Source organism: Equus quagga, chromosome 16, assembly GCF_021613505.1.
Source record: "Equus quagga isolate Etosha38 chromosome 16, UCLA_HA_Equagga_1.0, whole genome shotgun sequence".
Classification (NCBI taxonomy): Eukaryota; Metazoa; Chordata; class Mammalia; order Perissodactyla; family Equidae; genus Equus; species Equus quagga.
The window spans coordinates 28,663,157-28,807,335 of record NC_060282.1 but is presented as its reverse complement, the minus strand read 5'-3'; positions in this window follow the sequence as shown (position 1 = coordinate 28,807,335).

The window sequence follows — 144,179 nt, the reverse complement described above, 5'->3', positions numbered from 1 at the left end:
AGAATAATTTTAATAAAGAAAATGTAAGAACACTGGGTATGACAAACAAATAAGAAATTTAGTAATGATGCACAAACATGGAAGGATAAGTAAAACTTCTTGTACTTCAAAATAAATCCAATAGGTGAGGTAATAGTCTAGCTCTATGTCAAGAGAAGCATTTGCCTATATAGAAATGGAAACAGTTGAACATACTCAAAGACTTTTATGGGCCTTTAGATATCTGAAATTGTAAGCGAATTCTTCTACACTTCTTTTGTTAAAATTTGAAAATTTGTTTAACATTAAAAATAGAGAACTAATGAAAAGAAAACTCAGTGAATCATTAGAACACCCTTCAAACATTTGAAGGACTTTTCACTTTGAAGTTGAATATGATTATGCCAAATTATGAATATGCCAAAAATAGACTTTGAGCCAATCAGTAAAAACAACAAAAATTCCATTTTGTCTTTGAGCCATTCTAAAGTTTAAGTTTCTTTTCAACTTAAAACTCTCACTGTGGAGATGTGAGGTTTTCAAGCTGAAGTTTGGGAAACATTTACTGAAGGTGTTGTACAGAATATTCAAGCACCAAAGAAGTATGCAAACAAAATAGACTTTTCTTTCCCTTCCGAGTCTAAGGTGATATATGTCCTTGGTTTTAAGAATTAAGTAGGGACTGGAGAACTGTTTTCAGAAGACCCACCAAAGCAACATTATGGGGGTGGAAATAATACCATAAAAAATGAATTGGAAGGAAAAGAAAAAGAAAAGACAGCAAGATAAATCTCCCATCGTGTGTGCGCGCGTGCATGTGTGTGTGTGTTTCACTACATGAGGACAGATTTGACCTTTATTAATGTAGACAGTAAAATTGAAACAGAAGCAATATATAGAAGGGAAAGAGGACTTAAATTTCCTTTGGAGCTTACATTCCGCTAAAAATTGAGCACCTGATAAAATTTTGACTTGACACTTTGACAGTTTCAGCTCTCACTTGGATGAAGGATGAAGAAGGGAAACTAGCTCTGGACATCTCCCCATCAACAAGGAAGAGCCAGCCGATAACTTGGAAGTAAGGGGAAAGTTGTATGAAAAGTTACGTGTTTATTTTAAGTTCACAGTAGGCAAGCTGAACAACTTTCCTAGTCTAAAGGAAATTCCAAAGAAGAATTTTCAGCAACATGGATATGATGACATATCCAGAAATTCTAATAGGAAGTCAAGTGTAAAAGTTAGAATCTCATTAGAAAGTCTAAAGAAAATAAAATTGACAGCGTTTCAAAACAAGTGATCAAATGAGAAATATAACAATTTTTATTTTATGCTCAAAATTACTTTCTATAATTTGAGTGAATCTACAAATGCTCTGAAATTCTTTTCTTTGTCTATTGAATTAAACTTTTAAAGAAAAAGGCTCTGATAGGAACTAGAGTTATAAAAATGGTATGACAGAGTTCCTGCCAAGAAAGATATCATAGTACTGAGATGGATACTTATAATGTATCAAAAGTTAACATACAGTATGAAAACAACTTTAATAAAATAATGCATGAGTTACAACAAAAAGTGAATGCTTTAGGTTGGCGATGGAGGATTAGCAGGTGTTCATTACGAGATGAGGTGAAAGGAATTTCTTGCAGAGGGAAAAATATGAATAGTGTAATATTTCAGAAAACTATAAATAATTTGCTTAAACTGGACCAAAGGCTGTGGTAAGGGACATGTTGCAGAGTATAGTTAGATATTTAGACTGCTCATGGAAAATCTTGCATAGGAATCAGCACTTAGCTTAGAAGCTTTCGAAAGCGTACTCTCAGCCTTTGTAAGAAGCGTAGAGGCTGGAGTAATAAAGACTGAACACAGAGAGCAATTAACAATAGTCAGCCTTAAAATAAGGTAACGACAGTGCCTACAGAGAAGAGAGATAGGAGAGTACTTTGGAGTAGATGTGCATTGCAGCCTGTCTGTAGTTACTGCCAGAATCAATAGCCTATTTAGGAACATAAATTCCTTGAGGTTTTTCTCCCCTCCAACAGTGAAATATGGAAGCACTTGCTTATAAAAATAGATCAATAAATTTCCTTTATTTAGTTTATCAAAGAAACAAGACCAATTCCTGCCTTGAGAAAATGATATACAATGGAAAAACACGGGTTTCTCCTTTGTAAATGGAAAACACGACAATTACTGACAAAAGTAATGTCCACAATCATGTGAAATAAAACCTTTTATACCCAGGTTTTTGTACACGATGTATTCTTCCTTTGTTATTGAGTGAAACTGCATAATGCTATAAATTTAACTCTGTATATCTTACTGAGATATTCTAGTATTTAGAAGGAAAAGTGGAAGCCAAATTTAAAAATATTATTCCGGACATTTTTAGCTATTTCTTTCTTCAAGTGACACTTTTTAAAATTTATCTGTTATGTAAATGGAATTGCTCTCAATGCTGGAAACATAGATGTGAAAAAAATGACCAAACTCTAGTCCTCATAGAACTTTTTTTCTACTGAGAGGAGGCAGAAAAACATAGCTAAAAAATATATTATGTCGGATGGCTATGAAGAGAACTACAACATGGAAGAAGGATATGATGTGCTGGTTTGAGATTAGAAATTATAAAGATAGCAGACATGGAAAACCTTACTGAGAAGGTGGCATTTGAGTACAAGCTTAACAGAGGTAAGAAATTAAGTCATACTAATATTTGAGGATGGAATGTTCTGGTTAGAAGAATCAACAAGTGCAACACTCTTGAGACAAAATCCTGCTTGGTGAGTTTGAGTAATCAGAAGGAGCTGGTGTGGTTGAAGCAAAGGGAGCAAGAGGGAGGTTGGTAGGAGATTAAATAAAAGAGATATTGGGGATGGGATCATGTAAGACCTATAGGCAAGTAAGGACTATGCCTTTTCTTTTGAGAAAATGTGAAGTTCTTGTAAGGTTTTGATGATGGACATGGGCAGATTTATGTAAACTGAGAATTAACTCTTAGAGAGAGGTGACTGGTTGGAAGAGCGTAGCAATTATTCAGGTGAGAGAAGATGCTGTATTGTACTCGGTTGGAGCTGTGGAGGTGCTAGAAAAATTATATTTCCCAAACCAATTTCTTTAGAAAGAAGATCTATTCTTCAGGTGACAACAAATACGGAATTATTTCAACATCGTTTTCCTTAATTGCCTTATAATGGTACCAAAATAAGATACTTTCATGGTTCGATTATTCAACCATGGAATGGATATGATTTTGAGATGGACAAGTTGACCATGGAAAATGATCTAGTTGCACTGGGCACCTCATAAACATTACGGGATTAACTGCATGCCAGAGAACATCTTTGCTCAAAAAATGTGCTCTGTGATAGTCCCTCCTCATGTGCATGACCGAGTCCTTTTACATAATTAAACCTTGACTACAACTGTTAAAAATTAGGTTTGTTCCTTATGTTCCGTCTCCACAAGGTTGTTACTCAGAATTGGGGAGTTATTTCTCATAGGCTTCTTTTCTCCCAAGTACTTGCTCATTAGTTGTTTGGCCTAGTTATTATTGGCTCACTTATTTTATCATGAGGATAATTTAGTTTACTAGGAAATGAAACAGTTGTGTCACTACCTGAGCAATAATAAGGACACTTGCAGTTCATAAACAAATTTGAAATTTCCTCTCTGTTCTTTACCTCACAAACTGTGATAATCAACATGAAGGCTTTTTAGAAAATTCCAATAAATGGCTCCACTTGACTATACTTAATTAGAGTTTAATGTTAATTTATTGCTTTTCTTATCATCATAGACTGAAGACTATTTTTATAGATTCATTCTGTTCCAAATGGCAGTATCTATTCTTATTCTCATTCATGCTATTATTGGTTTGCCAAATATTGGAGTGTATATCCTGTTAGCTTTCTGGCCACCATTCATCTCAACACTAGCCTACAGAAACCTTTGAAAGTACCCTGACGTCCCAACTCCTTTATGTCCCAAGCCCATTTTACTTTATTTACCCTGGCTGCCTGCCAAGAAGTCCTGGACACTAGGACTACATTTCTCTCAGGTACTTTGTTACTGTCAGTAGGTGTGGTAAAACTTGCTAGCTTATTTTATTTCGGGATTCATGCATATACGTTAAATTTGGACCTAGTATTCCTAAACTATTTTTCTTTCTTACTCTAATACCAGACATCCTCAATCATTTTACACTCACTTTCTTAAGAGAACTCTGTGTTTCCTTTTGTTTAATAAGCAGTTTATCTGTGTATATTCTGTATGCCAGTTAATTGTCAAAACAAACTCTGCTTTGAATTTCAGTGGTGCTCAAAATTTTAGAACTATCAACATTTAAATGACATATTATGGCTGCTCATCCCACATATCTATTCAGTTCATTCCACATCTGCTTATTTATTTGTGTGACTAACACATACCTTCATAGCTTCTAAAATGTTTTCTTCTTCGTTTAAGTGTATAATAATGGAAAATTTAAAACATTCCTAAGTACAGAGAATGAACTATCATGTATTCATTACTTAGCTTTAATCAGCATCAACATTTAGCCAATTTGGTTTAATCTATAAACTCACTTCCTCTTCACATTCCTCTCTATTATTCTGATATGTACTCTGTCACATTATTTTATATTACATACTTCAGTATATAGCTCTTAAAAATAAAGATTTTTTAAAACCCAAGAATAACAATCACAAGTAAAAAAAAATAATTTCTTAATATAATCAAATATCTATCAGTGTTCAAATTTCCCTAATTGTCTTCTTCATTATCACAAGAATTGCCTTGTCAAAATGGATTTACAGAAATCATAATATTACTCAATGCCAAATTTTACTAATAATTCAAGTGATACAAGTAAAAAGAGGCATAGGCATAGCTTTCTTCTTTCTTGGGATGAGTGACATTCAAATGTAACTTCCTATTTTTACCCTTCCCCCCAACACATGCATTTTGGTTCAGGAGTTCAAGGCTATGGGTTGTACTAACCCTGAATGCAGTCGGTGTAAACAAAGAGATGTTTGTGACATCGTAGATAACTATATTTGGTTAATTATGCAAGGTCAAGAGATTATATGACTAGCTTGCCTCTCTAGTCATCTTTTTCCATAAATCCCACATATACAAAAAATTCCATATATATCTAAGCAGACTAGGTATATCCTGCTAAAAGTAAGGAGTTCTGGTGAAGGCCAACGTTTCCTAAGGAGAGAAAATAGGAGTTATTACACTCCTGCTGTTATTTTTGTTCTGTTCATACGTGACTTTTTAGATCAGTTTCCAAATAAAATTCCAATATTGCATTTTAATCAATGGATTATTTTATATCTTTTCAAATTTGTTGATATTGCTTCCCTTTTTTTAAATTTTCTTTCCTTGTGATATGTTTGTTGAACAAGCAGATTATATGCTTTGTAAGGCTTGGTTGTCTGGATGGATTTTTTTTCAGTTATTTTATTAAGGTCATAATCATTTATAAAATTGTGTAATTTTAGGTATACATTATTATATATCAGTTTCTGTATATACAGCATCGTGCTCAGCACCAATAGGCTAATTTTTATCCATCACCATATATATGTGTCCCTTTACCCTTTTTGCCCACCCCCCAACCTCCTTCCCTTCTAGAACCACTGTTCTCTTTGTCCATGTGTTTGTTTATCTTCCACATATGAGTGAAATCATACAGTGTCTGTATTTCTCTGTCTGGCCTATTTTGCTTGACATAATACCCTCAAGGTCCACCCATGTTGTTGCAAATAGGACGATTTTGTCACTTTTTATGGCTGAGTAGTATTCCGTTATGTATCTACTGCATCTTTATTCATTCATCGGTTGATAGGCATTTGGGTTGCCTCCATGTCTTGGCATTGTGAACAATGCTGCAGTGAACATCGGGATGCATAAATCTCTTTGGACTGTTGATTTCAAGTTCTTTGGATAAATACCCAGTAGTAGGACAGCTGGATCATATGTTATTTCTATTTTGAATTTTTTGAGAAATCTCCGTATCGTTTTCCACAGTGGCTGTACCAGTTTGCATTCCGACCAGCAATGTATAAGGGTCAGCAATGTATGAGGGTTCCCTTTTCTCCACATCTTCTCCAACACTTCTTATTTTTCATCTTGGTAATTATAACCATTCTGACAGGTGTAAGGTCATATTTCACTGTAGTTTTGATTTACATTTCCCTAATTAGTGATGTCAGTCATCTTTTCAGGTGCCCGTTGGCCATCTATATATCTTCTTTGGAAAAATCTCTGTTCATATCCTCTGCCTATTTTTTGATTGGGTTCTTTATTTTTTTAATTTATTTTCTTTTTATGCTGAGGAAGATACACCCTGAGTCAACAACTGTTGCCTGTCTTCCTCTTTTTGCTTTAGGAAGCTTCATCCTCAGCCATCTGTGCCAATCTTCCTCTATTTTGTATGTGGATTGTTGCCACAGCATAGCTGCCAATGAGTGGTGTAGGTCCATGCCTGGGGACTGAACCCAGGCCACTGGAGTGGGGCTTGCTGAACTTAACCACTAGGCCATGGGGCCAACCCCGGTTGTTCGTTTTTTTGTTGTTGAGTTATATGAGATCTTTATATATTTGGGAAATTAACCCCTTGTCGGATATATGATTTACAAATATTTTCTCCCAGTTGGTGGGTTGTCTTTTCGTTTTGTTCATGGTTTTCTTTGCCATGCAGAAGCCTTTCAGCTTGATGTAGTCCCATTTATTTTTGCTTTTGTTTCCCTCACCTGAGTAGACATGGTATTAGGAAAGATGCTGCTAAGACTGATGTCAAAGAGTGTACTGCCTATATTTTCTTCTAGGAGTTTTACAGTTTCATGTCTTACACTCACGTTTTTAACCCACTTTGAGTTAATTTTTGTGTACGGTATAAGATAATGGTCTACTTTCATTCCTTTGGCTGTCCAGTTTCCCCTACACCATTTATTGAAGAGAATTTCCTTTCTCCATTGTATATTCTTGACTCTTTTGTTGATGATCAGCTGTCTATAGATGTGTAGGTTTACCCCTGGGCTTTTAGTTCTGTTCCATTGATCTGTGTGTCTGTTTTTGTGCCAGTACCACACTGTTTTGATTACTACAGCTTTGTAGCATATTCTGAAGTCAGAGATTGTGACACCTCCAGTTTTGCTCTTTTTTACTAGTGTTGCTTTGGCTGTTCAGGGTCTTTTGTTGTTCCACATAAATATTAGGATTATTTTTGCTATTTCCATGAGGAGTGTCATTGGGATTCTGATTGAGATTGCGTTGAATCTGGAGATAGCTTTAAGTAATAGGGCCATTTTAACTATGTTTATTCTTCCAATCCATGAGCATGGAATATCTTTCTATTTCTTTATGTCATCTTCAATTTCTTTCAATAATGTCTTCTAGTTTTCAGTGTATAGGTCTTTCACCTCCTTGGTTAAATATTCTAAATATTTTATTCTTTTTTGTTGCATTGTAAATGGGATTGTATTCTTGAGCTCTCTTTCTGCTAGTTTGTTATTAGTGTATAGAAATGGAACTGATTTTGGTAAGTTGATTTTGTACCCTGTGACTTTGCTGTAGTTGTCAGCTTGGATGTTTTTATCACATTTCTGTGGTGTCATTTAACGTTACTTTGTTTTTGTTTTCCCAGTTGTTCTTTCTATTGTTTCTTTTTGTATTTCCTGTAAATTGATAGTTTTATCAAGGGGCTTGAATGATTTTAGGTTTATTTGTTCATTTACTTTGGCAAGACAACTTTATATAGGATTTTGTCTTTCCATCAGAAGCACATAATGTCTTCGATATTAGTAGTCATTAGTGATCATTGCCTAGATACATTTTCTTATAAGAGGATGCAAAATAGTAACTTCATAATATTATTACTCTTTCCTCATTTGTTAACTATAATATTTATATAAGAAGAAATCCACCCTCACCTAATATATGGTAACTCTGACCAAGATATAGCCCATATAGGAAAGGCAGGATAAAACACTGGATCATTTTGCTTTAATTGCCTGTTTTCAAAAGACTGAGTTGGTATATTAAGCATGTTCCAAATGTAATCCTTGAAGATTTTGTTTTATTTATTTCTTGTTATTTCATTTTTTTGTTTAGTTTAACTATTATTATGAATTCATGCATTTAAACATATTTGATGTAATTTTTCCTGGTGCTGCTCAAATTCCCTCAATCTGACCAGTAGGGAGCCTCTTTAAGTTGACTTAAAGAGTTCTTCAGACTTGACATAGCATTGTGTGATAGTCTTTACTCTCTGGTACAATAATATATTCTAAAATCAACTTACATAATTCCTGCCTGAGATGTGGAAGCTGAAATTACCCCCAGGAGCCCAAGTTCCTTTAGGTGGGAAACACTTTTTGGAAACTATACTGTAGGCAACAGGGTGTACATTTCTACTGCTTTGGCCATCTATTCTAAGCTTTCTTATTGTCAGAACAGGGGAATGTGTGTGAGTGTGTGTGTGTGTGTATATACACAATATTCTCAGTGACTTAAACATTAAAACTCATTTTCTTTATTCCTTAATGCAAACACAATGGTTTCATAATAATGAAACAAACATTCTCAGCAGTCGTGTAATAGTTTTCATTTAAAAGTTCTTTTTGTCTTCAGGGCATATCTCACTAGAAATGCAGAAATTACTGCATCTTAAATTTGCTTGAGATAATTCCTTCCTTGTGATCATTCCACATCTCAAAAGATAGTTCTATTTGTTTTATTTTGTTTTCAGTTTTTTAAAAATACCTTTTTAAAATTTTCTTTGGTTTATATTTTTGTAAAATATTTATACGGCTATAAATTAAAATCTTCCAATAGGCATATTTTTAAAAAGCCCTAGCCAGCTGCAGAATTCTCTACTATTTAGATGTACTACAGTTTATAAAACTTCCAACTTGGGATTTTCTAATTTAATCAATTTATTCATAAAAATTCAATATTCAGTGAATTCAGGATACTATTAGTGTTTTTATTTTTTCACAGTTTAGTAGTCTTCCTTTCATTGAAATATGTCTTATTTATAAAAACTGAATAAAAGTACTCACAATATGTGCCCATAAAGACTTGTTGAATTATAAACCACTGGCAATTTTTTTCCCTTACTAAATCACATTAACCTCTTGTCAACTGTTGCATAAGTCCAAACGTTTTTACAGTTTATAAAACCAAGCTATTTCAGTGTAAATAAGCATTAGTCTATTTGTCCTAATTTTTCTTAGTTTACACATTCATTCTTCATTTTCCTGTGTTCTGTGTTTAAATTAATAGATGTTTTGTAAACATCATATTCATTTCATTGATAAATTTTGTGGTTTTTTTAAATGATTGTCCTACCAAGACAATTCTATACTCAATTGTTTAGTTCAAACCAAGAATTCACTTCCTCTTTGGGCACTCATTGTCTCACTTCACTATTAGAAAATTCTGTAATGCTAAAATAGACATTTTTGTTTGTTCATTTGCCTCTTTAAGCATGACTCATTCTCAAGTAGCTTTCATCTATCTTCCTCGAGATTTAGTAATACTACTTAGCATTGTATAGACTTGTATTATTTACAGAGCACATTTTAGTGCATGTTCTATTGTAAGAATATGTCCTCATTATGCAGCTCTGGAGCTTTTTACAAGTGAATTCAATGAAATCAACCATTTTTCCCTTACAAATATTTTTGGGTAACCTATTATGCATTGACACAGCACAAGATAAAGATTTTGTATATGTATTTTGTGTGAGTGTGAGGAAGATTGGCCCTGAGCTAATATCCATTACCAATCCTCCTCTTTTTGCTTGAGGAAGACTGTCCTTGAGCTAACTTTTATGCCAATCTTCCTCTATTTTTTATGTGCGATGCTGCCACAGCATGGCTTGATGAGCAGTGTGTATGTTCGTGCCCAGGATTTGAACCCATGAACCCCGGGCTGCCGAAGCAGAGAGCACAAACTTAACAACCAGGCCAGCCCCAAAGATTTTGTATTTTTGAAGTAAAATACATATATGGAATGTGTACACAGCACATAATTGTAGTTTGATTAATTCCCACAAAGTGAATATACTCGTGTGAATACCACCCAGGTCAAGAAATAATAATATTCTCATGCCCTCTTATTTTTCCTCCTCAAATTCTGCCACAAATTTAACACCATATATTAGGTTTATCTGTTTCTGAACTTTTTATAAATTGAATCATAAACATGAATTCTTTGTGTATGGGTACTGTTGTTCAAAATGAGTTTTGTGAAAGTCTTTCATGTAGTTGTTTGTACTTGCAGTTTGTTCATTTTTTTTGCTGCATTTTATTATTCTATTTCTTGGACTGCCTTTTTAAAACCTGTTTACTGTTGCTGAACAGTTAGGTTGTTTCCAGTTATACCTATTATGAACAGTGTTCTTGAAAATATACTGACCTCTTGGTACATATGTAGTGAGAGACGGATACATTCTGACAGACACATTCCAAGGAGTAAAATTGTTGGATATATCAACTTTAGTAGATAATGCCAACAGTCTTCAAAATAAGTTGTAACAATTACACTCTCATTAACAATGTATGAATTCCATTTTTTTCCCATATTATGCCAACCCTTTATATCTTTTTTCTTTTTCTTTTTTTTCATTTTTTAACTTAGCCTCTCTGGAAAGCATGTAATGGTATCTACTTGTGTATTTAATTTTAATTGCCTGGACTGTTTTTAAAGTGTTTTTTCATATATATAGTACCAATGTTGATACTTCTATTGTGAAGTTCCTGCTTATCTCTCTTGTCTATTTCGCTCTTGCATTTTCTTCATCTTAGGAATTTTAAGAAGTGCTTTACGTGTTCTAAAATGAGTTACTTTTAGATTTCTTAGGAACTAGCTTTCCTACTTTGTGTATTTTGCATTTTTATACTCTAGGTGGAAATGCTGTCTTTTTTGAAAGAAATTTGTAATTTTAATATAGCACACATTTTCCTTTATTTCAATATTATTTGTGTCCTCTTAAAACATATGTTTGTGTTTATACTATTTAAAGTATTATCCTACTGTATCATTTTCTGGAAACTTTAATCTTTTACCTTTTGTATTTATATCTGCAATCCATCTGAAATTGATTTTGTATATAGTGTGAGGTATGAGCCAAGTTCCTCGTTTTTCCATATCAATACTCAATTAACTCAGTACCATTTATTGAAAAGACTGTTCATTTCTCCATTGGATTATAGTGCCACCCTTGTCCTAAATCAAGTATTTGTTCTGGACTTTTTGTTCTTTTCCATTGCTCCATTTGTCTATTCTTGTGCTGATGCCACACTATTTTAATCATTGCAGATTTATACTAAATTTTGATATCTAATATAGAATGTCTTCCCCTTACTTCTCGGGGGCAAGGATGATTTTTCTTTTGCTTCTACTAGGTAGCTTGGGAACATTATCAATCCAGTTTCGTCTTAATTGAACACAGGAATGAGATGATTCAGAGCTGAGATTTATCCTCAATGCCTAACTGTTTTACAACCATTCTCCTATGTTAAGAGGTCCTTAAATTAAATTTTGGGTCTTCTTGGCCCCTTGAGTTTATCTAAGATGTATCTCAACTTCTCAACCTTTCTGCCACTTCTCAAATAATCATAAACTCTAGGGGTAAAAACAATGCAAATGCCTGAAACACATGTCTGCTTATGAGATAAATGGGTGCAGATTGTATAGGGTCTCATTTTAACAGTATAATTGATGTTTTGAAAACAGACGTGCTTCAAGAGTGGAAGTAGTGATACCAGTTGGAAGGTTGTTGAGGTTGTGATGGGCGTATGATGGTGTGGGCTATGGTAGCAATAGATGTCCTGAAAAGTGTTCAAAATCTTTACATATAGAAGATAGAGTGCCAGAGTTTACCGAGAGAGTGAGTGAAGAAGAGGAGAGAATTAAAAGATTCTAAGTACATGGGCAGAGCAAACAACCAAAATTGGGCAGACAGTGGACAAGTAGATTGAGTGGGACTGAAGCTGGGTACCAGGAGCTCAGTTTTAGACATGCGAAGGTTGAGGATTTCATGAAATTTCCATTTAGAAATGTTGAATGGGCAGTTGTCTCTAGTAGTCTTCTTTCTGAAAATTAAGTCTAGAGATTTAAGTTTGATTGGTCATATTTACGGCCATATAGCTTGATGCTATTGCCATTGCCAAGTAAGTGAGGATTGACTGAAAAGAGAAAAGATGTCTAAGGGATGAGCCCTGAGCATTCCACTAAGGAGAATGAGGAGATGAGAAAGAATTTAAGAAAGAAGAGTTAAGAGACGTAGCCAGTGAAGTAGAAGGAAAATCATTCGCAGGACATTTGGTCCTGTCCAAAACATCCGTAAGCATATTTGGTCCAACAGTTTTGGACAGGACTAAATTTCAGGGACATTTTGGCATGACCCAAATATCTTATGGACGTTTGGACAGGACAAAATGTCTGCTAATTCAAAAATCACTTGTGCGTGAAGTCTTGAAATAAAACGCAAGTATTTTAAGGCAGAATTGTTGAGTTTTCTCAAATGAAATGGACAACCATTAGCTAATCAACCATTAGCTAATAAATGTGGAGGCAGCTGAAGACCTTGATAAGAAAAGTCATACTGGGGTAATGGGGAAGAAAGACTGATTTAGTGGGCCCAAAAGAGAATGGAAGAAGAATTGGAAACATGAATCTCGGCAACCATTCCTGAGCTATTTTGTCTTCTTTTTTATATGCCTGCTTCTGAGGTTGGCCAGTAACATGATTCCACATCTTTTTGAGTCCCATTCCCACTCTCCTTGGGAAAGTAAATAATCATAAATTAAACTTTTTTAGAAAGAACAAAAACTACAAAACACTGAAGATAATTTAATGTTCCAGTAAGTGATTTCCCTTATTTCTTTGTCTCCAGTTTAAAAGTCTGTCATTGGAGAGGAACTTGAAAGGTCAAAATTTGCACATGTTGTGGCTCCCAGGTGATACAGACTGAAAAGGTTTTAAATCATTCACTGTGAATGTACTCAAGAATTCCTGGAAAAAGACCAAGATATGGCATTAGAAACTGATATATACCTATGGCTAAAATCCAAGTCAATAGAGTCTTACATCATAGGAAAAGTTGTAAGCCAGTAGTGCAGTAATGCAAAACATGCTGTCACGGATTGAGATAAATAGTTTTTATATACATTTAATGTGATAATGATTCATGTAATAGTTGATGGGTTTTAAACTCTAGCAGTTAGGCATTTTGTCAAAAAAGAAATATAATTATAAGTGGCTTGTAAAACATGGAGATTGTGGACATATCTTTTGTTAATCTTATGGTTGGGTTTTCAACTTACTGAAATTATTTATTAACCTTTCCCAATAGAAAATTAGTGATGAAACATAGGTATGTGATTATATTTGAGATTTTATGTATTTCAGGAATATGATTTCATGTAAACTTGTTTAGCACTCTTGAAAATTATAATGAATTATCTTAAAAAAATGTTTGAAGCATACGAAAGCATAATGAGAAAATGTCACTTGACCAGTAATATTACATTAACCTGTTACCCATCATTGTGTATAGTGTAATCACTCTATCATCCCAATGTGAAAGTGGTTTTCTGTTGTTCTCATGACATTATACTGTGAGTTACCAAGGTCATCGCATTTTTAATCTTAAATATTGGGAACAGAAGAGTTAACAAAGTAAGCTTGATTGTAAGCATATTCTCTTGCAAATATCCACTGATAGAATTTACTAAGAGACAAATGGGGGTTTTGTAAGACTGATCTGAGCACTGACCTAGAAATGCTTTTGCAGGGTATACTTTTATGTCTTGTTGTTTGTTGTAAATAAATCTGCAATTTAAGGGCTGATATTGGTATCTGACAAGTTTAGGGCTTCTGAAATGCTGCAGCTGCGTGTGCTAAAGATCCTGCTTAGTATATTTGCTAATCATTAAGAAAGCTTGGGGCAAGGTAAGAATTGTATTGTCTGACTATTTGGTCTTTCTGATGATGCAAATACAATGAAAGAAAATATGATAATAGTTCTGATTCTTGCTTTGTGTGTACTGTCTGCTCTCTTGGTCAGATTTCAGCCTTTTTGTGGTAGTTAGCACTGTACCATCCTTTTTGCCTTCAAATCCATTTTCTCTGACTTTTCAGAATGTCCATTATTCTGCATATTATTTGAACCCTGTTTATTAACCTGTTAACTAATAATGTACTATTACAATTCTAACGTGGTTCACAAATTGACAAATATAGCTTAGTCAGTTGTCATTTTGTGCCGAATGAAACACAGCAAACATTTTGGGTTTCATCAAGAAACAACACTGATAGAATCTTTTTTTAAACCTGGACAATATGTTTTAGAACCATTCAGAATGGTACCCTGATTAGACCTGCTTTCTTCTAAATCATATTCAAAGGTAAGATTGCTATTTTCCCTACCCCCATCATAGGAACTGCATGTCTTCTGGTCTAATACAATGACATCATTTTCTAACCATTTCCAGGTTTCAGGGATACTAATTTTGAGGTATCTGACACACAGATATTGTAGAAGTACAAATACATTAGAACCAAGGGGTTTTTTTCTTTTAGTTCACAGATTCTAGGTGGTCCTCGGCACTCCCTTCAATAATACACAGCAGCAGAGATCAATATTATTGAAATTTAACATTCCTGTTCATATTTCAGCAGAAACACTTCAGTTTCTCATTTTAATCTTCCTAGGGGTATAAACTGTTATTCACCACTCTATAGTCTAATGTCTAAGAGAATCTGGTAGGGAGAAGATTCAATAAACAACAGTTGAATGAATATATGAATATTGAATGAGATATTCAAACCTCTTGACAAGGGGTGAGACATATCCATTACTAAAATGCCAAAACTACCATGTTAAATTTCTCAGCCGGGTGAGTGATTATGAGCTAGGACATAATGAACAGTAGGAAAACTTAGAAAGACATTATCTAGGTCATTTGTCTCAGACAAATAGCATCTGATATCTCTCCCATATTTTATAACAGAACAAAGCAGTGATCCAAGATTTTGCTGGATATCCTGGAAACTCATAATTAGCTGTCCAGTCTTCCTTAACTATTAAGATATATCTGTTTGGTTTCCAGAAATCGAAAACGTAAACTGCTTTCAACAACTAGATCCTCCAGAGGTTTTTGCAAATTCCCTTCTGTGCCCACTTATTTTTATTCTCCCACTTTCTCTAACTGCGCTAAGTATTTATACAGCTGTTTCTTCCCATAGCTACCTCTCTTACCCACATCTACTTGCAAAATAATAGGCCACATTTGAATTGAAATAAATTTCATCAGTAGAATCATAGAAAGTTTTTCTATTAAGTTTTCTTACTGGCATTTCAACTATGATTATTTCCAATGTGGTCTGAAAAAGTCTTTTTTCTCTTCACTTTTACGATACAGCAATCTAATCTTGTGGTGATATAAATGACACGCTTCTAAAGAGCATTATGATTTGAGTATGAAAAGACTATATAGCAATAAGTTTTAGTTCCATATTTTCCCGTTCTATTCATTGTTCTCTTCATGAATCTGAACCATATGCATATGAATTAAAAGCTTGCACACAAGTTACAGTCCTTGCATACCGGAGGACTACTTGCTGGAGTTCTATGGTTTTGTTAAGAGCACAGAAGCAGAACAGTTTTTATGACAGCAAATTTCCTATAACTATGATATATAAATGACTTGAGTCATTTCCAATTTTGTAAGCTCTATTTCCACCAGTTAGAACAACTCCCAGAAGCACAAAGTTACTTTAACGTCCGTTTTATCCCAATGGAGAAAGGACATACAAAAGATTACAAAGATCTGTTTTTGTTGTTGTTTATAGGCAAAATGAAGTTTAAAACCTGTTCTGTTAAGCCATCAGCAATACTTTAGATGTAAATAATTCTACTAGAGTAATACAAGTACTTTAGTTCGCTTCTCTTCTCTCTTCTTCTCTTCTTGGTTTTTATGTGCAAAGGAAAATGGAGTCTTCAAAACAGAAATCTCAGTTAGGAGTTATCTAAATTACCATATAGAGATATTAATGGCTTTCTACTCATGCAAGATGTTTGTTCCAGAACTATGGAAGTAATTTACCCAATCAATCTATTGTTAATCCATATGTAAATTTTATCACCATGTAAACTTTACATGTGCCTAAATATTTCCAAATACTGATCATCTGTATCTTGAAGCCATTTAAACTCACACAATAGAGTTAGTCTTGGATTGAGGAACATGATTAAAAACTACACTCGGGAGGCTGTATACTTTCTGACTGCAAGAGAAAGAAACTTGGAAGAATATTTACGGGGAAAAAGGGGAAAGATTTGAGAAAAAGGGTATGAAATTTTTGTCCTAGTAAAACAAAATGAGCCAAATACTATTTTTCATTTCAATTTCATAATTTTACAAGACCTAGAAAGCAGAAAATGTAGTTGTTTAGTGGGAGATTGGACAATTGAGTACGTTTGTGATGTCAGAGAACCCAAGGGCTTAAGGCCAATGCTAAGATAATACAATGAGTTGAGAAAACAACAAATGATGCCAACTTCCTGTGCTGGCTAATAGAACTTGAACTGCATAATCATTCATCAAGTCAATAAAAACTGCACAGCTGTGGGTCCTGTTGTTGCTGTGGTTGAGTACTTTTAAAAAAAATTAATTAGAAATTGAAAGGAACAACAAGGCAACACAATTTCTTGAGTTACACAACAAGTTCACTTCCTCAAATCACTTCAAGTTTTCACCACAATTGTTCTCAAATCACAGCTTTAGTTTTTGTTCCCTCCACATTGACTTCTCTTAAGACTCAGATAATCACAAAAATAAAACCAAGAAATATATTTTTATAGCATCATTTTTATTTTAAATTAAATTTTGATATTCAAAAAAAGGAATTACAAAGGATAGCTGAAGCAAAAATTTGGGATTATTATTCGAAGCATAGTGGGATCCTTAAGAGTTTCGTAGGGATTCTAAAGCACATCTGCCTAAGTTTGCATTCTACTTCTTGTAATTAAGACTTGTGTATCCTTAATCTCTTTGTGCCTCAGTTTCCGTATCTGCAAGATGCAGATGACTATGCTGTTTTTAGTTGCATTGATCTGCAATTCCCTACAAAGAATGAAGTAGATGAGAGCAGTAGCATACATAAATCTAGTGAATTGTTTAGGAACTAGCAGCAATTTGACAAGTTATCAGATATAATTTAACATTTATTTAAAATTTGTGTTTCATTGTGAGGATACAATCAAAACCAAGAAGAAAATTATGACCTTTTCAAATGTCACCACAAAATGAAACATTTTAACACCTTCAAAAGACAATTCAAACAATTGAGAGATATTACTGATTTAATCCTTTATTATTCTTTTATTATATTTATAATATGATGTCTAAGCTTTTAATTTGCAGTAATAAAAATCAGTATCCTTTTGCATAGTAAAAACATTTTTTGTCAAAATGTGTGAGGATTTTAGCAACATGATAGTAACCAGAAAACTTAAAAAAAAAAATAGCGTGTGCAAAGGTAGAACCAAACAAGGGGAGACAAAATAAGATATCAAGACCACCTTAGCACATCCCAAAGCACCAAGATGCAGTTCCTGATTCACCAAGAACACCTAACTTTTAAACAGCTGCCATTGATGTCTGTTATACTCTCTTGATATGGAAAATGGTAATTTATAGAATTTGTAAAACACGTGAACCCTTGTTCTAATACTAAGATAAAGCTACAGATAGTTTTGGACAGAATTCTCAAAACTGGATAGCATTGTTATTTTTAATTATGAGAGAAATTGATACAAAACCTCTTAATCTCAAGTTTGTGTGCCTGATGCACATCAAGCCAAACACGGAGCCATCAATGCTTGGAGATGGAGAAATGTTTATTTGAGTTGGCCAAAATGAGAAGGTGGGAGCCTGGGTTCACTCAAATCCACCCTCCCAAGAACAGAAAGCAGGGGGTTTTTATAGAGCTAAAGGGCTTGGCAGGAGGAGCTTCAGAGAAACAAATGGATCACTTCTGACAAGCCCCTGGGCAATCTGACTTCTGGGCTTCAATGGCTGCCAGGGGCCAGCCAACCTGTGATCACAACCTCCCTGAAGGCATTCTCTTTCTTCTGCAAAACAAACTCACAAATCCTCTGGAAAACAAGCTCACAAATCCTCAAGACACAAGTCACCCCTCAAGTTAAACAAGAAAACAACAAATTGACAAGATTCATCAATGTCTGTGTTGGGAACAAGGTCAAAAAGCAATCATGTTCTTGCTGTGTATCTACAGTAACCCTCAGGTACCTGGCTGCATATCACAATGAGCTAGGAAGAGTTGGATGAAATAAGAAACTCACAGATAATAAAAAGTAGGTTAACTTTTTTAAAGAGGTTAAACACTTAAAAAGTGCCAGGACATATCACAGATTGATAGAAAGGAAGGAAGGTTTGAGTGATCTTTTTAGTTCCCAGTGAGAATATAAACACCATCTAGCTACCTTGGCCTTTTGGATCTCTCACCTTCTTTCCTCAACTCCAGGAGAATGCCAGGCTCCCCTTGTGTTCCTCCTCCCTGCCTTGCAGCCTTAAAACTCTACAGCTGGACGATAGTAGACCTTACATTGTTTGTTTCCAATCCTCAGATGTGTAACACTGTAGTCAGAAAGTTCAGTTCTCGCTGATGCCTCACAAAAATGGAAGTTCTCTCTTGTGAGGAATATACTCGATAATGCAGTATATTCAGTTATAAGTATACCATACATCATTTTTCTTTTTGGTAGGAATTGCATAAAATAGAATTTTTCATTACTCCTGTGTGTGGAGGAGAAAACTTTATGAGTATTAAAAAAAAAAGAATATGTTTTTAAGTGCTCATATATGAAGGAAATTTGATAGAGGTTTTCTAGAATTTCACAATAATTCTAAACTTACCAATAACAACTTGTGCAGCTGAAAGACACTTTTCTAAACAATTAAAAAAGCCAAAGCAAACAAACCCAAATCTCTCAAAAATAAACCTTTCGATCAACTGTGACTGATAGATGGAAGACTGTTTTCTTTTTGTTCTCTTTAAGGAAAAAAAATCATAATATTATTATTATATTAAGATATAACCAGGGGCTGGCCTGGTGGCATAGTGGTTAAGTTCACGCACTCTGCTTCAGTGGCCCAGGGTTTGTGGGTTTGGATCCTGGGCACAGATCAATGCACCGCTCATCAAGCCATGCTGTGGCAGTGTCCCACATGAAAAATAGAGGAAGACTAGCACAGATGTTAGCTCAGGGCCAATCTTCCTCACCACACTAAAAAAAAGATATGACCAAAGATTATACTACCAAAAACATAATTAAATATATGTAAGAAAGTGTCAAGAAATTAATGTTAAATTAATTTAAAATATTATGTATTTTTTCTGAATTTTATTGTTTGTGGTATTTATAAGGGTTTTAACACATAACTTGTGATTTCATATTCCAAATAATATTCATTTTTATACTTGATTTTGTGTTTGTAACTTTGCATTCTTTTCCTTAAATATCCCCACATGAACTTTATAAGCTTCAGGTTCCACTCACATTTAAAGAGCATACAAATCTCCCCTAAAGGAATTATGATTCTAGTGAGGGTAGTTTCCTCTGACCTATGCAAATGGTGGTGGCAACAGTCAACAACTACATGTAAATAGACACAAGGGTGAGAGACAAGGAATTGCTTATAGAAGAAAAAAGACTGAATTTTCTTGGAATTCAATACTCCCACGACCCAAAATGACTAGTCTGTCTTTCACAGATGACAAGTGCCATGCAGAATGAAAGGATGTTAGGTAGCAACTGGAAGCTGTATGAATATGAGAAATACCAGTCATCATAAAACAAAGCTATTTAATGGTGTTTCCTTTCCTTCTGCTCTAGAAAAAAAATAGCTGGGCAATGCAATTGTTAATACTATGTGTCAACTTGACTGAGCCATGGGGTGCCAGGCATTTGCCCAAACATTACTCTGGGTGCCCTTGTGACGGTGTTTCTTGACAAACTTGACATTTCAATGAGAAGACTGAGTAAAGCAGATAGCCCTCCCTAATGTGAATGGGGCTCATTCACTGAATGCCTTGAACAGAACAAAAAGACTGAGTGAGAGGAAACCCCTCCTGCCTGAGTGCTTGCACCACCAGCTCTCCTGGTTTTCAGGCCTTCAGACTAACGGTACTACACATCGGCTCTCTTCCGTCTCCAGCTTTTCAACTGCAGATTTAGGACTTCTCATCTTCCATAACCACATGAGTCTATACATTTTTGTATAATTGGTTATGTTTCTCTGGAAAACTCTGACTAATACAAATAGTTTATTTTTAGGGGGCCGGGTTTATTTGGTTTTGTTTTTAGTAGTTTAGAAAAGTTTCCTTCAGCTTTACAAGTTGTCATTGGTAAGTTTAGAATTATTGTGAACTTCTAGAAAACTTCTATGAAATTTCCTTCATATATGAGCACTTCAAAAAACATTCTTTTTTGAAGAAGTTTAGCCCAGAGCTAACATCCACCACCAATCCTCCTAGTTTTGCTGAGGAAGACTGGCCCTGAGCTAACATCTGTGCTCATCTTCCTTTACTTTATATATGGGACGGCTGCCACAGCATGGCTTGATGATCACAGTGTGTAAGTCCATGCCTGGGATTTGAACCAGCAAGTCCCAGGCCACTGAAGCGGAACACAGGAACTTAACCACTATGCCATGGGGCCAACCCCTAGAAATATATTCTTTATTTTTAATACTGGTAAAGTTTTCTCCTCCACACAGAGGAGAAATAAAAATTCTATTTTATGCAATTCCTACCAAAAAAGAAATGACGTATGGTGTACTTATTATTAAATATACTACACTATCGAGTATATTCCTCACAGGAGAGAACTTTCGTTTTTACTAGAAACAGCAAATTCAGGAAGAGATTTTCTCTGTAAATTCTCTGAACTTCCTTTATCTGCCTAAAAACAGATTTAAAAAAAGGGTTCAATTGTCATAAATCCCCTCCCTGGGACTTTTGTCAACCAGGGAAGATTGACTCCTCACAAGAGAGGTAAAAAGTCAGCCACACCCAGACAGATATTGTCACAAACTATCATATCTCCCATCTTGTCTCCTAAAAGCCCATTTCTCTTTTATAAAAATTATTTACTCTCCCTGGAGTAGCCTTTCTCCCAGTCCCTCTCTCCTATTAAGATGTTATATAAATTCTCAGATCTGGGAATTCATTTCTTTTTGTGATGCCCCTGTGCGTGTAAAATTAAAAATTAATAAATTTGTATACCTTTTCTCCTATAAATCTGTCTGTTGTCAGTTTAATTCACAGGTCCCTCAGCTACTGAACCTAAGAGGATAGAGGAAAAGATCTTCCTCTCCTACTGTCAAGACCTCTAAAAATTGGTAAAAAAACAAAAAAGAATAAATTTATTACACCAGTAAGTGATAAATCATTTATATGAAAGTTTTGCATATGTTTTATTTCTATTTGTATTTTCTTTTCTGAATAACTCTGCAAAAATAACTAGAGACAGCATATTTTGCATTGCTTTTGCCTTACGGAATAATGGTTTCCAAATGTAATCTAGTTATTTCATCTTAATGACTTCAAATTTGTGTGCACCTTTCACAAAATAAGACTTGTAATTATACTAGAAATTTAATTTTATCAGATTTATGCAAAATCATTTAATTATTATTGGGTTAACCATATGCTCAACTCCATAAACGACACATTAATTTAATGACAAGTGATACTGCTTGTTCTAGAGGCCTACGAGAATTAAACACAAGAAGTAGCTTTGAAAAAAGAAAAACGCCACTTGGCTAAATGTCTCTTATCACTTAACATGGCAGAGGGCACTGAGTCCTGGCAGTAATTTGGTCCTATTTTCACTGGTGGGTATTAATACCCTGAATACAACTTTAAATTATTCTAGTTGAGTTTTTCAAATCTGAACTGTCTGTGTCTGTCGTAAATTCCACAATGTCCCTTGCCTACAGTGCTTTTTACTCCATTCTATATTCGATCATTCTTTTAAAATTATAATTAAGGATATGAGAACTCCCCTTTTAAGATTTGTGAATAAGATAAAATACTTCTGATATGAGTGTCCAGAAGGTAATGAGAAGTATAATACACTGTCAAAAAAATAAAAGAAGAGAAGAAAAGCACTGGCTTTGAGGACAGTTAGATTCAGGAAGCTTACCATCTGCCCCTTATGTCATCTTGGGCAAAAATCCTAATCACTCTAAGGTTACATTGTTCTCACCTATAAATGAGCTAATCATCAATTAGCAGAACTCTTTATGTAAGGTTGGCCATCATGATTATTAGCAAGAGTAAACCCATTAGAAATAATAAATTTGGTTCTTACCTGCTTATTCACTCACATTTCATCATTTATTTACATAATTTTTACTTCAGGTCCATAATCCCTTATCTGAAAAACACCTTAAATCTCATTATGCTCCAGATTTCAGGATTCCAGTTTAGGCGACACCTCCAGCAGAGTCTGGAAGATCACCCAGTGTCAATCACATTAGTATTTCTGCTTTGAAACATATGACCATTCATAATAAGTGTGTTAAATAAAGATAGCAAATTGCCTTACCTCATTTTAGGTCACATTTTGTACAAAATGCATTTGCTGCAAAGTTAAATAAGAAACTTTAACATTTTGGGGCTTTAAGAATTTCAGAATTATGAATAAGTATGGCAGCTGTATAACTTATTTTAAAATGGGACTCTTTTGAGAGTAAAATGGACACCATTAATGCTCATGCCAGGACCACAATTGTTGACTCAGAACGTCCCAGGCAAGTCAGGATGGTCATATATAAAGACTGCAGATCGACACTGACAAAGCATTGTTCTTGGCATTTTGGAAGTAATAATAATGATTTATAATTATTTGTTTATTTATATTATTTACTTCCTTGTCTACTTATTTATACCACAGCCTGTTTCCACCAACAAAATAAATGAAAGGCAAGGTGATCCTCTTTTAAATGGTTGGACTCTGAAGACAAATCTGAGTTTGAATTACTGCTTTGCCTTTTGCTACTTACACGACATTGGCAAGTTACTATGACTATGCACTGGTTTCCTCAACTGTGAAATACAGGTTGGTTATAACACTACCAAATTCATGGTGTTGTTTTGAAGACCAAATGAGATAATATATCTTAAGACCTAACTGAAGTACCCCCAAAAAGCACTCAAAAAAATAAAGTAGTAGTAGTAGCAGTAGTATCTTATTTTTTTAATAATATAAAGCAACTTAAAGTAAAATATAATTTAAAGTACAAGTGTATACAAAAAAACTGAAATGAATCCATCATGATTTTCCTTAATTAAATTTCTCTCTTCAGGCTATGACTAGATTATACTTCAGTGCAAATTTTGTATGTGTCTTTGTAAGTTGTATGTGGCCATTAGATTTTTTGGCCAATGGAAGATGAGCAGAAGGGCACATGTCACTTCTGAGTGAAAGGCTTTAAGAGACAGTCTATGGTTTGCCACTTTCCCATCCCTTGACATGATGCCTACGATGCTCCAGATCTAGAGGTCCTCTCAGACCAAGTCCCATGATAGAACATAGCAAGAGTAACAAATAGACATTTGTTGTTTTAAGCCAATGAGATTTGGGGGTTATTTGCTTATGGAACATGTCCTAGCATGATATGATTGAAAAAAAATACATATATATATATATATATACGTTGTGGTTGAATTTTGTCTCCCTCAAAAGGATATTTTGAAATGCTAACCTCTGGTACTCGTGAATGTGACCTTATTTGGTCTTTGCAGATGTAATCAAGAGAAGGTGAGGTCATCCTGGATTAGGATGGGCCTTAATTCAATGACTGATATCCTTAAAAGAAGAGAAAAGTTTAGATACAGAGACACACAAGAAGAACCGATGTGATGATGGAGGCAGAGATTGCAGTGATCAGCTGCAAGCCAAGGAACCCTAAGAATTCCTGCCAACAGAAGCTAGGAGAGAGGCATAGAACAACTTCTCTAGAGGGAAACGACCTTGCTCACATCTTGATTTCGGACTTCTAGTCTCCAGAATTGTGAAAAAAATAGATTTCTGTTGTTTTAAGCCAGCCAGTTTGTGATACATTGTTAAAGCAGCCTTAGTGAACAAACTCTCTCCTTCTCTCTCTATCATCTATCATCTGTCATTAGTGACTCTCAAGTTTCACTTTCACTGTGCACAGAATCCCTTAGAATTCTTTGACTGAATAACACACTGTCAGTCCAGAGATTCTGACTTAGTTGTTCTTGAGTGGGGCTCAAGGATTTGTAGTTGAACTAAATTCCAAAGGTGGTTTTGATACTAGTCATTCTCAGACCAAATATTGAGAATAACAGATATAATTAATACCCTGATTCAATACAGATTAACTTGACTGTGTTGGGGTCATATGGGCAAATAAAGATGCTGTAACAAAGAGATGTCAGGAGTAAAGGCATTGTAGAAAAAATGTTCAAGGTATATTCCTGGGAAGAAAAGGGCATGAATTTGGTTGATGCTCAAGGTTTGTGTTGTTGGTTCTGCAAAGGCAGGTTAGGAAAAGACTGTGGAATTCATTAAATGTCTAGCTCCAATCCAATCATAATTCAGAAAGCTCTGGAAAAACATTCATTTTATTTTGTTTTTGTGGGGGTTAGAGTTGGTAACTCATTAATTACCTTAAGAACGTATGGAAAGGCATTGCCGAGCTGGAGGTGTCTCCCGCACATATACTGCTCTTAAAAACTCTGTATAGGGCGGGCCTGGTGGTGTAGTGGTTGTGTTCTCACATTCTGCTTTGGTGGCCCAGGGTTTGCCAGTTTGGATCCCCGGTAGAGACCTACTCACTGCTTGGCCAGCCATGCTGTGGCAGGCACCCCACATATAAAGTAGAGGTAGAAAGGCATGGATGTTAGCTCAGGGCCAGTCTTCCTTAGCAAAAAGAGGAGGATTGGCAGCAGATGTTAGCTCAGGGCTAATCTTCCTCAAAAACAAAACAAATCAAAACAAAAACTCCGTATGGCATTTCATATTGGAATTAAGCCTAGTGATCTAAATTGTGACACATTCTCCTGGGAACACAACCAAGTCACTAGATTTCAGAATTAGATGCCTGCCTATAAAACCAAATGTTTTGGTTACTAGGTGATTTTGTAGAGTTTAAGGATAAATGGTTTGACAGAGTTAAAAGACAATTAAGGCCAAAATAATAGTGTGCAGGAAGGGAAGGTAATATCCACCATATTTTAAGTATTGGCCATTTGCCAGCTACTGAATTAAGAATTTTAGTTAAAAAATCTTTAATGCTCACAACACTATTTCGAGGTAAAATTACATCCAATTCAGAAATAAATTCATTAATGTTTAGAGATTAAATATCTTGTCTAAGATCACAAAGCAGGGATTTAAATCCACATCTCAATTCTTCCTAGGCTTGTGTTCTTGTAAGGAGAGAATCAACAAAGAACAGAAGAGGGAAGTTGAAGGAAGGGAGGGCGGAAGGAAGGAAGGAAGAAAAGTAGAAAGGAGGGAAGAAAGGAAGAGAGAGAGGGCGGGAGAGAGAGAGGAAGGAAGGAAGCAAGCAAGGAAGGAGAAAAATGGATGTAAATTATTTTTAAAACTGAGATTAATTAGGAAACCGAGAAGGGAGGGTTAGAATATTTATCCTTAAGAAAACCAGCTAAAACAAAATAACGTCTTTTTTTCTCACTTTGACTATTTCTATGAAAAATAGCTTATCAAGGAACCTCATAGTAGGATCCCCAAGAGTTCGACTCTGAGATTTTCTAGTCACATATTCTAATCATCTGAGCTAAGGAATAACAGATCCAAATAACTTTACTTTTCAAATTAACTTTGGACTCCATTAAAAGTGTTCTCTCTCATATAAAGATTTCTACTCTCTAAGAGATACTTCCAAATTTCAATATGTGTGTCTTCCTCCCCTACATTTAATTTTTTTCTCCCATTTGAAGCCTACCCAATTTGGACCTCATGACTCACATGTCTCACTGTACATGTGAGAATATCACGTTCAATTGATTGCTAGGTTTGATTATATAAACGTTAAATGTAATATTTTCATAGAAATATTTTAAATTCATTCCACAGCCATTAACTTTTGGCTTTTTATAAATCCTTTTTAAAATAGTTCAATTCACTGGGGATATTTCAATATTTTAAAATATCAGATCATTGATTAATATCATTTTAGTAGAGGTTAAAATTTCCATTTTTATGCTCTAGGGCACAAACACTTGCAACACCAATCTATCAAAAAAGGCTTGCCACTGGCAAGGATTTTTTTTACAGTCCCTGTGCTGTGATTTTAACCTGGCCGCACTGTCCCTTTGCTCTCTGAATTTTCTATCCCAACAGTGCTTTGAGGCAGAGGTTTTACAACTGTGCACGATTCTTCCACTGCAGTGGAGTGGTATAGTCTGTGTGTAGCTAGGATCCTGTAAAAATTGCCTCCGAAGATAACGGTTTGTAGGGTTCATTTTCAGTAAGATGGGTCTAACTTGCTGCTTGAAACTGACAATTCTGTGCCTAATTGAGCAAGCAGTTACACTTGAACACACTCTAGCATTTTCATCGAGTATTTTGGACAGCATAAAGCCCCAGGGCATTGAGTAGGATAGGAGCAGTGTAAGGAAATTTGGCAAAATCTTGTTAGTCTGCACTGAATGTCTACTCCAGTTATTACTTCCATTCTGCATTTTCTTCCTTTCTCATATGTGCATGTTAATAACCCAAAAGCAATAAAGTGAAGACCAATATAGTAAAATATCTTCTACTTATAGAATAATTAGTATTTAACATGTACATCTCTCCATATATTTTTTCATCATTTAAACCTGTAAAATGGACTCAGAAGTGTGCATATAAAATTTGGTGAATTTTTCCTGCTCTTGAATTTTGGGTAGCAGTTAATTATTTCAAGTGAGACTTTGTAAAGGAAAGAGGAGTTGTTTTCAGTTTGACTTAAGGACTAATAATATGAATCTATATGTCATTTGATATTTAGGCTCATCCGCTTAGTATTAGTTGCAAAACTACAACACATTTGATTATTCTCTGAAATCACTTTGATGAAATGTTTTAATTCGCTGGAACAAAGTTATAACTATTATAGTCTTTCCTACATATTTAGTTGTTTTAAATTTAAAGAAGGGACTTCTCGTTAAACTTGGAAAATTCATCACAAACATTATACACAATCTCATGAAATTTCACAAAAATATGGAAATAAAAAATGATATAAATTCTCAAGGACAAAGACAAAAGGTGATGCAAGAAGAGTAGATAGGAGATGTCAATACATTTTTGGAAGATGGAAAGCAGGTAGATACTTGGTAACTGGCTTATCAGGATGAAAAATGCTATAACCTCAGTGTCAACAGAAGGCAATATCAAGGAGAAGGCTAATTCTTTCTTAGATCCCAGAAAAGCTCAGCAATGAGTGATACTAAGAACCTTAAAAGGTGAGGATAAAGTGTGGTTATGAAATGGATCATTCATGAGAGCCTGTGAAAGAAGCAACCAAATCGCTACGACCTCTGCTACAAATTCACGGAGCTACTCCTTCAGTCCCACCCATCCAGCCCTCTCGAAAGGTCAGAAAACTGTTCCTTAATGATAACTGATCAAAATAAACTTAGGACTCAGGAAAATAAGGGGCAAACCTAGAAGTATTTACCTCAGAGCCTTCATAGCATGTGATGAGTTCCTTTAGTCTAATTTGTTCTTTTGCTATTAGCTTTTTAAGCTCAGGTTTATAATCTAAAGTAGAAAAACTGGAGAGTCTTCATAAGTAAATCAATTGGAAGAAAATAATCCCACCCCCAAAAAAAAACACAGCCTGGACAGTAGTAGCTTACATTACAGGATCTTTGAATGGAAGGGCTGGTTGGGCAGTTGGTAAACTTTTATTGTAAAGGGCCAGATAGTATTCTAGGCTTTGCAGTCCAAAAGGCAAAATAGAGGCTATTATACAGTTACTTATATAACATGAGAGAAACAAATTTCCACAAAATTTTAATGTATGAAAATCAGAATACAATAATAATAATGTGTATATATATTATTTTTGCTGAGTGAGATTTATTCTAAGCTAACATCTGCTGTCAATCTTCCTCTTTTTTTTGCTGCAGAAGATTCGTGCTAAGATAACATCTCTTGCCAGTCTCCCTCTATTTTGTATGTGAGCTGCTGCCACAGCATGGTGACTGATGAGTGGTGTAGGTCTGTATCTTGGAACTGCAGCCTGGGTTTCAGCGGGAAACCCAGCCACTGAAGCAGAGCACACCGAACTTAACTACTAGGCCACAAGGGCTGGCCCTATTTTTTGTAACACGTTTACTAATGAGAAGAATAGAATTCGTTTTTGGGGGAAAATATTTCACTTAACTGGGGCTCAAAGTCTGTGTCACCTATTATTAAAATCCATTGCAAAATTCATCTAATGCTAATCTCTAAAAAGATTTTAGGTATTCCATTTTTGAAAATGTGATTTTATACAGATAGGTACGGTAAACTAATGACACCAATCTACGAGCATATGATCTTTTAAACTTTTATTTTGAAATAATTATAGATTCACAAGAAGTTGCAAAAATAGTATAGATAATTCCCGTGTACCTTTCACCCATATGCCTCCAATAGTAACACTTTACATAACTAGTATGTCAAACCCAGGAAATTGACATCCATACATTGAACAGACTTTCACATGTCCCAGTTTTGCACACACTCATTTGTGTATATGTTCTACTTATGTGTTATTCTATGCAATTTTATCATACGTGTAGACTTATGCACCCATCACCATAATCAAGATCCTGAAATGTTTCCTCACTTTGTAGCCAGCCCCATCTCCTTTCACCTCCCCCTTTCCAAGTTCTGCTAATCTCTAATTCATCCTCTATAATTTTGACAGTCAAGAAAGTTATATAAATGGAATTATATACTATGTAATATTTCAATATTGGCTCTTTTCACTCAGAATAATTTCCTTGAGATCCATGCAAGTCATTGTGTGTGTCAATAGTGTGCTCCCTTTTATTGCTGAGTAGTATTACCGTTTGTTTATCCAGTCACCCATTGAAGGGCATTTGGTTCATTTCCAGAGTTCAACTATTACAAATAAATCCCTTTATCGATGTACAAATTTTTGTGTGGACATACATGTGGTGTTGCAGAGAAAATTTTCTTTTGTTTCTGTATGATTAGGGCTTTGCAAACAAATTGTACTAAGACATGGCTCAAAGAAGAAGCCTTGGAAGTTGCTGATAAGAGATTTAACTCTCCAGAGGTAAATGTTTGTGTTTCAAAACAAGTTGAGCCTTAGATACATAGTATGGGTTGTAAACTAGGTGACTTTTTTTTTTTTTGAGGAAGATTAGCCCTGAGCTAACATCTGCCGTTAATCCTCCTCTTTTTGCTGAGGAAGACTGGCCCGAACTAACATCTGTGTCTATCTTCCTCTACTTTATATGTGGGACGCCTGCCACAGCATAGCTCCACACCCAGGATATGAACCAGTAAACCTTGGGCTGCCAAAGCAGAATGTGCGAACTTAACCGCTGTGCCACCAGGCCAGCCCCCAGAAAACTAAGGGGCTTTTGTTTTAATTTCACCCTGGAGAAGTTTATCTACAGTCCGAAGTGAAAGAACCCATGATCCTTGCTCTTTTGATCTTCAGGAGAATTTGTTTACTTTAAGAGCAAAAACTCTTTCTCTCAAGTTGGGGAGCTGGAGACCATCCTTTTCCTACATAGACTCTCAGATTCATATTTTCTGGTTTTCAGACCTATAGTACAGTGATCATTATCTGTAGGGTACTATCTGCCTTGCTTTCTTTGCATCTACCCAGAAGGTGGAAGAACTGGGGAGAAGGGGAAACAAAGTAGTTATTATGTTATTTAATAATTAAAATGCCGTTCACCTTAAATACTCATGTCTACGTTCAGGATATTGCAAATTAATGTAGATATTAAAACTTAACATGTTTTCAGATCTCTGGGATAAAGGTCCAAGAGTGTGACTGCTAGGTTGTATAGTAACTACACAAATGGCATTTTAAGAAACTTCCCACTATTTTCCAGGGTGGATGTACTCTCTTACAGTCTCATCAACAATTTATGAGTTCGGTTTTTCTGAATTCTTTCAATAGTTAGTGGTGTGATTTTTTTTTTAAATTTTGGCTGTTTTAATAAGTATATAATGATATCTCATTATGGTTTCAATTTACATTTCCCTAATGTCTAACGATATTGAATCTTTTTTCATGTGCTTACTTTATATCAGTATATTCTCTTTGGTGAAATGTCTGTTCATTTTTTTTGCTCATATTCTGACTGTATTGTTTGCCTTTTTACTGTTAAGTTTCAAGAGTTCTTTATATATTCTAGATCTGAGTCTTTTGACAGATAAGTGGTTTGCAAATAGTTTCTCCCAGTCTGTAGCTTGTTTTTTCATTCTCTTAACAAAGCCTTTCTCAGAGTAAAGGTTTTTAATTTTGATGAAGTCCGATATAGCAACTTATTTATGCATCATATTTTTGGTGTTATATCTAAGAACCCTTCACTTAGCTCTGGGTCATAACAAGTTTATCTTATCTTTATATCTAAAAGTTTCATAGTATTTTGTTTTATACTTAAATTAATGATCCATTTTGAGTTATTTTTTAGAGAGCCCACACAGAATAGAGAGCCGACAGAAATAAGCTCTCACACATATAGTCAACTAATATTTGACAAGGGAGCCAGGAATACACGATGGGGAAAGGATGGCCTCTCCAATAAGTGATGCTACAGAAACTGAATATTCACATGCAAAAGAATAAAACTAGACCCCAATCTTACACCACTCACAAACGTTAACTCAAAATGTATTAAAGACTTAAATGTAAAAAAATGAGTCTATAAAACTAGTAGAAGAAAAAATAGGAGAAAATCTCCTTGACATTAGTCTTGGCAATGATTTTTTTGGATATAACAGCAAAAGCACAAGCAACAAAAGCAAAAATCAACAAGTGGAACTACATCAAGATAAAAAGCTTCTGCACAGCAAAAAAAAGCGCAACAAAGTGAAAAGGCTACTTAGGGAATGGGAGAAAATATTTGCAAGTCATGTATCTGATAAGGAGCTAATAGCCAAAATAAAATAAGGAACTCACTGAATTCAATAGCAAATAAATAAATAAATAAATCTGATTTAAAAATGGGCAAAGGACCTAAGTACACATTTTTACAAAGAAGACACACAAATGGCTAACAGGTACACAAAAAGACACTCAATATCAGTCATATCAGGGAAATGCCAATCAAAACCGCAATGTGGTATCACTTCACACCTGTCAGAGTGGCTATTATCCAAAAGAGAAGAGATAACAAATGCTGGGTGAGGATGTGGATAAAAAGGAAACTTTGCACACTATTGGTGGGAGTGTAAATTAGTGTAGCCACTATGGAAAACAGAATGGATGTTCTTCAAGAAATAAAAAACAGAACTACCATATCATCCAGAAATGTTCCTTCTGGGTATATATTCAAAGGAAATGAAAATGGGATATCAAAGACATATCTGCAGTCCCATGTTCATCGCAGTATAATTTACAATAGCCAGGCTGTGGAAACAATCTAAGTATCCATTGATGGGTGAATGTATAAAGAAGATGTGGTACATATATATGCAGTGGAATATCATTCAGCCACGAGGAGGAAGGAAATCCTTCCACTTACATCAACATGGATGGACCTCGAGGGCATGATGCTGAGTGAATAAGTCAGACAGAGAGAGACAAACATGGTGTGATCTCACTTCTATGTGGAATCTAACAGCCAAACTCATATAGAAGCAGAGTAGAACAGTGGTTGTCGGGGGCTGGAAGATGAGGGAAATGGGGAGATGATGCTCAAAATGTACAAACTTCCAGTTATAAGAGGAATAAGTTCCAAGGATCTAAGGTACAGCATGGTGACTATAGTCAGCAGTACTGTACTGTACACTTGAAAGTTGCAATGAGAGTAAATTTTAAATATTCTTGCCGTCGCGATAACAACAAAATGGTAATTATTTGATATGAAGGATGTGTTAGGGAATCTTATTGTGAGAAATATTTCACAATATATATGTGTATCAAATCATCACATTGTAAACCTTAAATTTACACAGTGTTATATGTCAGTTATGTCTAAATAAATCTGGAAAAAAGTATTAAAAGATATAAATATTTAATTATTATACAAATAAAGGTGTGGTTAAGAAAAGCAACCTCCTTTTGATAAAAGAAGCCCATTGGGATTAGGGTAATTTAGAGAAACAGAGATTGACTGATTTATAGAAATTTAGGAAATTTTTACTGATACCATATTGCCTTCCAACATTAGGAGAATAATGCTAAGGATACTTCCAGTCAAAATATAACAAGTTATACTGACCAATCCGTTTCCAGTTCTGTCTCCATATGCCCTCCACTACATATCATTAAAATAAACCAACCCTCATAAGAAAAAGTGACGCATCACCAGGACTGATAAGAAGTCCTAGCTTTCCAATGTAAATTTCATTCACAATTTAACACTTGAACTATTACTTCATTCTTTTGCTTCCGTAAGTGTAGCAATACTTGGTAAAATGTAAAGCTCAGATCTGTTGGAAAGCGAGCATTTAGGACACAAAGGATGCAACTACTTGAAAAGGAAGGATTGAAAATAAAAATGTGAAGAAATTATTTGTAGATTACATTCCTGCATAAAGCAGGAAGGGATGAGATTAAAGTCATTGCTAAAAGGGTTGATTTTACAAAAGAGGTTGATTTTAGGTGAAGAAACGAGATGTGAAAAATTAGAGTTATTTTAAGAGAGAGATTGAGGAATCTGAGAAATTATATTCAGTGTCTGTCACATACGTGGCCCTCAATGCATATTTACTAAATGATTCAAATAATAAGTGCTATGCATTTCAAGGGAATAGCCAAGTTTAAGAACTATAAAGAATTACTATTTTTAGTAATCTTTTTAGAAAAACATATCTGAAAACAGAGGCATATCCTTCATGGTGTGTTTTAATCATTTAATTAATAAAGTGTTAATGGTCAGTTAGGTTTGGGTTGGCGATGCAAGGCCCCACTGTTTGCCTCCTAGCAGCTACATAATTTTGCATTGTAACTAAGAGAAGAGGAATAGCATCCGTGTGGTTGTCTAACCATGCAAAACTGTGAATTACTGGGTAAAGGAGATGAAACAATTTTTATGACGCCAATCTATTGAGTTGATTAATAAAATGTATGATTTTTATCCGGATGTTTCAGCTCTGCAGTGTTGTTTGTCATTTTAGGCTTCACATTGTTGTTGTTTGTTTGGTTTTTAGGTAAGGCAAAAGCATGAGAAGGGGAGAGGAACAGAAAGAGAGAAAGACAGTGATAGAGAATGGAAGAGGGAGAGAGAAGCTAAGGCTATAGGAGAAGCATTGAGAGACTTCCATAATACAATCTTAAACATAATATAATAGGGGGTCAAGAGCAAATACTGTAATGTGTGCTTATTGATCCTGATGAATATGAGAGTAAGAAATTGAGGAGATTTGAAAAGAAAATGAGAAGGAAAAATAGTAATTGTCAAAGTGCTTAACAAACAGAACTTTTCTGAAATCTCAAGGGTTATATTTCTACTAAATATACATTCACATCATACTAGAAAATTTTAAACCCAAAAATAAATGTCTCAAGCTTGATAAATTATTCTTAAAAACAATTCTGGAGGATCTATGATTTCGCCATGTCACTTTAATTTTGTAAATGTTTTATGTGTGAAATAAAAAAATTATCCTTTTGAATTTGTTTCTATGGTAATAAGATCCATTATTTTCTCTTATCAGAGTATATAAATTGCATTGCAGTTGTTTCCCTGTTACTATAAACTTCTCTAACCTCACCTTCCTTCTCTGCTTATAAAGTGTAAAATTGGATTTCCTAATATTAAAAATAAATTTTATTGACCTTATATAGTGAATATTAATGACTTGTGTGCAGCTCTTGGCATCCAAAATTTAAGCTCCAGTGAAGTGACTTACACTGTCATGGCGTTATTAATTAGTTCATTCGCTCACTCATTATTTATCATGGCCCAAAGCAGTTTTGATCCTCAACTGTTCTCCCACAGCTGAATAATTTGGCTGATTGGGGCATAAACTAAACTCAAAGTGTTTTGCATTTCTTACTGAAGTAGGACACGGGGTTGGCTTTACTATATTTTTTTCCAAATATTCTCAAATCAAAAAATAGGCTACATCTGCTTGATTTATGCCTTTGTTTCTGTTCTCAAACACTATTTAGAGCTCTGTTTTAAAGTTAGAAGCAATGCCCTTTTATTTAAGCATGCCTTTATGTGTTTAAATTTTTTCCCATTTATCAAATGAGGAGGTGGAATGGATGCTATTTAAGGTGTTTTGAACCTGCAATGTTTTATGATTCCAGCAATCTTAACATACCTACCATTTCTTTTTACACTATAGTATTAACCAAACTATGGACAAAAGAAAAGCGAGAGAAAATGACGCTCAGTATTGTTATAGAAACCTCCAATTCTTTCTACTTTACTCACAATAAAATCTTATACTAAATTTCTTAACAAACAGCAGAGTTGTTATATTTAATTTTCTCCTAGGTTTCTCCTAGGTTGCTTAGCCATACTCTGAAAGAGGTTCTACTAAATAGTCAATGGCCAAAATACAATTAGGAGGATGGATAAAAATATCAAAAGAAATGAAGCCATCTATCAGTCAATGGGTTATGTAATACCATGAACAGGTTTTTATCTACTGAATAGATTATTATCATTCTGTAGAAAAACATGATGGAGTTTGCAACTGGACCCTAAAAAAAAAGGGAGTAGTTTAATGAACTGAGAAAATAAAAGGAGGCTCTGAAAATGGACAGTCTACGTTGTTAATTATCACAGCTTCTCTGGGATAAAAAAAAAATATATATTTTGTTACAAAGCAGTTTGCAATTTTAGCTTTCCTGTGTCCAAAAGCTGAGAAAAATCCAAACTCTAAAGCATTATGGTAACAACAATGGCAAAAACATGAAAATATTGTTTGGGGGGAGGTTTATGGAGTCCAAAGATATGTTAAAGGATAATGTAACTCCTGCCAGAGCCTGCGCGTTCTAGGGTCAACCATTTTCCCAATTTCAGCCTTTTCAAAGAAGAACCATTAACCTGTGTTTTATATCAAAGGGCAGACGAAGGGACATTATGACATGAAATGGGCTCTAAAATATCTTCATTGCAACATTTGGCTTAAAACACTTCTTCTCATTTTCTTCCAAGCTCTTAGCATATTTTTGCATATGATTTATGAGGACTGATTAACGATCTAGGCTTCACCAGAATTACTATTACTTGGTGTGTCCTCCATATCAGTCATCAGCAGACTAGTCGACAAATTCTAACAAATTACTAATGTTGCATACAATTTGTTACATACAATCTAGGGCAGGGATTCTTAACTTTGGCTGCAACATAGAATTACCCAAATAGATTAAAAAATAAGATACTGATTTCAGCTAACTAGACAAATTAAATCAGGAGTTCCAGGAGTATCAGTGTTTAAATATAGAGCCTGGCTTCAGAACCATTAAACTGGGATAAAAGAGCAAAGCATTCTAATGCAGATTAGATTATTTCACTAGTCTTTTCTAATGATTAAAGAAATGCAGTTAGATAACCTGTAATATGGCTTAATCTGGAACTACTATGATTTAAAACTGAAAATGTATATGTGTAAAATACATGTTTCCCCAATTCCAATGAAAGTAATACCTGTAGCTTATTTATTGAAATGTGTTTTTAAAAATCGGTATTTTCTGATTAGTGAATTGGAGATATGACACACAAAAGGGCAAGATCCAGAAGTAGATAAACTTATAAAATGTGATTTTTTTATCAATTGGTTCTAAAAACTATTAACTTGGTCTCTGTGGTCCCATTAGTTCCGTCTCCCTCTTTAACAATCTTAGAAAAATTGTACTGAAAAATCAAAAGTAAGTCATTTTTAAAAATAAAGCCCTCAGCCTTATAGGCTGAGTGATGTAAAAAAAAATATATATATATATATAATGGTTAGAAAATGTTATTGGGGACTGATAAAGAAAAAAACAGTCCCTGACTTCCGGAAACTGATCTGATGCTCACGTCCAGACCTCAATGCTATTCCAAATGTATCCTATGCAGTTAAGCCATATTATTCTCCTGTTGGAGATAAAAATCTCACAAAGAATTTATTTCCAGACAAGGACGCTTTGTAATGCACAAAATACCAAACATCTCCCTTTCTCACTAAGTGAAAAATTGCTGTTTTTTCTCAGTTGCAACTCCTTCTAGTTTGTCCTGCTTATAGATAAGAAGTATTGAGGTACACAATGATAGACTTTCTCCAGCTTTCTGACAACACTCAGCCTAGAGAAAAACCCTGCTTCCTTAGGCCCTCTCGAAAATTACGCCATCAAAGCCCAAATCCTTATTAGATTCCTTGTAATACTTGCTTACCAAGACTCCCTATGGTTCCCCATGGTGTGGGTTTTCCTTCATTGAAGTAAGTAATAAACCCACCTTGTTTAACTACAGGCATGCACCTGGTGGTCTTTGGCTGCAGGATATTGCCAAGTTTCTCTAGGAGTGGATGGGTGACTGTTTACATGCTGGCCTCAGCATCACTTGACAAATTCATTTTTAATCTTGCAAACTCAGCAACCACAAAGTTGCTCACTGAAATAATTCATCTTTCATTGTTTGCGTTCCCAACCAATTGACAGCAATTCACAACAACCGATCCTAAGCTGAGACATGGTACTTCCAAAAATACCTAAAACTCATCCTCTGGCTAGCTGCTTTTTTTCAGCAATCGAGGTTCTATGGGAAACCAAATTACCTAATTTTATATGGAAGGGGTTTTGATAAAGCATGGAATCATATCCATTGGAGATGGGGATGGGCAAATAATGAATTGTTTAATAGCGTCAAGAAAGAATAGTCGAACAGGGACATTAAATCCTGTGGATGAAGGACACTCTTCTTTGGACCTTGCTTGATGAAGAAGAGCCGTTATTTTATAAGGAGACTTTTTTCTACTCAACCTTGCTTTCCTTTCTGACTGGCGTATTCTTTCTTTAGGAAGTTAATATATTGTCAGGTTAATTCGAACATCACTAGCTTAGAGCTATTCTACTTCTTTTAGAAGATTTGCTTCTCTCTTCTGAAAATCATTATGTATTGATTTGTAGATTAAGTCTCAGCAGGAACACTGTTTCTTTGAAGATACCTAACTTTTGCCCCCTCTCCCTGTTACTCCCTACAGTTAAAAAGGACTTCATGCATATCATAATGTAGTGTAGCTTGGGTCTTTGATGTTCCTTTATTAGCCTGATCTTTCACTAAACAGTTAGGTAATTTTTCTCTTCTAGTGTATGTGTCTCAGCATGTCATTCTAAGGTCCACAATTAGTTCTTTCAGATTGTTCAATCAAGAAACATATTATATGTGCACATAAAAATACAATGTTTCTTATTTATCTTTCAACGCGTGCAGTCCTAATGTCTATCACTTTTCTATCTTTCTCTGGTCCCCTTTTGTTTTCATGTCCATATACAGTAAGCCTCCATCCTATATGATTGCAAGAATTTCCAATTATTTCTGCTGTCTCTGAGAATGTTGACACACCTTAATTATCACATTTCCCTTTTACTATAAATGGTTCTTTGAGGCTTCTTTCTGATCATCCATAGCTATTTTCTTACAGCTCCTCCATACTTATTTCTTCTTATAATAAAATTTTCCTCAAATGAAAACATAACCACCTTTCTTCATTTCCTAAAGGTGGACTAAAAGAAGGCTTGTGTGTATAATACATTTATTTACATTAAACTTCTCTTAGTGTCCTTAGGCATATATATCATGAGAATGAACACTTCCCGGTCACATTTCTCCTTAATCTCAGCCTATTTTGAGGTTGCTAGAAACCTCTACTCTTGATATCAGAATGCTGCCTCATGCTTTATCTTATAATCTTTCTTCTCTCCTGTCTCAGACTTCCCAAACATCTGTCAAATCATCTTTGAAGGTGAATTATAAACTATCTAGACTGAAAGAAAAAAAAATTTCCAGTGGTGGGCCTTTTACCACTCAAACAGCCTTTTAATCTATATAGCAATCTATCCAGAAGAATTTGTGTTTGTCTTCCTTCACAAGTACCATGGATATAGTAGACTAGAGTAAACAAGCATTAACTTGAGATACATCTACAATTCCCTTCAATTGAATTATTCATAGGAAAAAAATATTTTGTTGGTCTAACTCAATAATTGCACATTCATCATTAAAATAATTTCCAGCAGTAAATTTCTGGAAATTCTAGAAATACAGCTAGATCTTACTTCTGAGTATCAAGCATTTGTCAATATTCAAGTCTATTCTAATAAATACAAAGTAAAATGTATATATACTATGAGGTTAATTTTCTTGACAATAACTGAGATCTGCCAGATTGCTACAGTTTGGGAATACTTTATGCAATAAATTTAATTTTAGCCCTGGAAATGTTACACCAAATGTCAGTCATGCCACCACAAAAAGTGCTTGTTCACTTTACTAAGGGACATACTATTAACACTATGCCTTCCAGAGCCTGTTGGATATAAAGATTAAAGAATCAAATCTTGAAAAATCAGTATGTGATCAACTTCTCACAGATATGATGTGGACAGCCATGAATGTTATGGTCCAGTTTTCTGGGTGTCATATTTCTGATTCATCCACGTGGTGACAGTAGGATCTGTCTTTACAGGGGTGGAGATTTGAATCAAACAGAAACGATTAGAATTTTCAGTCGGAATTTTTAATTTGACTCTGAAAAGAAAAGAAAGAAATATTTCTCATATTGAATGCTTGTAATGTGTCGGCAGTCATGTTTCCTGCTTTGTGGACCAAAGAAACAAAAGAGCATCTAGATAAGAGAGAAAGACACAAGAGCACACATCCATATGAACTGAAACCTCAGATGAATTGAATGGATCAATGTCATTTGATTTCTTAGTTTCCTTCTTCGTTGAGGCCTAAATATATTATTTGCCTTGGACTCTTGGAGACAACTAAATATCTCATAATAATAATTTAAAAACACTATTTTACACATTAGTTTGAATTAGATACCTATCACTTTCAATCAAATACCTTAATTATTTAAAAGGGCATTATAGTTTGACTTTTTAGAATTAAGATTTCAATGACTATCATGGTCTTTGAATCAAATATACTATTACATAAAAATATCATTAAAAATCCTTAAGGAGCCAGTCCTTTTCTTAGAAAATAAAGACAAACATAAAAATTAGTAATAATTTTATAAAGAAAATAATTACATGTAATCAAATTCAAAATCTTTATATAATTACTTTGGTAGAGCAAACAAGAAGTGATCACAATGGGATATATAGTAATGACACTGAGGGAAGAAGAAATATGTAGAAACTTCACATAACATTGATGTTTTATGTAAAGATATTTTCACACATTACACCACATTTAATTCTTCCAAAAATTCAGAAACATATTTTTCCATGTTATGATTAAAATAACTAACTCCCTAAAAGATTAGTTTATTAACCCAACACTGAAAAGCAACCATGAGACAAAAATTGAATTTTAAGTCAAATGAATTAAATTATTGATTTTGTCATAATCACAGTAACTTTAATTAATTATGGAAAAAAATGATAGGTCTCAATGGGCAGTAGAAGAATAAAAGGCCAGCATAAATAAGGAAAGTGTATAACAGAATACCCAGGTAATAATAATTATTATCATCTATCATTTTTTCAGTATACATGATATACAGAGCACAATGCTAAGTTCTTCATATTAATTATCTCATTTAATCCTAAAATCACCCATACCATAATCCCAATTTTACAGATGGAAAAACTAGTATTAGAGATGTCAAGTACTTAAACAAATGTCTACTATGAAATAGTGGATTTGAAATTTAACTCACATTTCTGATTCTAATCTGAGTACTAAACCACAACGATATGTAAAGAAAAACAAAACATACGCATTAAACCTTGGGATGCAGTGTGAGGAGTAATGACCTGGAAGCCACAGGGAGATGTAAACACATAAACTATTTAAGCATAGCTGGTTAGAATTAATAAGCATTGTACTAAATACCTTAAGTGCGTTATTTCAGTTAATTCTTATAACTCTCCTATGCTGTACTATATATAAGCAATGTTAGCAGCACCATTTACAGATGAACAAACTGTATATTAGGGAGAGTTGTATAACTTGCTCAGCATTACACATGACATATGTTGGAATTTATAACTGAATCTAGTATGTCAGACTTTGGAAACTACCTAATCTGTATAACAAAGATGATGAATGCCATCCTACTACTTGCAGAGTTTAGGTTTATTCTAACGATTTTCTTTGAAATTTGTATAGATTGTTCTATACAAACAATTGTTTAATGTTTTTGTATATTTTTATACTTTTTAAATAAAAAATGTATTCATTTTACAATTTAATTACATTTTTTTAGAATTATTAGTATAAACTGGTAAGCTTGGTATTCAAAAAGCCCATGGACCATATCATTAACACTGGTTTAATATTGACCAATTGTCAAATAGTAGATATTTTCACAAAATGAAACATAAAAATATAAATTTTAGGTGGCAGTCTGGTGGTGCAGTGGTTGTTTGCACGTTCCTCTTCAGTGGCCCGGGTTTCACTGATTCGGATCCCAGGTGTGGACATGGCACCACCTGTCAGGCCATGCTGTGGTAGGCGTCCCACATAAAATAGAGGAAGATGGGGATGAATGTTAGCTCAGGGCCAGTCTTCCTCAGCAAAAAGAGGAGGATTAGCGGCATATGTTAGCTCAGGGCTAATCTTCCTCAGAAAAAAAATATATATAAATTTTAATGAAAGGGGAAAATTTTAAAACAAATGAACTCTTTCTGAACATTCTAGAAGCAATTTGCTAGTATGCTTTATGTTTCATCACAATTGGAAACCAGTAGATTGCTGCAGGAAATAAATTGAACATAGAAAGAACTATTAAACACTATGAGAAGTTGTTCACTACAATTTTACTTAGCACAGGTGTCTCTCTAATTATGAGATATTATGAGCATTCACAGCATTCAATATCTTTCAGTATTGTCTTTGAATAGGTTAGGGCACTCACTAAAGATTATTAAGATAACAAGATGAAAATATCCTCAGTGAATTAAGACTTTTAAATTATGCTTATTTATGGGTTCATTATTTGATTAGTTGGAGTATTTTTATTTCCAAGCAGCATAATAGTAGAACGCTCTTAAATCCATGAAGAAATGAACTTCAATCATCATATAAAAAGGAAAAAGGGCATGAACTCCTTATGTCATTGATTCTAAGATAATTGAATGACTCCGAAGTGGGGATGCATGTTACAGTTGCTGTTGGCCAGGCAGTAGATCAAGACCTACCGTAGTTTTCATTGTATATGTGCTCACGTTCAAGCTTGCAAATAGTTGTCAGCTGCTGCTTAGAAGATAATTCTAAAGACAATTGTATAGAACACTATTTTAAGAAATGTTGCCGCCTTAATACTATTGATGACAGTGAAGGGTACTGAGAAGAAAGTTGGACGTTCATTATTTGAGTTAAAAGGTGAGTTGGAAGAGTTTAACTCTCAATTTGAAGATCTAGGAATACTTTATCTTTCTCTTGATACATATATCCCCAAAGAGCACACAACAAATTTTTTTAAAATGAGTCTAAAATGTTTTTGGGGGGTATGAAACCAAAAGCACAGGCAACAAAAGCAAAAATAAACACGTGGGACTACGTCAAACTAAAAGCTTCTGCATGCAAAGGAAGCTATCAAAAAAACAGAAAGGTAACCTATGGAACGGAAGAAATATTTGCAAACCCTATATTTAACAATGGGTTAATACCCAAAATAAACAAGAAACTTATACACCTCAATAGTAAGAAAGCAAAGAATTCAATTAAGAAATGGACAGAGGACCTGAAAAGACCTTTTTTTCCAAAGAAGCATACAAAGGGCCTACAAGTACATGAAGAGTTGCTCAACTTTAGTAATAATCAGGGGAATGCAAATCAAAAGCATAATGAGGTAGCACCACCACACATCTGTTAGAATGGCTATTATCCAAAAGACAAGAAATAACAGGTTTTGGTGAAGAAGTTAAAAAAAGGGAAGATGTGCACTGTTGGTGGGAATGTAAATTGGTGCAGTCACTATGGAAATAAGTATGGAAGTTTCTCAAAAAACTAAAATAAAGCTACCATATGATCCAGCTACCCCAGCTCTGTGTACACATCTGAAGGAAACGAAATCACTATCTGGAAGAGATATGTGCATTCCCACGTTCATTGCAGCATTATTCACAATAGCCAAGACATGGAAACAACATAAATGCCCAATTGGCAGTGGTTATTTTTTATTTATTAGTGGTATATATGATAATCAGTTTATGATTGAGTCATGGATACACTGAAATATAATATTTGGTGAGATAGTGTTCTTCCTCTTCTTTTTCTTCCCTTTCCTCCATTTGGCAGAACACGTAGCCATGTAAATATGGACCCTACAATTTAGGTCAAAGCATCCAAGAAAACTTGGTCAATGTTTATTGTTTTATTTATTTCTCCATATCTATTCCCTGTATCGCATAGCTGCTGGAAGAATAGTATTTTAGTTTTACTCTAAGGACTATGACTAAATACAGAATTTGGTCTTTGTTCTGTTCTTAAAACATAAAAAATAAATCAGATAACGACAAACATTTGTTTTTGAAACATATTTCAGTTCTTTCAGTGCCGACTTTTCTTTTTCAAATCATTTTCTATAATTTAAGATAAATTATAATTTCAGCGGTAAAGATTAATTAAATCTGACTGAAAATTTTGCAGAGTAGTTACACTTTCTGTCTGTGAGTAATTTGCTTTTTTCTTCCACTATTTGTTTATATTTAATTAGATATTTAAAATATTTTTGAAACCATTGGACTATATGTCTGTTCTTTTGCAGGTCCATAATGTTTTAATTATTATAGCTTTGAAATCAGGAAATGTAATGCCTCCATCTCTGTTCTTCTTTCTCAAGACTACTTTGGTTATTCGGGGTGTTTTGTGGTTCCATGTGAATTTAAGGATCATTTGTTCTACTTAAGTGAAAAATGCCATTGCGATTTTGATTGAGATTTCAGTGAATCTGTAGATTGCTTTTGATAGTACGGACATTTTAACATTATTAATTCTTCCGAACCGCAAGCATGAAATATCTATTTATTTGTATCTTCTTGAATTTCTTTAATCAGTGTGTTATAGTTTTCAGTGTACAGATCTTTCACTTTCTTGGTTAAATTTATTCTTAAGCATTTTATTCTTTCTATGCTACTGATTGTTTTCATGATTTCCTTTTCAGATAGATTATTGTTGGTATATAGAAATGGAACTAATTTTTATATGTTTATTCTGTATCCTGACGCTATTGAATTTGTTCATTAGTTCTAAATCTTTTGTTGTTGTTGTTTTTTGTTTGTTTTTATGATCTTTATAGTTTTCTGATTGGTTTCTGATTAAAGTCCAATAAAGTCTTTGTCTCTTACCAATTTAGATAGTGGACAAGCTGTGTAAATGTATAAATATTAGTTCATTATACAAATATTCATTTATATTCTAAGGATATCGTTTCTCAAAATACACTAGGTCAGGCTTCCGAGCAGAGTCTAATTGGCTGAAGATTTGTGAGTATCAACGTGACCTTATTAAATCTGAACATGAAAAATAAAGAGAGAAGTGAAAGGACAAGAAACCTCTTGGAAAATGTCTTCTGTAAAAACATTCTCCCAAATTAGGGCAGAATTTGTTTTTTTCCTTTAAACAGTACTCTTTAACAATTAAAATAAGTTTTAGAGTTCTGAGTAAGATAATACCATGATCAGAGGAAGCTAGCTCTCTATTTTTTCCTTATTTCTACTGATATACTCAACTGGAGAAACAGTTAAGGGCTTACGTATATTTATGCCAGAAGTGAAGGCTCTGTATGTTTCATATGTGTGAGATTTCAAGAAGAAATTTCTGCTAATATTTGGTACATTGAAAATGGAATTGAATTTAAAAAAAACTATGTTAAATGACCCCTGCCAGTACACTCCTTCAGACACATGCATCAAGAGAGCATGTATTTTAGTATTGAATGAAAGGAATGTTGTCAGACACATATTGACATCCCTTAGAGGTAAGAGTTTCTTATCCAGGTAGGCATATCAATCACAAGAGATCGTTTCCTGGAAATCAGGTCCTTCCTTTTAACAGCGTTGAAGTTACACATGATGACTCCCTACAGCCATTGTCCTACATCCCATCCCAAGTGTTTGTGATTCCCCCTACCTAAATTCTAAATATCAATGCCATCTTTTCATGTTCCTTTGGCTACACATATTCAAAAAATTTTTTATTGAAACATATTTGATACATAACATTGTGTAGATTTAAGGTGTACAACACGTTAATTTGGTATATTTATACACTGTAATATAATTGCCATTGTAGCAATCATTAGCACCTCCTAAACATATCAGTCCCTATATAAGTCAATATAGGAAAGGTGCAAATACATACTGGTCCTAGGAAAAATCTATAATCAGAAAGAATGAGAATACTGCAAAGCAGTAATTTCCAAACATTTTGGTCTCAGGAATCTGGCACACTCTTCAATTAATTGAGAATTCCAATGGATGTTTTTTTGATGTGGGTTATATCTATTCATATTTATAATATTAGAAATGAAAACTGAGAAATTTTAAATATTTATTACTACATTAAAATAATAAAACCATTACCTACTAACATAAATATCTTACATTTTATAAGAAATAACTGTATTTTTCCAAAAGTTAGAGAGAATGATGACATTCATTTAAATATTTGCAAATCTTTTTAATGCCTGGTTTAAGAGAAGAAAGCTGGATTTTTATATCTGTTTCTGTATTAAATATGTTGTAATATTCTATTTCATGTAGCCTCTGGCAAACTTCACTGTATTCTAGCCAACGAATGACAGTGAAAAAGCCAAATGAACTTTTAGTAACTTAAGAGAATAGTTTTGACTTCACATTCCCTTTAAGGGCTCAGGGTTCCCAGGTGTTAGGAGATCACACTTCGAGAAACACTATTTTAAATATATATTATAAGAAATGCTATTCCCTGAACAGTTTTATCATAAGAAATAAATAGGATTTTCAGATGTTCCCTATTCATATTTTCAATAAAATTCAAAAGTGATTATAAAACATAAGCAAGCAGCTTTGAGAGACAATCAAGCTTTGAAGATTACATAAATCATGATGGAAGGAAAAAAAAGTAGTTCTTATATGGCCAAAAAAAAAAAAATGATAAGTAAAATTCGGTCTCAGAAATAAGAGGAAATTGTAAGAAACTATTAGGAAAAAATGATGACAGACATTGAAGCCAGGACCTAACTTAAAAATTAGAGACATTTTATAGAGTAAACAGCAGAACACAGAAACAACATGATCATAGGAGCATGGATGAAAACATTCCTGACAAAATAAAATATATCACTTAGCAAATTAAAAAAACACGTATTCTAGGCAAATATGATGACAGGCCTGGACATGTCCGAGCAGAATTTGAAAATCCATTCATTCAACCCATTCAGCAACATTTATTAAGCAGTAATCATGAGCCAGGCCCCAACTGAGACACTGAGAGTAGGGCGGCTGGCATGTTTGAAAGATTCACAAGCATTTCCTACAGAAGGCTGGAAACTGAACGGGAGAGAGAGCTGGGAACTAGACCACTATTGTTCAAATAAATACTGAATCACAGTATGAAAACTGCTACAAGGAAGGAAATGTGTATAATTATTAAGGGAAAAAATAGCCATGATTTCCAATAGTATAACAAACACATGATTAAAAATGTGCTTTCATTAATTAAAGTAACACTTTCTCTGACTAAAATGCAATATAACAGAAAATTCATAACAAAATTTTATATCAATACTAACAGGAATATAAAATGAAATTATAAACACAGACTGCATATATATGTATGCATACATAGAAACATGTATATATATTTGTATATATGAGTGTTTACTATATACTTTCCAGCAAACTCATTACATTTGTTAAAGAATGAGAGCTAACTAGCAAGCTAGAGAAAGAGAGATGCGGAGCAGAAAAGAAAGAGATGAAATATATTTTAAAACATTTAACTAAAGAAGTTAGGAAACAAGCACCTAGACCTCAGGGAATCATTCATAATTACTGCATGCGAAAGCAGAAATATTTATTTTTCTTTTCTTAGTGTTATCTTTAGGCAGCTTATAAAGAACATGTCAAATGCAGAAGGTAAAATTAATAACAAAACATAAGGAAATGAGAGATAATTTGCAAAGTCAGGCACAAGATTGTTTGTACAAACGTCTTCCATGAAAGACCATGGGTCTCCCAAAGTAGAAATGAGAATTAAGTCCCACAGTATTAATTTTATGGAACATGCGAGGTGCTCATGAAAATACAATGATTTTTCCAGCTGAGACAACTTTTTCGTACAAGGAAACAATAAATTTAATAATATCCTACAGGAAATGCAGCAGTGGTTTTTCTTTATTAAAGTTTCCTTAGTAAAGACTCATAGATAGAAAACCGTTTATTTCATTTGTTTATTTAATTTAAAAATAGTTAATGAGCACCTAGCACACATCAGGCCCTCTTCTAGGCTCTGGGGATTTAGCAATGAATAAAGTGACCATGATCCTACTTTCATGGGTCTATAGTATAATGGGGATGTGGAATACTCAGATTGCAAAGTAACAAGTAAACAATATGTGGTGAAAGTGCTTTTATAATAAAATGAGCAGGATAAGGGGTACAAAAAATAAGAGGTCAGGGGTGGAAGGGCGCTTTCTATGGGGTAGTCAGGGAAATTTCTGCAACTAAATGTTCCTAACAGGACAATTGAACAAAGACCAGAAAGATGCGACAGCTATTAAGGTTTGGGTTATAAACCCAAACTCAGCTCCCCCAATGGTTAATGTGAGTGCATCGCAGAGAGATGGCTCTACTCTTGGTGCAATAGTTAAATGTGCTTATTAACCTCCTAGGCAAAGGAAAAGACCCAGTTTGTTATATTTTACAATAAAATGAGCCCCACTCTTTGAGGCTCCTTAGAAGAAAGCTGATCACCCTTTTACTTTGGGAAAGCATCTCAATATTGCTGACGACCAGAGAGAGTGAGAACACTATATATTTGAAAAATAATTCAATTTGATTTAAAAAAAATAGAGGTGGAAAATGGCTATTTTGTAATATCTACCACTAGGGTATTTATGAACAAATTTTTTTTTGCAAAGGAAATTTTTTTAACTAACTTTTTTGCAAAACATTTGCAAAAGGGAATATTATATAACCATTAAAACCAAACTCTTTAAATGCTAGTACTATTACTGATAATAATATTAAGTACTAATTGCTATCTTTCTATGCAAATTAATTTTGTAGAAAAATAGTTATGATATAATCTTAAGGGAAAGCAAACCAGCAAAATATTGAGATAGCATGCCAGTTTTATCATTTAAATATTAATAGAATAGGGACATAATCTTATAAAAGAAAATACCACAAAATTCCAAAACTATTTACTAATAATTCTAGTTGATTGCTACTTTAAAATTGCGGCTTTTAAAATTTTTCTTTATGTGGTCAAAATTTCCCCTGCTTTTCTATTACGAGTTTACGTTATATAAGCGAAGCATTAAAAAAAATGATAGAGTCACTAGACTTCTCCTACATTACTGTTAGGAGTGTAAAACGGTACAACCCATTTAGAAAACAGTTTGATAGTCTCTTATAAATTTGAAAATAAACTTATCATATAATTCAGCAGTTTAACTTCAAGGTGTTTACCCCCCAAAATGAAAACATATTTTCATAAAAATATTCATACTGGGCTGGCCCAGTGGTACAGTGGTTAAGTTTGCATGTTCTGCCTCGGTGGTCCAGGGTTCATATGTCTGGATCCCGGGTGTGGACCTATGCACCGGTTGTTCAAGCCACACTGCTGCAGGTATCCCACATAAAAAAATACAGGAAGATGGGCACAGATGTTAGCTCAGGGCCAGTCTTCCTCAGCAAAAAATGAGGAGGACTGGCAGCAGATGTTAGCTAGGGCTAATCTTCCTCAAAATAAATAAATAAATAAATAAATAAATAAATAAAAAGATAAATAAAATGTTCATAATACTTGATTCATAATAGCCCCAAACTAAAAACAACCCAAATGTTCATCAAAAGTGAATGGCTAAGCATTGCAGTACACCAATAAGAAGAAATTAGTCAGCAGTAAGAAGGACTGATACATGCAACAACATAGACAAACTAGGCAAAAATAGATGGAGGAACATAAGTTAGAAACTTATTGTTTGATTACATTTATATGAAAATTGGTTTCAGGTAAAACTAATCAATGTTAATAGAGAGCAGATTAGTGCTTTCTTGGGCCCGGAGGATGGACTGCCAAAGGAGAAAAGAGTGTTGTGGGGGAGTGATTTTGTTGGTGGTTACCAGGGTGTATATTCTTGTTATAACTCATCAAACTATACAGTTATAATGGGTTCATTTAATTTTATGTAAGTTATACCTCCATAAAGTTTATTTTAAAACGAAAAAAAAAGGCTAGTCCAATAGCTCCTAGTGTGTTGAACTGTGATCTTCAGAAATTCATGTCCAATTGGGACCTCAGATTGTGACCTTATTTGGAAATAAGAGTCTTTGTAAGTGTAATTAGTTAAAAGTCTCAAGATGAGTTCATCCTGGATTAAAGTGTGCCTTAAATCCAACGACTAGTGTCATTATAAGAGAAGGAGAGGGCACACACACAGAGGAAAAATGGCTATGACGACTGAGGCAGAGATGGGATTGATGCGTGTACAAATCAAGGAACACAAGGATCATCAAGGGCCAGAAGAAGCTGGAAGAGGCAAGAAACGATTCTTCCCTAGAACCTTCAGACGGAGCATGGCCTTGTCAACTCCTTGATTTCAGACTTCTAGCCTTCCGAGCTCTGAGAGAAATTTTTGTTGTTTAAGACACTCAATTAGTGCTACTTTATTACAGCAGGTCCAGAAAACAATACACCATGTTATACGAAGCTATGATTCAATATGGACAGATGTACAACTTTTAAACCACTGCTTCTATATTTTACATTAATAAAACAATATGTCTCCAAAATACCTCCAAAAAGAGATGATTGTTTTTCTTATCAGAATCATAGAATGTTTGGATCTGCCGGAGAGTAAAACTCATTTCATCACAACATCTTTTCACTATGTACCATAAACACCATATTTTATAGAAAAAAATATATTTGGACTTCAAAAATATACATACAATAATATAAAATTTCAATTATACACACGTAATAAAGTTCAGACAGAGAAAAGTGAAATGGTTGGGAAAATTTACATAGTTAATTAGTGATAGTTTGGGAAAATCAAATGTCTTCGCCTACGAGAACAGTGCTCATTTTGTTTCACTGGTTTGAAAATAAATATGTTGTGAGCATTGTAATTTAGTTTATTTAGAATATAGAATACTTTCCAAATATTTCATAAGCATTTCTATAACTTTCCTTGCAGGCAAGTGTTCATGGAAATGTGCCAGATGCAGATAATATTTCTCCAGATATACATTTTAGTTAGCTCCTTTTGAAGTTTTAAAAATTGTGAAAATGTTTCTGATCCACTGGGCTACTCATTGGGTGTGTGCAAAGTTTAAATAACATACAATACATAATGATATAAGCACAATGGGGTCCAGTCAGTAGTGAATTTCAATTACTAATCAAAATGTCTCCTTGATTATAAACTTTACAAGAGCAGCTTCAGATAGTGTGCAACTGTTAGCATAAACTGAAAAGGAGATTTATTCCATTGTGTAAATTTGAGTTATACAAATTTCTAAAAATCAGACCTAAAAAAATACACATTTTTTAAAGTGTATTTTGCACTACAGACAAACACATATATATAATACTTGGTGATATATATATATATATATATCTGGTTGAAAAGTAAAACTAAGCCATGGTAGCATGTCCTTTTGCTCTCATCTTACAAATGCTTTAAAAATAATCACAGTATCTTCTAATCCTGAGAACAGGTTTTGATGGGAAGCATTTTAATTGCCAGTCACTCCCCCCACGGTTTATTCCAATCATCAATAATTTTGGGTTTAAAATCAATCTAGGGAGTGAGGAAATGTTTGAGGTCTAAAAAAAATTCTAGTAATTCAAATATATACATATATATATGGCAATGATGTAAAAATATGAATTTCACCTGCCATAACGAGCAAATGTCACATTTACATTTCTAATGAATTATATGTAGAAATTAAAACCATTATTTATGATTTAATTTACAAAATCTACAAGTTTACAGTTTACAAACACAATATAATGCTAGAGTTTCATGAGAATAGTTTTCTTACAGTTTGTGTGAAAAAAATCCCATTTTATTTTGCTTAGTAACATAATTACAGTACTTGAAGAATTACCTCTTTTGGTAAATTTTATCACCTAGTCTTATGAGCTCTTCAAAGAAGAGTTATATGCTCTCTAGATTTAGAAATCTTTAAAGAATGTTTTAATTGTAGTAAAGTATTGCTAAGAATACTTATTTTAATGCCTGGGAATAATGCAGATACAAGATAAACCATGATGTTCATAAAGGTTAATATCCTCTGAATAAATATCTACTCTTCAGTGCTCCATGTAATGATTACTCTTCCTATTTTTCTGTGATTTTCTTTCTAAAGCAAAATTTTGAAAATATTAACAAATAGCGACTTCAAAATAGATTACAAATATACTTTCATTTAGTCAGTGTGCATATCTGTAACTATTATTTTACTCATATTTCAAAGTTTCAGATAAATATATCACTTAGTTTTAACTTTGTGACACTTATTCAATTTAGAAAATTCTTTGAATAATTGCAAATAGTGAAAATGGTTAAAATATTCTTTTAATTTATTTTTTCCCATTGGGCCTAGGATTATTTGAAATCAATTACAGCGCCTAGCTATAAACTTGAGCATGCAGACCATCAAGTGTATAATCACGTGTCTTTTGATCAACACATTTTGTTATTCATTGTAAGTCTATTATTTAAAAAGACACAGAAAGCATATTCAACAAAAAAAGTAAGATTATTTTTGATCTCTAAAGGTCACCAATTTTATTTCAAGAAATTACTCTATAGTGACTTTTAGACTAACAGAAATATCCTTTTTTAATGCTGAATTTCTCAGACACAGTAGCAAGAGTAAAAAAATTTTGAAGTCAAAACTCAGTCTACTTAAATATCTTAAACCTAAGGTACAATTTAACATATATTTCCTTAACCTGATTTAATATTTTTCTCCATAAAAATATTCTATTTTGCAAAAAACAAATGTTGTAAAACTCCTTACGGGCAGTGTCTAATTATGAACAAGCAGTATATTTCAGTAATTCCGTATTGACTTCACCTAAATTACCACTTCTACACTAAAAAGACAGATATATCTATTCTCCTTATTGCAGAAGCTGGTAATCAATATATGGATTTACCATTCCCTTTGCTTGTCCTCATGTTCCTTTATATGTATTCAATAAAATCATTCATCCCCATCCTAATGGCAGAATAAAAGAGGAATAAAATGTTTCACAGAATTGTGTTATGGTAACTGCAGAATTGTTTTGGTATTTTGGGGTGGGGGGCAATGGTTTCTGATACTTAATGTTATTTTTAATAGAAAATTTATCAATAACGTATAATTTTAATTACGCATGCTACTCTTTTCACAATTAACATGAATATTGAGAGAGTAGTTTAAGCATGAATTTTATTCTAGAAAAATGACGTTGTAATGATTAAGAACTGAAAATTTATCAAGAAAAAAATGAAGCCTAGAGGAGGTTTCTCTGACCTTAGTGGATTGTATAAAAATTTGACATTACACACATGACTGAAAAAAAAAAAGGAAAAACTACAAGTTCGCAATACATCATATCAATCCATAAATTCAAGATGTACAAGAGTAAACTGGAAATGAGTTCTGTAATTTAATCCAAAATGTCATGATATTTTCAAATTGTAGAAAATGGTCTCTGAGAGGAAATATTTGACAAATTGTGACAAGATGAGCATGCACTACTGGTCACAGTGCCCCTTGAAGCTCCTGCTGCCACTCCCAGGCTACGCCTGCCACTGGCAGTACGGCCTCTTTGCCTTTTGATCAGCAGATTCAATAGCTTTATACAAACCAAGTAACCTTTTATCTCTCAGAATATGTCTTATCTGCCCTTCAGATTTCTCACCAGTTGTGAGCCAACATTGAGAAATTAAAACTTTATCTGTTCCTCAGCATTGATGAGTCAATCACTTATAATGATTTCTAACACGCTTTTTTACAAAAAATTATTTATTATTCAAAACAATTGAGTGGCATTTTTGGAGGTGCTTGGCAAAAGTGCCAAAAAATACAGTGAAGATCTAAATTAGATTTGCTAAGCAATAATCCCATTTAAGCTGACTTTCGAAATTCAGGTGTAGATAACATGAGTTCTGAGTATTAGGTCATTTTATAGATAACTTTTTTCCAACACTCTTTCATTCATTTAAGAAGTATTGAGTATCTTCCATGTACTAGACATTGTTTTATACATAAGTGATAAACAGATAAAGAGTTCATTTGTTATATTTAATAATACAGAAATTACCATGATAACATGAGAGCAAAGAGTCAAGGTATATATATCCAAATTTGGGCATGAGGTTAAGAGGTTTGTCTAGAGGAAACTGTGCCCAGTCTTAAAATTTTAGTATGTCTTAGGCAAAGAGTTGATCTATAAAACAGTTGTCAAAGTTTTCTGAAGTGTGGAGTCCAGAACTGTAAACATTGATTATGTAAAACATATTTATGGAGAATATTGTAGAAAATATTAGGCAACAGAAGCTGCATCATTAAATCAATGAGGAACTATGAAAGAGTATCATAAAGAAATAGGATGCTTAGATTTGCATTTTACTTTTTTATTATTTTAAAAAAGTTTTTGAGGAAGATTAGCCCTGAGCTAACATCCATCGCCAATTGCCCTCTTTTTGCTGAGGAAGACTGGGCCTGAGCTAACATTTGTGCCCATCTTCCTCTATTTTATATGTGGGACGCCTGCCACGGTATGGCTTGAAAAGTGGTGAGTCGATCCAAACCTGGGAACCCCAGACAGCAGAAGCGGACCATGCAAACTCAACCACTATGTCACCAGGCCGGCCCCTAGATTGGCATTTTAGATAGAACACCCTGGCCACTTAATAGAAAAAAAACGCATATGAGGGTAATAAGGTGACAAAGTTGGAATAAAGATGATTTTAGAGTACCTTTGATATTGACGATAGAGTCTTAGGCAAAAAAACAGGCTATGGTTGATCTAAGGAAGAAGTGATCACTAATACAGTATGTAAAAACATGTCAGAAAGATCCAAGAAAATTAGAATATTATCTGGACCTCAATATTAATAATTCAATTTCATTAGAAATATTTCTAGGACTCTCTATTTCTAAAGACAAATGAGTAACACAGAATAATGCACTTGGGGGGAAAATGCATTTATCAAGAAAAATGAGGATAATATGGAGCCACAGGAGCAATGAGAAAGTAGAATTTTAAGATGGTATTGATAAACAGCGACAAATAATGAAGACCAGCATGATATCTTGTTGAATGTCAAGACAATAAAGGTTCTTGAGGATTGTATAACAGTAAAAAGTATGAGATTTACCGCCAACTCAGTAGCAGTTAGTACCTTCAAACCTACTTTACAGATTGTGGCCCTGAAATATTTCCCACTTAAAAGAGTGTATGAATAGTTCTCGGAAGATGGAGTAGTCATACTTTCTCCTATTCTTCCCACTAAGTACAACTAAAAATCCTGGTAAATATATGTAAATCAAATATTAGGAGATGTTGCAATGTGGAAAGAAAAAGGAAGACAGAGTAGAGACCTTGGGACTCAAGGGATGACATGCTTGTGAGATCTCTGGTTTTGGTGTTTTTGTTCATATATCTCAGGCTCCAAAGAAGCTGGCAACCCAGAAACACCAATAGACACGGATAAAACAAGCTCAAACAAAAGCCTGCTGTTTATAGCCAAAGGATCAAAACAGTGGCAGCCAAGCAAGATAAAAGACATTTAGACAATAGCTGCTTTACTCCAGCCAAATACAGAAAAACTCTGTTCCTAGTCCCTCCCACACCAGCAAGTCTGAGAAGAAAACCTAGGATTTTACCCTCAGGAGCTGGAACGAGGAGCCCCAAAACTTATTTTTGCCAGGGTGGTGTCAGACAACGCGAAGCAAGGAGGTAAAAATTTTATCCCCACTGGCCACTAAAAGCCCACCACTGTGGTGTTAGTAGAGACAACATGGGGACCCTGAACTTCCACTCTCACCCAAGCAGTAATAAGTGTCCCTCTCCTACCCACTAGGGTGGTATGGAAAGAGGCCTAGTGGAAAGTCAGGACTTCTATCTCCCAGTAGTAATGAGGCCATTACGCTACCGTGTCAGTGGAGACCATGTGGGGAGCCAGAGCACCCACTTCCATGCAACTATAACGCAGAGCCTCCTCTAGCGTCAATAAAAGCTGAATGGGGAACCTGACAGTCATGAAGAAACATCCTATCATCCTCGGCCATTGGATTGTCAGAAAAATCCAGCTAGAACAGAAAGTTTTAGTAAGAATCATAGTCTCAGAATATAATAAGACAATTTACAGGCCCCAAATGAAAATGGCTTATCATACCAGGAGCCAATAAGATTCCAAACTAGAAGGAAAAAGATAATCCATAGATGCCAACACCAAGAAGATGATGCTAGAATTATGTGACAAAGATTTTAAACCGGCAATGATAAAAACGCTTCAGTGAAGCATTATGAACATGATTGAAACAAATAAAAAAGCCAGAAAGCCTCAGCAAAGAAATACAGATATAAAAACATAACAAAATGGAAATTCTAGAACTAAAATACAGCAGCAAAAATAAGAAGCTCCGTGGGGTGAAGCTCCACTTCCAGGATGCAAACAGCAAGGGGAGCTCTACAGAGCCAAGTGAAAAAAGCAAGGCTGAAAAAAAATCATAACAAACAAACAAAAAACCAACCATTTAAAGTTTTCAGAAGATGTCTGAAGGGTATACAGAAAATTAATAAACTTTTTTTTATTATTCAAGAAATCTACTGAAACTGGGGAAGAAGAGTAAGATTTTGCAGCATTTAAGACACAAACCACTCCTTATCCTCTACTCCCATTCAGCTCCACTCTGGTGAGTTTAGCCAAAGAGACCGGTTCCCTCTCCTCTCATTCCCATTCAAGTCTTAACATATCTCACAAGAGAGAAAGACCGCCAGCATTTCTTATCCCCTTCATCTGCAAGTTGAAAGGCCAAATTGATGGTCAGTGAAGCTGAGAGATCAGGAGAGCCTGTCTTCCACTGAGCCTCTACCCACAAGACTGAAGTCTTATCCAGACATGGCAGGCCCAGAACACTAGGACTCCAAATGTTGTTTTGTCAGCAAGCTCATAGGTCAGATGCTCCAGGCAGGAGAAGCAATCTGAGAACACCAGAGCACCCCTTCTTGCCCTCCTACCATCTCCAGCACCCAGAGTAGTTGCTTAGATTATTTTTCCATGAGGAGAGGCAGTCCATAAGAAGAGAGAGCTCCAAAGCTATCCCACAAGTAACTGACACGATTCGAAACAGAGAGTGGGGAAATTCAAGCCTAAGGGTGCTCTCAGAAACAATAGATCCTCTTAAGTACAAGTTAAATCATAGGCCAAGCAGTTCACCAGGAAAAACCAGGAAAACAGATAGTTAAGAGGAGGCTTCCTGGAGTCAGAACAAACTGCAAAGACTGGAGTCAAACTATCTCTGCCCAAATTTAATCGGATCCAAATGATGAGTAATAAATACCCAGGCGCTGGGGAAAACAATGCAATGATCTATCTGCAAGGGAGCTCTATCTAACAACCTATCTAAAGAGAGTTTAATGGGCTGGGCACAATATCAAACGATGCAGACAGTGTAACAAGGATGGAGGAAAGAGGCCGTCAGAGATCCTTGCTAAAACCACTGTCATTCCAGGATGACAGCACATGCCTAAGGTATGTGCCTCCAAGGAGTGACGCCAAAGGCTTCGCACTTTTCTAAACAGAGTACTAAGATAGCCTAACCAATTCACGAAACAAATGAAGAAGCAAGCAAGCACAGCAACAATAAAAACAAATCAGCCTTGAAGTGTGGGAAAGGGAATCAGTACCTAGAGTTGCTACAATATATTACCTAATGGGTCCGTTTCTCTGTTTATTTTGCCACACTTCAACTATGGTAACGTAGATACCTGAGTATTTTTCCTCAGAAGAATCACGGATAATCTCATCTACCAATACTCTTTATAAAATTAATAAAGAAAATTGCATATTGTCTATTATTATTCTTCTGTTTTGTGTTTACTGGATGCAAGATTTGTACTAAACATTGTATAACTAGATCAAATCTTTGCCTTTGAACTTAAAATATGCAACATAGGAAACAGATAAACAACAAAAAATCAACAGCAGCGCAATGCACTAGAGAGGGAGAGAGGAGATGTGAAACAGATAAGGCACTCTTAGTGGCTTGTTTCTCTTGTTTTGAGAGTAGATTGTCACTAACTAGAGGCATATGTTCTAGAAAGACAATGAAGGGAGAGTAGAGATTATCCTTAGGAAGCTAAAGTTATTTCTGGAAATAGCGTATTCAGAAGAGTGCTTATAGTAGAAAAAGAAACTAAGTGCATGTTAAAGGAGTGTACATGAAATGAACAGGTAGATGTGTGATTGGAGATAAAAAGTAAAAGTTCTGCAATTCTGAATTTGTAACAAAGAGTTTTTGTGTACTGACAATTTTAACTATATAAAAAATTAAAGAGACTCTTCCTTCAAGCCAATCAGAATTCAATTTCTAAGTCAGAGCACAATGATCAATTTTCCTATTATGTTAGCATAGATCAGACAACATGGGAATATCCGCATCCATAAATATTTTGTATAAAAGAAATGAAATCACTATAACATAATTTTCCCAATTTACAAATGTTTCCCGATATGAAAACAAATATATCAACTTCAATTTTGCCTTGCCTTTGCCTTACATTTTCTGTGGCAACAGGAAGCCGTTATCCTACAACACAAACTAGACAACTGGTAATCCTTCTTTTTAATTTTTCTCTGCCATGTCAGAAGTTCATAAATAAAATACTATATTTCTTGAGGTAGGGTAAATTCTTTACAAGTGAACACAACCAGGAGCCAAAATATAACACAATTTCTAAAGGAAATGAGCTGCTTCTATATATCAGGAATTGATTTAATATTTTCTTAACTCATTTTGGAAACTTTCTTTTGGGGAAGGCAATAGTAGAAGAACCTTCATCTTGGGTTATTGCTATAATATCTTTTGTGTCAGCAAAGACCGCACTCACCTAAAACTGAGGGAGGGCCCCAAATTTTTCAGCTTTGCATGTGAGTAGAATTAATCTTAGTGAGTGATATTAAGAAGGTAGGATTACATATTTTTTTGGGTAACTATTTGTGTTCATACTTATTCCTTTTGAAAGAGCAAATATTTCATGGCTCCAAATTTTAATGAATAAGTATATGTAGTATGATTATTTTAACAAGATTAAATAGCTGTACTTTATTCTGAGCTTATAGCTAAAAATAAATAGCACTTATTAATCCTTTTTTGAGCATAGCCTAATTATTTAAGAATATCCCAAAACTTTCAATGGTACTTAATAAAATTTAGATTTGCAAACAAATTACTATTTACTTTCAGAAGGAGTTGAACTTCCGATGTTTATGTTCTACTGTAAGCCATTTCTCAAATTAAGGCTGTTTTCCAATTAACTTCAGTCCATTAAGAGGTTTTAAAATTTGTGTTTGTTTGTCTTTACGTAATAATAGTTCAGGAATAAAACCTATATATTATTCAGATTTGAAACTGAGTGAACAAATATAAACATTGGTAAATGAATAAATTAAATATTAACTGAAATTAAATCAACATTAATGAAAATGTAAGTCTTGCACTAATCATAAACAATGTTGTTTATGATTTATTTTGTTATTCAGTTGTATTGTGTAGTTTTTATTATTTATAGATCATGATTGTATTTCTAAAACTGAAGACAAAAGGAGGAATAGATATAATAATTAGCAACATTATTAAATCAGATAATATTCTCAGAAAATTATCTTTAAATTAAAAAAAGGATTTAATATCACGCATTATATGTGTTTCATATTCCTTGACCTATGCATAATGAAGGTTGAAAGAATAATTAAATATGTGCACCACGTCTACATTGTCATTAAGTGACTCTTGGTTGTGATTTCGTTTTCTGGTAAAAGTGGCTAGTTACATCATTAGGTTGTGTATCTTGAAGAACTGAGCTGCAAGCAGAAGTTACTGCAATTTTCAAAATGGAATTTGGTTTCTTAGCTTGGATTAATGACACACAGCTAATAAACGTCAGAACGAGGATTTGAAATCAAGTCTATGAGTGCACGTATCTTTAAATGCTCTAGCATCTAAACACGTTCCTTCCAAGAGTATAGGATCTTTGAACCTTTGTTCCTGCATCTCAGAAAGGGGGGATTGTAGTGAATTAGAAGAGGCAAGAGAATGCCCTGTGTCTGGGTGGCTGGCTTTTTCACTTGGCGCAGAGTATGTGGCACATCAGATGTGCTCAGTCCTTAAAATAGTCTTCAGGGCTCAACATGATGTCACTCATCTCCTTTAGGTTCTTCTTAAATGTCACTTTCTCACTGAACATAAAGAAGGGAAAGGCGGAATTCAAAAACAAACAAGCGTATTTTCCTATACATTTGTACCAAGTAAACCCGATGTAAGATCTTCTTAAACCAGGGGTTTCCAAAGTGCGGTCTGAGGAACCTGAAAGTGTCTCTTGAGACTAGGCAATCTGAAAGACCAAAACTATTTTTTGTAATAATACTAAGACAATATTTGACTTTAGTGTGATGGTATTATCACTCTGACAGCTGGTAGAATGCGTGCTTGTGTATTCTTATGTTTTTTATTAGAATTTTCTAAGGTAATAATTTTAAGTTATAAATATGTGCACTTTCTGATATTAACACAAGTAGATCTCAGCACTTCTAGCATATTCCTACCAGCAGTCTTCAATTATACGTCACAATTTCTGTAAGCTTATTTTAATTCAAGATATTGAATTAAATATCTTGGGGAAGCCCATGTGGAAACCCACAAAAACATAAATACATTTTGTTGTTTGGTCTTACAAGAGTATTTTCAAAATCTGTTTTTTGGAAAATGTTTAAAATTTGCTTATTTATAACTACTATTATTTTAGTATTTAGTAATATTATATTCTAAAATATGTACTTACGTTTTTATCTTTAATGATTTATGAGTTAAAAAAGATTAGAAGATTTATTTTCTCATCACAGCTGCACTGCCTGTATCCAAAGATGCTCAAAATGGTATAACTGACACTTCAGAGAGTTCTCTGACTCCCAGAGGGAGAAAACTACTCTGAAGTAACTGAATACAATTGTAAATAAGGAACAAAAATGTGACAAGACTATCTTCCCCTTATTTTGTAGATATTAATAAATTACCTTATTTTATTTTTTAAAATAAGATTCTAATGAATAGTATGATGATGCCAGTAAAGGAGTATAATTATTTGAAGGCCAATCTTTCAGAATTTAAAGAAAAAATATTTTAAATTTAGATGAAGGTCTCTGTTATAGCTTTCAGACTAGAAATTTAGAAGCTACTGAAGCATCTCACAGGCTAAGCTGTCATATTACATTTCATGGAGATGATCATCCAAACATCTGAGGGTCTAGAAAAATCTTGTACATTTGACATTTGTACGTTTTCACATGCCTGCTGGATGAAAAGTCAGCAAAGGAAACAACAGAAATGCCACTTTCAAATTATATAGTAACTTTTCAAATTGAAGATTTACGTATAAAAATAGGGCTGGTGTTAGTATCTCATTTAAATTATTGTACTTTGTGCTAAAAGCAATGGTGGGTAAACTGCTGTCATCTTAGCCCAAGTCAATGCCATGGCACCAAACTCTGCTGGTTGTCAATGAATTCTTCGTTACCGTATTTTCTTTGGAGGAAAAAAAAAAAAAGGCTGCCAGAGCAGTCTGTCATGTAAGTAGCTTGGAAGTTCTCACTCCTATCCTCATAACAACAAAAAAACCTGAACAAACTGAAAATTAACAGCTCTTTAGATCCATCAGAGAATTGAGGTTGCAGGGAAAACTGCTTCCCCAAACATTGCAGAGACAAATAAGGGGCGACAGAGAATTAGAGCTTACCAGAGCAGGAGCCCAAGAGCAGAAACCTCTGTGGGAAACACAACTGAATTTATCGTGTCCAGATTTCAACAAAAAATTACAAAGCATACTAAAAGGCAAAAAAGACAGTTTGAAGAGACAGAGCAAGTGTCAGACCTGTGCTCAGATACTGCAGTGATACTGGAATTATGAGACATGGAGTTTAAAACAACTATGATTAAAAGTCCTAAGGGCTTTCATGGGAAAAAAAGTGGGCAACTTGCAAGAACAGACGGATATTGTAAGCAGAGAGAGAAGAAATTCTGAGAAAGAATAAAAAGAAAATGCTTGAAATCTGGAGCATCTGCATAAATCATTGAACCAATATTTTCCAAACTGTCAATACATCATGGCCCAAAATTATGCATAAACATGAGATCCAGTTAAAGTATAAGAGAGAAAAATGATTTTTAGTTTATTGGAGTGTTAAAAGAGCATTACTATGATTTCAGATGCCACATTGCAACTACCCTTTAAGAATCAAGTACTTGTGAAGTTTTGGTATAAAATAAAAAAAACAATATCCACAGTTATCCAACAAGGCTATTAATATAATGTGCCCTTTTTCAATTGTGTGAGACCAGAACATCTTTATGTTTTTTAGCCAATATTACAACACATTGCAAGCAAAAGCAGATAGAATCTTCCATTAAGCTAGACGTTAAAGGAGTCTCCAAAAATGTAACAATGGCCACTCTTTTCACTAAATCTTATTTTGTTTCGGAAAGGATGGTTATTTTTATTTAAATTATTATTTATGCTTACAAAAATTTATTATATTTTAAGCAAATGTTTTCTTATTTTAGAATTTTAATTGCTAGTGACTCATAAACTGAAGCTGTTTGAATTTCTCAATGATTTTAAAGGGTGGGAAGGAGTCATGAGACCCAAAACATCAAGAATCAATACTTTAATGGTGGGGAATAAATGGGGAAAATTTCCCATTATCTGATAAAATCAGTGAGGATGCAGTCATATCTGATGGTTTAAACACATCATTGAAAAGATTCTCTGCTTTTTGTTTTATTCTCACATATATTGACCATAATTCCCATTTTATCTACTTATTATTCATTCAACTAATAAGTACATATTTCACACCAATATGTAGTTTTACAAATGAATTAATTATTTAATGTATCTATTGTTGTTGCTGGGTATACAAAAATAATTATTTTACCAGCCTCGTTTAAGTCATACTTAAAATACAATGGGGAAAAGACACATAGGTATCATTCCAAAGCAATGTGGAAAGTGTTGTGACAGAGATGATATCCAAGGATTACAGGCTCACAGTGAAGGCTGGACCATAATAATTTTGTATCACGTTACATATGGAAAGGCAGCACGGAATAACAGTTGGCCTGGACCCCGGAGACAGAATATCTAGTTGTGTGTCTGCCACCTACTAGATATGTGATCTTTGTCAAGTTTCTTACCTCTCTCTGTCTCAGGTTCCTCATTCATAAAATAGAGTTAATATAGGTAATTGCCTCATAGAACTTTTATGAGATAAAATGAAATAATATTAAATTCCACGTAAATATTCGTTAAAAAATATTCATACTCTAGTGGCCAAAGGAACCCCAAAGAACTCCAACCCTTTAACCGCCTCCCTGAAAGACAGGGACTTTGGTTGGCCTTGTAGTTAAGGAAGGTCTGGCCCTGTGAGGACTGCAGGAGCGTTCAAGCTAGTGCTTTAAGTGAACTGCATTTCCCTCAGCTTTTTCAGAGGAAAATTTAGATCTATCCAATAAGGAGTACCAGTTCAGTATCACAGTTATGAATTGGGTGATAATGTCTATTGCTTCTGAAATAAAAGTTCAATCAATTTGCATTTGTAAGGTATTTCATTTTTATTGATTCTTGCTCTTCACGCAACCCTGACAGAAAGTGTGATAATGTAATCATTATTTTGTGCTGTAGAAAATAGAAAAGTAGTAACTTCTAACCCATGGCAACTGTAGAATAGAATAGAATCAACAGACATTTTCTTTGTAGTAAGTGTGGATATTTTCCGCAAATGTATACCATTTAGCAACCAGTTGCACATAAAAGGGACATGACTCTTAGAGTGAATTTGAGCATAGCGTGTGTCTTATAGTCAAAATGAAAGTAGATGATTCAATAACTAGTCTATTATATATATGTGTATATGCACATGCATATTATATATACATGTATATAATATGCATATATGTTATATGTGTAATATGTACATACAATATATATTGTATCTACAAATGATATATATGTCTACATTTGTATCTATGCGTAAAGTGTTAACTCACTTTGAAATATAGTTCGTCATTCAATATATTGGAGTTTCATCCAATATCATAAACATATTGGTAAATGAAATATTTAGTAATTTGCATGCTTATTATTTGTGATGATCAAATCTGATCATTTTGATTTTCTATAGCATTACTTAAGTGAACTCATTATATTTGTCCCACTTTCTTACTAACTCGATATTTCTTAATAATATTTAAAAAGCAATCCCTTTAATGGATTTTTTATTAATAATAATTTTATGATAGATAACTATAATTGTTTATTCATTATCTTTTTGACAATGCCTTAATATGTAATAGCAGAAAGTAGAAATCTTTGGTTACAAAGTGATTTGATATTCTATAATGTGTTATATTACTGGTAATATGATGATATTTACTCTTTTTCAATATGACAATCTACCTTGTGTTCCACAGTATTTCAGTCAGTAGTCTCAGAGTTTGCACAAATTTTTATATAGTTCCAGTGCTTAGGTTTGATTTAAGCAAATAACTTACTTGAAACTGCTCCCTTCCAGATGCCTTCCGATCCCCAGCCAACAGCTCCCACTGTCAGAACTTAACTGGAGCTCAGGAAGGGCTTCTGGGAAACATGCTTCTCAGGATCCCAGCTCTCTGATTCCAAATGTATAGTGGAGCACAAAAAGGTGGGAGAAAGGGAACAGCCAAGTGAAGTGTGCATCAGATTCTTTTATGTTTTCTGGGGGTTTGCAAAATAACAGCATTCATCATGTCACTGTATAACAATGGGAATATGTGTGTGTGTGTGTGTGTGTGTGTATTCTTTTAGTTGGACAGATTTTTCCTAATTTAGATGTGAGTTTAAAAGGAGACATTTTGCAGATGTGAGAAGGAGATTTTCTTAGTAGCCTCTTAATATCTTGTCACCAAAAATACTGGAGATTATTTTTGGAAAATATATTTCTTGACAGTTAGATTTAGAACCAAATTATGGTGCAATGGATCTAAATTTTGCTGTCATGGAAATTTTATGTACTGTGGGTTTTCATCACTAGAGAGACCGTTCCTTGGAATGTGTTTAAATATGTATTTAGAGAAATAGATATATAATTGAAAGGCAAGAAGGTATGAGTGAATATGCAGTAATTGAGTAACTGTAGTAGTGAGGGAGTCTTATTAACCTTGCAAAAGTGACACGTATTGTAACAGAAGCCCTGTGCTCCATATGTGAAACTCTAAACTCGGATCTTCTCTCTTACATACCTAGCATATTATTGGAACCCATCACTCAGAAAGAAAAACTACTTCCATTTCTAGCTTGGATTTCCTCTCTCATTCTGAATTATAAGAAGTCTCACATAAACAATTACCCAGCTAGTAAATTATGAGAAGAATTTGTGTTTTTATGTCTTCAAAATCAGCTTAAGATGAATCTGAGTTATGACGTTGACAGGTCGTCTGTCTTAGAAACTTCTGGTGTTAGCTCACTACAATGAAGAGGGAATGTCCTCCGAAGCACATCACGTTGCTACGGTAGAGTTGTGTAACCAGATCTGGGTATTCCACGTGCAAGCATTCCACCTGCAACATCAACCAGGAAAGTTCTAAATTAGTTACAAAGGAAGAATATTTTCTTTGTACACAGTTCCTTTCTATCTTCTATTGCCCATGAAAAACTGACTCTTTCTGGCACTGAATCCACATGATTTTAATAGCAATCTGTAAGTAAACTATGTTCAAATTAATAAGAGCCTGACTCAATTAAAAATACTTTTGAATGAAAGTCAATATATTTTAATTCACAAAATTGTTTAAAAGAAGGATTTGACATGGTATTTAATTAAGTTTAATAATCATAGAAAAAAGGAAGCAAAGAAAGCTGAGGACATGAACCATTTTTAAAAAGGTATAGTATTAGAGTAAGGGAATTGCCTAGCTCTATCAAGTACTTTCCATCCACAGCCCTCCAACTATAAGATGTCTCTTTCCATATCCATTCTGGTGAAGACAGATTCTGACATTACACTGTAATTGTTAATGTGAACAGATAGACCAAAGCTCATTGAATCCTCTATGTGAAATCAGCAATACGTATAAAGAAATATAGCAAGGCTACTCACATCACCCATGTGTATGTGTATACATACACATGTATCCACACACATACATACATACATACATATACTGTGTGTGTTGTAACATGTAACATCTTCCTAATGGTAAGGATGACCTCATATTATTTGTGTTATAGGACAGGTTTTGTGAGAGAAAGCCATAGATTGGGATTATTCTCTAAATGATTTATGGAGGAAGAGTTCTCTGCAGCAGGAAATGACAGATGCGGGACAGAGCAGGAGAAGAAAGCCAAGCCAGGATCTGAATTAGCTTTAATCTGGTTCCACAGAGAACTGTAGAGTTCTAATGTACCATAAAGTTGGTTCCTTGTTGAGGCAAGGAGACAACTGCCATCCCACCCAGTCAGTCACTGACTGTTCTCCACTCCTCATGAATAAGGATAGGCAACCTTCTCGACAGGGCAGCTCCCATGTAGAGAGGAGGGCAAATCTTCAGAACAGAAGACACCTGTGTGCTTTCAGGGTCCAAAACTTAGAACAGCTGGATGATGGGTATACTGAGCCCATAAAGGGAAATGAACAATTCTTGTTTTTTTTCTCTTCTGAATTCTTTTTAGAATTGACTTTTGGGATTTTGATTGCAATTATACTGACTATACAACTTAATTTAAGCAATACTGACATATTTATGTTAAAGAATTATCTTATGCATGTACATTGTATTTGTTTAACTATTCTTCCAGTAAACATAACTTTCCTTGTAAAGGTCTTGGACATCTTTTGTTAATTTTTTTTTCCCCTAGCAATTGCATTGATTTCACAGGGTTGCACAATTGGACAGATTCTCAAGACTTCATAGAGCATACTTTTATATTGATCTGATAAAGGTGAAAGACATGGTAGAGTAGCAAAAAGAAAGCACAGGCAAACATGAGAATCCTAGGAGATTTCCAGGTAAAGCTTCACATACAGGATCCTTTCTAAGTCACACAAGATGTGCTTTGCCTCTGGATTAGCAACCACAAAGAAGAATTTGGTTTTAGAAAAACTTAGGTGATGGTTTACAGCAGGGACTTTTATGCTCCACTGGTCACATAGCCGTGCCAGACAGTGCAAACACTTAAAACAAGTGTAAGCTATCAATCTACGAGTGCCTACGCAACGTAGGCAAGCTGGCCATTGGTATCACCAAGAAAGTTTTAAACTTTAGATAGCACATGAACAATTACTAGATAGCCCATCTTTGCTTGGCCGCAGGTCAGTACTGGACTTCCAGTCCTCCCTGAAGAAAAAACCTGTTCCAGTTCCTCTTTAAGCTAAATTTGTCTTGAAAGAGGCCACCTTCCTGATTTTTGTTCAATTATAAATCACTCAATATCATGCTGCTTTCTCTTCTTTTATACCATTTATAGTAAAGAAAAAAATACCAATTGTTTGTATAATTTAATGTGGCTTAGGTATGGCTTTAAAGAAATATTTGTTTACCACATACCCAGAACAAATTTGTCATAATCATGCAAAACTTGACAACTCTCTCATCTTCCTCTGGTACAAAAAGTTGAACTTTATAAAGTGAATCAATAAGTTGATTCAATGAACAGTTAACTGATTATTAACAAAATTTAATTCCTCTGACTCGTTATCTTCCACAAGAAGAACATCTTGTGAGGTTTTAAATTCAGTCTCCCAAGACATTTGGTCATTGATATCAGTATATTGAAGATGTTATTAAAATCAATCAAGTTAATCTCAGCAATTGCACAAGCATTATACCAAATGGAGATATATTGTGAGTTGGACTATGAGCATTATGAAATCACTCAGTTGAAATTACAGTAGTATTTTCTTGACCTTCTCAACAAAAGTCATCCTGTCCATATAACAAATATTATCTATTGATTGATATCGAAGGCCAAGTCTCAGTTAATTCTGAATTCTAAATCTCTTGTAGGTATAGCCATATATACTTGTATTCATTTCTATTTCTCAGTAAAAAATTACAACACACTTAGTAGCTGAAAACAATATAAATTTATTATCTTAAAATTCTGCAGATAGGAAGTCTGACACAAGTCCCACTGCGCTAAAATTAAGTTGTTGAGAGGGCTGTTTTCCTTTCTGGAAGCTCTATGTAAGGATCCTTTTCCTTGCTCATTCAGGTTATTGGTAGAATTTAGCAACTTAGGGTTGCAGGACTGAGAGCCTGGGTTTTTTCCTTGCTATCAGCTTAGGGCCATTCTCACTTTTTGAGGCCACCCGCATTCCTTGACTCCTGGTCCCTTTCTTCTATCTTAAAGGTTAGCAATGGCAGGTTGCGACCCACTTTTGTTTCAGATTTCTTTTCTTTCTTCAGTCTCATCTTTATCTGACCCAGCCAGAAGTAGTTCTCCACTTTTATAGACTCATGTCATTAGATGGGTCCCACCCAGATAATCCGGGATAATATCACCATCTCAAAGTTCGTGCTCTTAATCACATATGCAAAGTCCCTTTTTTCATGTAAGGTGACATATTTACAAATTGCAAGGATTAGGGGACCATTAGTCTCTCAACCAAACCCTGTTTCATACTACAAAATTGTACGGATAAGCATTCTCAATAGACTTTATCTTTAAGTCTTTTTTGTTTTCCCTCTATTAGTAAAATTTGAGTCACTTTAACAGATTACCAATTCCTCGTAACTGCACTATCAGATGCATTTCTTTTTTGGTTTATATATAAGACCTCGGCATTCAGAGAGCACCTGTGTAAATTACATTATACATTTATGAATTCCCTCAGGCTATGGGATCATTAATCTCCCACAAATTTATTTCTTGTGCTTCCACTGCCAAAATCCCAGGCCATTGTCCTTGAGATACCTCTGTTTGCATCTGAGAAGCATGCTTAACAAACACTCATATCAGTGTGCATGCTCTTTCCCATATTTGTTTCCTAGTGTACTGTCTAAATATTTGTGAAGTTTGTCTTATGCATTTCTAAAGCTGTGTTATATATCCAAGCTAGGTGGCAAGCTTTCCTTTCCTCCCAAAATAACATCGCTTCTAGGTGGCCAATACCAGTGAATAAGTTAGTATGGCTCTTCTTATTAAAGGCAGTTTCAGCTTTTCCTAAGACTTTTAGACCTACGTTAATTTCACCTATGGTTATTTTAGAGTATTTTGACCAATGTTGGATTTGCTACCAATCATAGTGCTGAAAAATTCCTTTGTGTGCATTCAGGAGGCAACAGTTTTCACATTTACTTTAAAAAAGGCTATCTGCGACATACAAGTAAGATCAATATCATTCTTTTCTTTCAACCTCTCATGAGTTACTAACATGCTGTTAGATTTTCATTTTTGCATTAATAACTTACTGATTGACTCCTTTTCCATCAGCAGTTAATTCTCATTCCTTCCATTTGTCAATAATTGTAACCCAGACCTCCCATCTAAGGGTAAGACAATCGGGTTCAGCCGGAAGATTTATCCATAGAACCAATAGCATTGTGAGACTGCCCAATGCTTCCACTTCATCTGTTCCCAGTCATAAGGACTAAACTGGATAAGTGTAAGCTTGTATGACGGTCATGAGGAATAAACTGGAGAAATATAAGCTTATATGAAGTCATGCACTGGCAGGATAGAGGCAGACACTTCTAATTCAGCTTATACAACTGAGGAAAAGAACAGTCTGTCCCATCACACCTTAGGAATTCAGAATAATATTTAGAGATATTCTCATAGCATTTTGATAGCAATTCATCTTTTCTCTCTAAATCATAAATGCAACCCAAGTCCTGTTACCACAGGATCAGGCTGAAAGCAAGAAAAAAATTAGAGGTAGGGAAGAAATTTATGTAAATTCCTGTGTCATCCCTCACACTCTTTGCTCTACTTTTCCCTCAGCATATTAACAATCCATTGAAAGTTGATCACCTTTTAGTACCATGTGTATCATGATTTACAACACATTCATTCAAACATACAAAGAAAGATATCTCTTCATTGTTTATCACCACTCCTTCCATTTAATAAGTGGATGTTTCATTTGCCCATTTCAGTATTAAATCAGGGCACTAACTCGTGGTGGTGAAGTATATAAATCCATGGCAAATGATGCTGCTTAGCCTTTCAGTGCCCGGTACCTGCAGTAACATGAGTTTCTTGATCACAGAATCCAATATACAGATCCAGAATGCAATATTTTCTGTTCTAGATATCTATTTGTGTTAAAGGTGTTTGCTTCAGTTACTGGATATACACATAAAAATCCAGAATAAATATCTTTCTCAGTCAAGATTCACCCATAAATACATGGAACCATGGCTAATAGGCCCATGTAATCTGCCTACAAGCTATGGGGCCCTGACTCTCTTGGTAGACAGCCTATGGCAGCCTTTACGCTTTAATTTTCTTATTGACAATAGAAAAAATTGTTATTCACATTTCAAGCTTCTGTTGAAGGTAATGGGATGCATGTTTTTTGTTTCTTCCTGCTCACTGTTTAAATGCCTCCATTTCAGCGGCTGCTCATCCCATATACATAAGAGGTCACTCTCAAAGAACAAATAGGAATAACTTGTTGGCTCCAGTCATCTTCAGAATATGGATGAATGTTCTTTTGATGCTCATGTGCATGTCCCAACTTTACCCACCTCTCCTCTCCTAAAGTTCATTAAGATTTCCATGACCTGGTGTCCCATATTAGGCTTTCCTTTATCTTCCAGTCATCTAAGATCCATTTTCCAGATAATATTGCCAGTGCATCGTTTACTGTCCAAAAATCTGTAAAAATCCATACTCTATCATGATCGTTATCTAGTTCCTGTGGTGCCATCAGGAACACATCTCTTAAGTATGCCTATCGAGAAGATTTATCTTTTCCTCCTTAAGTTAAAGTGCAGTTATAACGCAGTCACAACATAGCTTATTTCTTGACTGACTACTGGCTGTCCACCCTTGAGCTACTATCTGCAGACCATGCTGCTCATTTGACATGCGCCAATAAATGATTATAGGAAGAATCACATTCACCTATGGGATGTAATGTAGGACCCGAAGTAAAGTCAGATGTCTGTTTGTATGCAATGAATACTCTTAGCTGTCCACATAATTTCCATTTATTTAGGGAGTTCCTCTGAGCATTTCCTTCCTGGTGGAATGATATTCTGACATAACCGGAACATGGCTACTTCAGGTCTCAAAAAACTTTATTACTTGTGTAACAGAAGCAATTTCAACTAAATCCTGGTAACAGTCAACAACTGCCTTTCAAATCATGTCTAAAATCATTAGCATTTTTACTTTGCCTTGTACTGTGGTTAATCAGCCATCTTTTGTGAGTGTTATGATTAACAAGCATTTGTAATTTGGTCTTAGCTCTGTTTTCAGATTGAAATACCAACATTACACCATAAAAATAATGAATTAGCCCTTTTCAACTGAATCAAATCTAAGTGTGTTCTTACCAGTTTGTGGCAATAGGCTGTAAAATTTAAATATCCTTGTGGAAGAACAGTAATGTGTATTGGAGTACATCCCACACGAATACAAATCGGCTTTGGTGTTATTCCAAAATAGAAAGTAAAAGAAAAGCATTAGAAAAATCAATCCCAGAATGCCAATCTCCCTTAGCTTGTTGCATAGCTTATATTAATACCGTATTGGGCACAGCTGATGATATGAAGGAACGCTATTTCCTTAAAATCTCTATAATCTAAAGCCTATCTCCAGCATCCATCAGCTTTTCTCACAGGCCATACTAGCTAATAACAGGGTATTTTTTGGGTATTAATGTACATATATCTAATATATCCTTAATTAATTCTAGAATTTCTTGATACCTTTCCGTTTCGTATATACGTTCACATTAACCACTTGAGTTGCCCTGGGTGATTTTATTATCCAGCACGCCAAATATAAGCAGAAATGAGAGTGTACATGCCTTTCCATTTCTCCATGATTTAGGTAAGAGAAGCCTCACATGTGAGCATCATTCTTATTCCAATAAGACATTTGGGTAAGGTTGAGCCAAGAAACATAACTGACTACATATCCCCATGTTTTGGCGGTCTCTTCATTCTCTGTTCCTGGGGTTTGTACAGTCTTTTACTGATTATTTATAAGACAGGGACCACATTCCAATCAAAGCAGATATCTGCCTAACTCCCTTTTGTGTTGCGTCCCTCCCATTTATAGACTGAAACATCATCCATATCCTGGGAGTTCTAACAGCCTTGAAACGTTTCTCATTTATTTTCATTTTTGCTAGAACAAACAAAAGCACCCAGGTAGCTACATTCTTTATTTACTTACCTTCTATTTAATTTTCTTTGTAATCTCCTTATCAATTTTCTCCACCTTGGATCTGCCCACTCCAAGTCTCATCACTATGCTTTTATTGCCCTCGATGATGAGAGCACTACCTCACCTCATGGACAGCTGGGAAGTCAATGTGGAAGCAGCCTCACCTCCCCCCGTTCCTCATCTTTCTTTTTCCTAAACAGATCTTTAACTGTTATCTAAATCTGAGAGACAGACATCAGTTTAAAAGTTCTGCCAACTACACCAACTACATTTCATGGGTTGGACAATTGACTAGACTCCACGAGTATATGCAGTTACGGATTTCATAGAGGGATCTTACTGAGATTCCTTATGGTTTGCTACTATTCTTTTCTAAAAATTTTTATTTTTGTCTCTGGTTGCTGTTATATTGAAGTGGAATTTATTTCTGCACATTAAGCTTGTATCCAAGAACTTTGTTGAAATCATATTAATTCAAATAAATTCTCTGAAGGAGCCCTGGAGTTTTCTATATGGATATTCATACTGTCTATAAATAATGGGATTATTTTTCCTTTCTAAACTTTGTATCTCACATTATCTTAATGTACTGCCTCAGCACCCCAGTATAGTGCTGAATAGAAATTATTCTAGCAGGGCCAGTCCGGTGGCACAGCGGTTAAATGCACACCTTCCACTTCTTGGTGGCCCGGGGTGCACTGGTTCGGATCCTGGGTGCGGATATGGCACTGCTTAGCACACTATGCTGTGGTAGGCGTCCCACATATAAAGCAGAGGAAGATGGGTATGGATGTTAGCTCAGGGCCAGTCTTCCTCAGCCAAAAGAGGAGGATTGGCAGCAGTTAGCTCAGGCTTATCTTCCTCAAAAAAAAAAAAGAAAAGAAAAAAAGAAATTATTCTAGCAAGTGTTATTGCCTTGTTTCATGTTTCTGATTTTAAATGGTGTCGTCTAATGGTGCACTATTAAGTATGACATGGACAAATGTCTATTTTAGTAGCATATACTGAAAATTTTTTTTGTACTTGGTATGCTGAGTATTTATTTTCCATATCTAATAGTGAATAGATGTGGAAATTTGTTGGAAGCCTTTGTCATGCAATAGGCTTGGGTAAACTTCAGAAAAGGTCATTTTCTGATTGCTTGAACTCTTGGGCAGTCAACTCAGCAGGAAGACTTCAGAAGGATATGAATGATGTGCTGATCCCCTACATGTTTTAGGTTATCTTTTATTTAAAATTTTATGCATCTGTGCATGTGATGTAAAATTATTTTGTGGGAATATCTATTCTATATTCTAAAAACCTTGCTGAGTAACGAGTAAACTGTATTATGCAATGCTTGCATACACACTGTATAAGTCTACAAGAACAAATAGAAAGTTGAGAGGATTACACAAGATCAGTAACCTTGGTGAACTCTATGTAATTGGGATGAAGTTAAACACAAGGAGACAGAGAGAAAATATGTCTTTATTTATACATCATCCTATTATTTAACTTGCTCCAAAAGCATGTATCACATTTATACTTTGATGTTGAAAATGGTCAAAATAGAAAAAAAAATGGTGGGGATGATAACCCTCACCCTTTTAACAATTACCTGAAAACGTATTTTTCAGATCTACAGTGTGCCTCTAGCTACTTTTCTAAATAAAATTGCAATAGCAGTTTCTTCTGTTTTCTTTTTTTTTTTTTTTTTATAGACCATGCACTGTAGTGAATAGGTTAAGAGCAAAGGCTTTAGAGTTCAAAAATCTGGGCTCTAATCTTAGCTCTGTTTCTTACCAATGAGGTGAATTTGGGTAACTCAATCAACCAAAGTTTCCTCCACTTTATAAAATACATAAGGAATGTCACACTTACTGTGATGATGAAAGAGATAATGCATACAAAGTGTCCCAGAACTTCGGCTGGGACAGTAACAAAAGCCACTCACACAAAATATGTAACAAATCCCTTTGGGAAGGATGATCTTTTAAATAAGTTAGCAGTGAGCCTCGCCAAAAGCAGCTCTTGATATGCTGAAACCATGAGTGAGGGAGCAACCAAGGATGAAAAAAGAATTTTTTCTCCAAATATCTATAATATATGAAGTTATTTTCTAGTTGAATTCACAAAAGTTACTTCATTAAATATATAACTCTATGTTATTAAGTGTTCCAGAATCCCTCATAACTGTAAAAGAAAAAAATACAGCAAGTTATTATAAATGTAATAGAAAAATAAAGTGTATCTGTATTGGTTGGAATGAGAGCTGGAGGCTTAAGTGATTATTTTGTATTAGGAACGTGAGCACTAAAAGAATTTGGTATATCATTATAACTAGAAGAAATGAAAAAACATAGCAAAAAATTGAGAATAAGAAGGCAGAAAGTTTATGAGAGTTTATTAATTCCTTATCTTTCATAAATAGGGAGTCAATCAGTACTCTCTAAGTTTAATAAATCAGGAAATCGAATATGTAACGGTGAACTAAGGTAATAACCACTATATTTTGTAAATTATCTACCACCCACATTTTTTTTATAATTAAAAAGTATACAAAACCACTTTTTAGAGTGTCAGTGTGTTACTTTCGGCCTGAAAACCAAGATTCTTAGGTCGTAGAACAATGCTCTTTGTATGTTTCAGTAGTTTATTTCCCACCCAAATCACTATCATTTTTTAAAATTTCTGTCTCGAAAAACATAATTTATCATTTTAGAAATTTAGAGGACTATGAAAACTTGAATCTCTACCAAGAGAGGTATTACGGCTAAAATAAAAAGAAAGAAAGCCAATAGAGCTTTAACTATGAAATCAAAGTAAACGTGCAACCTTTGGCAGTGTAGCATAGTAGAAAAATTATGAGTCTTCAGTAGATTTGTGTTCTGGTTCTGCTTTACATGATTTTCTTTTCTGGCGCAGTTGTACAAATACTTTTCTGCGAGCTTTAATTTCCTATAAGTGAAATAACAGTGTTAGCTGACAAGATCAAGTTTAGCAAAAACTTGGGTTTAGACAAAACCAAGTACATAGTCTAGTCTTAATTTTACACATCTTTTCTGTTCAAAAGAATTAAAGCAAATAACTAAACAATGCAACTTTCATCCAATGAATTTAGAGAAATATGTTAGATAAAAACCAAAATTATCTGAATAGCTAACAAAAAAGAATTTATTTAACATGTATTATGCATCATGCATAGCTAAGTGCTGAGAAAATATTAGTAAACTAAACAGAGATTTATGTTTTCTTTAGGTTTACAATATAGTGCTTGAGAGAGAGATAAGTCTTGAGGATCATCCGGGAGCTGATCCTGGCCAGGTCGTTTGCTGGCTATGTGATCATGGACAGAATAATTTGCTGTAATTTGATTTCTTCATTGTGCTAAGCTGTTAATGCCTCCCAAAGATATATCCACATTCTAATCTTTGGATCCTGCAAATGTTACCTTATTAGGAAAGAGGTTGCAATCATGGGTTGCTGTGGCCTTGGACCTTGGCAGATGGCAGATTGATGCCCTGGGAGTTTGCTGCAGAAGCCTGGGCAGTGGGGGACCTGGGCCTTCTGGAAGTCAGGTGCATGTGCAATTCACTCCCCCACCTGGCCATGGGCATTCCTGCCCTGCACCTCAGCTGGGCTAGAGCCTCACATCTGCCTGGGCCCGTAGGGCCAGCAGCAGCTAGATGGGACTCTGACTGGAACGGTCGGGCGAGAGGCTTTGGTAAGGATTGGGGTTTGCTTGATAGGTGGGGAGAGCCAGCTCGTCCTACTAACGAGTCTGGGAAGGGTAGTCATGGAGGCAGGTTCTGAGGCCTGATTTTGTCACCTCTGAGACCCCATGATGCTCAGCCCATCCTCCCTCTGTCCTTCCATCAGAACTCACATACTTCTCTACACTGAAGACACAAAGCACACCCTGAGAGTCCAGCCACGGTCCTGTTTGCCTGGGAAATCTCACACTCTATTCACCCAGACCAGGCCCTGGCCCCTGGCCATCCCCCAATGGTGTTTAAAAGAAGGGAACATTTCCTGATGGTGGGGCTTGGGTGAAGAGGTCCGCTCCCCCAAGACAAGGTGCTGGCCCTTGGGCTGGGTCAGAAAGAGAGTGCAATGCCCTGAGGCTGGTTGTTAGGGGAAAGGCTCAAGGAACAGGCAGGGATGGTAACAAAAACAACAAAAGATGTTGCAGATGCAATTAAATTAAAGGTCTTGAAATGAGAAGATTATCCTGGTGATACCAAGAGGAGGCAATGTGACCTATAGAGACAGAATTACAGTGATGCAGCCAGGAGTCAAGGAATGTTGGCAGCCCCCAGAAGCTGGAAGAGGAGAGGGAGTGTGGCCCTGGTGATAAATTGACTTCGGCTCAGTGAAACTGATTTCGGACTTCCGTCCTGAAGAACTGTGGAAGAATAAATTACTCTTGTTTTAAGTCACCATAGCTGTGGTAATTTGTTGCAGCGGTTACAAGAAACTACTATACTCATCTATAAAATTACAATAAGAAGACATCTTTAACAGTATAATTTTAAATATTCATTGCAATCTGATTGCGTCCTAACCCATACAATCTTCTTGGTAATTTATATAGATCCACTAGTCTTATTATCATTTTTCCAACTCTATGTCATATTTTATACATATACATATGCACATATCTATATGAAATAAATCTTGTAATCTTTATTTTAAGAATTTTGGAAAATAATTCACAGCTTAGAATGAGAAAACCACCAGGCTTTTTTCTAAAGAAATATAAAATTTAAGGACTATTTAATAACTGTATAAAAGACTATTTACTTATGATTCTCTCTTTAGAATTCTATTTTATAAAGTGAAACATGCAATGGTAATAATATTTCCAAAAAGTAAATAAAATTGTGCTCACTTTCCAAATAATAAATGACATGCATGACACAAGCATGCATGAGTGTATTGTTTTTAGTCTAAGGCAATGTTATTATGAATAGAAAAATGTAAACTACATATATTTTATAAATGTGAGTATCATTTTACAAAAAATAGTCCAAATTTATGAACTATTAGCTAATTAATGTTAGTTCATCTTGATTGTCCAATAAAATGAATTCTTTTATCAATTTGAGAGTACATTCAAAGATGACTTCTCAGAACTACACCAGAGAGCACTTGCTCTATAGAAACAAGATAAAATTAATCAAATGCAAAAATTACATTTATGTTTTTAAATATTTCGTGATTTTAATATCAAATGAAACACAAACATTTGTATAATTCAGAACTCTGAGCAACTAAGACCAGAATTTCAACGTGTGTTTTGTGTTGTGGATACTCTGAATTTATACATGCTTGAGGGGAGGGGCTGGTGAATCGAAAGAGTAACATGATGGTGATTATCCCTGAAAATCATAAAAATAGCTTTCTATATCCTCATGTACAAAACCGGGTGTGTTAATGTAGCAGTTATACTTAACAGTGACAAAACAATAATTGATGTTTTTCTCTGATTTTTAACCTAGTGTCTAGCCTGGTAACAGGAAGTGATTTCAAGTGGTGCACAAATCTTTATGCATAATAAACATATATTTTAAAATATATATTAATTTTCAAATATATATCAAGATTTTCTTAATAATACTATACTATAAATATATATATATCTTATATATCCAAAATATACATATTACATTTATTATATTATGTTATGTATATCCTTGCCTATGGAGTCAGTTCCTCTCCACTTCTGGTTGGTTCTGGGTATAGGGCTGCAAAGTTGAAGGGCTAGGATGCTGCTGCCTGTCAGGGCCACAGTGGGCTGGAGATGGTGATGGAGATTGAGATGATGGTGGGCAGAGGCAGAGTTGGCAGGAGGTATTTGAAGGGAGCCATGAGGCCTGATGGAAGTGGAGATGGTAAGAAAACAGAGGGATGACTGGCTGATAGGAGGCAAAAGCATACAGTGCCTAGTATTTCAAGTGGTTTTCCATGCATGTACTAAGCAGGCCAGATGCTGCTTACCTTCTGAGATTACACAATATTGGACATATTCAGGACAATATAGCTTTAGAGATTATATATATGTACACACATAATTATATATATGCATACATATAAGGGCACAATATGTGTGTATATACACATATGCATATACAGTACCTTTTTTTTGGTATTTTCTCGGTTTGTATATGTATTACCCAATCACTGGAATATCTAAGATTATTTGTTGTTATCTTCTGGTTTGGAATGTTCGGGAAGCTCTCAGTTTGCTATCCCTTGATATCCCTCTCCGAAATACACTCAGAAATGTAAGTGATGTTGAAACATTAAATATAAAGTCTGAGATTTGAGTTTGAGTCATTTGAGCATAATTAATTGCAGGAGCTTTCCCATCTCTGAAAAGAGACTGAGTTTGAGCAGTATGTGTAAGATACTTGGACTGAGAAAGGGAAAAGAAAAACTACATAAATTTTCTCATCCTCTATGTAGGCAAAGTACATAATTAAAAATTATTTAAAAGAGAAGAATTTGTCCTAGCAAACAAATGTCAAAGAATAATGAGGCTACCAAAACTGACTGATGAAGACATGGAAATCTGAACAAAACTATAACAAATCAATAGATACATCAGTAATCAATAGCTTCCCAATAAAGAAAAGCCCAGGACCAAATAGCTTCACTGGTGAATTCTTTCAAGCATTTAGTAAAGAATTAACATCAGTCCTTTTCCAACTCTTCCAGGAAACAGAAGAGGAGGGAATATTTCCTAACTCATCCTATGAGGCCAGCTTTACCCTGATACTAAAGACAATTCTAATGTGTCACAGGTAAAGAAAACTACATACCAATATCTCATATGAACACAGATAAAAAAACCCTCAACAAAATATTAACAAATCAAAACAACATAATAAAATGATTATACACCATGACCAAATAGAAATGTGAGGGTGATTCAACATATGAAACTAATCAGCGTTATATACCACATTGTGAGAACAAATTAAAGGAAACCAACATGATTGTCACAATTTATGCAGGAAAAGCATTTGATAAGATCTCACACCCTTTCATGATAAAAACACTCAGAAAACTAGGAATAGGAGGGAACTTCCTAACCATGATAAGACATTTATGAAAAATCCACAGCTAATATCACATGTAAAGGTGAAAAGATGAAAGCTTGCCTCATTTGATCTGGAAGAAGAAAGTACATTTACTGTCACTATAGCTATTCAACAATGTATTAAAAGTTATAGTCAGCATATTATGCAAGAAAAAGAAATTGAAAAGCATCCAAATTGAAAAGAAAGAAATTAAACTGTCTCTATTCACTAACATGATCATGTATGATTATATATGTGTGCATGTGTATATATGTACCCACATATATACGTATACACATATATATGTGTATATGTAAAATCCTGAAAAAATCACACACACACGCACACTCACACACAAACTATTAACATTTATAAACAAATTTAGCAAAGTCGCAAGATCAACATACAAAATCAGTTGTGTTTTTATACACCAGCAATGAACAATATGAAAAAGAAATTAAGAAAGAAATTCAATTTATGATACCATCCAAAACAGTAAATTACTTAGGAATCAATTTAACCTGGGAGATGATGCACACTGAAAACTATATAACATTGCTGACAGAAATTAAGGAAGACACAAATAAATGGAAAGATATTATGTATTCATGGATTGGAAGACTTAATTTTGTTAAAATGGCCATATTACTCAAAGAAATCTACAGATACAATGCAATCCCTATGAAAATTCCAATGCTGAAATAGAAAAGCTAGTCCTAGAATTCATCTATGAATGGCAGGGAGCCCTAATAGCCAAAATGATTTTGGAAAAGAGCAAAGTAGGAGGACTCACATTTCTCAAATACAAAACTTACTACAAAGCTACCATAATCAAAACAGGGTGGTACTGGCGTAAAATTAGGCATATAGGCCAATGGAATAGAATTGAAAGTTCAGAAGTAAATCCAAACATCCAGAGCCAATGCATTTTTGACAAGGGTGCAAAGAATATTCACTGGAGAAAAACAGTCCTTTCAACCAATATAAACAAGGTAACTGGATATCTACAAGCAAAAGAATGAAGTTAGACCCGTACCTCACAGCATATATGAAAATTAACTCAAAATGAACCAAAAACCTAAATGCAAGATTTAACTGAAACTATAAAATTATTAGAAGAAAACATGTAAGTAATCTTCATGACAGATTTGGCAATGGATTCTTAGATATGATACCAAAAGCATGAGAAAAAAAGGAAAAAAGATAAATTTGACTTCATCAAAATTAAAAACTTTTGTGCATCAAATAATATTGTCAAGAAAGTGAAAAGACAATCTACAGAATGGAAGTAAATATTTGTAAGTTATATATCTGGTAAGGATTTAATATCCAGAATATATATAAAGAACTCCTATAATTCAACAAAACAACAAATGACTCAAATAAAAAGTGGGCAAAGAATTTGAATAGACATTTTTCCAGAGAAGATATACAAATTATCAATAAGCACATAAAAAGATACTCAATAGCATTAATTACTAGGAAATGCAAATCAAAACCACAATAAGATGCCGCTTCACACTGAATAGGACTGCTAGAATTGGAAAAAAAAAAAACAAACAGAAAATTACTAATGCTGGCGAGGGAGGATATGTGGAAATTGGAAGCCTGGTACATCACTAGGGGCTTTATAAAATGGCACAGTCCCTATGAAAACAGTTTGGTGATTTCTCAATAAGTTAAAATAGAATTACCATAAGGCTCAGCAAGTCTACTCCTTTGCATGTACACAAAAGAATTAAAAGGAGGTGTTTAAACAAAAAAACTTATAAACAAATGTTCATAGAAACCCTATTCACAACAGCCAAAAGGTGAAAACAAGCCAAATGTCTACCAACAGATGAGTGGATAAACAAAATGTGGTATATCCATGTGTTATGGACTGAATTATGTCTCCCCAAAATTCATATGTTGAAACCTTAACCACCAATGTAACTGTAATTGGAGACAGGGCTTTTAGGAGGTAATTAAGGTTAAATGAGGTCATAAGGGTAGGGTCCTAATCTGATAGGACTGGTGGCCTTTGAGGACTAGGAAGAAAGATTTTTCTCTCTCTCTCTCTGTCTGCAAATGCAGAGGAGGAAAGGTCGTGTGAGGAGATGGGGAGAAGTGCGCTCTCTGCTAGCCAGAAAGACAGAAACTGAACCCTGCCGGAAACTTATCTTGGACTTTCCAGTCCCCAGAAGTGTGAGAAAATGAATTTCTGTTTTTAAAGCCACCTGGTTTATGGTATTTTGTAATGGCACCTGAAGCAGACTAAGACTCCATATAATGGATATTTTGCAGCCATAAAAAGGAAGAGAGCACAGATGCATGCTACGGTGTGTATGGACCAGGAAACACTATGCCACATAGGGCAGGAAGCCAGACGTAAAAAGCCACGTAGCGTGTAATTACATTGATACGAAATATCCAGAATAGGCAAATCCATAGAGACAGAAAGCAGATTGCATGTTGTCAGTGGCTGCAGGGAGGGGGGATAAAGAGAGAATGCTTAGTGCACAGGGGTTTCCTTTTGGGGTAATGAAAATATTCTGGAACTAGATAGTAGGGATCCTTGCACAACACTGTAAATGTACTTAATGAGTTGCACAGTTTAAAAACACTAAAATGGTGAATTATATGTTATATGAATTTTACTTCAATAAAAAAGGAAAGAGACAAGCAAATATTTGAGGACCATCAATCATATATGTGAAAATAATTAATTACTGCAATGCTTTGATTGCTAGAAATAACTTTTTGATAAAAAGTAGTCATAGGCATGCAATTTGAGAGCAAGTCAATTGTTAGCTCATCCTTTCACATTGATTGGTATTGTTTCAGTTTTGCTTGGGGGAAAGAGGGTAACAGCAATGCACCTTGAAAGTGTGCAACCTGAATTGGCAGTTGTATAAGAGGGAAAAGTGACACCATGGGCTTTCCCATATTCATTGATTTTGCCCCTGCGAATTCTCACTGCCTTGAAAGCTGTCTGAAGTATTCAAACAGACTTTTAAAATATTTTTTCTAAACTTTTCTCTGTATTCTCAACAGAAGAACCAGTCTGACACAACCTAGTATGCTACTGCCAGAAGAACTCATAATTCATAGTTATTAAAGTATTCATTTGAATAATTCATCTAACGTTCTGGACTTCCAATTCCTTCATTAACTCACCTCCAAAGGTATTTCCTTTTATCCCATCACAGCTTTCAATTCCACAGGCATAACTTAGATCACAACATTAACTGTATCACCTCCAAAATTTAAGGTACAAGCACATGATCTCTGACCACGACTCTTAAATATTCAAGGTCTCTCACTCTGGCATCCCATTCCAAAACGTTTTTCCCCTACTGACACCAGCAATCTATTAGCCCTACCGATTGGTCCCTGCCCATACCCTCTTCCCATAACCTCCCTTCATCTCTTACTCAGTTTCCAAGACCTATCCTTGTACTAATTTCTTGTTTACATCATTGAATTCCTTGCTCCCTTCTTCCTGTATTTATTTACTTTAAAAACAAAACAAAACAAATTCTGTTGGCATCCATCTTTCCATTTTCCAGTTACTTTGTAACCACACATGACCAAGTGAACATGGCTGAAAAGAAACAAAATTCTGCTGGCAGGAATCATTTCAAGTATATTGCTGAAAGCCTGAAGCAGATTGACAAAAGGCATCCAAAAGTCCCACTGTGTTTCTCTATAGTTAATTCACTTTCCTACTCTCTGAAAACTCTCCTTTTATTGACCTTTTTATATTTCATCCCCTTTCTCAAGACAAAAAAATCGTTTCTGCTTTTTCCTCCATATATTGACCATTGACCTTACTTCTGATTTTACTAGAAAAATAGAACAATCAAAGGAAATTTTTCACATCTATTTGTCACAAATCTATGAAAACTCGTGCAGCTTTGTGGTATACTTGGCCTTGCCTATGGTGGTGGATTAGTCATTCCTGCTGTTGCCTAAGACCAAGCCCGACCCAAGCAAGTGATTTCAACATTTTCTCCTAATCAAGTATTTGACTAATGTGATCATTTCTTTCGCCCTATGCATCATCTTTTCCCCCATTTACTGAACCATTGAACATGTTCTAGTATCTTTCATGTTAAAAAACAAAAAATAACATTGACCTGATCTCTCACTGTAAATCACTCATTTCTATAATTCTCCTGAAAATAGTTGTATCACTGTAGCACCAAGGTCTTCCCTAGAAATTCTATCTCGAACCCATCCCAATCAGATACTTTTGCTTATCACTCCACAAAAATTTCTTTCATCAGCGTCACCAGTCACCCCTAGGTTTCTGCATCCCAAGGTCCGTTCTGAGTTGATCATTCTCTCTGTCTTGAAATATTTTCTTCTCTTGGTTTCTAAGACATCATGCTCTTCAGGTTTTCTTTGTCCTTCACTGCCAGTTTTATCTCAGTATCTTTGCTGACTGTCTTGTCTCTTTCCAAACAGTGAATGTTGAAGAACCCCAGGGCTCAGTTTTCTAAGCTCTTCTTTTCTTCCTTTACACTCACCTCCTAGGCGATTTTAACATAACTAAAACAATTTTTAAAATTTCACTCCAAATCTGCTCCTGCTCCAGTGTTCCCCACCATAGAATATAGTTACATGATTTATCCATTGCTTGGGTAAAAACATAGGTCCACCTTGACTCTTGTTTTCCTGCCCTGCCTCAAATTCAGTCCAAATACATATCCTGTTGCCGTAACAAGAAATTGTGTCCTCAACTCAGCTCCTTTCTACCACTTGTGCTGCTATTACATAGCACCTGACATCATCTTTTCCTGCCTGGATTTGTTCTAGTGAAACTAAGTCTTGCTTCCTTACTTGTGCTCTGGAGTTACTTTGGTGTCCTTGTTGCGTATCAAGGATGAGTCCCTAAATCAAAGCAGATAGCACCCCATCACACTGTGAATAATCTCCAAAACCATCCCGAAGCATTCGCGGATCATCATCATCTGACTCCTTTGACTCCTGTCACTCTTTTTCTCCTGCTTGTTCTGCTCTACTCAGGAAAGTCTTGCTGGTTTTCAGCAATTGGTAAATCATTCCCTCTTCTTAGGGCTTTTCATTGGCGCCTCCTTCAGCCTCCAAAGCTTTTCTACAAATGCAAACTCCACACAATTCACACTCCATTGAGGCCCTGCTTAAATTCCATGTCCTCAAAAGAATTTTCATAGTCTTTGTATATTTTTTCTTGACTTGCCTTCCATTTTATTTAAAAGAAAAAATTATGTTCCTTTTAGCAATTTCCCCTGGCCTTAGACAACAATTCCAGTCTCATTGATAATAGTACTTCCTATTCCCTATTCCTTTATCTTACATTTTTTTTTTTTTTTTTTGACATTTAGCACATCCCAATACCATGTTAATATTTTTGGCTGTACTTTGTTTACTTCTATTGCCAATTCTTATACCTACTATGTGAACTTTGTTCATATCTCATGACAGTGCCCAGAACACACTGTAAGCTCCATTTTATAGTTTTTTCTTTTTCCACTTTTGTTGCCAGGGCCTAGAATTATTACTAAGTCATTATAAATAATTGTTGAATTGAGTTTGAATCTCAATTCTGATATACACTATATATTCCACCTTAGAAGAGTTTCTTATCCTCTCTGAGTTTCTTTTTACTCTTAAGAAGAAAACTATCCCTCCAATAATCACAAGCTTTTGTAATAATTAAATTATACAATATATCTGAGGATTGCAAATGAAAATAGAGGTGCAAAAATATTAGGTTTTCTCTTATTGAATAGTGAGGGGAGAAAAAGCAGATCATAGTAATCTCATGAAGGCAATCGATTTGTCAATCATATTGGCAAGGTAGATAATCTTTTTCATTTCCAACCTAATAAATGATTATAAAAATTTGTGAAGAAAGAAAAGGAAACATTTGGGGTTATGATGGACAAGAAATAGACCTATAGAATCTAATGAGGTCTGTGTAGTAATCCCCTTTAAACTACAGTAATCGCTAAGGTGGATAATGAGAACATATTAAACAATCTGGTTACACAATATTTTATAATCCAGATTGGAGAAAATTAGTAGATGTACGATATGGGTTGAATTGTGTCCTCCCTGTTCATATGTTGAAGTACTTACTCCAGTACCTCAGAATGTGACCTTATTTGGAGATAAGGGTTTTACAGAGGTAATCAAGTCAAAGTGAGTTGACTAGGGTGGGCCCTAATACAATATGACTGGTGTCCTTATAAGAAGTAGAAATTTATTTTTTATTGCAGTAACATTGGTTTATAACATTATGTTAATTTCAGGTATATATCATAATATGTTTTGATTTCTGTGTAGATTACATCATGTTCATCACCCAAAGACTAATTACAATCCATCACCACATGCACCTGCCTAATCACCTCTTTGTCCCTCTTCCTTCCCTCCTTCCCCTCTGGTAACCACCAATATAATCTCCATCTCTATGTGTTTATTTGTTGTTGTTTTTTATCTTCTATTTATAAATGAGATCATATGCTATTTGACTTTCTCCCTCCAACTTATTTCACTTAGTATAATACCCTTAATATCCATCCGTGTTGTCACAAATGGCAAAATTTTATCTTTTTTTATGACTAAGCAGTATTCCATTATGTATATATACTACATCTTCTTTATCCCTTTGTCCCTTGATGGGCACCTAGGTTGCTTCTAAGTCTTGGCTATTGTGAATAATGATGCAATGAACGTAGAGGTGCATGTATCTTTACGCATTCACGTTTTCCTGTTCCTTGGATAAAGCCCAGCATTGGATGGGCTGGTCTGGTGGCATGGTGGTTAAGTTTGCATGCTCTACTTCAGTGACCTGGGGTTTGTGGGTTAAGACCCCAGGCACGGACCTGCACATTGCTCATCAAGCCATGCTGTGGCAGTACCCCATATACAAAATAGAGGCACATTGTCACAGATGTTAGCTCAGGGACAATCTTCCTGACCAAAAAAATATAAATGTATACTCAGCAGTGGAATAGTTGGATCATATGGTAGTTCTATTCTTAGTTTTCTGAACAATCTTCATACTTTTTTCCATAGCGGCTGCCCCAGTTAGTACTGCCACCAGCAGTGTATCAGAGTTCCCTTTTCTCCACATCCTCTGCAATGCTTGTTATTTCTTGTCTTGTTAATTATACACATTCTGATAGGTGTGAGGTGATATCTCATTGTAGTTTTGATTTGCATTTCCCTAAGAATTAGTGATATTGAACATCAGTAACATTTTCCTTCCCCACATATTTGTGCTTTTTCCAGTTTTCTTTCAGTAGTTGATTTCTACTTTCATATTGTTGTGGTCAGAAATGATGTGTTATTATTTCAATTTTCTTACATTTATTGAGACTTGTTTTGTGGCCTAATATGTGAACTATCTTGAAGAACATTCCAGGTGCATTTGAAATGAATGTATATTCTGCGGTTTTTGGATGGAATGTTCTGTGTATATCTACTAAACCCATCTGGTCTAATGTGTCATCTAAGGCCAATGTTTCCTTATTGATCTTCCATTTGGATGATCTATCCATTGGTGTAAGTGGAGTGTTAAAATCCCCTACTATCATTTTGTTGCTATTTATTTCTCCATTTATGTCTATTAATAATTGCTTTATATATTTAGGTGCTCCTCTGTTGTGTGTGTAGATATTTACAAGTGGAATATTATCCTGTAGGAATGTTCCCTTTATCATTAGGTAGTGCCCTTCTTTGTCTCTTGTTACTGTTTTTGTTTCACAGTCTATTTTGTCTAAGTATTGTTATCCCAGCTTTCTTTCATTGCCATTTGAATGGAGTACCTTTTCCATGCCTTCCCTTTGAGTTTGTGAGTGTCTATAGCTTTGAGGTGTGTTTCTTGTACGCAGCATATAGATGGGTCTTATTTTCTTATCCAACCGGCCACCCTATGCCTTTTGATTGGAGCATTTAGTCCGTTGACATTTAAAGCAACTATTGATAAGAATGTACTTCCTGCCATTTTGTTGCTTGTTTTTTCTGGATGCTTTATCAGTTCTTCTCCGTTCCTTTCTTCTCCTCTTGTTCTCTTCTTTTATGGTTTGATGCCTTTCTTTAGTATTATGTTTGGCTTCCTTTCTCTTAAGTTTTTGTGTATTTATCATAGGTTTCTGGTTTGTGATTACCATGAGGTTCATATATATTAACCTATGGATATAACAGTCTGTATTAAGTTGATGGTCTCTTTAATTTGAGCTCTTGCTAAAAGCTCCACCCTTTTACCCCTCTCCCATAATGTTCAGCTGTGTGTGGCTGCTATGGTACCTTCAGTCACTTTATCAGGCCTGGGGAGCCCCAGCACAGGTGGCTGCAAGTTTTAATAGCATATTCCTTTTGAAGATTTTCTGTTAAGTGAGTTGTCCTCCAGTGTGGCTGGTTACTAGGCTCAGGGGCTTACAATTGCTTTAGACCTCTGGGCTGTAAGGCTGTTGTCAGCTCTTTCAGGATTGTAGCTGAGTGTTGCTGGCCCCAAGCATGAGGGCACTCAGTTGCTTCAGGCTTTGGAGGTTGGGTTCAATACCCTATGTGGCTTTTTGTGAAGCACAAGTCTGCTGGACCTGACAAGCCCCATAGCTGCAGGACCACACACTCTGTCAACACAGTCCTGCCCCATTTACACACCCCAACTCATTGATGTGGACCCAGTTACCCTGCTGCAGAGGTCCCACACACTCCTCCAATGGAGACCCACCCCTCATGCACACTGTGCCCCACAGAGGCAGGCCCATTCTTCTGCTGTGGAGGTCCTAAACACTGCAGCTATGCAGGCCCACAAGTAGCCCAAGGGCTTGCTATTTGGTGGGGTCAGTCCTTAGGGAAGGCTGTCTGCTCTGGCTGAGTTAGATTAAATCAGTGCTGTAGTGGGCAGGGCAGACCCCTGGGCTAACAGGACAGTGGAAGCACTCCAAGAGTGTCTGCCAGCGTCTGTGTCAGCATGCCTATACTAGGTCACAATAATAGCTGCTGCCAATGTCTCAGTCCCTGGGGAGGTGATCCCAGGCTGGGGAGGTCTCACTTCTCACTGAGATGTACCTAGAGCCTATCAAGCGAGTCTTTTCACCAAGAGACTTTGCCCCTTTCTTTCTGGTGATTTTAAGTTGCTTTCCAAAAAGGGTGAATTTGTGTGTGGGACCTTTAAGAGCAGGCTTTTTTCCCCCTTGTGTCCAGTAGCTTTTCTGTGGGTATTCCCTGCTCTTGTCAATAGCCTGCAAAACCTGATATTATGTCATTCATCTTGATTATGCTGAGTTCAAAAGCTGCTTATTGTGGCAAAATTCCTCCACCAGATCCCCTACTCCTCCAGGAAAGGCTCTGTACCTTAAGATTGCTCCCAGCTGGCTGTGAAGGTGGCTAGAAGGTGGCTTTTTTCCTCCCCAGAAAGGAATTTTTGCCTCTTCCACCTCAGTCAGCACTGTCCCTTGTTGTGGGAGTTCTTTTTATCCAGTTTCCAATTCTCTCTCAAGGGTAATTATTCCAAGAGCAGTTGTAAATTTGGTGTGTCTGTGGGAGGAGATGAGTTCTGAATCTGCCTACACCACCATCTTGATAGTAGATCTCAGAAGGGGAAATTTAGATACAGACAAAGGGACAGAGGGAAGATGATGTGAATACAGAGGAAGAAGAATTCCTTTCTGTGAGTCAAGGATAAAGGGCTAGAACCGAATCTTTCATTACTTCCTTCAGAAGGAATCAAACTGGTTGATACTTTTATCTCTAACCCCTAGCATCTAGAGGTTAGAATGTGAAACAAAAATTTCTGTTGTTTAAGGGACCCATTTTGTGGTGCTTTGTTACAGCAATCCTAACAAACTAATACAATAAGCCTAAGCAAATTCTATTTCTTGGCAAGATATTTTTTTAATGATTGTAAGGAATATCCTTCAGGCATATGTTTATAAATATCCAAGATCCTAAGAGTTCCCTCTTTCTGCCTACCTATCAGAGTCTGGTATACTGTGGGCCTCTCCTTGCCTTTCCTCTCCTTTATTTAGTGCTCATTCTCATTCCTTCCCCTGAAAATGTCAGGGCTGTTCCTTTCAATTGAAACAGATGCTAATTTAGGAAAGAATATGAAGCAGAATGGAAAATTTTCACTGAAGCCACCCTGTTGTCACTGGATGAACTCCTATGCAAAATTTGGTTGATAACAAGACTTATGAGGCCACACACATACTAAGAAAATACCAGAAGCTTTATTACTTACACAATGATCATTCTGTGAAAACCAGGGAATGCCTCCAAAACTTATCTATATATGGTTTGGAAGAGTAAGGAAATGAAACTGGCTTGTGGTTTTTATTGTCTTCAAGAGTTAAGGCCAGGTTGAGAATTCCCATGTACAAGCTGGGGCCTTTGCAGTTTGAATCCCCTGCTGGCATAAAAGGAGGGAGCCCTCAGACTTTTTTATTAGTTTGCTCAGATATGGGAAAGAAGGGAAAGAGGGAGGGGTGGGCTTTAAAAAAATCACAGAAGTCAATCAGCAAAAAATGGAGTCTGAATCATTACAATGAGAAAAGGAAGGAGCTGGAAAACACATCAGTGTCACTCTTCCCATAGCTTCCTTAGCCTTCTGACATTATTATATTTTTTCTATGAAATAGAAGAATTCTGATTTTTAAAGTGTACCACAGCCGACCAGAGAAGGAACGATAACCTGGCTGGGAGAAATATATTGTGGTGTTAGTCAGGAAAGTGGAAGTATCCATGGGTTCCTGAAAAGAGAAGAAACCATTTACAGAAACGAATTCAAGCTGAGAATTGTAATGTGAGAGAAATTATACTTTTGAAAGAAAATTTATCATTAGTTTAAATTGCTTGAGGAATGGTCTACTGAGATAATAATATTTAATACACAGTTTTTTGGGTCTTATAATTTGACATGATAGAATAACCAGCAACCAGGGTGGCAAATTCAAGTATAACGTTTAAGTTTATAGGAGACAAACCTCTTATGGAATTTACGAAGTGTTTTATTATATTAAATGTTAAATACTTGAGACACTGAGAAGCGTGTGCCATAGAGTTAATAAGCAGCCCACTTATTGTTTTTTATCAGTTAAAATTCAATGGTAAAATTTCTCCAAACCATGAAAGGAAAGGGGACACAGAAATAATGTTTTTTTTTTTTTTTGAGGAAGATTAGCCCTGAGAAAAACATCCATGCCCATCTTCCTCCACTTTATATGTGGGATGTCTGCCACAGCATGGCTTGATAAGCAGTGCATAGGTCTACGCCCAGGGTCCAAACCAATGAACCCCAGTCCGCTGAAGTAGAACGTGTGAACTTAACCACTGCACCTCTGGGCCAGCCCCAAGAAATAACCTTAAATCACATTCCAAATACTATAATGAGATATATGGAAATCCCATGAAAAGATAATGTTTTAATAAAACAGCTTAATTACCACTTTGAGGCAAAAGAAATGAGCCATACCTGGATTCAAATTTATTTATTTATTTATGTTGATTTTTTCCAGCTTTATTGTGATATTGACATTTAACACTTTAAGTTTAAGGTGTACAATGTAGTGATTTTATATATGTATATACTGCCAATGATTACTACAATAAGGTTAGTTAACACATCCATCACGTCACATATTTACCATTAGCTATAATTTGTGTGTGAACATGTGGGGAGAACTTTTAAAATCCACTCTCTTAGCAATTTTCAAACATACACTACGATATTATTAACTATAGTCACCAGGCAGTACATTATATCCCCAGAAATCATTCATCCTATAACTGGAAGTTTGTACCCTTTGACCACCTTCACTCGTTTCCACCACTTCCCACTCTCCACCTCTGGCAACCACCAATCTGTTCTCTGTTTCAATCAGTTTGGTTTGGGTCTTTTAAGATTCTAAACATAAGTGACAAGGGACTCATACAAGTGAAAAGAGAAAGAACAAATAATCCAGTTAAAAAACAGGCATAGAAACTTCATAGATATTTTTCCAAAGAAGATATTCAGATGGCCAACAGGTACGCGAAAAGGTGCTCAATATCGCTAGTCATCAGGGAAATGCAAATCAAGATCACAATGAGATATTACCTTACATCCTTTAGAATGGCTATTGTCAAAAAGACAAGAGATGACAAGTGTTGATGAGGATGTGGAGGAAATGGAACCCTTGTGCACTATTGATGAGAACATAAACTGGTACAGCCACTATGGAAAACAGTATGGAGGTTGCTCAAAAAATTAAAAATAGAACTACCATATGACCCAGCATTTTCACTTCTGAGTATATATCCAAAGGAAATAAAAAGAGTATATCAAAGAGACATTGCACTCCATTTTCACTGCATCATTATTCACAATAACCAAGATATGGAGACAACCTAAGTGTCTGTCAACTGATGAATGAATAAATAAGATGTGATATATATATGTATATATAATAGAATATTATTCAGCCATGAGAAAGAAGGATATCTGGCCATTTGAGACATGGATGGACCTTGAGGGCATTATACTAAGTGAAATACATCCAAATTTAAATATTAGATTCAATTCTAATGGATTTTCAATCAGTTTTTCTGTTAAACTTTTGCTGCTTTTCTGTGCATAGCCTATGATAGAGCTATTTACATCTCTTGGGTGAATTTTTTTCTCCATTCCCCAAACTAGTCAGATTATGAATTCTTTTCTGCTTTCCTAGATGTGTGGCTAACCGGTTTGAGATTATGTTTTATATCCTACATTTATGTAGATTGGTTTACTTTTATTTTCCTCTTCTGCAAACCATGAGGATGTGTTTTCTAGATGCATGTTGACATTAAAACCTCAGCTTCCAGCCTTGATAACCTATACTGTGGTCAATTACCCATGTGCCATCATGGCATTAGTTTCTTTTTCTTGTCTGCCTTTATTTCTCCTTTCTAAAATTAGAGATTTTCTCCTTCTCTAAATGTTGGTTATGTTTTTGGCTTTTGTTATCTCCATCCTGAATTTTGAAATAGTCCATAAAAACTCATTTTGCTATTTTCTTTCATAACTTATTTAACCTGATCACTTGAAGAGAAAAACAAGAAGGAGGGGATTGGGCAGAACTCCAATGCTATTGAGTATGAGAATAGACACATGATTTTAGGAACATTCATACTCCTCATCTTTCTCTGAATAAATTCTACGTCTACTTCAGGACACTTTCCATAGCTCACTCCATATACCCCCATGTCATTTACCACTTCCCTTAATATATCTTTATAGACATTATTTATTGGACATACACACTAGATTGTACGTTAAATGAAGACAGTTTCATTATCAGTCTTGTTCACCATTGTATCTGGAGAGCCTACCACAATGCCTAGCACTCAAGGAGTGATTAATAAATTGGAAATGGTTAACAGCTCATCATTAGCCCTGCATAACGTTTCAAGAAATATATAGGAGTATGCTGAATCTGAGATAAATGAGAGTCCTGCTAAAGTTCCTATGTACTGAATCAAGTTCCTTTGAATGTTTGTCAGGATTATATATTGAGTAATATGTCACTGACAAATAACCCATAATTCTTGAGTAACCTATAATTAATGAATCATCTCTATTTGATACAATTTAGCTTCAGTAAAGAATAAGCGATAGTCACAAAATCTTGACAGTAGCCCTTCAGGGGGCTATGTAACTAGGAAGATATAAAAGTAGGAAGGTCTCCTGATCTGACAACTTTTCTTTACCAAACCAGTCTCATTTCTGTGGCCATGAAAACCTAATGTGGTGCAATTGAGACATTCAGAACCCTCAGGTGGGAGTCACAAGACCTCCATCATGTTAGCTCCATGCATGTGCTGCCTGTCTGCTGTCCTTTCTCAAAGCTAGGTATCCACGAGATGGGATAAAACCCTTTTTTGTCTTATAAATTTGATTTTCAAAGAGAGATCAAGACTACTGTTAAACTGTCAAGAGCAGAGCAAGTGTTAATATTTTTAAATGTATGAAAATATGAAAACATAGAAAAATATGGCTGCAGTTGCAAAAAATAGGAGCTTAGCTAATAATAATTGAGTATATACAATTATTACAAGAACAGATATATCAAGCTAGTTAATAGCATTGTATAACCATATATCTCATCTATCATTTTGTATAATTTGATTTAAATACAGATTTTTGCTATATTTGGTACAATAAGACATTTATGTTAGTAGTGGTTACTGTAAACTGACACCCTTCTATATTTAAAACCTTGCACTGAGAATTTTTCAGGTAGATTCTATCAATTAATGCTCAGGAAATCTCTGACAGATAGTTATTGTTATTGCTGTCTTAAGTGGAAAACAAAAACAGATTGTTCCAAATATCTAATAACTTAACCAAAGTAAAAGAGATTGAATTTAAAAGAATTAAAATCAAATTCAAACCCAGTATGGCTAGACTCTAGATAGTACAATTATTCTGTCATGTAATAAAAGTGTATGATCTAGATTATATATTAGGTTTATAAATGTATTTTGGTTTTAAAAAGCTCATTTGTAAATGGATCCTAAACTTAAAATTGACATTATAGGGTCCAAGCTTGTATTTCTATTGCAACATTTTCAAAGCCTATTATGGGCTACATGATTTCCTTGAAATTTATTTCGGTAAAACATATTAAAGTATTGTCTCCAAAAAGATTCTTTAAAGTCAGTCAAACAAGTTATTTAATGAAACTTAATTTACATTACAAAATCAAACAAACAAAGGATAGTTACCTCAATGGGTTTACCATAGGAAAAACAAGTGCGCGTGCACGCACATAATTTAGTAAAATGAGTTTTAGTGTGATTTTAACATAAATAATATATTCATATATTAAAGTTAATTTTTCTCAGCTTTTCCAGAATGTAGTTTTACCTCTAATTTTATAAATAATTGAGAGCTGAATGAGTATAGGCAAATATTATTCTATAACAATACTAATGCCTAATTAAAAATGCTGTATGTATTTTTGCTTTCATAATTTTGAAAAGAAGTCAATGATCTTTACTTTTATTAAACTACACAGGCTTTAAATTAAAATATTCAGAGGTGCTTTAGTGTTAGAGAAATAAATCTCTTGTTTATTTAAATTTATATTATTCAATGTTAGGATTTAAATCCACTTCTAAATGTTTGTACAATATGGCAAGATTAAGTGAGATAAATATAAGACAGATTAAGCTCAAGTAAAATAGTGGTCGAAAACAAAGTGGAACATGTGTGGCAACATATAATGAAACTTGACTTAAAGGAAATTTGGGTACTGCTTTTATTAGATAAAGGTTAACAGGTAGGCAGTACGTATTCTATGCTAGGCACTAGTTTTTTATTAATTTATATATATTCGTTCATTAAATCCTCAAAATAATCTTCTGAGACAGGTATTATTCCCACTTTACAGATGAAGAAACTGAGATAAAATGAAGTTCATGACTTGACAAGGTTCATAGGCAAGTAAACGATGGAATCTGGCCATCCCCAAGCAGTCGGCTCCACAGTCCAGGCTCTTAATTCCTTCAAACCACCGTTCTTGTGCGTAGTATAAATTTTTCCCCTCATGATTAAGGTAAACATTTTATGTAAACTCTACTCAATTCATCACCATGAAAAAGGTCATCTATTTTATGAAGGATTGCTTTTAGTGATATAAATATGTGTGTTCCTTGTGCCTGTTTTAGAGGGGTAATATTTGTAGCTCAGCAGAAGTCCCTACAATAATTATCGATGTTTATCAAGTAGTTCCAAAGAGGCTTTATACTCCAAATTAGTCAGAGATGACCAGGGCATGCTCTTCCTTCAAAATGAAATCTCTGACAGGTTAATCTATCAAAATAATTGAGGACATAATTTGTAATATATGCTACAGTTACAGATAGGTCATCAACTTCTGGACAATAAAACAAGAAAATATGATCAACAGAAGTTGCAAAAATGGCAGAAGACTAGGCTATAAAGCACTGTGAGAGGCTTTTAGAGAATTTTAGAAAGACAACATATTTTATAATTGCAGTAATTAAAATTTGTATCTTTAATTTTATCTCACATACACTTGGGTAGTCAGAAGTGAGCATTTATACATTATTTTGGAAATTGGTCTATGAAACTAATATTGTATTGAGAGATGTTGTATGATTAGTGAATGCCTTTCTGACATTATATTGAATTAGTGAAATACGTAGCTGTCGTTTTTCCCACACTCAGCTACTTCTGTGGATTTTAGAAATAGTAAACAGAAAACTGGAGCATTGGAAATAATTTCTAGGCTGTTTTATTTATATTTTTAGATATGTTCTATGATATTTTTAATTTTATATGAAATAGAGATTAAATAAGTTAATGAGAGGGTAATAAAAGCAGAAGATAATATCAATTTCACACATATGAAAACTTTCTATAAATTGAAAATAACTTTTGCATTTATTAAGATGTCCTGTACGCTTCTGTTCTCAATGTATTAAATTGTTAGAAAATAAATCCTTAGCATGCTTTCATGCTACTGGCTTAAGTTTATTACAATCCTATAAATACAGATTGGCATTTTAGAAACTCAAAGCTAAAGCAAATTTTCTCGTCTTTACATTAGATAAAATAGTACTTTTCATCAAGGTACACTGAGTTCAATTTATAAATCAGTGATCATTTTAATCATATAGAATTTTAATAGCAACAAACATTGCTAAATTTCCAACTAAGATTTAAATCTCTATAGTCTATTACGCTATGATTTTGTCCAATAAATTAATTTCTGGGCATGACAAAAGACCATAAATGCAATAGATGAAATATTCCTCCATCATTAACAATTGATTATGCAGTTAGAATTTGCAAAATTTTGTTATTTTTGTATGCATACCCAAAGCATGACATTTTTGTAAGCTAGTGACATAAAACTGTGGAAGTGGAGCAAAATTCTCTGCTAACCATATAGGGGAATAATCTTATCTAAAATTATAAAAACATAATAAACTAATGTCTATATAAAAGCCTTAGTTCAGAATCACAACTGTAGCACATTTTCCATTTATTGACTTGTGGTGACTCTGCTTCCCTTAGAATTGGCTTAAATCTAAAAACAGAAACTAAAATTTTAAAATCTAAAAATTTTAACCAACTACATAATTATAACCACACAAAAAAGAATGGGAAAATTATATGTCTTAAAAAAAGAAGATGCCATTTTTCAGCGCAGATAAATGGTAAATCATATTGCATACATATCACATACATACTACAGGATTCAGAATAAGACAGACAATAATGTGGAGAGGACGAGCCTTTTGTGCCATCCAAGATAAACATTTGCTGCATCAAAAATAGCAAGTTAGGAGGCTGGCCCAGTGGTATAGTGGTTAAGTTGGCACATTCATGGCCTGGAGTTCACTGGTTTGGATCTCGGATGTGGACCGACTCACTGCTTATCAAGCCATGCTGTGGCAGGTGTCCCACATATAAAATGGAGGAAGTTGGGCATGGCTGTTAACTCAGGGCCAATCTTCTTCAGCAAAAAGTGGAGGATTGGTGGCAGATGTTAGCTCAGGGCTAATCTTCCTCACAAAAAAAATAAATAAATAAAAAACAACAACTTAGTGTGGAAACAGATAATGCAAATAAAAGGAGCAAGAAAAGAACAATATAAAGTACACTGCTACAGAACACCTATCCCACGTTTCAGGAAAATATAAATTTGCTCCAATATAAATTTGAGATATAACCATATGTCACTGGCAAGAAGTCTAAAAATCTCTGAGGTGGTAAAAATCAGAAAGCAGGAAGGAAATTGTAAAATATCCAGCATGATCTGCTTTAGCAACTCAGGTCTTGTTCAAATAACTCATGTCACATCATATTTACTTAGTTCCCCTCTACACATCCAATGTAGTCAAAATTGTGAGCACACTATATTTCCTCACAAATCTGTGATCTCTCATATTTATTGTAGTTTTCTTCCCCTCCGCAATATTCCATACTGCCTGGCCCTTGAGCTTTGTGCTCTGCCCACTGTGTACCTCATATCTGAAGGAAACCAATTTTGGAAAATTATTGACAATTTCCTATAAATAAACTTTACGTCTTACCATCAATTAAATGAATCCATTCTCTCAAAATAATTGTTGATTACTTTTTTATTTCCCTGGTAATTAGAGACTCTAGGAATACAAAATCAAGTAAGACAACTCTCCAACTTTCAGGAGTACACAGTTGAGGGGTTCAAACGTATTTGCCAAGTTAGTGAATATATAATTTATTTCAAATAATGTGCTACTGCACAGCAAAGTCAGTTTTAAGATGAGTTTTCCAAAAGCTCCACAAACCAGTTGGCAATTAGCAATTACTGCTGTTTTAGACCCAGCTGCCCCAGAGAAAGTGCTGAGGTCAGAAAGGGTGCAGAGGGTTAAACCAGTTTACCCAGCCCTTTACTTTGTAATATTACCATTGACCTGTATTCCAAAGCTTTGGCCCAGTAGTCATATTTTCCCTGGAGCTATTCTGTAGTAAGTTTGTGCAGAATCAGTTCTAAAATGATAAAATATATCCAATAAGCAAAATTTGAACTTTAAAAAATAGGCCTCTGAGTAAACCAGTTTTTATTTACCTATGTGATTTTTTTCTACTTGTGACAATGTTTTGCATCTAAGGTTCATGTATAAGAATGTTCGTAGCTTATTGTTTGTAATAGCTTCAATCAGAAAAAAAAATCATGTCCATTAAGAGTAACAATAAAAATAATATTTTTATATTCATATAAATAAACACCAGACAAAAGTGAAAATTAAAGAAGCATAAATGCATGCAAAAACAGGATGAATGTTGTAAGTATAATATGAAGCCAAAGAGACAACTCCCAAAATATTATCTGCGATAAGATTTTATCCATGTCCATTTAAAATGAGCAAAACCCAACCATATTACTTAGGGATGCATGCAATTATCACAAGATAAGTATAGTAGTTACCACCAGGAAGAGACATGTCAGTTGAAAGCCTACATATTTTAATAAAAATAAAGAATATTTACTTGTTTTTAAATTTGTGATTGAATAAATTTTAAGATTCTTAACTTTTGAAACTCTTCTGATTTCACTGTTCCTTTTAGATAAATCCAGATAGTGTAATGTTCCCTATTTGGGAAATAGACACTCAAAAACCATGACCATCTGGACATCATATACTCAATGTAAACATATACTTTTTTTTTTTTTTTTTGCTGAGGAAGATTAGCCCTGCACTAGCATCTGTGCCAATCTTCTGCTACTTTATATGTGGGTCGCTGTCACACTGTGGCTGACAAGTGGGATAGGTCACACCTGGGATCTGAACCTGAAACCCTGGGCCACTAAAGTGGAGCACACTGAAGTTTACCACTACACCATGGGGATGGCCCCTACCTTTTTCATGAAAAAAAAGAGCATATCAGTGGCTAATGTTGCCAATTTTCCTTTGGAAACTTCTTTCCCTGTGCCACTTTGGATTTAAAATTTATATAAATAAGAAAGCAAATTGTTAATTTTCTAGGGTTTCAAAAATTAAAATCAATGCTTCCATCAAACTTATTATCAAATAACTTGCTTGTTGACATTAAAATTTACTATATTACTATCTTGTTCAAAAATTTTTCTGAAAGTTTAGAATTTCTATTCTCTGTTCAAACTACAATATTTTGCAAATTGTTTTAAGTTCTTTATTCCAAGTTTTTAGCAATAATATTTGTATATCTTTTGAGCTTAAATTGAACACTAGGAATATAACCTTTTATTGCAAATCTTTCATGAGTATTTCCATCAGAAAGTAATTAAATTTCGTATAAATAATTTCTCTCTAAAAAATTTGGACAAACCTTAAAAACTCAATAACTAAGGGAAAAAAACACCTTCTAAATCATTTTTAAAGTTTTTTTTGTGCATTTCAAACTTCTTTAAAAAGAATATTACTTCATAAAGGATCAAAGTAAACTCAAAATCCATTTATAAAACCTGAGGTAAGTAAATAATGGAGGGATTATTTTATTATAGAGAAGAGATTACAGGTCAAAAAAGATGCATGCTTGGGGCCAGCCCAGTGGCGCAGAGGTTAAGTTCATACTCTGCTTTGGCAGCCCAGGGTTCAGCGGCTTGGATCCCAGGTGTGGACCTACACACCACTTATTAAGCCATGCTGTGGCAGCCATCCCACATGTGAAGCGGAGGAAGATGGGCATAGATGTTAGCACAGGGCCAATCTTCCTCATCAAAAAGAGGAGGATTGGCAGTGGATGTTAGCTCAGGACTAATCTTCCTCAAGAGAAAAACGTCATGCTCCAGAAGGGTCACAGGAAGAAGAGAGGTGAGGACACGTCAGCTTTTTCTTGCTGCATAAGAAACCATCACAAAACTTAGTGGCTTCAAACAATAACCACTTATTTTTTTCTCACAAACACGTGGTTTGACTTACGTGGACTGACTCATGTGGCTGCCTTCACCACTGACGGGGGGTATCTCTTTCCTTGGCAAAACTGGCTGAATCCAGTTTTCCTGAGGAAAGTAGAAACTGAGATAAGGACCTGTGTGGAGCTGGTTTAGTTTAGAAATTCATTCCAGGGAACAGAAGAGGGGGACTGAAAAGAGTGAAAGAGAGAAGAAGGAGAAGTCAAAACAATGTTATATTTTTAATCTGGTCATCACTGTGGGCAACTTAGCCACTCATATCACATGAAAATGCGGCTCAGAATTGTCCAGGTGAGGAACATGAGATTGCTATCCATAGAAAGGATCAGCTTTTTCACTTTTTAATTGATATACTCCTCTGACAATGCTACCCTTTGGTGAGTATTCACATGGGGCACAAATATCTTCTCTCCATCTACCCCTGCCTCCCATAAAAGTGTCTATTCACAGACCTCTTCTTTGGATCTCCTTTCTACCAATTTTTCAGTTCTGCTTCTTTCAATTTTCTGACCATGTGGTGAAACCATTGGCCATATCCCATAAACCTATGTATAATATATCTCTGGTCATTTCTCCTTCCAAGCCAAATGAACAACTAGATTCACTGATTAAAGGGGTTATAGTGTCATAACTGTCTACTTTTGGGTTGTGCCTGCAAATCCTGCAGAACCATCTGCTAATCAGTACAAATTTCCCCTTCCAAAGTCAACAGATCTCAGGGAACTCTTCACGAAACTATAGGTGCAGGCTGGAAGACAGAAGGTAATATAGCATGAGTGGGGGCCATGGATATTTGAATCATATAACTTCCTCATATAACTTACATATGCCTTTATATCTAAGTAGATTAGAAAACCAATTCCAGAAATCCAAGAACCAATTCAGAAAACTCATCCTTAAGATTCTGTTCCTCTAGATCCACGCTCAGCACCAAATCTGTTATCTCTCAGGGATCCCCAGAGAAACTGAATCAAGCGGAAATATAGATAATTCCAAAATCTCTGCCATATCTGGGTCTTGTTCTGTTGCTTGTTTTGTCTATTCTGGCTATATTTTTTCTTATCTTATAGTATGCCTTGTAATTTTGTTGTCATTGTTGAAATTCAGACACGATGTATTGGTTAATAGGAACTGAGTGAGAGGATTTATGTTTATGTGGCTAGGAAATGCACTGCGTTTACTGTTTGCTGTGGGTGCAGGTGTCTGTGGTGTCAGTTCCCTCTAGTGTCCTTATTTCTGTCTTCCCTATTGACTTTAGGTTTCCCTAAAACTCCTTCTTAAAGAGAATCTGTGCCTTGCAGTTCTTTTAGATGTAATCCTCTTATTATGCAGGAGTCCTGTTGATGTGGTGGTAAAATGTGGGGAGAGGAGAAGCTTCCTATAATCCTATGATTAAGTCTCAGTCCTTTAGGAGGCCTGTGTCTTTGGGTTTGAGATTCACAGTGCTTCTCAGTTTCCCCTCAACCTCTTGTTGAGAGAAGAAGTCTAGAAGGGACTGAAAGTTGAGTATTTCCCTACATCCATTGTTATGCTCTGGAAAAGTAGTTTACTTTGAGTTCAGGCAGACAACAAAATGCTCTGAACATATTTCAAAATCATTACTTTCCCATGAATATACTGCACATGGGTCCATTTTCCCCCTCTCTTCCTGGAAGCATGAGGAGAGTTCCTCAGATCTTTACTCTGAAAAATCAGAAGAGCTCCTGGAGGCCAAACTTACAACAGTGACACCTAAGACTGGGTCGCCAGTTTTCAACTCTCAAGCTATTCCACACAAAGCCATCAACAGTTTGTCAACTACCATTTAAATTTTCTTCCCATTCCTGCCCCCACAATTTCTGCTCCTGGTAAGCTATGATTCTCTGGGTTTGCCTCTCTCTTCAATTTTAGGGATATCACTTTATCATGTACTCTCAATTCTCTGATGTGTCTAAGAAGAGTTGTTGTTTTCAATTTGTTCAGCTTTTTTCTTGTTGAAAGGATGGGAGTGATGTCTTCCAAGCTCTTTGTATGTCCTAGCAGAAACTGGAAGTCCTGAATGTGTATATTTAAATAATAGTTTCAGAATTTTAAAATGGTTTAGAGATTTTAATATATTTAAAGAATCAAAATCTGCAACTGGAAAAATGTCAGTGGTAAACAGTGCACTGTTATGATAGGGAAACATCTTATAGGTTGACTGCAGCACTTACAAATTGCTTATGACATAATGAATCCTGTCTAAAGCAATGAGACAATAATGTTTAATTTTTCCTCAGCCTAAAATCTATTATCACCACAGCAGGTGTCATATAGCACATGGTTTTCCTATGGTCTTGTTTTCTATGTGATTAAGTGTAAATTCAGCTAATATGAGCCTGCCAACTATTAAGAATTAAGCCAGTATCTTACTTCTTGTTTTCAGGCAAGAGTATTTGTAAAGACTGAATATGAAAATATGTTTTAAAAGTTAAAGAAAATATATACTTAAGTGAATTCACAGAAATATATTGCTGCATGACAATATAATGATTTTAGACTAGGAAAACCAAAATAACTGTATAGATTATATAATGGCTTTGGATAAGGTGAAAGGGGAAAGCAAGTGGGGCATTAGAATCAATAAAGTTTCAATTAAAGGAGAAGGGTAGGTAGAATATGGCAGAGTCAGAGAAAAATAAGCAGACGAAAAACCCAGAATTAGAGAACAAAGGGAGCAGAGAGGCAACAGGATCACTTAAGGAAATTTTCGCTTTGCATTTGATGTTCCAAGAATGTGTAAGTTAGCTGTTATCATCTTGCTAAAATTGTCATCCATTATCTCCCAAAATGTCATAACTCCATTAATTTGAGATGTACTTTAGTTTACAATTTAACACCTTAGAATGTTTAAAACTTTAAATGTGCTCATTAGATCCTCACACATTAGGGCTAAGAAGTTAGAAATGCTTTTGATTAATCTATTTTGAGAAAATAAGAATTTTAATTTAGAATCTGGTCATTTTTTCAACTGTACATCTTCATCTGATCTGCATTAACTAAGGATTGTAATGTGCTACACCCTCTATGAGTATACTGGATTTTGAAGAAATCTGAAATGTTTTCTGGAAGTTTAATCACTGTAATTAAAGGTAATTGCCTCCATGTGTTCAGGGATACTTACTCACTGGAGGATGTGACCTAAACAATAGGCTGCAGTTTACTTGAGATTCTTAGTAAAATGAAGGCAATGCCACCATTTGTCTCACATTCAAGAAATTATACTTGAGTAAAAATGAAAGTCACATTATTACATAAAGAATCTAATATTAGTTGTATTTGATTAGAATATAATTGAAAAAAATTAGTATGTATCTATGTGATAACAATGACTATTACTACTCCTAGAAAAGCTTTCAGTCACTGACAGTGAGAATCACAGAAAGGAGTGGAAATGCAAAGTTGAGAAACCTCTGTAGGGCTTTGGTCTCTGAGGTTGTGGATTCAAATATTCTCAGGTATGTTAGTCTCATATCAAAATGAAAAGAGCACATGTCGAAAAAGTCAAGCAGACATGAATTTGGATTCTAATTTTAATGCTTCTTGGTATTTTTTGCATATAAGAGAGTTATTCTCTAAACCATGGTTTACTCATCTTTAGTCAAGGCATCTTACAGATATAAGGTGAGTGTGAGGATTAAAAGATATCACTGTCCACCAGAGAGAGAGAAAACTAAACTCACTGAATCAGAATGTTCACAGTGCTGGGGTGTCAGCATACCTCCTACAAAGAATTCTCTCTAGGTAGCTCTATTTCACAGAGGGCATAGAGGACAACTGTTGCTAGTATACGGTCTATTACATAAAATGTTCTTAATTAATTGGAGTCCTTATTTATTTCCCCATCTCTTCTTCCCAGATGGTCCACAAAAGCTCTGTTGTATAAATTTATAGACATTTATCTGAACTGTCATTACGTATGACACTTTTGAGCATCAGCCTAAATTCTCATGATGTAATTCCTATTTTCTTAATGTGCTGTTTTGTAGTACAGGCATGTGACCATAAATTAAGAAAATTCGAGAGAATATCTGTGACATTATTTTTGGTAAATTACTAGCTGAGAACCTGCTTAAAATCCGAAGGCTTAGCATTTTAATAATTAGGTGACAATTATTTATAATTAGCATATTCAATGTTAACGTGCAAATCTTTTATTAAAGCAACTTTACAAGATCTTAGATGGTTTGTAACCCTTGAATTTTAAGGAATTTAAAGCTTTTCTCAGTAAATATTTCCCACTGGTTAGTCCAACATTAATGTACAATTTTACCTTCCAACATTAATGTACAATCTTACCTTTCAGAATGGATATTGTTTTTCTTTCCTCTTTCTTCCCATTTTGTTCCATGACCAGACATAAAGATATCAGAAAAACCTTGATAATTTTGTTGAAAATAATCTAATTCATATGAAAATATTTTTAAATTGAGCCTTTGATAGGCCATTATAATAAATCCAGTAAACCTAAAAATGTAAGTTGTCTGAACAATTCAGTTCCATGTAGTGTTTCCAGTTAGTGAGTTTGGCTGAACTTAGAATATCTTAAATATTCTATTTTCATGGAATCAGCAATAACTTAAAATAAAATCTGAATTAACTTTACTGTATATTTTAACGTACAGCTAATCTTCAACTTCTGGGATTTAATTTAACCTTTTTCCTCATTCTCCATTAAACAATTAGTAATCATATTTCTCTTTTCAAACCATTACATACTCAATTCTAAATTTCTAAAGCAGAGGCCACATGGGTGATGATCCAGAGAGCCAGTGGCAGAGCTTGCTTGTGGGAAGTGCAGATGCATAAGATTCAAAGTCTGGAAAATTTAGAATGTTTACAAATAAAATGTGGCTATTAAAATAATTTTAAAATAATGGAACATTTATTTATTTGTATTGATTTGTACTGTTCTAAGGTACAAAGACTATCTCAAGTCCAGCTTCCCTATTCAGAATTATTCCCACTATTATGTCAGTGTTATGGAATCCAGAAGATTTCCCTAGAAACATTTATATTCTAGAACATCGATAATATTGCTTTGTTTATACATCTATGTGTATTATATGTGTATATGTGAAATATTTGTGTATATATACTTAAATGTATTTATATGTGTACATACTTCTGGTTTTCATTGAAAGTTGAATAAAATACCTTGCAGCTATCATAAGTGTATTATTACTTTTGGCAGAAACGTACTTTTCCTATAGATGCACATCTGAAAAAATAAGAGTAACACAAATAAATAGGCAATCATTTGCTTTAAACATCAGTTTTCTGGAAGCAATCTAAAACAAGATTATTCTCTATTAATAATAAATATTAATAGTATTCACAAAAATGTCATAAGGATTACAACAAAATGTGTTCAACTTCCACTGTGATCAGACAAGAATATCACATTTCTGCAAAATGATAACAGTTCAAGTGCTGGCATACCATTTACTGCAGACAAAAGTAAGCATTAATTACATTTCTAAGACAGCAGACAAAAAATTATGTAAAAGTTCTTTGTAGTCCTAACTAACTGTGCATTGGTTCTAAACTTTATTGAATTGTTCGTACAATTCTACTGAAGATATAGGAGATAATGCCACTGAGATTAGCTTACCTACAACTTGGTCGCCTAGTGCAAAGTCCTTAATGTCACACCTGAGTCAAGTTTAACATAACTAGGCCTATTTTATAGCCCCATTAATCAACTACTCCCACTATTATGTCAGTTTCAGATAGGACATTTAATTTATTTTCTGATAGAAAAAATGAATTCAACAACTGTAACTTGAAATAAGACAGTTAAAAATCTTAATAATAGAAGCACTTTTAATGTGTATGCTTTAGAGGTGGCAGTCACTTTTTTAGATCACAGCCTGAGTAACTGTCATGTAAATAATTAAGGGGAAAAAAAGGCAAGCTACCATCCACTAGAAGTAATTTATTACATATTGATATGTCAATTTAAGAGTCACCTTGGACAAAATTTTGGAAAAAAACAAACCAAAAACTACCGTACAAAAAACGTTCTTCAGTTCTTTAAGCTACCATACAACAGCATGCCTTCATCCTTAGAACATTGCGCCATTTTTGTAAATATAGCAATACAAGTTGATATCCAGACTTCTTGACCTTGAGATTAAAGATTCTTCTGAATTGTTTTTGCCGTAAATAACTATAGCATCACATCAAAATATTGTTGCCTGAATTCTTATTCTTGAGTTTAGTCATTTCATGCCTTTATTACTGCCAATAAACATATGGAAGGCTGTTTAGATTCTGTCTGCATGTTTTATTTAAGTTAAATACATACACACACATTGTTTTTATAGGTATCTCAAGTCAAGTCTCTTAATACATGTGCAAATTCCCATTTGGATCTCCCTTTCAGGAATATTTTAGCTGTATTTTGTACATTAACACAATGCACAACTGAGAACCTTGCAGGACATTTCATTTGGTCTTGTCTTACGGACGTTTTGGACAGGACCAAATGTCTGCTAATCACTGAGAACAGCACTTGCTTATACTTGGTACCATGAACACATCACTCAGATTTGTTCTCATGGCTGAGATCCTTCTTATAGATAATTTACTTAAGAACTTTATTTCCTGATCACTGGGAAAGCATTTATGAACTAACACTAATACCAACACAGTGAGAAACAATAAGGAGATATTTGGGGCAAAAAGAATTAGCACTACAAAGAGACTTTAAACAAAAGAATGATATTAGGTAAATGAAAATGCAAAAAGCGTATTACAAAACCATATGTTCTTTATGATACCATAGTTTAAAAGCAAGATCATTCTACCTGGGAGATCTTGGGTCTAATAATTTATAATTATCTGCTTTATAGTATTTATACGCAATTGTTCTGTTGCAACATCACATGTAAAAATTCAAGATCATTTTATATTTTGGACATTCTTTCCATCTCTTTGTAGGTCCTGGCTGAATTTGTTAAATGTTAATCTGTACATGAAAAGCCAGTGATAAAATGCCTTATTATTAGTTGTGCAAGAGTAAAGTAAAACATATAGATGCCTTTAAATAATAATAGACTTTTCCATCTACCAAACAAGTCCATATTTATAGCATTTGATACTTCAAAGAAAAATTTTTCAAACATAAACCAGAAGAGACATCAGTAATAAGAATTATTTTCTTCTTTTCAGAAGTAGTGTTGGATGTGGGAAGATTTGTGCAATTCCAGCAGCTACTCTGGTATCTAAATTAGTATTATTAAAAAATTATCTTATTACTGAAGATGTTTGATGTAATGTTATTAGTGGCATAACGTTAGTCTTTAAATGTCTCTATGTGTCTATGGAATAGTTTCATGATTCTTAACAGAACATCAAATAGAACATTTGCAATGGACAACCTGGATAGAGAGCACAATTTCCATTTATTTAAGTAAAATATGCAAGTCAATATTTATAACTACATGTGTAGTTAGCATTATGTCCCGATGTGATACTTCATCTTTTTAAAATAACATTATTCTTTGGTATGTATGAGAGCTCTGTATTTACAATGAGCAGCATGACTAAGACCTTTAAAGTTTTAAAAATACTTAAATATAGGAATATTACATTCTTTTCATTACATGTATATATTTTAATTTAAATAAAGTAAACAAGTCACTAAAACTTGTAAATGTGTGGAGGGTTGAAGATTTTTGTCTCAAACTTTTAAGATTGTGTAACATATTGGAGAATACATTATAGATTTTCTAAACAAATCCTTTTGTCTGATTATGTAGCTATGATATATGACAGAAAAAGAGGTCAAAATAGATTTTACAGTTTGCTCGTAGTGAAAAAAAAAGATAAAGAGAGAAAGAAAGAAAAAAAAAGAAGCACAGTTGACATTCTGAATTTGCTTCAATGGCTTGTCAAATATATTTATGTCTGATGATCTTGGCCCAGATATACAGCCTCATAGTGTTAGCGATATTATTACTTTGGCAATATATGGTAGTTTCAAAGACCTGTTACAGAATAATTAATGTTGGAGAAGACCATGCTTTCTCAAATTTTATTTGTTAAATAATTCATATTCTAGAACAAAATTTACATAAAATAAAAGATGAACACCTATGTATGCAAACACGCAAACATTTACACATTTACAAGTGTATATATGCATAAACGTTCAGAAAATTATCCTTTGGCTGGAAAAGAGTATAAAAAACGTAATTAAAAGTGACTCATGTATAAGGAATATCAAATAATAGAGTTTGATGGGCATGAGTGCTAAGAAATGAAGTCTGAAAATGTCAAGTATGATAATGAGGAAATTTAATGCTCCATGATAACCATAGTATTTAATGTTTAAACAGAATTATTTTATTTCTCCTCATGTTGATATGACAGAGGAATATTTTAGTTTTTGGTTTACTATTGTTCATAATCATAAAACAAGAATAATAGAATATTAATATGATAAAAGCATATTAAGCATGTCAATATATATTTCTGCACATTAAATGCAAATTGTAAGGTACATCTAAAGTAATCTAAGCAGAATATTTAAGAAAATAATAAATTAAACCTTTTAAAATTAAATGTGGTGCCAATCACCCACAAATAAGCAAAAACACAACAAAGAAAATTATAAATTTGGATAATGTAGCAGTACTATCTCATGATTTTTCTGAACTCCACAACTAAAGAGAAGGCAATAATTCGGAGGTCCTATGTAACTATTTTATCGCCTCTACATTGAAATGTTCTCATTTAAAAGGAGCTACTATGATGCTTTATTATAATCTCCTTGTGTCAGTAAAATAGATTATACTTCAATTACTAATTATTTAGAAAATTTTTTTTTGTTGAGTTTAATTTGTAGAGCAGATTAAGGTTCGCAGTAAAATTGAGGGAAGATACTGAGATTTCCCATATACCCTTTGCCCCCCACACACATAGATAGGCTCCTCCAGTATTCATATACCCTATTAGAAGTACATTTGGTGAACATACAGTGACACATCATAATCACCCAAAGTCCATAGTTTACGTTGTGATTCATTCTTGGTGTTGTACATTCCATGGGTGTAGAAAAATGTGTAATGACATGTATCCATCATTATGACATCAAGTGATATTTTTAATGCCCTAAAAATCCTCCGTTCTCTACATTTTCTCTCCCTTCTCCCAACCCCCGGCAATAACTGATCTTTTTACTGTCTCCATAGTTTGCCTTTTCCAGGATGTCATAAAGTTGGAATCATACAGTAGCCTCTTCACCTTGGATTCTTTCACTTAATATTATGCATTTAAATTTATCTGTGTCTTTTCATGGCTTGATAGCTTATTTCTTTTTAGTGCTAAATAGCATTCCATTGTCTGGATGCACTACAGATTATTTATCCATTCACTTACTGAAGGTCATCTTAGTTGCTTCCAAGTTTTGGCAATTATGAATAAAGCTGCTAAAAACATTCATTTGCAGGTTTTTGTGTGGACGTAACTTTTGAACTCCTTTGGTTAAATACCAAGAAGTGCTGACAACTGGATCGTATAGTAAGAGTATGGATAGTTTTGTAAGAAACAGTCAAACTGTCTTCTAAAGTGGCTGTCCCATTTTGCATTCCCACAAGCTGTGAATGAGAGTTCCTGTTGCTCCACATCCTAACCAGCATTTGGTATTGTGTGTGTTCGGATTTTGGACATTTTAATAGGTGTGACGTATCTTAGTTTTTTTATAATTTTCATTTCCCTGATGAGATATGATGTGGGTCATCTTTTCAATGCTTATTTGCCATCTGTATATATGCTTTGGTAAGATGTCAGTTAAAGACTTTGGACCATTTTTAATCAAGTTGTTTGCTGTCTTATTGTTGGATTTTAAGAGTGCTTTGTGTCTTTTGGATAATAGTCCATTATCAGACGTGTCTTTGCAAATATTTTCTTCCAATCTGTGATTTGTCTTTTCATTCTCTTGAAGTTGTCTTTTGCAGAGCAAAAGTTTCTAATTTTAATGAAGTTCAGCTTATCATTTATTTCTTTCATGAATCATGCCTTTGGTGTTGTATCTAAAAAGCCATCACCATACCCAAGGTTATCTGGGTTTCCTCTTCAGAGTTTTATAGTTTTCCACTTTATATTTAGGTCTATGATACATTTTGAGTTAATTTTTGTGAAAAGTGTAAGGTCTGTGTTTAGATTTATTTTTTTGCCTATGTAATGCCCATTTGTTCTAGCACCATTTGTTGAAAAGTCTATCTTTTCTGCATTGTATTTGCTCCTTTGTCAAAAATCAGTTGACTTTATTTATAGGGGTCTATTTCTGGGCTCCCTATTCTATTCCATTCATCTATTTGTTTATTCTCTTGCCAATATTAACACTGTCTTGATTACTGTAACTTTATAGTATGTCTTTTTTTTCTCATTTTTATTGAAATATATTGACATATATTTAAGGTGTACAACATGTTGATTTAATACATTATATATTGTAATATGATTGTCATTGTAGCAATAGTTAGAACCATTATCATGTCACATAATTATCTTTTTTGTGGTAGGAATAATTAAGACTTAATCTCTTAGTAAGTTTGATGATTATAACACAATATTGTTGACATTGTTATGTTGGCAATATTGTTGACATTGCTATTGTTGACAATATTGTTAATGTGCAGTATAGTATAGTGAACATAGACAACAATATAGTACGTCATGAAGTCAGGTTATGTCAGTTCTCCAATTTTGTTATCCTTCAACATCGTGTTTGCTATATTCGGTCTTTTGCCTTTTCATATAAATTTTAGAATCACTTTGTTGATATCCACAAAATAACTTGCTGGGACTTTGATTAAGATTGTATTGAATCTATCAATCAAGTTGGGAAGAACTGACATCTTGACAATGTTGAGTCTTCCTGTCCATGAACATGGAATATCTCTCTATTTATTTAGTTCTTTGATTTCATTCATCAGAGTTTTGTAGTTTTCCTCATATAGATCTTGTGCATGTTTTGTTAGGTTTGTACTTAAGAGTTTCCTTTTGGGGGTGCTAACATAAATGATACTGTGTTTTTAGTTTCAAATTCCAATTGTTCATTGCTGGTATGGAGAAAAGTGATTGACTTTTGTAGATTAACCTTGTATTCTGCAACCTTGCTGCAATTGTTTCAGGAATTTTATTGTCTTTTTTTTGAATTTTCTACATAGATGATCATGTCATCTGTGAATATGACAATTTTGCTTCTTCCTTCCCAATCTGTATATCTTTTATTCCCTCTACTTGTCTCATCACATTAGCTAGTAATTTCAGTGCAATGCTGAAAAGGAGTGATGAGAAGGGACATTCTTTCCCTGCATGTGATTATAGTGGGAAAGCTTTACATTTCTCAACATTAAATATGATATTAGCTGGAGGTCTTTTATAGATATTTATCACTTTGCGGAAATTCTGCTCCGATCCCACTTTACTGAGAGTTTTTATAGTGCATGAATGTTGGTTTTTGTCAAATGCTTTGTCTGCCTCTATTGATATGATCATGTAATTTTTTAAAGCCTATTGATGTTATGAATTACATTAATTGATCTTCAAATGTTGAGTCAGCTTAACATATCTGGGATAAATCTCATGTGGTTGTGGTGCAAAATTCTTTTTACACATTTTTGGATTTAATTTGCTTATATTTTGTTGAGGATTTTTGCATCTATCATAAGAGATATTGATCTGTAGCTTTCTTTTCTTGTAATATCTTTGTCTGGTTTGGGTACTAGGGTAATGCTGGCTTTATAAATTCAGTAAGGAATTATTCCCTCTGCTTCTATCCTCTGAGAGAGATTGTAAAGAATTGGCATAATTTCTCCCTCAAAGTTTTGGTGGTTTTCACCAGTGAATCCTTCTGGCCTGATGCTTTCTGTTTTGGAAGGTTGTTAAGTATTGATCCAATTTCTTTAATAGATAGAGGTTTATTCAGATTGTCTATTTCTTCTTGTGTGATTTTTGGCAGAATGTGTCCTTCAAGGAATTGGTTCATTTCACTAGGTTAGCAAATTTGTTGGCCTAAAGTTGTTCTTATATTCCTTGGTTATATTTTTAATGTCTACAGAATCTGTAGTGCTATCCCCTCATTCATATTTGCTTTTCTGTCATTTTCTTAGTTAGCCTCGCTAGAGGCTTATTGACTTTATTGGTCTCTTAAAAGAACCATCTTTTGGTTTTATTGACTTTCTCTATGATTTCCTATTTTCAATTTCATTGATTTCTGCTCTAACTTATATTATTTATTTTCTTCTGCTTGCTTTGGATAGAATTTCTCTTCATTTTTTAGTTTCCTCAGGTGAAAACTTAGATTACTGATTTTAGATCATTGTTCTTTTCTAAAATATGCCTTCAATGCTATCAGCATCCCTCTAAGTACTGTTTTTGCTGCATTCCCTCAAATTTTAAGTTGTTTCCATTTTAATTTAGTTCAAAGCATTTTTAAAATTTCCCTTGAGATTCTTGTCTGACCCATATGTTATTTGGAAGTATGTTGCTTAATCTCCATGTATTTGGGGGATTTTCCAGTTATCTTTCTGTTAGTGATTTTTAGTTTAACTCCATTGTGGTCTGAGAGCAGACATTGTATGAGTTTTTTTCCTTTTAATTTGTTAAGATGTGTTTTCTGGAACACAATGTGCTGAATATTCCACATGAGCTTGAGAAGAACATGTATTCTGCTGTCACAAGATGAAGTAGTCTATCAATGTCAATTATATTTAGTTGTTTGATAGCGTTGTTGAATTAAACTACACCTGTACTGATTTTCTGTCCATTTCTGGATCTGTCCATTTCTGATAGAGAGGTGTTAAAGTCTCCAACTATGATAGTGTATTAATCTATTTCTTTTTATAATTCTATTAGTTTTTGTCTCAGACATTTTGACGCTCTTTAGTTAGGCACATACACATTACAGATTGTTATGTCTTCTTGGAGAAACAAACTCTTTATCATTATGTAATGTCCTTCTTTATCATTATTACTTTCCTTTCTTTGAAGTCTGTTCTGTGTGATATTAATATAAATACTCCTGTTTTATTTGATTAGTGTTAGCATGGTATATTTCTCTCCATCCATTTTCTTTTGATCCACATCTGTCTTTAAATTTAAAATGGGTTTCTTGTAGACAGTGTATAGTTGGGTCTTGTTTTTTGATGTATTCTGGCTATCTCTGACTTTTAATTGGTGCATTTAGACCATTGACATTACAAGTGCTTATTGATTTAGTTGGATTAATATTTACCATATTTGTTACAGCTTTCTATTTGTTGTCCTTGTTCTTTGTTCCTATTTTTCTCTTCTACGCTTTTCCTGCTTTTCACGGTTTTAACTGAGCATTTTATATGAACCATTTTCTCTCCTATCTTAGCATATCAGTTATACAGATTTCCCCACTATCCACAAGTAGAATCTTCATATGAAACCTTTCATAAGTCGAAATGGCATAAAGCAAAGAAACAATTATGATTAATTTATATGGGAAAATTTTTTGAGCATTCCCAGACCTAAAAAATAGCCTACAAAATCATACCGAATAACACATAAAACCTAGAATGACTCTAACATATAGTAAAAGTAGGACTGATATGATAAATTCACAGCCTAGCTAAAGTAAAATTATGTATGTACAGTGTGGTTTCACTGAACAGTATACACAGTGTGTACAGTGAGCATACTGGAATGCTGGCTGGTGGTGGAGGTGATGATGCTGTGTTAGGCTGAGTTGGAGGTCAGGGTGGTGGGTAGTACAGGAAACTGGGGGTAGGAGAGAGAGGAAGAAGAACATCTGTTAGTATCTCATCATCATCTGAATCCATCAGGGCAGGCAGGTCGCTAATGTCCACACCTTCTTCTATGTCTGCCAACCTCGATGTCGAAGGTTGAGGTTCATTGTCTATGTGGCCGATGTGACTGATGTGGAAGGCTTGAAATACGACAGTATGCTTGACTACTTAGCCTCTATAATGGCTCACTGAAAAACAAATGCTAAACGCTATTTTTGCTTTTGCCTTTTTCGTAAAAGTGAAAATCTTCTTTAGATTTCTTTAAGTTAACAAAAACAGGTACCGATGTAGGTCTTTCATAAACATGATGCGGCTTAAAGCAAACTTTCAGATTGAGAGGGAGACCTGTACTCCTTTTTCCACTTTTTGTAGTGGTTTCCCTAGAACTTGCAATATACATTTACAATTAAACTAAGTCTACTTCCAAATGATTATACCACTTCACAGGTAGTGAGTGTGCCTTTTGATAACAAAATAATCCGAATTCCTCCCTTCCATTCCTTGTCTTTGTTGTCATTCATTTCACTTATATACTAGCATACATAAGCATATATATATGATATATACATAAACATACCTAATCAATTACATTGTTGCTATTATTATTTTGAACAAGCTGTTGTTAGATCAATTAAGAACAAAAAAATAAAAGTTTTCACTTATTCCTTCCCTGATGCTCTTCCTTACTTTACATAGATCCAAGTTTCTGACCTATATTATTTTCCCTCTCTCTAAAGAACTTTTAACATTTCTTGCAAGCAGATCTACTGGCAACAAATTCCAATTCTTACTTATCTGAGAAAGTCTTTATTTCTTCTTCTTTTTGAAGGGTAATTGCACGAAGTACATAATTTTCGGTTGGTGGTTTTTTCTCTCAAAATTTTAAATATTTAACTGCATTCTCTTCTTGGTACATGGTTTCTCAAGATAAGTTTGATGTAATTCTTACCTTTGTTTTTCTATAGGTAAGATGTTTTTTCCTCTAGCTTCTTTCAAGACTTTTTTATCTTTGATTTTCTTTATTTGGAAATATGTCTAGGTGTAGTTTCGTGGCGTTTTTCCTGCTCAATGTTCTCTTAGTTTCATGGATACATAGTTTGGGGCTGATATTGATTTGGAGAAATTCTCCATTATGATCATTTCAAATATTTCTTCTGTTCCTCCCTCCCTTTCTTTTCCTGCTAGTATTCTTATTATGTGTATGTTACAACTTTCATAGTTGTCCCACAGTCCTTGGATATTCTTTTTTTTTTTTTCCATTTTTGTTTCCTTTGCTTTTCAGTTTCAAGGATTCTATCGATATATCCTCTAGCTCAGAAATTCTTTCCTCAGCCGTGTCCAGTGTACTAATGAGCCCATCAAAAACATTATTTCTGTCATGTTGCTTTTTAGCTCTAGCATTTCTTTTTGGTCCTTTTTTAGAATTTCCGTCTTTTGCTTGCATTGCCATCTGTTTTGTGTGATGTCTACTTTATCCATTAGAACCCTTAGTATCTTTTTCATAGTAATGTTATTGAAATTATTTTCAAATAATCTTAAATTATATTTTTGCTTATTCATAACTCACATTGACATTTTACTTATGGATTCTTGTATATCAACATATAGATGCAGTAGATATCTACTAAATGCCTCTTCCTTTTTCAGATGTAGTGTGGTTTACAAGGGTATGGTTAACTATACTATTAACAAGTTTGCACAAGGTGAATATGACATATCAATTTTATGAGACTAATAAAAAATGCAACAGAAACATAAAGAAAATTAAATTTGCTAGAATGCATTACGTAAATTATTTAGAATGTCAAAGAAATGTCTGCATGAGAAAACAAATAAACATAAATTTCCAGATATAGAAATTGTCATTGTTTGTTTAGGAAACAGTTAGAAATATTCTTTTGAGATGAAAATATTGTTGGGCCCAGTGAGACAGGAGTTTGGCTAGGTAGATATTACCATATGGGAAGATTTTAAAGCAAAGTAATTTGGAATGGTTGTGATAGTCAAGGGGTGCATATTGCATTACAAAAATGCTTTAGAAATATTATCTAGCAGTTCAAAAAATTAGACCAAAAAAATACTCTTTTCAAGAATCTCAGTTTAGAAGTTGAAACCAAAACCACATTTGAGGTATTGGCAGGCAATCTACTTTGAGAGCAATGGAAAGAAATTATAAGGGGCAAATATGAGTGCTAATTTAAAGTAAATATAAACCCTACTATTAGAATGTAGGCAATGCACAATAGAATATTATCAAATATTGTACCACAATTCCTATGACAAGTATTTTATGGACATTTAATGCTTATTTTTACTAGTAATTGCTATAACTTCAAAAAGAATTAGTAACTACATTTTCTACTTCACTTTTAATGGACAATTTATTTATCTGTAAGAAATTGGACAACTTATGTAACATTAATTATTGAGATAATGAATTCCACATAAGATATAGGAAGAAAGTGAAAAAATGGAAACTGATATTCACTAAGTTTCTACTTTGTGTCAGGTGGTTGGCCAAGGGCTTTATACTCACATCGCATCAAATCTTAGGAGGTAAGTGTAATCATCTACTTTATTTAACAGAAAGGCTTAGCTTAAAGGCAGTGTTAATAAAATATTTTCTGACTCCAAATCTAGGTTTTTTTGTTTTTATTTGTTTTTGGCACAGCACACTAATAGCGTCTTCATCTAATGCTCTATTTTAGCCGTCAATGATTCATACAAGAGGAATGGATATGTCAACATCAGTAGCATTAATGACTCAGAAAGAAATAAATTAAAAGACAAAGATCAAAGTTACTGAGAAGAAAAGAAAAAAAAAAATCCCCAAGAGGTTGTTTGCTGTCACTAGTAGAGAAAAAGACTCAACCATAGTCTTCTTTGAAAGAGAATCTACAGGTATTTGCAGTTATACGGTAAAAGTCTGTAATCTGCAACTTTCTTTGGGTTATATAGCTGTGAAATATGCTGCTGACAAGGTGACAACTCTTCCTTTGCCATGTAAGGGCATTTTTAATAATTGTTATTATCAGAGCCTACAAAAAATCCACAAAGAGCAATTGTTACATAAGTTGAGGATTTCAGCAAAGACATGTGTATAACGGTAGCCTAAACAGGAAAATTTCAGCTTCAAGTAACCAAGTGTATTTTTATTCAAGCAGCTCAGAAATTAGCTGGAAACTTCTTTTAAAAAATAAAATCTATGTTTGCTGTGGGTGGATGCTGCTCTGGAGTCGTGGGAATTTTGATGTTTGTGTTTGTCAGAGGCCCAGAACAAAAGATTCCTCAATGTTCCACCTGTTATAGGTCCATTCTGACAGATGATTCAGTCTTGCTTTACAATTTAAAAGATTACACATAGATTTTACAAAAGTAAACTTTTTACTGGACTATCAAGACAGCTTGATACTCATCCCCCAAATGAGAAATTTGAGTTGAATGTTGTGTTTCCAATGATTTTGCTTATTGAGGCAATGGCCATGTCATTTTACCCTTGAAAAAGAATGTCCTGGGAGCTCGTCTGTGGATGAGCTTCTCCCCATTTGTCCCTCCAATGACAGATTAGTCTTTTCTCTTCAGATTTTGAAAGAGAGAAAATTCACCAGAAAAGCCCTGAAAAATCAATAAGGGTAATGTTTCCCTTACTTTTAAAAATTACTTTCTTTTTAAAAATAAAATTGGTTAAAAATTCTATTTGATATCTATTCTTTGGAATTCTGAAACCTTCACACGTTTCCTTATAAAATAAATTAAGTTAGAACATAGAAAAAATAAAGGAATTCCTCTGATAATAGGCTTGGAATTTCCAAAAGATTGACATATAAGCTAAAGTAGTTATTCAAATCTGTGAATGATGGGAATTTCATTTGTTTAACTTTTATTTTTAACTATGACCAAATAGAGTCCTTAGAAACTTGATTCACTTAATAATGTAAATTGAGGTAAATTAATGATTTAAATATGAAAAAAAATAAACAACAAAAATATTTTAGGTTATAACCAGTCTCAGTGAAGGCAGGACATTCCAAGTATGAAAACAAAGTAATAATAAATGAAAAGGTTAAATTTGACAAGAAACTATTAGAAAATTCCACATAGTATAAATGTAAACACAATTAAAAGTCAACATGAAACTTCATATATGTCTAAGTTACTTTTAAAATTAATTAAGGGGCTGGCCTGTAGGCACAGTGGTTAAGTTTGCATATTCTACTTCAGTGACCCGGGGTTCACTGGTTCAGATCCTGCACATTGACCTTCGCACCGCTTATCAAGCCATGCTGTGGCAGGCGTCCCACATATAAAGTAGGGGAAGATGGGTATGTTTGTTAGCTCAGGGCCAGTCTTCCTCAGCAAAAAGAGGAGGATTGGTGGGGATGTTTGCTTAGGGCTAATCTTCCTGGGAAAAAAAATTTAATTAATTAAAAAAATCATAAACAGAAATAAAAGGATTTGAGCAGGCAATTTTCAAAAGTAGTGATTAAATGATAATAAGTAATAATCTATCCATCTACTCTTTTCCTCTCTAGCAATCAGTCCATCTACCCAGCACTTATCTAATGAGCCTCCAGTATGTTTGAGGCAATAAGCACGGGAACACATTTGTTCTCATTTGTAATGAATGGAATGAATTTTTAAATTAAAATAATGCAACATATTGTAGTACATTATTGTAATAAAGTGAAATTACAATGAAACCTAATGGGCTGAACCCTAGACCAGATTTCGTAAAATGAGGGAGAGCACTTGGACATTTTCATAAAACGTTCATTGAAAACTAAATCCATTCAACCTTTCTTCAGAAAAAGTCATCACATCTTCTGTCACCTTAGAGAAGCAGATATTCAGCCCTATTTATAGAAAGTGTACAATAGGTTTCCATACCTCAACTTTACTCCTGCATATTGGCACCTTTTCCAAGTTGCTTCTTGGTATTCTTTTAATATGTTGAATAAAGAGCCTTGTGCAAGAAACAAGTTACCAGATTGAAACTATTCAAAATCATTCTCTGACTAGCCATCACAGGATGTATCAGCCTTCCTCCTAGTGGCTCCATCTCAATTATAGGCAGACATCCCGGGAAGTCAAGAGATGATTTTAGGTCAAATGATCTTGCTCTCGCTAGATTATTATCTTGGCTACCTAAGAGGAGAAGTTTCCCCTTGATAATGCCATGATTACTCCCTTAAAACAAACACATGAATCAGCCTCTTTTATGAATAAATAGACTAAAATATTATCCTTTGGTTTGTTCAGCTTAGTCAAGATCTGAATACATTTACACTGCTTAAGGACTTATTCTAAGCAGAAATTCTAATAGCCTATAGTTACACTTTTGTTTATACTTCTATTGTTGACAAATTACTGTGTTTTGTTTATGTGCCTGTTTAATTAATGCCCATTTTCTTAATTATATGTGTTAGCATATGAGAATATTTGCTGAGAGTTGCTTCCTGCTATGAAATACATTATTTTTGAGATTTTCAAAGATAAATACAGTTTACATATCAATTCAAGGATGTTAATTTTTCCCTAGCACAATCATTACTTATATTTTAAAGCTGATAAAAGTTAAGCTACAAAGTGAAATGTATCTCATTTCATATTTGTGTGTTCCAAGTAAAGAAACAAATTTGAGATACTTTAAGCAAGAAAATGAAACTTCTAATGAGAAGTTTACCAAGCTACATATAAGAAAGTATTCTAATCTCCAGAAAGATGGAAATGAATGAGAACATAGTCTTGAGTTCAGAAAGCCACTCTTTCAGTTTCCTTCTCTTGGAGTTAATGTCAAAATTTTACTCTCCATATCCGATTTATTCATCTTTCTCAGCAGTCTGAACAGTTTGGTTTCTATAAACATATAGTGAAAGATAGCATGCCACATTTAAATAACTGCAGTTTAAAACAATATTCAGAAGAAACTAGAATTCCTCATTCACAATTCCAAGTCGCCAGAACCTGAGTCACTACCTTTAACCATGGCCAAAGAGTATGGTAGACCAAGCAGTAGAAATATGGTGGCCTCCACCCAGTCTTGTGAAGGGTAATTTTCAGATGAAAGTGATTATTTAAGCTATCATTTACTGAAAGCATTTCCTTCAGTTTATATCATATGAGCACAATCAGAAAAAAAAATTGGAAGTAGATCTAATAAATGTTAAAAATATTTTATGAAGAATTTATCTCTTTCTGACTTTCACTTTCTTTTTATATAATGACTTGATATTACTAAATAATGAGAAGATGGGATAATAAAGATTAAAAATTTTTTTAATAGAAGACATTTTGGTTGAACTTTGGTTTTGCTTTCATTATGCTCTCTGTATTATAAAATGCTATTAATTCTGAATGAGAGGTGAGTTGAGAAGACTAAGCAGAGGCTGGAGGAACATGTGGAAGAAGAACCATAAGAAGTCAGAAAAGCCAATTGGACACTGCCTGTTGAATGGATTAAACGTAGGTGACACGTGCGCTCTAGGTTGGCCATTTTAATCTTACTTTCAGTATGAATAGTTCTGATTTTAAATGTTCAGAGAACATCCATATCCTCTTCTAATCAAGAGTCCTTAAATTATGAGGAAGACAGGTGGCTAAATGAATAATTAAATATGGTTCTGGGATTTTTTTCCCCTTCCATTTAACTTGGAGCACAGCAAAACTTGTGGAGAGCAGAGGATCAAAAGTTTATACCCTACAATTTTTATGTTTTCATTTTTCTCCCTCACACATTATGGTCTTTTCTCTTATTTCTCATTAAGAGGGAAGTCACCTAGCACAGTTAAGAGCACACACACACGCACACACAGAAGTTGAAAAAATGCAACTTATTAAACATTATTTTTAGAACAGAAGCAAGTAGTTTAGCTACTTCTTAATCAGTTCCACATTAATGTAGTCGACTGCTGACAGTGGAACCAGTCTGTTTGGGACCAATGTTGACACATTTATAAATATACCTGCCTAGGTTAGGAAGAGATTGATACGCCCACGTTCTTCCTAGCTTATTTGTCTGTATTTATAAATCAGTAAACCTATGCATACTTACCTACCTGAAAACATACATATATTTTTATTTATTTTTGAGATTACAAATTATCTACCTTTTTCTATGCTGTATGAACAGATGACCTATGCATATATTGTCATAGCTGAAATAGTGCTATGGAGCTATGTGTCCCTTCCATCTAGTGTCCGTGTGGAGCTATTTCTCTATTCACTAAAGCATTAATCGTGGAGGTCCGCTGTTTTACCCTCATAATATATAGGTATGATATTCAGACTGTTTTCACAGAAAATTGAGGGTCAACCTCTACATGACACTGAATAGCATCAGCACTATGTAGCACCGAAGTCTCCTCTAGATAGCATACCTGTATGGGCAAGCTTGTGGTCAAAATCTATAACAGGTTAGTGTAAACTATGAAATCAGTTCTTCCTTCTGGCCTCTCTCCTTTCCTTCTTGTTTCGTTTCCTTCTACTGTTGCTCACCTCTGCCCTTTTTTTCTCCTTAGTCGGTGCAACTTGGGCCAGTGGATTCTCTTTGAATCAAAATGAAGTAACTATTCTCAGACCTGAATTACTAGTCCAATATTTTGGCTATGAGGAAGATATACTGATCTATCCTTAGATTAATTGTCAGTCTACAAAATTAAACCTACAGAATTTTTGGTTAAGAGTATCACCTATGTGTTTAAAGCTTGCATATAAGAAAAAAGAGATCCTGGAAGACTAGCTAAAGGAACCAATGATTAACAAATAAGTGATTTTGATTTTAGTTTGATGTACATTTTTAGTACTCTAAAACTTGTTACATTACTGTAATTTTATAATAAAATCATAACATTCCTACAGTAATGTAATTTCAATTTTTTATAATTCTGAAACCCAAATGAGTATGCACAGACTAAATAATACAATGATTAATCTTAATTATTTGTATAACAAATGATAGGAAATATTACCTTTAATTGACTAACACAATGTATATTTTTTCTCATAAATACTGTAAGTTTAGTAACGTGAAGAGAATGACAGCAAATAGTTCAAATAGAGAAAAAAAATCATAGCAAGTATTTAAGTTGCATAGCAACATACAAAATCAGCAAAAAGAGAAAGTAACTTTCTTGAAATCACAAGAGTTTTTACAAGATAAAAGATATGCAAAAGCAAAATGTGGTATGTTTTTTGAAAGATTAAAAGGTCAAAATGACAAGATTTTAGAAAACAGAATATTCACATAAAGCTATCATGCATATTTAATGGGCAATATATGATATTTCTAATAGTCATATTTCATCTTTACTGTGACGTGTGTTTCACTAACTTGAATGTAAAGTATGTTTGAAATTTCAGTTTTATAAGAGAAAATGTAAATGTATTTAAATGCTATATTATATTAGGTGTAACCAATAAAATAGACACGATGATAGTAGAGAGAGAGGAAAATGACAAACATAAAGTTACGTTTACTTAGCATGTCTTATTATCTCTATATTTCTCTCTCTTTTCCAATCCAATCTTTTAAGGGTATAGTCTTCACTGATATGTAGACAAGTGAACTGTTAATATCAATAATACAGTTTGTGAAATATCCAGGATGACCTCGTTTTTTGTATTTGCAAAGGTCGCCAATAAGCAGAGATATGTGCCAGAATTTTTCAGCAAGTCTAACTTAAGGACATGTTCAGAAAGATGTATTACTTTTTAAAACCAGAAATAATCACTCGAAAAGAAAAGAAAGCTTTATTTTTTAAAAGATGGCACAATAATAACATAGATCTTAATAACAGGCACTAACTGGTACAATATGTGGGAGACATTATAATAAGTAAGTTCTGATTTATTGAGTTATGTTGAAGACATAAAATAAGAATAAAATAATTATATTTTACATTATGCATCACTGATGTCGACAAAATAAGATTTAGAAATTAAATTTCTTTTGTAGTAGTTATAAAATGGAATAATAAAGTAAAATCAATCAACTGCATCAGACTCAGCATAAAACACTGGAATTAAAATGGAAACAAATAGAAATTACTTTGGAATAGTTTAGAAAAGCAGAGCAGAGTGCAATTCAGTAGAAATTAAGACTGAAATAAAATGATCTAAACATCAAATGGAAATTAGACCTAAAATATTCTCCAGAACTAATCTAGTGATATGTTGTGAGAAAAGTGATTGAAGACTCAGGTAAAATGGTATGTGAATCCACTTTATAAAGAAGAAAATAACCAGTATTCAACATGATGAGTATTATTTAACTTGAGGTTTTCTCAAGGACAAAGGAGGTGGTAAATTGGAATTTTATTAGGGAATTTGGTTGTACAGGGAGCACACAACTGACAGAGACAGGGTAGATGTGGTTACCATAAGGGGCAGCAGAGTTGAAATGATAATCAGAATGGTTTGGTATGTAGAAATATTTGATGTTATTGGCAAATTGACCTTGGTCACTCTAAGACTGAAGAGATAGATAGTCTCCAAAAGTCTTAGTGATCAGTGTAAGAGGAAAATCTGTAACAATTTTTAACAACAGATCACAGGATCTTGGTCAATTCTTAATTTCAGACTCAGAGTCTAATGAGGGAGAATAAGTTAATTTGAAGAACGATTCTGTTATGTTGCCAAAATTTGTATTCTAAGTTTTCCTCTAGGTCTTTCCCAAATGACCTGCAACAATTTAACAATGTGACTGTGCACTGGGAAACAAAAATATATGAGAAATAGGAGAAACACAGGATTTTACAGGATTGCTTGGGCATTGGTTCAGAATTGACACTAATTCCTGAAAACCCCAAAATCATTGAGGTCCACCAGTTAGAAATTTTGAGAAGTTAATTCAGTGGACTCATTGGTTTCCTTGTATTCCCTGTATCTATTTCTCCAGTTCTGGAATGCATAGTTGGAACAGATATGCTCAGCCCTCAGCATAATCTGCATATTGTTTCCCCAACGCATGTAGTGAGGGTTATTATGATATGAAACACCAAGTGGAGGTCCCTGGAATCACCTCTATCTACCAATATAGTAAAACAAAAGTACTACCCCATTTCTGGAGAGCTTCAAGTGTTTAGTTTCACCATAAATATTTTTCAAGCATGGCAAACCTTATCAAATTTTGAAGTCTTTTAATTTTAAACTTAACATTTACATGTAGGACCAATTTGAATACACTTATATATGCAGTGTGGAGTGTGGATCAATGTTTACTTCTTTGCATACAGGTACCTAGTTTTTCCAATGAAATGTGTTAAAAAGATTGTTTTTTTCTTTGCTGAATGCTTTTGCTCTTTGTCAAAACTCAATTTGTAGAAATGAAAATATGTCTATTTCTGAACTTTATTTTGTTACATTGATGGATTTTGATTTTTAGGACAATTTTAAATTTACATAAAAATTGAGAAGATAGTAGAGAGTTCACATATACTCACTCAGTTTCTCCTATTATTAATATCTTGCATTAGTGTGTTGAATTTCTTAAAGTGATATCAATACACTAGTATTAGTTAAAATCCATAGTTTATTGCAATTTTCTTAGTTTTACCTAAAATTTTCTTCTACTCCAAGATCCGATCCAGGATACCACATTACCTTAAGTGATCATGTCTCCTTTAACTCCTCTTAGCTGTGACAATTTCTCAGACTTTCCTAATTTTTGATGACCATGATAGTCTTGAGGAACGTATTGCAGGATGCGCTTCCATTGGAATTTATCTGGTGTTTTGTCATGATTAAACTGGGGTTTTCGGTTTTTGGGAGAAACACCATAAAAAGTGAGATTTTCAACTCATCATATCAAGTGTGCATAGTATCAACATAATTTACCACTGTAGATATTGATCTAGGTTACCTGGCTACAGTAATGTTTGCAGATTTCTTCACTGTAAAGTTAAGCTTTTGACCACTTTTCCCTACTGTACTTGTGAGAAATCAGTCGGGACAGCAATGTTTAGATAGTGGTGATTTATATCCTCTACTTTAAGGGCAGAGTATCTACATTATTACAGAGTATCTACATAAATTACAGAGTATCTACATAAATTGGAATTATTCTACATCAGGGATTTCTCTCTTCTCTCCCATTAGTTTGTATATTCAATTATGTATGTATATCAGTATCAACTCATAGATATTATGTTATATTTTGGGGTGTTACACTCAATTCATTTTGTTGTTCAAATTGTTCCAACTTTGGTTATTGGGATCTACTTCAGCTTGCTTCTGTGTGCCTTTGACATATGCCTATTAATGCATTTTTTGGAGGTCAATGTACTTTTAAGGTTTTGCCCCATTTAGCATGACTACTCATTACATTTTTAATTTTGTTAACCATATTTTATTTGTGTTATAATTTCTCTTTGATTTTTTTTCATTATTACACTTTTCATGAAATTGTATGATTTCCTCGAGGTCTTCCTTTGTACCTTTTTATATTTTTATATTTTACACATGCTAGTATTATATTCCTTCTAAATTGCTGATGAATGCTAATTCTTTGGGCTTTTGTTCTTCCTTTTTTTGAAGTTTCATTTCTTGGTATTGTTTTAAATCATTTATTGTAAGCTCGTCATGATCAAAAGTCATTTTATTCCTCTATAGTGTCCTTTTCTCTTAGCTATAGATGTGTTTCTACAGGAAGGTATTTTGTTTATTTCTATCAGAGTCCAAGAAATTTCAGGTCATTAATCAGTTTTTGTAGTAATTCTTTGGCTGTATATTCCGGTAGTGAGTGTATGGTATAAATTTTGAACTCCGATTATGAAATTTATATTTATTTCAGATTTAAGTCTTCATTTTTTCTCAAAGGAGTAAGCTTTTAAAACTCAAAGTCTCAGGTAGATGACAAACATCATTGACGTCTCCCTAGCTAAGTGTGGGTTGAGGATGCAGGTTGATTTGATCATTTCTTTGTTAAGTTGTGGGGCAGCACGCTAAAGTTTGAAGACTGTCACTTGCCATTTTCCTTAGGTGAAGACATAAAGTCATCCATGGTCTCAGTCAATCAGATTCTATGGTTTACAATACCAATGCTCTTCTCAGGATGTCAGTTTGCTCTTCGCTCTACGGTTTTGAGTTCCTTCTAAATTTCTAGCACTTGTTGTTTTACTTTATTCTTAACTGTAACACAGAGTCTTATTTCATTTTTCATGTTTGACTGCTGGCAGCTTTCAAGCCCAAGACTTCATTATACATCTTTTGCCCCACATAATAGCAAGCCCATTTAAAAGCCCACAGGCTCTCTCCCTTAGCTCTGGTGGAAAGTTCAAACCACACGAAAACCAGGACCATGAGTGGGAACTCTAAACTACTTCCTAGCCATTATAAACCTCCAAGCCACGTGTCCCTCTTTGCTCCATTCAGTCATTTTTGTACGTTTGTGGAAGTCTGCCTTGCTCTGCCAAGAAAATCTTACAATATGAGTAATAAATCTCTTTATAACTCTTGGTACTTTGGTGGCATCATCTATCTCAATATCCGAAACAAATTTTGGATTGGGGGCTGATCCTACCCTCCATCAGGCAACCGCAAGACACTAACCCAGGTGTAGCTTAGGAGCAACTTTTTTTTCAAATTAATTGTTTTTTTTACTGGAGTAATATTGACTTATAACATTATATAAATTTCAGGTGTATATCATTATATTTAGACTTCTGTGTAGATTACATCATGTTCATCACCCGAAGACTAATTATAATCCATCACTATACATGTGTGTCTAATCACCCATTTCACCCGCCTCCCTCACCCTTTCCCCCGGTAACCATCAATCCAATCTGTCTTTATGTGTTTATTTGTTGTTGCTTTTATCTTCTATTTCTGAGTAAGATCATATGGTATTTGACTTTCTCGCTCTGATTTATCTTGTTTAGCATAATACCCTCAAGGCCTATCCATGTAGTCACAAATGGCCAGATTTCATTGTTTTTTATGGCTGGTTATTATTCCATTGTGTATATAGACCACATCTCTTTTATCCATGGAATGTCATACTTTCACTTTTAATTGTCTCAGGATATTTTTTTATTTATCCTTTGATTTCTTTGTTTACCCAATCGTTGTTCAGTAGCATTTTGTTTAATCTCCACATATTTCTGGCTTTTCCAGTATTCTTCCTGTAGTTGATTTCTAGTTTCATACCATTGCAGTCAGAAAAGATGCATGGTATTATTTTAATCTTCTTAAATTTATTGAGAATTGTGTTGTAGCCTAATATGTAATCTATCCTGAAGAATGTTCCATGTGCATTTGAAAAGAATGTATATTCTGTGGTTTTTGGATGGAATGTTCTGAACTACTAAGTTCTGGACTCCTAAGTCCATCTGGTCTAATATGTCATTTAAGGCTAATGTTTCCTTACTGATCTTAAATTTGGATGATTTATCCATTGGTGCAAGTAGCATGTTAAAGTCCACTATTATTGTGTTGTTATCTATTTCTCCTTTTATCTCCATTAATAGCTGCTTTATATATTTAGGTGTTCTTATGTTGGCTGTATAGATATTTACAAGTGGTATACCCTCTTGTAGGATTGTTCCCTTTATCATTATGTAGTACCCTTCTTTGTGTCTTGTTACAGTTTTTGTTTTAAAGTCTATTTTGTCTGATGTAAGTATTGCTACCACAGCTTTCTTTTCATTGCCATTTGCACGGAGTATCTTTTTCCATCCCTTCATGTTCAATTTGTGAGTGTCTTTAGGTATGAAGTGGGTCTCTGGTATGCAGCGTATATATGGGTCTTGTTTTTTTATCCAGTTGGCCACCCTATGCCTTTTGATTGGAGCATTTAGTCCATTGACATTTAAAGGAGCTATTGCTAAGTATGTACTTATTACCATTTTGTTACATTTTTCTGGGTGTTTTAGTAGTTCTTTTCTGTTCTTTTCTTCTTCTCTTGCTCTCTTCCCTTGTGGTTTGATGACTTTCTTTAGTATTATGTTTGGGTTCTTTTCTCTTAATTGTTTTTGTGTATTTATTATAGGTTTCTGGTTTGTGATTACCATGAGGTTCATATGTAATAAACTATGTAAATAGCAATCTATATTGAGTTGATTGTCTCTTAAGTTTGACCTCTTGCTAAAAGCGCTACTCTTTTACTCTTGTCCTCCCACATTTTATGTTTTTGATATCATATCTAACCTCTTTTTTTGTGCATGTGTATCCATTACCCTCTTATCATGGAAACAGGTAATTTTAGTACTTTTGTCTTCTGACCATATTAGCTTCATAGATGGTTGATCTGCTACCTTTACCATATATTTGCCTTTATCAGTGGTTTTATTTACTTATTTTTTGATAATTTTCTTATTCCTATTTGTGGTCTTCTCTTTTCTACTTAAATAAGTCTCTTAGCATATATTGTAAGGCTGGTTTCTTGGTGATAAACTCCTTTAGTATTTGCTTGTCTGAGAAACTGTTTATCTCTCCTTCCATTCTGAATGATAACCTTCTGGGGTAGAATATTCTTGGCTGTAGGTTTTTTCCTCTCAGCACTTTGAATATATTATGCCACTCCCTTCTAGCTGTAAGGTTTCTGAAGACAAGTCAACTGATAGCCTTATGGGGTTTCCTCTGTATGCAACTTGTTTCCTTTCTCTTGCAGCTTTTAGGATTCTCTCTTTCTCTTTAATTCTTGATATTTTAATTATAATGGGTCTTGGTTGGGTTTATCTTGTTTGGTCTTCTCTGTGCTTCCTGTACCTGGATGTCTGTTTCCTTCCTTAGGTTAGGAATGTTTTCAGCTATTTCTTCAGATAGATTCTCTGCCCCTTTGTCTCGCTCTTCTCCTTCTGGGACACCTATGAGACAGGTGTTAGTGTTCTTGATATTGTCCCAGAGGCCCCTTATACTGTCCCCATTATTTTTAATTTTTTTCTTTATCTTTCCAGCTTGGTGATTTCTTCTAGTCTTTTGTCCAGTTCAGTGATCTGTTATTCTGTATCATCTACTCTATTCAGACACTCTAGTGAATTTTTCATTTCCAGTATTGTATTCTTAATTTATTATTGGTTCTTTTCTATCTTTTCCAATTCCTTGTTGAAGTTCTCACTGAGTTCATCCATTCTTCTCCCAAAATCAGTGAGAATACTTATGGTGATTAGTTTCTACTTTTTGGTCAGGTAGATTGTTTATCTCTGTTTTATTTAGTTCTTTTGCTGTGAGTTTTTCCTGTTCCCTTTCTTGGAATGTATTCCTTTGTATCCTCATTTTTCCTCTTTCTCTGTGCTTATATCTATGTACTAGATAGATTAGCTATGTCTCCTGATTTTGGAGAGATGGGCTTATGTAAGTGATGACTTATGAGACTCAGCTGTGTGCTTTCCTCTCATTACCAGTTCCAAATGTTCCAGGAGTGTCCCCTGTGTGGGCTCCATGTGTCCTTCTGTTGTGGCAGGGTTGCTACAGGTGCCCAGGGAGGCCATGTCATCCTCCTGGCTGGCTGGTTGTAATGCTCAGCTGAGTGTGGCTGCTATGGTCCCTTCAGTCACTTTATCAGGTGTGGGGAGCCCTAGCACATTTGGCTTTAAGGTCAGTTTTTCTGTTAAGTGAGTTGGTCTCCAGCATGGCTGGTTGTTAGGCTCAGGGGTTTACAATTGTTTTAAGCCTCCGGCCTTCAAGGCTGTTTTCAGCTGTCTCAGGACTGCAGCTGAGTGGGGCGGCCACAGGCATGGGAGTACCCAATTGCTTCAGGCTTTGGATTGCAGGGCCAATCTCCTATGTGGTTGTTTGAGAAGCACAAGTCTGTTGCAGCTGACCGGCCCCATCACCCACAGGGACACAAACCTTATCAATACAGTCCTGCTCTGTGCACACGCCCCAACCCACTGATGTGGATCCAGTTGCCTCACTAGAGAGGCTCTACACACTCCACCAAGGGGGTCCCACCCCTTGTGCATGCCCTACCCCACAGAGGGAGACCCATTCGGCCCCTTTCAGAGGTCCCACACACCCCACCAATGCAGGCCCACAAGTTGCCTGAGGGCTTGCTCTTGGGTGGAGCTAGTCCCTAGGGCAGGTTGCCTGCCCTGGCTGAGCTAGATTAAATTGGTGCTCTAGTGGGTGGGGGAGACCCTGGGCTAAGAGGCCAGGGGAAGAATTCCAATGGCATCTGCCAGCATCTGTGTCAACACACCTATACTAAGTCACAATAATGGCTGCTAACAATTTCTCTGTCCCTGGGGAGGTGGTCCCCACCTGGGAAGGTCTTACCTCTCACCAAGATGTGCCCAAAGCCTATCAAGTGAATCTCTTTTCACCAAAGGACTGTGCACCTTTCTTTATGGCAATTTTAGGTTGCTGTCTGAAACAAGTGAATTTGTGCATGGGTTCTTTAAGAGCAGCCTGCCCCCACCCCCTTATGTCTGATAGCTTTTCTTCAGGTTTTCCCTGCTGTTGTTAATAGCCAGCAAGGCAGATATTATGACATTTGTCTTGATTGTGCTGAGTCCAAAAGCTGCTTACTATGGTAACACTGCCCTGATCACATCCCCCACTCCTCCAGGGAAGGCTTTGTGCCTTAGGATTACTCCTGGCTGGCTATGAAGCAGTACAGCTAGAAGGTGGTGTTTTTTTTCTCCAGAAAGTAATTTCTGCCTTTTCCACCTCAGTCAGCACTGTCTCTGCTATACGGGTTCTTTCTATCCAGTTTTCAGTTCTCTCTCAGGGATAATTGTTCCAAGAGTAGCTGTAAATTTGTCGTGAATGTGGGAGGAGGTGAGTTCAGAGTCTGCCTAGGCCACCATCTTGGCACTGGATCCTAGGAGCAATTTCTTTCTTAATTTATATTGTGGCAAGGGCCTACAGGTCATTCCACCACTTTGTTGGTCATCAGTGTACAAATATTTTCAATTTCATTAGTTACTTTTAGACAGGTAAAATAAACAGTGAGATGTTTTGCATCCATTATGTTGACAAAGGGAAAAAAACAAGATAATATGGCAGATAATTAACATTGTAAAATGGGCACTCTCCTACATTGCTGATGGGATGGTTAATTAGTACCTTCCTGGAGCAAATTTGTTAGTATTTGAAAAAAGCATTTATAATGAGAAACACAGAAGAGATAGGAGAAAAAATGCCCACAACTAAACTAGAGGAAGGGAGTCACTAAGACCTAAAATATTTTTAACTTCTCTTCAACTTTGAAAATGAAATTTCAAAATTTTAAAATAAAATCAAAGGAACACTTTTTAGGCACGTGCTAAAAATAGATGTCACAACTGAGTCTGATATTTTATGATTTTAAACTTTACCTCCAACCTCCAGATACACACAGACAAAGAAAGAGCAGTGGACTTATCAATTATTTTTTAAAAAGAGTCAGCATTGAAAGGATATACAAGTGTATAGAAAAGGCCTCAACGTTAGTTCATTATTTTGTTCATCAGACTTAGAATTATAATTTAAAAGCTAATCAAGGGAATAAATATATACTTAGTCCCTGTGACAATACCACTCAAAAGCAGTCAAATAATTTTATTCTGTCCACTGTAATTTCACATATTGAAGCTAGTGATGGAAGATACTCTTCATTAATTTCAAGGGTTTGTGAAGAAATAAAATTGCAAATTCTTACTTTAAACAAGGTGTGTTGCTAGTCCGCTTCTCTGAGAAATAGGCTCTGCTACCGAGATTTGTATGCAAGAAGTTTATTGCTTTCAAGAATAACATCTGTTGGAGAGTAAAAGAATAAGACTGAGCAGGGGGATAATTGGAACTGCACACCATTGGAACAAAGACCTTAGCAGCGTTGTCATCAATGGAGAGAAAAGGACTGAGACTTATAAGAGTTCCTCTTACCCAACCCACCTTGCCACCCTGTGTGGACCAGTCATTGGGCATGGGCTGCATTTCCAGAAGGACAGATAATCTTAGTAAGATGGTACTTTGAAACTTAGAACAATTTCTTCAGAGAGACTCAGCTGAGAGACTACACTCCTAGCACTGGAGAAATGAGTGCTTCAGTCCTAGAAGTGGTTGAGGAGTTTTGAACCACTTGAACTTTTTGTGATACTTCAAGTTTGATAAATTGGAGTTAGAGATATTTGGACTCATTCCAAGTTCAGTGTAAAAGCACTCAAAGCTTTGTCAGGCTATAATACTCCCTGGACCTCAGCTAATCCTTATTGGGGGAGAGAAGAGGAGAGGAACAATCTTACAGCTGTGTAGGCTTTGAGATGCCTTAAGAGTCATGAGAATAATGTGCAAAGTTCCCCACAGTAAAGCCTTTAGCCAATTGGGTTCATATCTTGAGATTGCAGAGAAAGGATGCCTGACAGACAGTGTCTAGGAATGGTTTCTTTAGAAAAAGGTCACATCAGAAGCAATGCACTTGTCATATGTGTAATAGTGACAGATCTATATCCTCAACATAGAGACCCCAAATATTATATCTTGAAGGGAGAGGATGGTAAGTCGGTGAAATCAGTTAACAGAATAGTAAAATGACCTCTTTTCTTCTATAATCCATAAAGAAAATTGGTCACATATTTGTTTTGCAGTCATAAACATATCTAATGTGTTATTTATTGTAATGTTAGGTACTATAAATAATGAACAAAATGATAACTTTCCATTTCAAAGAATGTTTTCACAGGAAGTTAAGTTTTATAAACAGGGACTTTCTTTACTTTTTCTCCTTTTAAAATATAGTATGCAGTCAAGAAAGACCCATTTTTCAGGGTAACGTGGTCACATTTCCATCCAATTAAATGAATGATTTAATTTCTGCTGAACTTTTTTTTTTTCGTATAAATCCCCAAATCCCCCCAGTATATAGTTGTGTATTTTAGTTGTGGGTCCTTCAAGTTGTGGCATGTGGGACACTGCCTCAACAGTGCCTCAACAGGCCTGATGAGTGGTGACATATCTGCGCCCAGGATCAGAACTGGTGAAATCCTGGGCCGCTGAAGTGGAGCACACGAACTTAACCACTTGGCCACGAGGCCAGTCTCTGAACTTTTTGAGAAAAAAAAAAAATGGTGTTTTAATGTGTGGGCTCATTCACATGACCCTTCTACTTAAAAATATAAAATGTATTATTGTGATTTTGCACTACCTAGTGCAGAGAAACTATAAGATTTCATTTTTCATTTTCATTTCATTTCATTATCTTGTACTCAGAAATATCCACTGACCCATGCTTGGCAGTTTGTGTAAAATGTATGCGTCAGAAATTGAAACATTAGAAAGTTCAGGTACATTAGCCCATCTTCGTCACCAGTATGTGGAACAAAACAAATTGCATCCTGTCACACTGCCAAATATTTTGGTAGAGGTGGGATCATCATGTTAAGCAGGTGTGTTTTGTGTCTATACAAAGCAATTTAGGAAGGTGAAACAATTGTCACAAGGTGTTTCTATAAAATGAATGAATATGAATGTGTTTAACACGGTGGTGCAAATTGTGTTCATTCTGAATATAATAGCACTTTTAAAATAAAGTTAAAATAAGAATTGGTTTCACCTCCTATAAGTAAAGGAGATAGAAAGAAAAGAAACAGAAGAAAAATATAATTAAAGCACACACAATCACATATGTTTTAAATCTTGCTTTTGATCCTGTATTAACAAGTTAACATTTAAGATATTTTCATTTAAATTCCAAATTTAAATGCAAATAAAGAAAAAATGAGAAAACAAGAATTAGGAAGAGGAATTTTAAAGTGTATCACTTTTTGGGATTTAGCTTCTCCCTTTAAAAAAAGAGAGCCTTACTTCATATAAGAAGTTATTGCATATAAGAATGAATACATTGGAAACAATCTTTACAGATCATGGTCATGTATGAAACATTTATTTTATTTATTAATTGATTCAAGAATGTTTCACTAACAATTATTGAGTATCTTCTATATACTAGATACTGTGCTGTTGGAGGTTAAAAAAAGGCTATAACCTCTACAATGTGTGTTTGCCTATATGCATACCATCTTGGTTTGTGCCAACTTATGTATACATACACACACACGTATCCCCTACACATACACATAAACACGCACATGCGCACATCTTATCTTTTCAATTTACCTGCTGGTGGAGTAAACTTCCTATATGAAGGGAAATACCAGAAGGCAGAGTAAGCTAGACTTTGGCAGATTTAAAGTGCTACTTCAACCACATGCAAGATTATTATATATAACATCAGACATTATATTATCTGTTTCCTGAATTCTCTTAATTCACCTGCCATGGAATCCTCTGACTATTGCCTATTTTGGATTATGGTACTGATAGTTCCATCTGCCCAGAAAACGTTCTCATATGCTTGCTTTGATATCAATACTCCAATCTTCTTATGCAGAACTGTTTTTCATTACCTGTTATCCTTTTATTCCCTATGAGTGAAAGTCTCAGTGTCATGCCCTTCATAGGCCACGGGAATAAGATATGTGACCCAGACTTGTGACCCATCACAATGAACTGCCTTTCCCAGATCATCAGGATAAGCTCATGTCAGTCAAGTAGACAACTTATCCTCTTGGCTACAGTATTGGGCTCAGGATTGGGCATATTAACCAAGTATGTCCAGTGGGAAAATTCCGATATGTTTGATGTATAGTCACTGAGAAAGATAAGACATTTTAAGCCATTGATTTGTTAAGCCATAGGAATGTTTCTTGGGGTTGCAAACAGTTGTCATTCTTCCTGGGTGTTGAGAACCTCTTAGAGAACAAAGTCAACAAACAGAGGGAAACAGAGCTACAAACAAAGATAGAGATAAAGCACCGGTACCTTGCATTGAACTATTGGATCTAAGCATGAAGCTAGTTATGTTCACATGGCCCAATAATGCCAAAAACTAATTTCCTTATTGCTTCCTGTTGAAGTATATACAAGTCATTTAAATCAATTGACTTTTGTTCCATGAATTTAAAAGGACCTAAAACATTTAAGGTGACTCATGACCATTTATCATGTAATCCTTGTCATGTAAACTTACAGGATAAATTAAATAAAGATTAAGATATGTGGGAAAGTTAATGAAGGTTAATAATTATAAATTGCAGCAAAATTAAAATTATTACTTTGTACTATTTCTGTAACCAATAGATCAAAATAAAAATATAAGGTGATTGAAAATCATAGAAGTAAATATTTAAGGTATTCATTAAAATTAAAGGGCTGCTATTATTATGGTCCTCTTAGTAATAATGATGATTGTGATAATAATAGACATGAATTTAAATCCTTCTAAAAGAAATGCTTTTTGAATGTGAAAAAATATCAAGAGCACTGCTGTGCTGTAAGCCCCCTGATTTATTTGCATCTGCTTTCAATCTTTTCTTAATGTGTGTATAGATATATGTATATGCATGCATGTATGGCCGTGCCACAAATACATATATAATTTTATATTAGATTTTTAATGACAATACAATTCTTCAAAACAAATATCAAGTTTACCTCTTCTATAACAACTATGATGTTTTCCACTTACTTCACAATCAATTTTTGCCTGCTCTTCATTATTCTGTGCCCTAGGAAATTAATCTTTTGCCTTCTCTTCAATGTTCTGTGCCCCAGGAAGTTGATCTTTATAGATTGCATCACTGGGAGCCATTGCCCTCTAGCTTCTGGTTGAATTAGCAAGAGATGCACCAGTAGAAGACAAGAGAACAGGAGGGGAAAGATATTGAGATTTCTCTCTTCACTTTGGGCTTTGGTGGTGGACATGCTGTGTTCCTTCTTCCGTGGTTCCAGCTACCCTTGGATCCAGAGACATCGTTTTCCCATTATCTCTATTATCCTCTCGGGCCTGGGGAAGAAAATGGCTTCTGGCTGTAGCTAGTCTTTGGTTTATTTAATATCTTTTGTTTGTTCTCTTAGCCCTTTCCACAACACTATAAACAATATCTTCATTAAATTATCTTTAGAATTCCAGACAAATGAATCTTTATGATTATTTTCAGACTCTGACTAATATAGCACATTTGGAAGAAAGTTTAATAGTATTACATATAATGAAACTGACACCACTAAGGTTAAATGAAGTGTTTAGATTTCCATAATGTCTCAGATGTGGATGCCAGTTCCATTCATTCTACAAATAAAAAGTATATGTCTGTGATATTCCAGTCTCCATTGATACTTAGATAATAAAAACATGGTCTCTATACTCAGGAAAGAACAGACTGTTGAGGAAACTGTTTCCCTCCAGATTACTATATACTTGAGATAAACAAATTCAGTAATAAGAAAAAATTCGTATAATCAATGTACTGTGGGCAAGGGAATCTATCCAAGTATGATAGTAAGGCACAGTAAGTTTCCTGGAGGAGCTGAAATAATTCAAGTTTCATATTCTGAGGACATGTCTGGATTTGGTTCATGTATCTGAACTCTTAAAATAAACTAGATTTCTAATTGTAATTTAAATCTTTGTTTACGGATGATACATCGTTGAAAAATGACGTGTAGATTCAAATAATGAAAGATTCAATGTAATGTTTTTTGTGAAAAGCCGTTCCCTCCACTGTCATTTACACGAGAGCTTGAAGAGATCACCAAAGCCAAGTCACACAAGAATAGATGAAATATTATGACACTAAAATGATGTTATCAAAGAATACTTAATGATATAGGAAAATAATCGTAATATAAAATTAATTTTCAAAAAATGTCCCAAACAGCATTTCAATATATATTTCATACATACAAAGGATGAATCAATAAGAAGGTAAACAAATCACAAGGGATGCTTACGTCTATCCTTCATCCCAGCCAAACCCAAGACACATCACACGAGAGGAAACTATGTGAACTTTCAAACCAAATGAAAAATGTAAAGAAATCATGGAAAATGAAGGGATGGTTGTTAAATGAGGAGAACATTTCACTCCAGAGTGAAGAAGGCTTGGGTGACAGAGTGAGGGGACAGTTTATAGGAAAGTTTTGCCTCCCTGCTAACACACTTGAGGATAAACAGCAACACCAGTCTAGGAGCATAAGATTTGCCAAGATTTCAACACAGCAATTCCTGGGATCAGATGAGAAGCAGATGAAACAGGCGCAGACAGATCTCCCACCAGTGAGTGCTCCTTGTTAAATCCACTGTCCACTATACTCTGAGGGTTGGAAAATTACAATTTTAGGAAAATATCAGTGCCCAGAGTAGAAATGCACACAAGTCAGGTGTATCTGGTGAGAAAGTATCAAATAGAGGTCGGAGAAAGGTGGCTTTAGCCCTAACTGTCATCTTTTCTTTCCCACCCAATTCTTTTCTACCCTGGGCTTCCTTCATCCTCCTGCTTTATTTGACAGCAACACTGCCACAAAAATCTAAAGGGATGGCAAAACTCAATCCTCATTTTTGGATTTTTGTTTTCCCACCTTACCAGCTGATAACTTAAGCTATCAGAGAAAATGAGTTCATGTACAAAAACAAGTATATATTGCTCAACATCAAAGACTCTATACATGTAAGTCATCAAAATCCTTAGTGATAACTTCTACTTTTGCCCTCCTATTAAAAATGGATGATCTGTGTGAGAAGATGGTCGTTAGCTGAACCTATTGTAGTAACCATTTCACAATATGTGTAAACCAAACCATCATACTGTACACCTTAAACTTATACAATGATGGAGGTCAATTATTTCTCAATAAAACTGGAAAAAAAATGGGTGAGATGAAAACTACAAAAACTTAAATAATATGTTAGAGTCAATTTTAGATTTCTAAAGTTATTTTGTGGACTAGCCTTTGTCATCTTCATATTTATTTTCTGTCTAAGTGAATTAAGTTTCAACTTTGCATGTAAAAATATTTATCACAGTGTCAATATATGCAAAAATAAGTAAAAGTGATAAAAACATGTGCATTCTATTTGCTCACATTATTTTTATACCATTAAGGAAAGATGAACAAAGTGAGAATATTTATTAGCTGAACCAACACAAAACACTCCTCCATAACTTCTCAAACTGCACCAACATGGTTACTTTTAATCCCACCTTTTTGAGTGATAAATAAACTTTAGGGACTCAGGGCATTATTTTTATAAATTTAATCCTTCATCAATAAGTTTTCTAGCTGTCCTTGCCCCTCTACCCTGCAAAGTGCTTGTTTTGCATTTCTTTTTGCCTCAGAGTCCCCTTCTCAGCAGTGTTTCAGAACTGACAGCTTTGCTTGTGGTGATAAGAGCTGGAGGCCTCAGTCACATGCTGAGGACTCCAGGGTTTCCAGAAAACAAACCAAGGCCCCACAACTCTAAGACGGGAAGAACAGCTAGATTCTGAGAAACAGCAGGCACTGCAGCGAGGTCAAAAAGAATAAAACAGGTGAATGAATCATAGTATTATTTTTGTAGAAGATTCAGGTTCATCTACTTTGTATTACAATTGGCCCTTCCACTAATTTTTCATTTTGCTTTAAATTCTGGGTGACAACCTATAAGGAGAAATGTATTTATTAAAGAGAACTAAATATGTGTAAAACTTTTCTAAAACTGTTTCTAAAGCAAGTTTCTAAATGCCCCGCAATATGCCCAACCAATACGTTTAGTAACAGTTAAATTGGGATGGTGAAAATTAATGAGGGATTAAGTGGGCCAGCCATTATCTTCCCTAGCAGCTTGTAGATGTAAATAATCACCATAAACTTTTTTCCTTTTTTAAGAATCAGGACTTTTTTTCTGTGAGATTTTCTGTAAAGCCAAGAGGAGAGGAACAATTTTTTTTTCACAATGATTAAGTGCAATCTAGGTTTCTCAAGCCTCCCCACGTGTGTTTACAGATAAGGTTTCATAATAGGATTAACCAGGATGTCACGGCTTCTTTCCTGTAACCTCTGATATAAGAACTGCAGTCTCTCAAAATAATCCTTCTAAATATTTCTGGGGCATCGTACATGTGCTCGCAAGCGTGGCTTCTCCCGTCAGTCATTGCTGCTCCGAAAGGCAGCAGCTGAGCACAACTTTATGCCACAAGCTTCTCATCTGCGCAACCCCTGGCTTCTGAGTTTCCAAGATGCCAAAGCTAGTATCTTTCATTTCTTTATTTATCAAATTGAGTTTATTCTTTCTTTCTCCTGGTTGTTAAAAAAGGGCGACATGTGCCTCTACACGGTATTTGTGAAATATCTCTTTATACCCTCTGTTCTTTTTTTCTTCCACACCCCCAGTCTGCAGAATTTCAGGTATTTCTACACTGAAAATATGTAAAGGGGATTATTTATTTAACACTTAAGAAACATTAGCAGCAAACATTAACCCATAATTAAGAATAAACAAAAGTTGAAAGAGTTATAAAGATTTGAAAAATGCTTCATGCATACATTCCGATTGGAAATATTTGGTTCCTCTTGATTTTGCAGGAGGTATCTATTTAGTCCTAGATCAGACTGAGAGTGCTGCCTTAAGCTGTGTCTCTTCATTGTTGGTCTACTTACTTCTGCTTCTTACTTCCACAAATACAGTCGCGAGGGCCTCATATGAAGCACACGTCCGGTGGAGTGGAACAAGTTACAGTCTGGATAAGAAACACCAGACTGAACTCAGCATTTCCTCTTCCTGCTGTCAATCAAAGTCTTTTCACTGGGTCATTTACAGTGTACTTGAACTTCGGTAAACTTCTTAGCCCTGATGCAAATCAGATTTGGTGAGCTGCCCCTTCCGTTGGCCAGCCATGTCTGAACCTGTCTGATTGCTTGTACTTGAACTATAAATCTGCAATACCAATCGAATTTATCTTTAACTTCAAAGATCAGTCCCATTGGTATATCCCTCTAAAAATGGTGACTAACAAGTCTATGTGGAACTGACAGCTTTACACTGATTATGTGATCTTCCATTCCAACTAAATGTTATTAAAATGTGCAACCCAAAAGAGAAGAAATCATGAAAGAACTTATTTGCTCACTCACAATAGACTTGTTATTACATTTTTGAGATACTAGGGAAATATATATGTAAGATATTTTAATCAATAACCAGAGCCATCAGCTCTCATGGGATGTGATTTTCAAACCCTGAGTAAATATCGTTGTGTATCGCTCAATCATACCCTTTTTCTACATTTACAAGGAATTCACCAAATCAATCTAGAATGAAAAGCAGAGTCATTTTTAAAGAGGAAAACAGTTGCAAAATGGCAATATAAGAGGTTTGGGTGTATGTGGGAGTTTCTTGTTTTAAGATATTTGAATTTTTATAATAATTGCTTTGGTCCCTTTAGTACCATCTGCAGAAGCCATGCTGTCTCTATTCTTGTATCATTTTCCTGTACCAGGTTAGCTGAAGAGGCAAATAAAGGGTCACTATCTCAAGTTCTTTAGATACAGCATAGTGATATTGCACACAATAATTTTCTTAACTCACCCATACACACACACACATATATATATATATATATATTTTTCTTTTTTAGGAAGATTAGCCCTGAGCTAACATTCACCACCGATCCTCCTCTTTTTTGCAGAGGAAGACTGGCCCTGAGCTGACATCAGTGCCAATTTTCCTTTACTTTACATGTGAGCTGCCTGCCACAGCATGATTTGATAAGCGGTGCATAGGCCTGCACCTGGGATTCGAACCAGCGAACCTCGGGCAGCCAAAGTGGAGCAGGTGAGCTTAACTGCTATGCCACCAGGCTGCCCCAATAACCCGCTTATATTTTTAATGAAATAATTGAAACAATGTGCAGAAGACTGACACTCAATTCCTTAAAATTTCCATAATTCAATAAATTTTCTTACAACTACTAGGAACAGTGACTTATGAGTTTTTGAAAGAATAAATGATTTGCCCAAAGCAGTATCATGAATGAGTCATCTTGAAAATTGGCTTAGGGAACAAAAGTTACAGCCTTATGACAATGACCCACAGCAAACTGCACAGACATAAATCAGCTGAAAATCAGGATTTAGATTGTTTTTCAGTTGCTTAATGAGCTTTCTGACAGAATCCTGTGTTAGAATTTTTTATAATGCTAAAGATAGATAATAACTCAGATGGATTATCTTCAGTTCCTGCACTGTGGTTTACCACTTTGCAAATGTAGAACCGTTTTATGCACATTACCATCACTGACTGAGAAAGAGTAACTGAGTAATCATACTGACCACACAAGTTCTATAATTTCTACACCAAAAAAAAAAAAAAGCATACAGATATGATATAATTAAAACTTAAGAAACATCAGCAACAAATGTTTACCCTGTAATTCAGATTAAGTGCTCAACAATGTTTAAAGAGTTAAAAAGATAATAAAAGCATTATATGCATGCATTTTGTTTTTAAACCATTCTTTCCTCTTGAACCCAAAGTAGACTACAGCCATTTAGCCATAGATCAAACTCAGGCATTAGGTCTACGCTTTTTCATTGTTGGTCTACTTATTTTTACTTCTTCATTTCACAAATATACATCTCAAGGGCTTTACGTTTTCCTTCTGCTAACTCAAATTTTAGGCATTCTAACAAAACAACTCTGCAATTTAAATACCAATAGGTAAGGAGGTTTCCTTCTTTTGATGTTACTTTATTGCTATTGTAGCACTCTGAAATAGAATTACATTTTTGTTGCAATTTTGCAAATAAAATATAAAATTCTGTAGCCTTCTGCAATAGATTCATTATGTTTAGAATTTTTAGTGTGATAATATATTTTTCTCTACACTATTTCCAGCATGTCCATTTGTATACTGGTTAGATTATGCTCAGTTGTCTTTATAATGAAATGCTAATTCATATGTAGCATTAGAATTCTGAACCGGCTCCCAAGATCTTCATCTCTTTGTGTACATGTCCTACATATTCCACAGGAACTGTGAATAAAATGGGATTTACCCTTTTAATTAGGTTATGATACCTGGCATAATATTCGAGAAAGGAATATCATCTGAGTGGGCCTAACTTAATCATTTGAGCCCTTAAAAGAACTGGGATCTTCCTGCAGGCAGAGATTCAAAGGGTGAGACGGACATTCTCCATTGTGAGTCATTTGCCAAAGAAAGCAGGTGGGCTCTAGGAGCTGACGGTGTCAGCTTTTGCTAGAAACTTCAGTCTGCAGAGTTTTAGTTGTAGAACCGAAACCATTGCTGTTTCAGGATCATCAGATTGCAGAGCAACAGCTTGGATGAGTAGTGCTCGCTCTAGAACTCTTGGAGTTTATCTTGGTCTGGATCCACTTTGAATTATTTTCCTAGTCACTTTGTACAACGGGGCAAACGTGATTAGCAAACAGGATATATATGTCTGTTGGAACTCAAACAGCTCTACTTGAAATTGTCCCTTTCTTATTTGTAGAGTCTGAAAATGATAGCTGTTTCTTCTTCACTATTTCTGCAATGATTACAATCATATAGAAATACTCCAAGCACAGATTATTTTCAGAAACTTGACTGATTGGGCCAATCCTGAGTCCTAGCCAGATTAAAGAACCATTCTGGCTAGTCATATCTGCATTACACTTTCTAAATCCTTCTGGTACTCTCTTCTGAGAGAATAATTATCATTATAATGACCTAATACAGTACTCCAAGTTTAATCTATGGCTAAATAGACATAGTTTTGGAATCAAGAGGCACAAAATGTTTCAAAACGAAATGCATGCATAAAATATTTCTATCTTTATAGTGGTTTAAACATTTTTGAGTACTTAATCATAATGACAGGATAAACATTTGTTGCTATCGTTTATTAAGTTTTAGTTAAATGACCCCTTTCACACATTTTTTTTTTTTTTTTTGGTGTAGAAATTCCAGAACATGTGTGGTTGTCTTCATTACTTGGTTACTCTTTCTCATCTGCATGTGCGTGATTTCTTGAAGGTGATGCTACACCACGCGGTTGACAGCCAGGAAGAAAACGGGCACACAGTACTGCAACTACAAGGAACTAAATTCTGCTCACAACCTGAATGAGTTTGGCAAAAGAATCTTCCCCATAGCCTCCAGAAGGGAACACAGCCCAAGTGACACCTTACTTTCAGCTTAGTAGGACCTGGACAGTGATCCAGCCAGGCTGTGCCTATGCTTTTGACCCACAGAACTGTGAGCTAATAAATATGTATTATTTTAAAACACTAAGTTTGCTGTAATTTATGTGGCAATAGCATATACTTAATTAAAGCAGTAATTATAATATATGAAATATTTTACATTTATTATCTCATTTAATATAGATTACGGAACTATTATTACCTCTATTTTACAATGAGAATACAAGGATCATGCTTGAAGGGAACAACTTACCTGAAGTCTGACATTGGATTCAAACCTGGTCTATATGAACATAAAATGAAGTTTTATCCACTGTATTCTGTTTTATCTGCCATACTTCCTCCCTATGCTGTGATCTGAACCAGAGACTGTACTATCTTTTATAATTAAGCTACTAAATAGAGTTCTAAAAATTGTCCAAATAACCAACAGCAAGGCAGGAAAAATGAAGCAAAGAAATAGAAAACAGCAAGAGCAAACATAAAATCTAAAATAGCAAACCTAAGTCTTAAGATGTCCATAAGCACATAAAACATAAATAGTCCAAAATACACAAATTACAAGACAGAGATTGGAAAATTGGATTGAAAAACATGATCCAACTATGCTTTGTTGACAAGAAAATCACTTTAAATATAATGATTATAGGCAAGTTGAAAGTAAAAGTATGGAAGAAATACATGATGTAAATGTTAATCAAAGGAAGGCAACAGTGGCTATATTTATATTAATAAGTTATACTTTGGGGTAAAGAAAATTTCCAGAGAAGAAAGAAACATTACATAATGATAAAATGGTCAGTCCACCAAGGAGACATTGCAATCCTAAATGTATGTGTGCCAAAAAATAGAACTGCAGATTATTTGAATCAAAAACTTATTGCACTAAAAGGAAAAATATGCCTTTCATGGTTATGTTTGGTGGTTTCAATATCCCTCTTTCAATAATTGATAGATGGACTAGTCAGAAAACAAGCAAAGATATAAAAAAGTACCATTGACCAATAGATATAAATGAAATTTATAGAACACTTCACCCAACAGCAATAGTGGGTTAGTCTGTTCAGGCAGCTATAGTAAAGTACCATAAACTCAATGGATTATAAACAAAAATTTATTTCTCACTGTTCTGGAGTCTGGGAACTCCAAGATCAGGGTGCTGACAGATTTGGTGTCTGATGAGAGTCCAGTTTCTGGTTTATAGATGGCAGATTCTCCCTGTGTGGAAAGGACAAGGTAACTCTCTCACGTCTCTTTTATATCCCAATCATAAGGCCCTCCCCCACCTACATGACCTAATCACTTCCCAAAGGCCCCACCTCCTAATACCATCACCTTGGGCTTAAGATTTCAACATAAGTATTTTGGGGAGACATAAATATTCAAGCCACAGCAAGCATAATACACACATTTTTCCTTCAGAAAATATATCAAGATAGAACATATCCTGGACCATAAAACATGTCTCAATAAATTTAAAGGAAATTTAATCATACAGATGGTGATCACAATATAATTAATCTAGAAACTAATACCATAGAGATAATAGGAAAAACTCCAAAACTTGAAACTAAACAACATGATTCTAAGTAACTCATGGGTCAAAGCAAAAGTCTCAAGGGAAATTTAAAAAAATTGAACACAATACACTTGTAAATACAACATATCTGGGAACGGCCCTGTGGCTTGGTGGTTAAGTTGGTATGCTCCCCTTCAGTGGTCCACGTTCGCAGGTTTGGTTCCCGAGTGTGGACATACACCACTCATCAGTCATGCTGTGGCAGCGACCCACATACAAAATAGAGGAAGATTGGCACAGATGTTAGCTCAGGGTGAATCTTTCACAAGCGGAAAGAGGAAGACAGGTATCAAATGTTAGGTTGGGGGGTCTTCCTCAGCAAAAAAAAAAAGAAATAAAATGCAACATATTAAATGTGTGGGACTCAGTTAAGGCAGTGCTAAGAGGAAAATTTATAGCATGAATGTGCATATTAGAAGAGAGGAAAATATGGGAAATCAATAATCTAAGATACCACCTCAAGACCCTAGCAAATGAAGCACAAAATAAATGCAAAACAAGCAGAAGGAAGGGAATAAAAACAAGAGCATAAATTCATGAAATTGAAAGCAGTAAAACAATAGAGAAAATAAATTAATCAAAGAAATGTATCTTAAAACATTAACAAATTTAACAAGTTTCTCTCAAGATTAATAAGGAAAAAAGGAAGACGCAAATTGTCAATATCAGAATGAAATAACAGGTATCACTATGGACATTGCAGACATCAAAAAGATAACAGGGGAACAATATGACCAATTCTACCCATATATTTGACAATTTACATGAAATGGAACAATCTTTCAAAAGGATGCAAACTATCACAATTCACCCACCATGAAATAGATAATTCAAATATTCTGTTAAGGAAATAGAATTTATAACATACGATCTCCAAAAAATATATAGTTACTCATTCAACTTATTTCACTAGCAAATTCTATGAAACGTTTGATGGAGAACTAACACCAATTCTACACAATCTCTTAAATAAAACAGAAAAGGTGGGATGCATTTCAATGAATTCTATGAAGTTAGTATTACTCTAATGTCAAACCAGACAAAGACAATACAAAAATAAAGAAAATCACACCTGTAATATTTACTATAGTTTTGCAAGATATT